Source organism: Phocoena sinus, chromosome 5 (genome assembly GCF_008692025.1).
Source record: "Phocoena sinus isolate mPhoSin1 chromosome 5, mPhoSin1.pri, whole genome shotgun sequence".
NCBI lineage: Eukaryota > Metazoa > Chordata > Mammalia > Artiodactyla > Phocoenidae > Phocoena > Phocoena sinus.
In genome coordinates this window covers 53,002,725-53,146,903 of record NC_045767.1, presented here as the reverse complement: position 1 = coordinate 53,146,903, position 144,179 = coordinate 53,002,725, and the positions used below count along the sequence as shown (strand labels likewise).

The 144,179-nt window shown below is 44.4% G+C and overlaps 1 protein-coding gene across 4 annotated transcripts; it reads left to right on the top strand.

The window, feature by feature from the left end:
• Positions 1-38,035: 38,035 nt before the first annotated feature.
• SEL1L3 (SEL1L family member 3) lies at positions 38,036-134,044 on the top strand. 4 transcript variants are annotated; one of them, XM_032633659.1, is made up of 24 exons: positions 38,036-38,235; positions 49,848-50,418; positions 60,797-60,923; positions 62,562-62,683; positions 63,037-63,152; positions 66,288-66,346; positions 73,335-73,467; positions 75,369-75,501; positions 77,004-77,144; positions 87,149-87,360; positions 89,048-89,227; positions 97,332-97,451; positions 99,168-99,308; positions 102,979-103,041; positions 106,295-106,471; positions 108,826-108,953; positions 110,486-110,569; positions 117,492-117,582; positions 117,715-117,799; positions 118,916-119,025; positions 123,321-123,448; positions 124,285-124,387; positions 124,470-124,542; positions 126,058-126,279. In XM_032633659.1, the coding sequence occupies exons 1-24, from the start codon at positions 38,068-38,070 to the stop codon at positions 126,060-126,062; spliced, it is 3,270 nt and encodes a 1,089-aa protein (XP_032489550.1). In that variant the 5' UTR covers positions 38,036-38,067; the 3' UTR covers positions 126,063-126,279. The 4 variants fall into 4 exon arrangements, with proteins under 4 accessions (XP_032489550.1, XP_032489547.1, XP_032489549.1 ...); XM_032633656.1 differs by lacking the exon at positions 126,058-126,279 and adding an exon at positions 133,049-134,044 and having other exon boundaries at positions 38,047-38,235; XM_032633658.1 differs by having other exon boundaries at positions 38,047-38,235; positions 126,055-126,193.
• The last annotated feature ends 10,135 nt before the right edge of the window (positions 134,045-144,179 follow it).

Genomic DNA, 144,179 nt, shown 5'->3' with positions numbered 1-144,179 from the left:
TTGTGGCCTCTCCCGTCGCGGAGCAACAGGCTCCAGACGCACAGGCTCAGCGGCCACGGCTCACGGGCCCAGCCGCTCCGCGGCATGTGGGATCTTCCCAGACCGGGGCACGAACCCGTGTCCCCTGCATCGGCAGGCAGACTCTCAACCACTTGGCCACCAGGGAAGCCCAGATTTTAGAAGACTCCACTTTTATCCTGGGGACATCAATCTATGTGTAGAAGGCCCCTCTCTGTGGAAGAAGAGACACTGAAACAAAAAATTAGTGGAAACTTCATATCCAGGGAGATGACAAATAAAATTTCAATATTTCTTACATTAAACCACCTCTGTTCTTCATGAACATAAGGGTACCGATGGGCCAAAATCCAGAAAACAGCCTTAGTTCCTGTCTTGGTGCATTCAGGCTACTGTAACAAAATACCATAGACTGGGTAGTTTATAAACAACAAGCATTTATTTCTCACAGGTCTGGAGACTGAAAGTCTAAAATCATGGTGCCAGCATGGTTGGTATGGGCCCTAATTCTGTATAAGTTGGGTCCTTCTTGCTGTGTCCTCATGTGGTGGAAGCAGGGAGGGATCTCTCTGAACCCTCTTTTTTTTAAGGCACTAATCCCATTCATGAAGGCTCCACTCTCATGACTTAAACACCTCCCAAAGGCCCCACCTCCTAATACCATCACCTTTGAGGGTTAGGATTTCAAAAAATGAATGTTAAGGGGACACAAACATTCAGACCATAGCAGTTCCTCAATGAGAATGTGAACAGTCGGTGCAGAGAACGGAGACAGATATTTTTAGCCTCTCTCTCCTGTCAATCCCACATTCATAGGGCTGATGGTCCCCTGCCCACAGGCTCACCATGCCTGAAGAACATTGCCTTGGAAAGTTCTTGGACATCACAATGCAGGCGTGTCTGTACTACTTCAAGGACACAGTCATGCAGCCTCTATGTACCTTGGAAATGAAAAAAGAATTTCACTGGTTGGCCTGGTCAGCCGACATTCTTAATCCTTTACAGTCAATTCTCCTTGTTCAGGTCCACCCCTGAGCCCCGAGAAGGATAAAAGGGTAGGTCAGCTTATAAAAATACTGCCTTAAGACACTAGAAAGTCTGAAATGATGGAACTCTGCCAAACAACAGAGAAAATTCGTCCTGAAAATACCAACTAGTTGTGTAGGAAAGTCAATAGAAAATTGGGCTCTATCAGAGGCAATATGATCTAACATGGACTGTTGGTCCCATTGAATATTTTTGTCCCCTTTATCCCTGACAGTCACCCACATAACCGTTCTTCACCTATAAGCCAGAGCTAACTTTGACAAAGTGAAATCAGATTGTATGACCTCTTGCAAAAATACCCACAAGTCTTCCCAATCACTTAGAATAGTATCCAAACATCTTATCATGTCCTTAGAAGGTTCTAGATCATTTGCCCCTGCCTACCTCTTCCAATCTCATCTCCCTCCATTCACCCTTCATTCGTCTCCTTGCTCTCTTTTCTACAGTGCCCTCAACCTACCTGTTTACACATTCACCATTGCCCCTTACTCCAGAATGGAAGCATCAAGAGTGCAAATACATTATCTACTTCCCCACTGCATCTCTAGCACCTTCCAGAATACTTGACACATAGTAGATGCTCAATAAATATTTGTCGAATGACTGAAGATATCTGTTTTCTTATGTTCTCCAGGCATTTTAGAAAAACTCTTGTACAGGGAAGATAGTTGGAAATTTAACCTCTCTTGGGAAAGCAGGGAAAGCTTTGCTTCTCATTAATTATTTAATTACCTTCAAAGCTTGGGATTTCAGGAAGATTAAAAATCCTCCCTATTCCACTTATCACAGCTACATGCTCTCAGGCCTAATCATAGCACCTGTGACTCTTATACTGCTTGGTGGTGTCTGGTCTCCTGAAAGGATTAGTACAGCAAGAAAGCGTCTGCAGGCTGTTACCATTGGCACCTTTTGAGATTTTAATTAATGGAGTATTTTTTTTTCTTTCTCATTCATGGTCAGGATTTTGATTAACTTGTAAGTGGGAGCTTTTCATTTAGAGGTGTCTGGAGGTGGGTGCTTAGGGCTGATGAGAGATGCCAGGGCTGCCCTTAGCTGCCGGTGAAGGAATTGACGTGTTCTAGCTGCTTCCACCCCGTATCCACGTGGTCCACACCCCACGTGGGAGGATGGACACGCACAGGATTGTTGGCTGCAGTGGGTGGTTGGACTTGCTGGGACCTCTCTGCTGATCAGACATTTCTTTCAGTCTACAGCATCTTTGTGGACGTGGGGGTCCCCAAGTTTTCAGCCGGTGAGACCAGCAGGCAGCAGCTCACTCTGACGCTTTGTCATTTGGGCACCTTCGTCTCAGTGTTTGGACCTCCATCTAGGCTGCCTCAGCACTTCTGAATGAGCAATGTCTGGAAATAGTTCATCCACAGACCTGGCTAGGCAGGTGAAGCCTTCTCAGTGGAGCATGGGGTAAATCTGACCACTCCCCACTCTGGCCTGTTCTGTATTTGGATGCAGCTTTGCAGTGAGATAGATCTGAGTTTGCATCTTACCAATTTTATTTAAACTTCTAAGCTTCAATTTCTTCATCTGTCAAATGAGGATGATAACTATAACGTACCACACAATTTTTTAAAGAGGGTTAAATGAGACACTGCATGCAATTGTTTAGAATAGTAAAGGTCAGCTGATATTATTTGGGTTCAAGTCTGCATATGGCACCTTAACAAGCTAATTCACGTCTCTGGACCTCAGTTTCCTCATCTATAAAATGGGGATAATGTGATTGTGTGACGATGAAATAAGAATGCAAAAGATAAATAGTCAAAAGCAGTGTACAAATCCTAGTTAATTTCATCAGTGAGTCATCTGCACCTACCCCTGGCCATTAAGTTAAGTTGACTTTCTCATGAAACCCTAAACATGGACATGCTGTCTCTCTTACTCAGTTTTTTAAAATGTAGAAATATAAAATGGGGAGGGCTGTATGCAAACACTGCTGAAAAATTTTTAAAAAAAGAAAAAGAAAAAAGCAAATAGCATTTAAATGATTATTGCATGAGTGACCAGACTATCGTCCCTCAGGGGGAAATATTTCCCAGTTTGCTTAGATCAGCAAAAAGAGGAGAAAAAAAACGATTTGATTGTTATTTCAAAATCTGTCTCCCGCAGGGAAATTAAACGTGAGTTATGGGATATTTTGCATAAAGCAAAGTCTAGTATAAAACTAACAAGTTAAAAAAACACTGTGAGGTAAACCTAAGTGGGTTCAGGCAGGGCTTTCCCGAGCACACCGGCACTCCTGCCACAGAACCTCCTCTTATTCCCACCCCACCCCACGTCCTCAGCCTGAGGAGACTACAGTGTATCCATAAGGAGTTGCCTCACCCGGCTGTGGTCCAGTCTCCCTAGCAGGGACATCCTAGTGTTAACAGCTGATACGCTGATAGGCCCTCTTACCCTGTGTCACTCCCAGCAGCCCTCCTTACCCCAGCAGTAACTGATGTGCTATGAGGACCACAAAGGCAGTAGTTTTATATTGAAGCAGCAAGTTATTATATCTAAGCTATGGTTTCTGTTTTTATTTTTTTCAAAAACTACACCGGGCACTTTTCCAGAAGCCTGATGGTTTTTAGCCTCATTTAAAATTTTCTGTTCTATGGGCAATTTTAAGGATCAGGGGCATTTCATATTTAAATCTTTTCAGCATCTCTTTCTGTAACAGAACCATTTTTTCTGTAGGGGCTCCATTTCAAAGGAGTCTGGAACTGCCCAGTTCGCATATCCTATGCTCTTGGCTAACTAACCAGTCATTAGTCTGGTTCCGACAGGCACATGATCCAAATCAAGCAAATTGGGATCTTTTTTGGATCGTTTCTTATGCTGCAATCAGGAAAGGCCATGTCTTTCCCCTGGGGTTGTTAGGTTGGGAGGATTTCAGTCTGAGGCTCCGCTAGCCACAGAACAGGACCTCTTGGAGAAACAGGAGATCCCTGATTGCATTATTTGCTCTCTGGATCAAGCCTTGCCTGAAGCCAAACAGTAGGGCATTATGTGAGCTAATAAATACCTTCCGTGCTGCTTTTTGAATGGAGTTTGAGTTTCTGCCAGTTCCCACTGAAAGCATCCTGAAAAATACAGTGAGATTACCCTGTATAGTAGGCTTTTTGAAAATCTTGAAGAATTGATACGATGGAATGAATGTAGTGGAAAGAAATGTGAACTAGAGGGTAGCCAGTAGGGTTAAGTTTGGAATTTCCTTTAAAAATAGTGTCTCCCATTTACTGAACACTTACTACATGCCAGCTGTTTTATATACTCTCTCTCTTGGCTTCTCACCACCATCCTGCATGTTATACTCATTCTAGTAAAGGAGAAAATCGAGGCTCAGGGGAGCTAAGAGACTTGCCAAAGACCATTCAGGTAGAAGGTAATGGAGCCAGGATTTTACACTCAGAATCGGGGCCAGATAAGCCATATCACACAGATCCGTCTAAGATTATCGCTAACTCATTCATTCAGCACTAATCAGATATTAGGTATTTGCTGGGTGGTCCTAGGCACTGGGGATATGAAATAAATAAAATAGTGCACATCCTTCAGCTGCTTACAGTCCGTTGGGGGACCTTCATTAGGGTCTTCATTGGTTTGAACTGTCCCCCCACAAAAGATATTCTTGAAGCCCTAACCCCCAGTGTCTGTGAATGTGACCTTCTTTGGGAATAGGGTCTGTGCAGATGTAATCAAGTTAAAATGAGCTCACTATTAGGGCAGGCCCTAATCCGGTATGGCTGGTGTCCTTAAGAGAGGGAAATTTAGACTCAGAGCCACACAGGGAGAAGGCCCCGTGAAGATGGAGGCCTTCTTCAAGGCTTCCATCTTGGAGTGACGCATCTCCAAGCCGAGGAACAATAAAGATTGCCTGCTGTCACCAGAAGCTGCGAGAGAGGCGTGGAACAGATTCTCCCTATGAGCTCTCAGAGGGAACCAACCTTGCCAACACCTTGATTTAGGACTTCTAGCCTCCAGAACTGTGAGACAAGAATTTTCCATCGTTTCGAGCCACTCAGTTTTTAAGTTTTTGGTACTTTGTTACAGCGGCCCCAGGAAACACATACAGTCACCCAGGGTCCTGTCCCCAGCAACCTACGTTTATTTGAATCTCACCTAAGATTGCTCTGCCTGTGGCCCCCCCAGATCCCACCACCACCAGGGACAGGTCTCTGCAGCCAGGGAGTCCCACCTTGTCCTTCCATCACACCTTGCAGGTGGGCTCCTCTTAGCCACAGCTCCCTGCCCTCTCTGCCACAGGTGTGTGAAGCCACCAGGTCGTGGGGTGCCCATCTCCAGGACCCACTCTGTGTGGCAGCTCTTCCCTCCCCTGTCCTCTGAACACACTCTGTCCCAGTGGCTGCCTGGGGCCCCACTGTTTGCTCTGGATGGGCAAGTGCCTGGAGGCAGCGGACAGCTCATACCAGGGTGTTGCCCTTCCTTTATATTCCAAGACTGTTCCGTTTCCAGGATCCGGTCTCGCGATTCCTCCTTGTGATGAATGTTGAAGCCATGTCTTGATGTACTGTCTTAATAACCTGGTGAAGTCACACAGCCTTTGGTTGGCAAACGTGGCAGTGCTTTTATCTGACCAGCCCTCACCCCTGCCCATTCCTGCAAGTCAGGTAAGCAGCACAGATGTGGAAGAAGATGCAAGATGAGGGGAAATGAAGTCTGAATTAATCAACGATTTGCCTAGGGTAGTGATGAGCAACAATCTGGACCTTCTGCCTAGCATTTTAAGCAATGGCCCAACTTCCTCGAGTTGCCAAATGTCTCGCAGTGCCCACAGAACTCTTCTAATAAAAAGCATTCAACTGCTGATGTGTTTGGAGGGCAAAATGCCAACTCCTTAAAAAGAGTGACACTCCTAGTAACTAAAGCTTTCCCTGTGGGTGAACTTAAACTTTCCATACTCCAGAAGAAGGGGGCGATGGCAGTCATAATTACTCCCAAATGGGTGTTCTGTCACTAGATCATCAACACCTCAAGGCCAAGGCCGCATCTTGTTTTTTTTTCTGGTATCTTTAAGAACATCTAACAGAGTGGGTGCTTCTGGCCTGCTGGTAGGCCTGATTAAGTACAGAGATTTACTTTGGGCCATGGTATCCCCAGTATGTTTTTTTCGGGTATGGTGGTTAAGCATTTGGGATTTGGGGCTTGGCAGTCAGACTGCCTGTATTAGAATGCTAGCTGGCTGTGCAACTTTGGGAAAGTTTGTTAACCTCTCTGAGCTTCAGCCTCTCATCTGTTAAATAAACTGTTAGAATGAGTCAATGAGATATGTACCTGAGTGCTTAGCATTCAAGAAAATGACAGCCATTATTACTATTATTAACTAGTGACTGACAGAGCTGGGATTTACCCAGGCTTGTCTGGCTCCAGAGTCCCTGCCGTTGCCCATTTTGGGGACTCAGCGTGACTTCTACTGGATTGCTCTCCACCACAGGTTGGCAGTCATAACGATGGAGGACCAGCAGCCTCTTGTTGTAAGAGCCACGCTGGTCGCTGGTCGTTGCTAGATCCCTTCCACAGATGGCTGGGCACTTATGCCCCCCACCAACTCATGAACGAGAACCCCCATCCTCCCACCCCATTTGGTGATCCAGAAATCTAGGGAATGTCCTTGCCTCTTTGGGGGGAAATAGTAGCTTTCCAGGCTCCTTTAGGTCTCTCTCTCCCCCAGGGCTTGTCAAAGGCCCATGGTGTAAGGACAGGAGCTCAAGGAGAGAAGACCACTTTAAGGTTCTGCTTAGCTCCCTGCCTCCCCAGGTGGGCAGGTGCCCATGGTCTCTCAGATGCGGAAACAAGGTTGCCAGTTATCCATCAGTATTAATCCCCTAGGACTGCTGTAACGTGGTACCCAAAGCTAGATGGCTTGAAGGAGAAATTTACTGTCTCACACTTCTGGAGGCTAGAGTCCAGCACTGAGGTGCTGGCAGAGCCATGGTGATGACTCCAGGGGGGAACCCTTTCCTGCCTCTTCGAGCTCCTGTCATTTGCCAACACTCCCTGGCCTCCTTTGCCTTGTAAATGCACCACTTCAGTCACATGATGTCTCCTCCCTCGGTGTCCTCATGTGGTCTTTCCTCTGTGCATATCTGGCCATGTGTCCAAATTTCCCATTTTTACAAGGACATCAGTGCTATTGGATCAGGGCCCACCCCAAAGACCCATTTTAACTGAATTACCTCTGTAAAGCCCCTGTTTCCAAATAAGGTCACATCCTGTGATACTGGAGGTTAGGACTTCAGCATATCTTTTTTTTGGGGCGATTCAATTCGACTCATAACACCATCTGTGATGGTTAATTGTGTGTGTCAACTTGGTTAGGCCACGGTACCCAGATATCTGATCCAACATTATTCTAGATGTTTCTGTGAAGTTACTTTTCCAGATGAGATGAACACTTAAATCAGGAGATTTTGGGTAAAGCAGATTACCGTCCACCTGATCAGCTGAAGCCTTAATAGAAACAGACTGATCTCCCTGGAAGAAGAGGGTATTCTGCCAGCAGACCACCTCTGGACTCCAGCTGAAATCCTTCCCTGGATCTCCAGCCTTCCAGCCTACCCTGCAGATTTTGGACTAGCTGAGCCTCCACAATCACGTGAGTGAATTTCTTTTTTTTTTTTTTTTTTTTTTTGCGGTACGCGGGCCTCTCACTGTTGTGGCCTCTCCCGTTGCGGAGCACAGGCTCCGGACGCGCAGGCTCAGCGGCCATGGCTCACGGGCCCAGGCGTTCCGCGGCACGTGGGATCTTCCCGGACCGGGGCACGAACCTGCGTCCCCTGCATCGGCAGGCGGACTCTCAAGCACTGCGCCACCAGGGAAGCCCATGAGTGAATTTCTTAAAACAAATTCTCTCTCTCTCTCTCTCTCTCTCTCTCTCTCTCTCTCTCTCTCTCTCTCTCGCACACCCAGTCCATATAGATATAGACATAGATAGAAACATATTTATACATGGTCTCTTTCTTTGAAGAGCCCTGACTAATGCACCGTCCAAGGGTCCCCGTCCCCAGACCCCTTCCTCCTTAGGCCTCAGGATCTTGGCAAGGCTGGCAGTGCCTCACCTAGACCGAGCTGAACACCTGAGGCTGCCTTTCAACCCACTTCACTGTAAACAAACTATCGGTCACCCACTGAACAAGCATTTCTGAGCCTTTAATTTTTACTATTCCCTTGACAAAGGAAGGTTGAACAGTTCAGTCTCAGTGTGAATTGCTGTAAGAGATGATGGGGAAGAAGCGAGAAGAAATTCCTTCACTTCACAAGTTAATACAGTCCTAGAAGCTGCTGTTCTGTACAAGGAGTTAGAGCAGAATCACTCTCTTAAAACAATGCATGGAATTTTAAAGTCTGTTACATGGTTCATGGTCTGGTGACCTATTGCTGTATAACAAACCATTGAGAGGCTTAAAATTGTACCTCTTTTATTTGTTCAGGACTCTGAGGGTCAGCAGTTTGTGCTGGGCTCAATGAGGAGGTCTTCTGGAGTCCCTGAGGCAGCTTCCGTCACCCGACAGCATGACTGCGTTCAGGCTGCTGTAACAAAAATGTCACAGACTTTGTGGCTTAAACAACAGAAATCTGTTCCTCACCATTCTGAAGTCTAGGAAGTCCAAGATTAAGGTACCAGATGATTCAGTTCCTGGTGAGGACTCTCTAACTCGTTTGCAGGGCATGTCCTCTCCCTGTGTCCTCTCATGATAGAGACAGAGACCATCCCTCTCTTGTCTCTTCTTATACGGTTATTAATCCCATTCATGAGGGCTCCACCCTCATGACCTAAATACCTTCCAAAGGTCAGACCTTCAAATACCATCGCATTGGGGATTATGGCTTCAACATGTGAATTTGGAGGGACACAACTCCATAGCACTGGGAATAGATGGTCCAAGATGACCTCACTCACACATCTGACAATTGGTATTGGCTGTTGGCTATACAATCGAAGTTCTCATCTTCAAGATGGCTAGCTGGGTCTTCCTTACATGGTGGTCCTGGGTTCTAAGAAGGTGAGAGCAGAAGCTGCAAAGCCCTTTAAGGCCTAGGCTCAGGAGTCACCAAAACATCATTTCCATTGTATTCCTTTGGTCAAAGCAAGTTACAAAGCCTTCCTATGTTCAGGGCAAGGAGGAATAGACCCCACCATTCAACAGGAGATTGTTCAAAGTGACATTGCAAAGGGATGTGCAGGCACTGATATGAGGATTTATTGCAACCAATTTTGCAAACAATCTACAATGTTCACTGAGCAAATTAAGCTAGTGAATGTAAAGGGCAAGTTCTTTCTGGAGGTGACAGCATAATACCGATCAGAGCCAGGGATCAGAGGGCCATCTCGGACATGCGAGGGCACGGCTGTTTATTATGCCATTTGATTGAGAACCCGGCAGGGAGGGTTTCTGGACTCTGCCTGATTCAAAGTCTAGTCTATAAATTTTTTTCCTGTGAAATTAGATATTTGCCTCATCTCTGTTACAGCACAGCCAGAGGCATCTGGTTGGGTCAGCTAACGTATGTTCTTAGATTTTCCTTGGCAGAAATTAATTTTTTTCCTTAAGAATTTTTTTTTCTTTCTCCAAGGCTGAGTCTTCGGGTTAATACCAGGGATCCACAATTCATAAATTTGTTCCTTGTGGTTCATTGTTTCAAAATGAGACTTTTAATAGATTCCAAAGACTTAATAAGACTGCTGCCTAGTCACATAATGAAGTTACGGTACACATGGCTGACAGGTAGTAATTTATTATTATCCTTGCCCCTGATAAGAGTCGTGCCATGCACAGTGAGTACCTAATAAATATTAGCTATAACAACGTAAGTAATGGAAAAAGTTTGTCCCTTTGTGTTTCAACCAACCATTCACAATGCATTCTTCCATTACCATGGTGTCTATTTTCTGTTAATTTTATCAGTTCTATGTAGAGGGGAACCAGAGCTGTGTGTCTTTATTACTGTTAGCTTAAATGTCCTAATCTATCCCGTCGCCGTGTTTTCACTTAGCATAGCAAGTCACAATATTTTTCTGTCCCTGCAGTGAAAGACTCCAGTAAGTTGATCTTGCTAACAAGAGATAATTATTAGCTTCCTCGGGAATGTTAGTGTATATGCATTGCTAAGCATTCCAGGAGGATTAATATTTCTGTGAATTTTGGACAAGACGAGGTAGCAGCACAGAGCAATAGGGCTGTTTGAATATTATTCCTTTCTCCATTTGCCTCTCCATCACTGGTAATTTGTTAATGCTGCTTGTGTTTCGTCTGAGGTCATGCTGAGAATTAATGCACCTCTACTGACTAATACACCCAGGGCCAAAGAGAGAATGAGGCAAGTCAGAACCTTGGACGATCCCGGCAGTCACAAGGTTTGCATTCAAGAGCAACTTCTTCGCAGGGTGATGCTTTTCTGAAAAGTCGGCCGTGAAATGGCAGTTTAAAATCATGGTTCATTGATGTTCAAGGGTTTCTTCCTCAGATGAGCAGAGCTATTCTGGCGCTTGGAATTGCGCACTTTTTTGGCTTTTTTTTTCTTATTTGTTTGTTTTTGTTGTTGTTGGGAGCAGACAGGGAAGGCAAGGGGATTTAAAATTCAGCAGAGGACCACTGAGAGTTAGAGACTGGTGGGACTGGGAAATCTTTGATTGTCAAGCTCAGGGTCCAAAAGAAATGGAAACCTTCTGAAATATCTGGGCCTAGTCATCCCTTGATTATATTAGACACCCTAACCAGACTGCATATGTGTGTGTGTATTGAAGACATTGCATCCTTTTAATACATTTCCAATGAATTCTTCTATCTAGGAAAACTTTAGATAAACCACAAGTAGGCAGTGTTGACATATCAACTTGAAATGGGAATTTGGCTCTCACTAGTAAACTTTTATGAACTATCTAGTTCAATCATGCATTGGTTCATTTAGTCAATCAACAAACAGTTATTGAAAGTCTCATGTGGGCCAGATGCATGGTGGGCTTTGGGAATACTGGAGGGGTTTGCGTTCTAGAGGAGGAGAAAGACAGCAGGCAGGCAGTTCCAATATGAGGGGATTTATGGGAGGCATCAGCCCAGAGGGCTGTGTAGACACACACAGATGTCTCAGGCCCGATAGAGGCGGGTCTGGGTGGGCCCATCTGGAGGAAGTGACCTCTCCGGTGAGGCAGAAGGTGTGATGAGAAGTGAGGCAGGGGCTTCCCTGGTGGCGCAGTGGTTGAGAGTCTGCCTGCCGATGCAGGGGACACAGGTTCGTGCCCCGGTCCGGGAAGATCCCACATGCTGCGGAGCAGCTGGGCCCGTGAGCCATGGCCGCTGAGCCTGTGCTACCGGAGCCTGTGCTCCGCAATGGGAGAGGCCACAACAGTGAGAGGCCTGTGTACCGCAAAAAAAAAAAAAAAAAAAAAAAAAAAAAAAAAGAAGTGAGGCAGGAGGGATAAACAGCACCAGGTCTGTGGGATTTAGACCCATGCGATGGAGTTTGGCCAATGGGAGGCATGGACAGTTTTAAGAAAAGAAGTGACAAGATCAAGCTGAGGTTCTGAATACTATTCTGCTTGCAGTGGGGAGGGTGGCATAGAGAAGTGTCCTAGGTTGGGATGCCAAAGAGCTGAGCCTGAGACTGGCTTTCTGGGCCAGCAGTTTCTTGGGGGGATTGCTTTCAGGTGAAACCCGACAAGATGTGCGGGAAGCACGAATAGGGCAGGCGGAGACGTTGTCTAGCCCCAGCCTGATCCCACGGGGAGCTCTGGGACGTGAGGGCCTTGTGCCCTGTTATCAGGCCATCCTGGCCGTGGGCTGTCCCCAGAGGGGAGACAAAACCTCCCAGGCATTTCCAGGTGAAAATGCCTGGTGCTTTTCTCCCAGGGCAAGTCTCAGGAGAAAGGAGCAGCTGTGAGCTATTAGCAGCTCCCAGTCAGGGGGACATGGGTCGGGTACCAAGAGCATCTACTCCCAGAGGGAAGGAAAAGCCAGAGAGGGGGTCTTGACTTCTTCCAAGGGGGTAGATTTCGGCTTGTTGTTGCTGGAAAGGAAAGGGAAAATTGGTTCCTCTAATGGAAAATGCATTAGGCTTTCTAGAAGGAGCTGCTAAGCGAGGGGTGAGAACAGTGAGAGATTACCAGCGGTTTGTCTAAGAGCAAGACCAAAGAAGTGTATCATCAACCAGGAAGAAAAGAGACCCACAGTCCAGAATTAATCAGAGGTAAGGGGAGTGGGATTTGAGTAGCATTGTGGTACATGTCAGGCAAGGCAGTGATGGGGCTATGCCAACATTCTAAAAACAAATAACTCTCTCCTGTTTCTATCCGAGGTGCTCAAGGTAATTTGCAAACATTTACAGGCAAGTTTTCACCAGGCTGAACTGAAGGCAAAGCTCCCGTTGACTTCACAGGGAGCTCCCAGGGGGACAGGCAGCAAGGTGAGGCTTCAGTTCTGGGTAATTAAGACTTACAGCACCCTTGTTAGTGATGAAATCCCTGTGCACGTCATTGAAATGCAGTAGGCTCTAAAGCCCTATGACCCCTCGCCGGCTGTGGCCATCAGAAGCCCACTGGAACCATCATTAATTTTACTCTCCTTCACTTCCTGAAATCAAAGGAGGACATCACTTTGATTAAGAGGAACAGTCACGTTATAGACAATCAGTGGAGTCAGCCTGCGTTGGTCAGTGTCCTTAGAGCCACTTACTGATGGTGGGGTTGGTGCTCCCAAGGGGAATATGAGCTCTGCGAGATAAGCTGAGAGCCCACCGTCACCTTCTGAGCAGGCAAAATTCTCCCCAGACCCCATCTGCACTCCTTCCTTAGTTTATTATTTTCTGTTTCCCTTCCTATCGCCATCTCTGAGACACAAAGGTCCTCATTGGTGGTCAAGCCTGGATAAGAGGAAATGTCCCTAGAACACTTCAGCACCCTCTTCTGGATCAGGGTGGAGGAGGGATGGGTAAATGAATGAGCAGGTGTCTATGGAGCTTCACCTCATGCAGGGTGCTGTGCTGGTAGCTAGGCAAGATACGAAGAATTCTGGAACACAATCCTGACCCTCGAAGAGCCTACAGTCTTGCAGAAGGGGTACATCTCTACCAGCCAGGGTTAGCAGCACAGCTTGGGAGGCAGACAACTTGGTTTTGAATCCTGGCTCTGCCACATGGGCTGTGTGACCTTAGGCAAGTTATACAACCTCTAAAGCCTCCGTTTTCTCATCTGTAAGATGGGGATAACAACAGTACCTACCTCATAGGGTCATTGTGAGGAATAAACATATTAACAAAAGGACTTAAACCATGATCATTACTCAACAAATGTGAACAAAGCAACAGACATTTGTAGAGTATTCTATATGCTCTATCTATCTCATCTAATCTGCAAACAGCATGTGAGATGAGTACCATTGTCATCCCCGTTTTACCAACAAGGAAGTGGAGGCTCAGAGAAGTTAAGTGACTTGTACAAAGCTACAAAGCGAGGAAGTGATGGAGGTGGGATTTGTACCCAGAGCCAAGGGTCCCTATAAGAAAATCCATGAGGGCTTTAGGTATGCAGAGAACGAAGAGCTCCCTGAGAACTGGGGCAGTCAAAGAAGGTTTCTGCTGAGTCTCGCATTTGTATGGAGGAGGTTCATTTATTTATTCAGCCAATATTTGTTGAACACATAATATGACTGGGCCCAGAGCTGGGGATCTCTTGAGTAATGCATGGTTTCTATTCACAGTTTAAAGGGGAGGAAGTACACCATCAAATGCTACAACGGCAAGGAGGGGGATCTGTAAAGGGTGCCTCTGAGCAGGACCTTGACGGGGGAGAGGGATGGAAAGATATGGAAGAAGGGAGAGGAACAGGAAAGGATTCCTGAGGAGGTGAAGGCTTATGGCACAGTATGAGCAAAGGCTCAGAGGGATGAAACAGCTCAAGGAATCCCAAGTATTTACATGACTAAAGCCAAGGGTGAATGTGGATAGGAAGATAAGAAATAATTACAATAACCGACATCCTTTGAATACTCGTAGTGTGTTAAGTACTTTGCACTATCTCTTATTCTTTCCCTGAAGTATTTAGAAGAACTACAGGCCAAATCTAGTCCACCACCTGTTTTTTGTTTAGCCCACGAGCTAAGCATGAGTTTTCACAGATGAACATTTGCAAAAGATTTTGATGATAGGGAACCCTAACTCTGAACCTAATTAAGCAAAATACTATCTTCCCCCCAATAGAATTCCATTGTTCTCCGTATTATTAAAATAGCAGATCTATATTATTTTTTAAAAGTCCTCAATTATTATTATATTTTGAATTTTGTCAGTAGAATATGTTGTGGAAATTTATTCTCTCTCTAGTTATATAAGTAATATGGTAGCCTTAATTTTGCATCTTCACCTACAAAACCGGAAATACTACCTGAGCCCTTTATGGGAAAAGCCTGCCAACCCCTGTCTTTCCAAATGTCCACGGGGCATCATTCTAATTTAAGGAGGTCAGGGGAAGAAGCAAAGGACCTGAGCCAGAGCCAGGGGAGAAGGAATGGAGAGGCTAAAACTGCCTGGATGCAGAGACAAGCAGGAAGGAGGAGACTCCCCTGGCTATCCTGATGCGTGTGGACCTGGGCTCAGGGCTGGGACACAGTAGGAATAAGGCTTGTTTACCAGAAAAGAATTCCTGGCCAGGGGCACGGCATTTCCTGCTTGGATGACTGGGCATACTCCCAGCGCTGCAGGAAATGCCAGAGGAAGTGCATATCTGGTGGGCTGATGGTGGGACACACAGGTGGAGCTGGAGATGGCTGGGGATAAATATGTGGGGATGTCCAGGAGGAGGGTGGGTGTCAGGAGCCAAAGGTAAAGTTGGGAGTCACTAGCAATGGAGGCTGAAGCCTCAGAGTCAGAATCCATACGTTAAGGGAAGAAATTATTTCTTCTGTCAAAAGGAGTTAAAAGGTTCTCAGAATGGGAGCGGGGACAGAGCACTTATGCATCTTTGAAGCTCTGGGCTGGAGGAGAGTGTGGCAAAGTTCCTGGGTTCAGTGGATCTGGGAAAAGGAATCAAGGCTATCTTTGAAATGGGTTATCCATGTTGGTATATGATATCTCTTCTCTCTCTCTCTCACACACACACACACACACACACACACACACACACACACACACACACGCTCCAAAGGATCATAAAGGATATATTTTTAAAACTCCAGTGTGTGCATTAATTTACCCAGAATTATCTGATTAGCTTCAGAGGCTGTTGACTTGAAGATGTCCAAGTAAAAGCAGAGGGGAAATGCTCAGTGTGATCGAGAACGCAAGGGGAATTTCCTTCCAGTGAAGTTTCAGAAAAACAAAAGGAGTAGCAGCCTCTGATTACATAATTCCAACTTGGGAAAGTAAAAATCTTTGATCATCTATTTATGCTCTGCCAAACTCAGAGCCCAGAGGAAATCAGGCAAGCCGAAAAGAAACTGATTTCCACCACTTTTCCTTTTCCTCTCTCTCATTTCGTGGCCTCTGTAACCTTGCAGAGCTGGCCTGCGCGGGCTTCAGGCTGCTGTGGCGCTCCAGGCAGGGTGGATTCTTCACTGCAGCCAGAGCGGCTGGTGAGGGAGAGACTGGGATGAAGGGAGAGAGGTGAGGATGCCACCGCCTAACCGGGGGCAGGACCAAGTCAACCTTGTCAGCTGCGGGGATTCTCATAGACCTACTGTTTCCCTAAGAATTCTTGGGGCAGATAAGTGGAAAAATGTGAGGCTGTCTGAAGTTTTACGGGAAGTGAGGGTTTATTGAGGTTTGGGGTGTGCTCAGTCTTTGGAATTTTTGCCTTGGTTTTCCTTGGGCCAGTCCTGGTCCATAAGGTGCCCGTGTGTAAGTTATGAAAAGATGACCCCCTGCCCCTGGCCCCCCACCCTGGGCAGCCTAAGGCTAGGACTAATGTCAGGGCATCGTGAATAGCCTCCCACTTGCCCTCTTGGATGAGAACTGGGGGCAGAACACACCTGTACAACTGCCCTACCTCCACCCCCAGTCCTGTGTGCCCTATTCATTAATTTGCAGAAAAAGCAGCATCTGGAAAGTGGGTGCTGCAGAAAACCTGATGACGTGGCAGGGTTCAACTAAGTACTTAATGCGTGTCCATCTCAAATACCGATTTGTCTTTCCCTTGGACAAATAATGTAACAGTAGGCGTGGGGACACCTGGCATTTTATGGGCTCTCTTCGCCCCTGGATTTAACCCTATGAGGGATCATGCCGGAGGCCCTTTGAGAAATTGCAGCCACACTTTGAGCTGCTAGGATTCCCCTGAATAAATGATCATTTTAGTGTTCTAAATGGAACTGGAGAGCAAATCAACAAGGTCTAGGAAATCCATTAAAAGAAGAAAAAATGCTGGGCTTCCCTGGTGGCGCAGTGGTTGAGAGTCTGCCTGCCGATGCAGGGGACACGGGTTCGTGTCCCGATCCGGGAGGATCCCACATGCCGCAGAGCGGCTGGGCCCGTGAGCCATGGTCGCTGATCCTGCACGTCCAGAGTCTGTGCTCTGCAACAGGAGAGGCCCATGTACCGCAAAAAAAAAAGAAGAAGAAGAAGAAAAAACACAACATGGTCCCATATCTAGTACGAGAATGAGATTTTCATGAGATGTCTTTCAAAGAGAAAAATGCATGTGCAGAAACACACAACAGCTGTATAAACTCAATCATCTTTCCTGATTTGAAGGGAGCGTATAATGTAGGTGGAGGAGAGATTCATATATTTACCTCTGAACCTGACTTGATTTTCATGTCATTTTGTCATTTATGAACAGTTCCCAAGTGCCTTGTCAAAAAGAGTTGCTTATTAAGCCGCTGAAATTATAAAAATACAGACAATCTAAACTGTGAATCATTTCACGAACCCCTGGTGGCCCAGACTGGATTCTGCACTGAGTTAAACAGTTGTGCAAACACGAACTCACCTTCCTTTGCATGGCAGATCCACTCCTAACTCCAGGTGAAGGAAGTTTCACAAGGCAACACCGTGTCTGAAAGTGTTCACAACCTAGTGGGGAAGAAGCAAACAGATTTTAAAAATACTATACAAGACAAGGTTAAGCCATTAGAAATCAATTAGAAGGGATCACTCTGAAGTTGCACTGAAGAATAGATTATGTACAGAGTGTGCTGGGAACATAGAAGAGGTGGAAATTAACCCAACCTAGGGGGGCTGGGGAAATGTCAGGACAGAGACATTTGAACCGTGTCTTGAAGGATGAATAAGAGTTTGCAAATGGCACGAGAAGTGTTCTCTGCAGAGTAACAGCATGGGCAAAGGTTGGGGGATGTGACTCTGCCCAGCTAATGAGGGATCAGGAAAGAGGTCTCCATGGCTGGACGGCGTGGTGTATGTGAAAATGATGAAGGATGAAGCTGGAAAAGAAGGCAGGGTGGCTGGGCCAGGCTCCGTGTGAATATGAGCCCTGAAGATTTTCAGGCTGAGAAAGGCACAAACAGATTGGTGTTTTTTTGTTTTGTTTTGTTTTGTTTTGTTTTGTTTTTTTGCGGTACGCAGGCCTCCCACCGCTGCCGCCTCTCCCGTCACAGAGCACAGCCTCCGGACACGCAGGCTCAGCGGCCATGGCTCACAGGCCTAGCCGCTCCGCGGCATGTGGAATCTTCCCGGACTGGGGCACGAACCCGCATCCCCCGCATCGGCAGGCGGACTCCCAACCACTGCGCCACCAGGGAAGCCCCAGATTGGTGTTTTAGATGGTTTCTTCTGATGGCCTTTGATGTGCAGAGCAGAGCCTCTCAGTGAGATCTGCCTTAAGGTGATACACGGTGTTGTTTTCTTCACTGGTTCAGAAAATTAATCCACTTCCTAAAGTCCTTTTTTATTCCCAGGGGGGTGTTTATACCCTAGAACAGGGGTCTACAAACTATGGCCCACCGGCCATATCTGGCCCGCCACCTGTTTTTGTAAATAAAGTTTTATTAGAACACAGCCTCGTCATTTCATTCAGTGCTCTCTATGGCTGTTTTCCCACTATGGTTGATTTCAAAGCAGAGTTGAGTAGTTGCAACAGAGACTGTATGATTTGCAAGGTCTGAAATATTCATGATTTGGTGCTTTACCGAAAAAGTGTGCTGACCCCTGCCCTTTGGTTCTCCAAAGACTTTGCCAAATTTCCCATCAGACCAGAAACTTCAGAGATCACCATGAAGGTTTGCCTCATTACCTTGTGTACTGCTTACCTCTGCCTTTATCAAGTGGCCAAGTTTGACTGTGCTCTTCAAGTCAGTAGCAGGAAACAGAGTGGAGAGTCACATACAAAAGAGGCAGCCAAACACTGAGCACCAGGAACCAGGTAAGTCTGGTCAAACCACTCCACGTCTTCTCATCAGGAGTCCCCGAGTATGAGATCAGCAGCCTGCTAAGTATATTGATTGAATCAGAGTTCAAAAACCTCCCACCATGTCCTTACAGATAGGGCAGAACTGATTAGGTGGCTATGTTGATGGCCAAACAATGGCCCCCAAAACACACAGATGAAAAGGCTGACATCAATCGTGGAGATCTCTAACAAGTACACACAAGACTTCGGATCCAACTCCTGTCCTGCTCAGTATTTTTACTGGCACGAAGAAATCAGAAGCCATGTTATCAATGTGAAGCTTGCCCATAGCTGGGGGATGGGGAAGAGCTAATAACTGGCATCGATATGTTGGCATCACTGTTCCAAAAAATTCTTGATAAGCTAGAGCAGTGACCAAAATGTGCTCTCCTAAGGGAGAAATGTGAGGCTCCTAAGGGTCCACCCCTAACATTCCAGGGTCCTGGGGTGAGAGTACAAATGAAGACCAGCATACCATATATCCAAATATTTAGAAGTTATAAATCAGTCTAACAAGCTTCTAGACAAAATATGTTCTATCTTCCTACCTTAACACCACCTAGAAGCCTAGATTCAAATTCAGATTCTCTGAGTCCTCAGAGTCCTAATGCTGGAACATGGCAGCATGGGAGAGCCAGCCCTAGTCCCCCAGGTCCCAGCTGTTAACCCACCTTTCTATTTTCTGATCTCACCTGAACTCCTCAGAAACTTCTCTCCAGTTGTTTCCTCTTTACTGTCTCATTTGTTATATCTGTCATTTGGTGCCATTTATCTGGCTCTACCCTCTGACTTCTATACTTAAACCCAATTCTTCTTGCATTGTGGATTAAACTGTTTCCACTCTCTTCAGGTAACCCTGGTCTAGTGTTTACATTTGGCAGTCCCCAGGTGACAGTGTCCCTGATGGGCTTCCCCCTAAGGCTAGGAAACAGAACCTGGCCAACTCCCACCTACCTTCCAGCTCCCAGGTCTTCTACGATAACCCCTCTCCCTTGCTAATACCTCTTGAACTTAATCACGAAGGATGAACACATACTTCAGCAAATTGGAGGCCCTGGGGGTGGGAGGTAGTCCCACCCACAAGCAATATATTTCTCTGAAAGCTAGTGTTTTTATTTTCAAAGGGTCACATGCTTTAAGAAAAAAGTTTTAATCGTTGGAATATGATTAAATTAAATATGTATAACATGCATTCCAGAAAGTACACAAAACATAAATAGACAGCTTAATGAGGTATCACAAGGTGTATGACCACCAGGTAAACAAATGCCCCCAGAAGCCCCCCTACCCCTTTGTGCCTCACTATCTTCACCCCAAAGGAAACCAACTACTATTGTCGGTTTTGCCTATTGGGGGATTTTATGTAAATGGAACCGAACGCTATTTATTCCTTTATATATGGCTTTTTCACTCAACGTGAGATTCATCTACGATGCTCTGTGTAGTTCTAGTTCACGGACTTTCATTGCCATGTGTGCATTATGTGAGTATTCCACAATGTATCTATATGTGTCATCGTTGATAGGTTGGTTATTATGACTAATACTTCCGTGAACATTCTTGTAAATATCTGTTGGTGCACCTGAGCACGAATTTGGGATTGTATATATCTAGAAATGGACTTCTGGTTGGTGAGTTTTGCATATTTCAACTTAGTCAATACTCCCAAACAGTTTTCCAGAGTGACTGAACCCATCTGTACGCCCACCTTCAGTCTGTGAGAGTTCTTGTGACTCCACATTTTCATAGGTTTTTTTAAAAAAAATTATTCCTCATGATATAGCCATGTTTGTTTCCATGTTGAAAAATGTTATACCTTTTTCGCCAAAAAGGGAAAATGACCCTTCCGGGAGATGGACCAAGTTAATTCTGTGGCTTCACCTGTTCCAAAGTGGAGGAGCTCAACCAAGCTGACCTCTTGGAGATTCTTTATCCAGAGTCATGACCTTCTAGCCTTTCACCAAACTGTTTCATATTCAGGGACCAGCTTCCCTCCTCTGTCAGTGAAGAGGATCCACTGCTGACCTTTAGTTTATTTTTCCAAGACAGTACTTATCTGAATAATCTTATTTTGATCACACATTCATCTATTTGTCACTTAGATTCGCCTCTAAGTCCTTTCAAGGAAACGGACCATATACTTCCTTAATATATACCTCCATTACCTGCAAGAATTCTTGGGACCCCATGGGGAGCAGTCAGGATTTGTTAATGGACTGCCTGGCTCAGTGTAGCTTAAATTCCATCTTTATTTTTATATGATAGTTTAAGTGATTTAATGAGTGGCTGTCACTGACAAGGCATTTGGGGACCGTGCATAAAATGACACAATAATTTAAAAATAAAGCTTTGCTCAGAGACTAATACACAGAACTGCCTTCCACGTACACCTCACTCTTTAACCTAGAGGAAACAATTCTTTCTTTGGTCAAGTGCCATTTCTTTTCATTGATAAAAATAAGTAAATCCACATTCCCTTCTCCTGCCTTGTTTGAATGCTTACAAAATCAGGAATCATATATAATATTCATTTCAGCAATGAATATGCAGAAAGTCCTGCATCTCTTTATTTAGGGATTTTAAACATTGCAGTCATATTCATCATGGTGACTGTAGGCTTTTATATCTAAGACAGACTCATTTCTCAAAGTTGTGTTTAAATATCTCACATGGTACTGTTGGCCTCTTGGGTATTGTACAACATACAACTGAAGAAGGAAGGTTAACAAAGCAAAAAAAAAAAAAAAAGTAAAGGAATGGTGCAGCTATGGATATTTCACTTTTAAGAAGCAGCAGAATCAGGGAAGAGAAGAGGAGAGTTCCAGGGGAGCCAACTTTGCAATGAGAATCTAGATGTTGGCTTCATTTTAAAGCACAGTGTGGGAGTTGTTCTCTAACTCAATGACGCTCTAAGTGAGGTATACAATTTTTTCTCAGTTGTTTTGTAGGCAAGTTTTCTCTTCTGCTTCTTGCAATAACCTAAATACCAAATACTGACAATCCAGGTGGTTACCTGGACCTAAGCACACACATAGTTTCACACCCATGGCTTTGCTGCTGATCGTACATTTTAGGATAGTCTCATTCATTCATCCATTTGTCGTTTCATTAATTTGTCCATTTGTTTAACTAAATAATCAGGCAGCAAATACTTCCCCAGCATCTATGATATGCCAAGTGTTGTGCTTGGTGCTCAGGGTACAGTGATGTGTCCTAGCCAGACATTATTCAAATAATTACACAAAGAGTTGTAAAACTGCAACAGTGAGTACCCTGAAGGAAGAGCAAGGTACGGTGGAAATGTGTGTTAGAGGGATTTGACTTACGGAGGTCTGGGAAGAGTTCTTACAGAGTGATAGGCTGAGCTGATGTCGGTTAGAGGAGCAAGTAAATTAACTAAGTAAAGAGGGGGGAGTGGAGGGGAGCTTGAGGAAATGAGAACACCTTGTGCAAAGGCCCTGTGGTGGGACAGTACGCCTTATGTGAGGATTAGAATGAAGGCCAGTGTGGCAGGAGTGGAGAGAGCAAAGGGTGTGGGTAGGACCTTGTGGGCTCTAAAGGAGTTTTGTCCTTACCTTTTTTTAAAAATTAGTTAATTAATTAATTAATTTTTGTCTGCGTTGTGTCTTCGTTGCTGCGTGCGGGCCTTCTCTAGTTGCGGCAAGCAGGGGCTACTCTTTGTTGCGGTGCACAGACTTCTCATGGCGGTGGTTTCTCTTGCTGCAGAGCAGCGGCTCTAGGTGCACGGGCTTCAGTAGTTGTGGCACGCAGACTTCAGTAGTTGTGGCTCGTGGGCTCTAGAGCGCAGGCTCAGTAGTTGTGGCTCACGGGCTTTGTTGCTCCGCAGCATGTGGGATCTTCCCGGACCAAGGCTCGAACCCACGTCCCCTGCATTGGCAGGCGGATTCTTAACCACTGCACCACCAGGGAAGTCCCCTTTGTCCTTATCTTAAGAGCAAAGTTGACACATGGAGAAGAATAGGTGGATATTCGATTTCACAGTGTGAGTTGTGGGACTCAGAGGCGTGCGAGGAAGAGGGTTTTTGAACTTCTTGTTCTTGCCTTACACAGTCCCTGGGCATCAACTTGACTCAATTGCAGGTGTCCCCTGACAGCTGTTAGCTGTCGGGCAGGTTGGTCTCCCAGGTCTGAGCGGATAATAGGGAGGATGCTCAGGGGTGGTGGAGGGCCATGCTCCAGTGGTCCGGATCTGCTCCCTCTACGCACAAGGAGCCAGTTGGGCAGGAAACCTGTGCTTACTGCTGGAAGATCGGAACCTGTTGAGCTGTAACAGTCTGACAGGGAAGCCCAGTTTCAACTTGAATAGAACACGAGGCACCCAACCAACTGATATCATCTCTCCCCTGAAAGGTAATGTGTGGCTTTTGTGTGCTGAAGCTTCCATTTACAACTGAGATTAAATGTAGACAAATTCAAAATATAACCGTTCTTGACCCCATTTATAATACTAGTCATAATTTACATCATAAATGGCATTTGCAGACTCCAGTATTCGACATTTGGAGAAGCAAAAGATCTGGAAAAGTATTCTAAAGCAGAGCATGCTAAGACACAATAATCACAATAAGAATTCAGGCAGAATTCTGGGCGGGGGAAGAAAGGGGAGGGGCACGTACTTCCTGAATGTTGAATGTGATTGTCAAAAAGCAGAGTTTCTCAACCTCGGCTCCGTTGACATTTGGGGCTGGATCACACTTTGCTGTGGGGCTGTCCTGTGCACTGTCACATGTTTGCTAGCATCCCTGGCCTCCACCCACTAGATGCCAACAGCAAAACATCCCCCAGTCCCGGATTGTGGTAAGCTAAGCTGTCTCCAGACACTGCCACATGTCCCCTGGGAGGTAAAGTCCACCCACCGTCCCCACTTTTGAACCACTCTACTAGAGGACCCATAATTAATACACTGGTATAGAGGCTTTTGTGAGATAAGAATATTCATTGCCAATAATCTGAAGATTTTTTCATATAACAGTGTTTACACTTTTCTATAGACTGTGGCCAGAAGATTTTCAACGTGAAATCAGTTTTACTTCTCAAACAATTTAGACACATAGCACGTATATGAAAATGACTGTACTTGAAACTCCCAGCTAAGGGGCAAACGCCTTTCCATTCACTGAGGGAAGTTGAGCTTTTGATTCTGCAAGTCCACTTTTTAATTTTAAGTCAGGAGTACAAAAACACCTGTGCCATTTCTTCCTTCGTAGAGGAAAAACAACAACAAAAAAGAACCAGTTGTTCACTTTCTGTGCTCTTGAAACTTTAAATATTTCTCCCCATCTCAGTTTTGGTGGGAGATGGGAGAATATTAAAAGCTGTGATACCATCATTTGGATGTTTACCCACAGTCTGGAGGAACTGGAAAACCTTTGTAAAATTTCCCAAGAGAGTGAAGTGCCCTGACAGGGGTGCAGCGCTCCCCGTCCTTTGCTGGAACAGACATCACGGTCCAGCTGGGACTGCTGCAACCAGGAAGCCTGAAGATGTTTGCCTTTCAGCCTCTTTGCCGTGCTGTACGTGAGTGACCTTGAAAATTGGCTAAATCTCCTTGGATCGCCACTGTCTTTTTTCCGAGAATAAAAATAAAAGCAGTGACTGAATTCCTCATCCCAGTGTTGTGAGCTTTAATGAGATCACAGTTGGGGGATCTGGCATTATCATTTAAGGAATGTTACTTCCCACCTTGATGCTGCCCGGGCTTTCCCCTTGTTTTGCCTATTTTTGTTAAATTGGTTATGTAGGCAGATGTTTCTTTTATGTAACTGGAGACGCAGGATTTAGAAATGTCATGGAAGTACCTGTCAACCGCCCGAAATTTAAATATACTGAGTTGAGATTAGATATAGACAAATATAAACTTATTTCATGTATTTATAAAATACATAGATTATATAAACATATATACGAAAGAAGTTTAAATTTGTCTCTAATATATAGTTGTTTGTTTTCTATATGTAATATGCAAAATAGATTCAAACTGTATTATGTATATAGCAAATATCCTTGAATAGATTCCTAGTGTAAATGATAATAAAATATTACCTAAAATATTAATAATGTCTTAATAATACATCTTAATTATACTTTAATGGCTTACATGATTTGAAAAGGCTTTTGGTACTTTAGATTAGAAGTTATAAGGTATATCTACTGAAAATGTGACTAGAGTTAATAAAACTTAGTTGGCCTGAATATCAAAAAGCCCTAGACAAAAGTCACCCCAGGCAGGCTTCGTGTTTATCTTGGGGAAGAAGAATTTATCTACAGCCCCTGAAAGAATACAGAGACAGGGCTTGTTTGGTTTGGTTCTGTGGTCTGTGCTGCTGGAAGGAGGAGGGTTAGGCAGGAAGATGTTGGTCCATTTATGTAAAGGCTGAAGACTGCTCCCTGAGGTTGAAATTCACCACATAAACTAGGGTGAGTCCAGGGGGAAATCAAGTCATAAAAATGAGACCAACATTGGGACTTCTCTGGTGGCACAGTGGTTATGAATTTGCCTGCCAATGCAGGGCACACGGGTTCGAGCCCTGGTCCGGGAAGATCCCACATGCCGCGGAGCAACTAAGCCCGTGCTCCACAGCTAATGAGCCTGCGCTCTAAAGCCCGCGAGCCACAACTACTGAGCCCGTGTGCCACAACTACTGAAGCCCGTGTGCCTAGAGCTGGTGCTCCGCAACAAGAGAAGCCACTGCAGTGAGAAGGCCGTGCACTGCAACAATGAGTAGCCCCTGCTTGCCGCAACTAGAGAAAGCCCGTGCGCAGCAATGAAGACCGAACGCAGCCGTAAATACATAACAAAATAAAATTCTTAAAAACGAAAAAAGTGAGACCAACATCTTTGAAACCGGAGCATGATGTTGGAACATGCCAGGGGCAGCAGCATGGGATGTTGGTCTAAGGAAGAGGGTGGGAGGGAGAGACCTGGGAGGTTTTTATTCCTGATGCTCGGAAGTGTTTGCCCTGAACAGTAGACTTCATCTCTGTCCAAAATGATACAAATAACCCCACATTTGTGTAGTTTGCAAAGCACTTCTCAGCCACCATTTCATTTACCCCTCAGAACAATCCTGAGAGCGCCTGGCATCATTTTCGATGAATAAAGCCTGTTCAGAAGGGCGAAGGGACTTGCTCAAAGGTCCTTGGCTGGGAATTGGGGGAGAACAAATTCTATCCCACACACCAAGGAAAATAAATCCCCTTTTTAAAAAAGGTAAAATAAAATAAAAATTGAAAGCAGTCAGGATTCCAGGTGGAGCTGGGGATCAAGAGGATGGTTGTCTTTGTTTTTTAAAACGTTTCTTCCCTTCCAACTCAACACGCTACTCTTTTTTATTTTAAATTCCTGCTAGTGGGCTTGGGGTAAGGTCATCTTTCATTTTAAGAAGGTATGAAGGGACTTCCCTGGTGGCACAGGGGTTAAGAATCCGCCTGCCAATGCAGGGGACACGGGTTCGAGCCCTGGTCCAGGAAGATCCCACATGCAGCGGAGAAACTAAGCCCATGCGCCGCAACTACTGAGCCTGCGCTCTAGAGCCCGCGAGCCACAACTACTGATCCCGCGCACCTAGAGCCCGTGCTCTGCAACAAGAGAAGCCACCACAATGAGAAACCTGCGCACCGCAACAAAGAGTAGCCCCCGCTCGCCGCAACTAGAGAGAGCCCACGTGCAGCAACGAAGACCCAACGCAGCCAAAAATAAATAAATAAATTTTAAAAAAAAGAAGGTATGAAAACCTGTCTTGTTCATCACCATCTATCTCCTCCACACTGAAACTTCCTGTAGGTTAGCCGGCCAAATCTCAACATTAGCTGCTAGGCACTGTGTCGCCCAGCGGTAGTTAAGTGGATGATTACATGTTGTGATTTTAATCACCATGATCTCTCCAAAGACCATGCCTGTCCTCCTATGTGTGTGGATTCCAATTTACCAGTTTTAAGATGCGGTGAACAGAATCTGTTCCTGTAATTGACCAAGGGGTCTTAGCCCACGAAGGCATGTGCCTGCCCTATTCACTCTGCAGTCATGCTCATTGCATCCACCCAGCTGCCACTTGCACTTCTCAGTTTTGTTTGTTTTTCTTTAATTTCCTAAAGTTTTTGTTTGTTTTTGCCCTCCACTGATTTGGCGAATACATTTTTACTTCTCTGGACGCGCAGGCTCAGCGGCCATGGCTCACGGGCCCAGCCGCGCCGCGGCATGTGGGATCTTCCCGGACCGGGGCACAAACCCGTGTCCCCTGCATCGGCAGGAGGACTCTCAACCACTGCGCCACCAGGGAAGCCCTAGAGGTATATTTTTTAATGTGTGTCCTGTCAACAGTACAGTGAGGATGCAATTTTAGGAACTCAAAATATGTTTAAACACAACCTAGTAAATGTTATGGCTCATCATTTGGTGTTCAGCCTTTGCAGTTTCATTTTATTTAATGCCATATTCGATGTTCTTGATTTGAAATACTTCCTTTTATTTTCATTTTGAAAGCAGTATTTTTTTAATGTTCTCCATTTGACTTTCTTCTAATAACAGCCTCTCCCAAAATATACTGGATTTCTATAGTAATTTATGTCTATTTATGTGTCTGCCTGTCTGTCTGTCCTTCTAGCATCATTTATCTACATAAACAAAAGCTGCTTAATCTGGAAGGTGCTAGGACAGACCACCAGAGTAACAGCCCCCAGAAGAAGTCTTGTGTTCTGTGGCCTCTGCTGAGTACCACGTGGATTTGCCTTTTCAAAGCGAGACATCTGGCCATCACTCACCAACCCGCTTGGCCTTTCCTGGAGTAATTTTGCTGTCTCTCCACTTCACTCAGATTTGAGAGAGTTAATTATTTAATGTGTTTGCAAAGCACATTGGGTCCCCTAGAGAAAGTGTGCCACATAAATATATATAAATGAATAATTAAAGTTTAAGCAGATGACTTGGTGAGTTCTTCCTTAACTGCCCCATTTTTCTAATGAGGTATTTTGAATTTCCAGTCTGGGTTTGGTTTCTTGACCCTCCTCCTTCCCGGCACCTTCTCTTTCTCCTCTCCTTAATTTCCTTCTGTTTAATTCTTTTTCCCTTCTGCCAGTTCTATCAGTGCCTACCAGATTTTGCGGGCACTCAAGTCAATCACAATGATTTAGCGCCTGATCTATAGGTAAAAGCCTTCGTTAACTTCAGCGGGAGTCATAAGCTCCTCAGAACTCTAGGGTGAGATTAATAATTAGATAATGATTCTAAGGCACTGTGAAAATGAGAAACCAGCCTCCTGAAGTGCTGTGTACGGCGCAGCGATCAGTATTCGAGAAAACCTTGTTTACTGACCCCCTTTCCCTGATCCGTTTCAAGTAAAACAAGAGATCCCTGATACTCTAAAAATTAATATAAATCAAATCAAATCCCTCCTACAGCCTCTGCTCCTCTCAGGGACTAGAACAAAACGAGGAGATTGCAATTTAAGAGCACAGTTTGGCGGTTCGTTGGATTCTCTTTGAGGGAACAATGGACTAATTTAGATGGGGTCTGAAGGGGCGACATAATTGCTTATTGAATGTTGATATCCAAATCCTAGTTATTCTTTTACCAGAGATTAAAAGGAATTAGGGAACAGTTCACATCCATCCTGCTAAACCTGACCCAGTTTATTTACAGGGTAATCTTACTTCAGAGCACGAGAGGTAAAATGAGCTCTCTTATCAATTAATAGATGAAGAAAAATTTAGATTTCAAGTTCAATGTAAGAGCTATTTATTCCAAAGCACTACAGAAATGAAGAGGTGCTCTCTGTTATGCTGCGGGGCGGTGGGAGAGGAAATGCTGAAGAGAATTTTTTTCTATCCCTCTCGACAGTTGGAATTACTGCTCAATCTTGGATTTTCTAGTGACCTGTGTTAAAGCCCTGGGGCTAAAACAGACCTATAATGGATCTATTTCTGAATCGTTCAGCAGTATTGGAGTTTAAAACAGCAGGCGTGGTACATGCGTGTAATGAGGCCAGTGCTTCCTTCTGCATCCAGGACGGCACTGGTCACAGCACTGCACGGCCTCTCAAAGTACGGAGGAGACCCAGCTGTTCCTCAGCCCACTTCCAGAAATCTCCAAGGCAGCCAGCCTTATCCTGAGCAGACACAGAAGTTGCTTTAGGGATATAAGATAAAGGATCCGGCAAAAGACTCTGTCCTTGGACTCTGCCCTTGCCCTCAAATCTCCCCGCCCTGCTTGGCCTACACCGCCCCCATCCCACATTTCACGCTCAGAAATTCCCTTCTCTGGGTGAAGGCATTGTTCCACATTCAAATACCTCTGGGAAGTATAACGCATTCTCTTTACCAGTCATTAATAATTTAGTGTTCATTCGACAAACATTAGTTGTTTGTTGAAGTTGTTCACAACATGAATTAATCAGAGTCGGGGAATGCAAAGATGTGGTGGAGTCCAAGGCTGCCTTTCTGCCGGCGGCAAGACCCCTCTGAACCTTAGCAGGCACACCTGGAAAACCAGGAAGATGGATCAGGAGATCTCCCAAGTCACTTCCAGTGCCAGCACTGTCTACCTCTCAGCCAGCTGTGGGAACAGGCACACACCATGTGGGTGGGGGGTGGCTGAGAGAGCCTGAGACACACGGGAACGCGCACGGTGATTCATCAGACGTCTCGAGGGCTCTGATTTGCTCTGTATTAACCTATAGCCTTGTGTCTGGGTTCCAGAGCTCAGCACAGAGACTGGTTCACAGTAGGGACCCAATGACATTGGATTAAAAAAATAAGAAAAATGATAACACCTGTATGTTAGTTTTCCAGGGCTGCCAGAACATGTCACAAACTGGGTGGCTTGAAACAACAGACATTTATTGTCTTACTGTTCCGGAAGGTAGAAGTCCAAAATTGGGGTACTGGCAAAGCCATGCTCCCTCTGAAGCCTCTAGACAAGGGTCTTTCCTTGCCTCTTCCAGTTTCTGGTAGTCCCAGCCCTTCCTTTGCTCATGGCAGAAAAACTCCAATCTCTGCCTCTGTCTTCACATGGCCATCTTCCCTCTGTGTCTTCACGTTGTCATCCCTCTGTGCATGGCTATGTCCAAATTTCCATCTTCTTGTAAAGACAGCTGTCATGTTGGATTAGGGCCCATCCTATGATCTCACCTTAACTTGATTATATGTGCAAAGACCTTATTTTCAAATAAACTCATATCGGCAAGTACCAGGGATTAGGACTCCAGCCTATCTTTTCAGAGGACACAGTTCAACCCATAACCATTTACTCTACAGGATTGTTGACGCAATGAACTGAAACACATGTACGAAATGTCTTAATGATTAGAAAGTGTATATGCAAATGTAGGATAAGGACCTCAGCTGAGATTTGAGTCTGGCCCCTTCTCCCAACCATTAGGCCATCCACAAAGAGTTTCAACATAAGGACGCTGAAGTCCAACTGTGAAGACAAATGAAGGGGAAGAGTATAGAAAACGAGGTCAAGGGCCCAAAAGACAAGATTCACTACCTTACAGGGCTGCCTGGGCCTAGCTCAGGTCCCAAGTGAGTGAGGTCACTTCAAATACCCCACCTGCTAACCCAGACTTCCCAGAATGTTCCGGGCATTGATTGCCTGCTGGTCCCATTTGTCAAGTCCACACTGGAGAGAATGGAAATCACTGATTCACACTCATCTCAGGTCTTTTATTATCATAGGCTTGGAAGGTCACTCAATGAAGAAAAGTTTTAATAAGCACCAGTAAGGCATTAAACGTCACACTATTCAGAGCACAGGTTCTAAAGGACACGAGGCACAAGCACATTATATATTTTACGTTTTCTTTTTTTTTTCCTTCCCTTTTTGGAGGGTTAGCACCAGGGAAGCACTGCATTCTAGCTGATTAGGAACCACAAATCTAAATTTCAATTCTGGGCTGAATAGTAATTTTTCCTGAAGGTTTGAATAAATCATATAATCTTCTTCAGTTTCAACTATTTTCAGCATTTCTATTTTAATCATTAATTTTGGCTGCTCAGGACCCCGGAGTCACCGATCCCGTTTGTGACTTAATTTGGGATGGGAATGAGGCAGGAGGCAGAAGATGCACTGAGAATCAACCAGGAGAGAATGGGCTTGAGTTCCATTCGGAAAGATTGGGGCCAGATGCAAGGGACATTTTTTCGTTAATGCCAATTGCAATTCTTCTGTCTGCTCTAGCAAGGCAAATCATAGAATTTGCGCAACTGTAATTTTGGTACAGGTAGGAGAGATTCTCATGTAAGGAAGACAGTTTAATTTTCATTATGATTTGACTGCAAGGAGATGGGTCAGATGAACTATCCATTCAAGTAAATCATAGTACCTCAAGACAATAAGAAGTGCGTATAATCCGCCCTGCTCCCTTTTTGCTTTGAATGCCAGGAAGCTCAAAGCCAACTCTACTGTTCAGTTAAAACATTACAATTAGCCTAGGGCACTGCTTTAGTTATCTATTGCTGTGAACAAACAACCCCCAAACTTAGTGACTCAAAACTATTTTTATCTTTCACGGTTCAGTGAGTTGACAGGACTCAGTTGGGCAGCTCTTGCTTGGAGATGCTTATACAGTTTCAGCCTGATGGTGGCTGGAGTTGGAGTAATCTAAAAGCTCAACTGGGGTAAGCATGCAAGACGGTTTGCTCATTCACAGGTGTACCACTTGGGCTGAGAGGGCCGGAATGGCTGGAGGCTGGCTGTCTCCCTCCAGATGGCTAGCTTGGGCTTTCTCACATCATGCCAGTGGTCGTAGTTCACACATGGCCACTGGCTTCCCCCAGAGGTCATACTGGGGGGATTTATTCCTCCCCTGCAAGGTTATAATGGGAGATGTGGTCCCTGGGTGGGGTCATCTTTGGAGACATGTTACCACAGCTATTTATTAACCTTTTATTATTTTTCATGGTCTTCTCAGGGATGTATCTTTCTTTGCGAGCCTTTTTTTTTTCTTTTGAAGTAGGCAAGCATGAATAATATCTATATGATGCTTTACTCTGGTCTAGGATTTGATAATTGACAATGCACCCACCTGTGCTATATTACCTGGCCTTCATGACACCATGTAAATGGGCAGATCCAGTGACTTTATCCTTATTTTTACAGATGTGGAGATGGTTTCAAAAAGGATTAGTGATTTGCCCAACATCACACAGCTGGAAGTGGCGGGACAGCACAGCTGGACAGTGGTGTCTGAGATGTCAATCTATGTCCTCAAGCACTGGGTGAAGCCCAGACAGAGCCCTAAGCCTAAAACTCAGGTGTGACTCCCCAACACGCTGCACAACACCTGCTTGCCTCTCCGTCACCCATTCCCAGCAGGAATTTAGTGCAGTGGTGAGAGCATGAGTCCTTGAGCAAAACTGAATCCAAACTGGCTCTGCTGCTTCCTAGCTGTGGAGCTGGGATCTTTCAGACGACTCAGCTTCTCCATCTGTAAAATGAGGTTGTTGATGACACTGGTGCTTACTCCCTCTCAGGGTTGTCGTGAGGATTAAATGAATTAATGCATCAAAGTCATACTTGATAAGAACTTTAAAAAGAAATCTCTCAGTGAAAAGCTGTAGAGATAAGTAGCTATTAAAAGGACTCTGGTCTGGTTTTCTCTTCTTTATGCTTTTCTTGATTTTATACGGACAATACTAAGCGCCCCAGCTGATACTGACATCTAATTTTGCTGGATATTGCATATTATCGGATAGACTAAAAGCCCTAAGTCAATGTTATTGCCTGACTGTCACGATTTCAGCTGCAAGATGTAGTTATAAAACATTGTCAGGACTTGTCGACACAAGCTGTTTTCCCCAAGCTTTAGTGTACACTCACTTTCCCTCTGCAGTTATTTACACTGACATTCTCTCCTTTGGTGCCCAGTGGCTCTCTCCTTTCACTCTCCATCCCAAGCAGATCTGCACATTCACACCCGGCTTCTCTCCACTCTGCTGCTTTCCACACACATGTTCTTCTCAACACACTCAGCCGAAGACATCCTTGTACCTATGGACCTTCTGCATCCCAGGGCACCTTCCTTCCTCAGACCCCCAGTGTACAAATATTTCTGTGCTCACTGAGCCTGAAATGTCCCCTCCGTCCCAGGTTCCCCCAGGGATATGCTGGAGAAGATTTGCAGCCATACCACACAGGGCAGGATGCAGACCTATGTATGAGTGAGGAGGCTCTGGACACTTGGCTGCACCTGCCCAGGGATGTTTGGCTCACACAGCTCTTCATCAGTGGCCAGAGAGTGGATTTCCCTACTGCCCACCTGGACACTGCACAGACATCCTGGGCGCAGTCCAGAGAGTAGACGACAGCTGCTGCTTAAGGGGACAAGTGCTCCCGACCCAGGAGGGAGGAGGCTTGGCTAAGGGAAGCTGCCTGTTTTTCCTAGCTCAGGGTTGGGGGAATATTGAGCTGAATATGCACCTATTCAGAAGGGCAAAGAGCCAAAAATAACTAGGAGCAACAGCATTTCATTTGACAGGCCCAGAAATAGAGCTCATTTCAGAGCTACAGACCGAGCAATTCCAAGACCTTCACCATCCCCATAGAAATACACCTTCAAATTCCCACAGAAAAATTCTGAGGTGACACACAAACTACCATCCCCTCTTCACTAGAGCTTCTCAGAGTGAGGGCTCTGGGGCCCATAGGAAGAGAGTCTGCAGAGTCAAAGACCTGAGGTTCGAAAGACAAGGTCTGGGGACCAGGACATGAGGATGCTATCTGGTGGAATGTTCTAAGGAAGGAAGAAGTAGGAAGTAATTGATCAATATGAAGATCGCAAAACAGGAAGAACACGGGCTTCCCTGGTGGCGCAGTGGTTGAGAGTCCGCCTGCCGATGCAGCGGACACGGGTTCGTGCCCCGGTCTGGGAAGATCCCACATGCCGCAGAGCGACTGGGCCCGTGAGCCATGGCCACTGAGCCTGCACGTCTGGAGCCTGTGCTCCGCAACGGGAGAGGCCACAGCAGTAAGAGGCCCGCATACCACAAAAAAAAAAAAAAAAAAAAAAAAAAACAGGAAGAACAGAGATAGAAAAGGGATGTAGGGAAGGTAAAGAATAGGTGTTATGAGAAAAACTGAAGTACTGAACATTAAGAACAGTGTGCAGTGGACTTCCCCGGCAGTCCAGTGGTTAAGACTCCACCTTCCAATGCAGGGGGCGTGGGTTCAACCCCTGGTTGAGGAATTAAGATCCCACGTGTCTCGCGGTGTGGCCAAAAATTTTAAAAACAGCAACAACAAAACAAAACAAAAAAACCAAAACGGTGTGCAGGGTTTAGCTGAATCTTGAAGGTCACCCTTGGCAGAAAAAAAAGCCATGGTCTTCCAATCAGAATGGGAGTATGTTGCCTTCTATTTTTGTTTTCTTCTCTTCTATTTTGATGTAAAAGGCAAATGTCACAGTTCAGTCTATATTCTGAGTATCAGAAATTGCAGGAAGGAAGTTGGGGATGGAAGAGAGGAGAGGCTGCAGGGTTCCAGAGACCCCTGATTGTGGGGAAAAACTGTTCTACTGGAAGAAGATCGGGGGAAGAGTAATGAATAAGAAAGGAAAAGGAGGAAGGAAGATAAAAAGGGACAGGAAAGAGAGGATGGAAGAAAAATTGAAAGAGGAAGTTGAGGGGTTCAATTTTATTTAACGAATTTGTCTAGGAACTTTCTATACAAGGCATGAAGGCATTACACAGAGCTGATTAAGAAACAACCCCTGTTTGCAAGGAGCTTATAGTCTATCTGAGGAGGAGAACTGGCCAGCAAACCAGCTACAAAATAAATAAAGCAGGATTAAATGGCTACAGGCAATGCTTGGTGGGACAGAGAGAAATGACCAATTGAGTTTTTCTTTTTCATATGTATATAGTTCTATTTAGTGGCTTTTTAAAATTGAAGTATAGTTGATTTACAGTATTGTGTTCGTTTCAGGTGTACAGCAAAGTGATTCAGTTATATATATATATTTTTTTTTTCCAGATTATTTTTCATTAAAGATTATTACAAGATATTGAAGTTTGTAATTGAGGTCATGAGGGGAGCTCCCTGGAGCTGGGGGCCCTAGGTTTGAGCAGGGCCTCCTGCAGGGCCTCTCCGCCACCTCTGTAACCCCTAGGTCAGCTCTCTCTGTAAGAGCAGATCTCTTGACCCTACACATCCTTAATATTTAGAAATGTGGTTTCCAAGCTCCCAGCAAAGGGCCGCACTGATCTGAAGGTAAGTTGCTACTCGTCTACAGCAAAATAAGACCAAGACAAGTTAGGAGTTTTTCACAAGCAAATGTTATTCAATTTAAAGGACTGTCTTTTATTATGATATTAGGTCTTTCCTAACTTTCTGCTGGTAAAAATGCCCTGTCTTTTTAATGAAATAATGTTGATAGAAGATTGTGTATTGGGGGGTTGTTTTTCGTTGGTTGGTTTGGCTTCAAGATTTTTACTTGGCAAGTTAATAGTTGGCCAACTGCATTGGTCCCTGAGATTTTTCTGATCTCTAACCATTTCAGAGTCTGAGAACTACTGGATGGTTATTCAGCGCCCAGCCAGGCAAGCAGACTCTCCCCAGCCCCTTTCCCTCCAGGTCCTGGATGCTCATCCACGGAGCTTGGATAAGCGAGGCTGCCATCCTCCTTCCAGACTCCGTTGCCTTTGCCCTTTCCCGTGTTCAGGTGTGGCATCATTTACCTTTCACTGTCTCTTTAGAGGGCACGTGATGCACTGACATACTTCAGCAGTAATGAGCAATAGCAGATTAATACATTCTCCCCAGGGGCCTTCACATTTCAGTGAAGTATTAAAACTTAATTCAAACCAATGAATTGTAATAGTGGAATTTTAAGCCCTTCCACAGGACAATGGAAAAGGGGGCTGTTTTGAAATAAAAAAGGTCCTCTGAAATCAGACCACACCCTTCAAATTACCGACACAAACATCTAGAGAGAAGGCAAGGGCAATAACGGATTCTGTCTTCTGGATAAAAATTTCACACTCCACTGTGAGTAGAAATTCTGACCTTCTCTTCCCCTACCCCTCTGCAATACAGAATTAGTCAATCCCATCACCCCCTGCCCTGGGCCACAGAGCAAGGTGAAAGTCACTTTTAAAGGATGGAATTGTGTTTTGGTGAGTTTTCTGCATGACTGATGCTCCTTAGGATTCCCAGGGCCTGGGGTGGTGCCAGACACACAGTAGGAACACAGGAGAAGATGAATAAGTGAGACATTGGCTACACCAGGTTAAAAACAGCCCAGGCCCCTAGTGGGTGCCTCCACATTGACTATAGTTAGGTAAATTCAAACCCTTAAAGCTCACAGGCTTGAAAACTCCAATTCCATAAATCCTGAATACCAACAACCTGAGGGACTCAGTTCTCTGAAGACCAGCCCAAACCGGGTGCAGTGAAGGAGGAGAGAAAATCCAGAGGAAGGCCCAGGAAGACAGGTAGGGAAACCCCAGAAACACTGTGAAGTCCTGTTCTCCTGAACTGGAACAGTTTTTCTTTCACACACATTAAAAAGTATAGTCTACCGTACTGATAGAAAAAATATGGACATGATCTAGGACAAAGCCACCAAATCTTTTATCCCCTTGGACACTCAATAGAATAAATGGAATGGTTTTCTATATCACACAGGAGAATTTTAAGAGCGTCGGGTTTGTGGAAGTGGGACAAGGCATTGTCAAAGAAACCCTCAAATTCTTTAATGTGGTGGCCTGTGGATGAGAGAGGAGCAGAGTGACCCTTTCTTATCAGCCAGCGGCTCTGGAAATGGGGTCTCTGGATTGGCAGAAGTATCACCTCCCAGCTTGTTAGCAAGGCAGCTTCTCAAGCCCCACCCAGGACCAACTGAAGCTGCAATTCTAGCCCAGCAACGTGTGTTTTAACATGCCTTCTTGGTGACTGGGATGCACGCTGAAGTTTGAGAACAGTTGACATAAGTCATGCCTTTGCAGTAAGTGACTTGGAGCCAGGAGCCTGACCCAGGGCCACAGTCCTTAGGTGACCTAGAGAAAGTAAGGGATGACTCAGCTGAGGTGCTGAGTGTGGCCAGGGCTGTACTGAGATGGCTGAGGGCATATCCAGGCACGGGCGATTCCAAAGCTGCTCTAACCCCACCCTGGGCATCCTATCTTCACCACCAGCCTCTCCTGACGCCTGTCGGGACTTGACCTGCTATGGTGGCACCTCCACTGGGAAAGGGCTGTAACCTCTCAGACTCCCAATCTTTTATTAGTCCCAATCCGCACAAATCCACCATTGCCAAAGGGAAGCTTCTGAGAACTTTCGAAGGTGGGTTAACTGTTTCAGAGCAGCCGCGGGCCCAAGCAATTATCAGAGTCGCTAGACACAGCCACTCTCTTTCTAGAGCGCCAGGGCTGGCGCGAGCTGGGGATCCCTCTGTCCAGCCGGGCCCCTCGGCCTGGCGGCAGAATTTGGGTCGCCGAGCAGCCAGTTCCAACCCGTGTCCCCAAGGCCGAGGATGTGCCTGAATTTTTTTTTTTTTTTTTTAAAGCTGTTTGTACACTTCAAGAGCCTCACCCCTTTCACTTGGGGCTTGAGCACAACTGAATTGGCCTAATTAATTAATTTTCTTTTCGGTCCAAAGTGGAAGCCGGGGCACAGGGATGCAAATCAGATACAAACGCGATTTGGGCGCCGATACTCTGGACAATTAAAACAAAGAGCTCGGCGGCAGTGGCGCCGGCCCGGCACAAAACCCTCGGGAAGCATCCAGAACGTGCCGCGAACCAGCCGGCAGGGTGCGGCGCACCTCGGGCTAAAACGGTGCCCGCAGGGAGGAGGCCCCGCGCCTGCAGGTGGACAGGTGGAGGTTGGTAGGGGTCAAAATCCACCCTTAAAGACTGGAAGCTGGGCCACTGCGTGGCGCGACTCCACGGGGGCACACTAGCACTGCGCCCGACGGGAATGGCGCCCTTGCCAAAAGAGCAACCAAACAAAAACCCATTGCACGGGCGGGAACTAGGCTGCAGGACCCGCCAAAGGAGTGGGTGGGAGAGAGAGGATGCGCAAGAGAGGAATAGAATGAGAAGAAGAGGGAGTGGAGAGGGGAAACGGATTGAGAGAGAAGGAAGCAAGTGAAAAAAGAAAAAAGAGGGGGTTAGGAAGAGAGGTGAGAGTGAGAGAATTGTAGAGAAGGAAAAAAGGGAAGCGGAGGGCGGGGAGAGGGATCGCGGAGAGAAAGAGCGCGGAAGGGGGGTGGGGAAGGAGAAGGAAAGGAAAGAAAGGGAAAGAGGGTCTGGCCGGGAGCGGGGGGCGGGGGGCGGTGGCCAGGGGGCGGGGCCCGGGTCAGTCCCCACCTGCGTGGGCGCCTGCTGCCTGCCGGGGTGGAAGCCTGGGGGCTGGAGGGAGCGGCCGGGAGGCGGGCTGGCCGGGAGCGGAGGGGAGGGAGGGGACGGGGACTGGGAGGCTGGGAGGAGCTGGCGCTCGGCCGGGGCTGCGGGGGCGGCGACGGCGGGAGCGGCAGTGGAGGCGGCGGCGGGTCCGGCGGCGACGGCGGCGGCGGCAGGTGGCCCCGCGCGCAGCGGCCGGCCCGGCCGGGGGCGGGCGGGAAGGTGGCGCCTCGGGCGGGGGCCGGTCCCTGCACCAGGTGACCTGTTCCGGCCCGGATCCGGGCGGCTTCGCCATGCAGCGGCGCGGCGCGGGGCTCGAGTGGCCACGGCGGCAGCAGCAGCAACAACCCCTGCCGCTCGCGGCCGGCCCCCGGGCCGCAGCCATGGCCCCCCCGAGTGGCGGCGTCCCCCCGGGCCTCGGCGGGCGCTCTGCCTGCGCGCTGCTTCTGCTCTGCTACCTGGTGAGCGCCGGACCCTGCCCGGGTCCTCCCCTCCGCGCGGGGCCCCGGGGACGCGGGTGGGGGCGGCCGGGGACCTCTACCTCGCGGGCGGGTGCGGCACGGCTAGTTTTGTCTCTTCCTCGCCGCCGCACCCTGGGCGCTCCCGGCACCTGGGACGGGTACCCGGGGCGCGGAGATCGGTGCGTGGACCGGAGTTGCGGCGCTGCGCTCTCGCCGGGGTCCCTTCCTCTCTCTCCGAGACCCGTTCCAGACCCGGGTCAGGTTCCCCATGACACCCAGTCCTGTTCCCCACTCCACCTGGGAGCCTCGCCACCCCGCGTTTCCTCCCTCCCCGCTGCGCACGGCTCTCCAGCTCCCTCCCTGCCGGTCCTGGGCGTCCCTCACAATCTTCTCGAGGTTCCTTTCCTTCCCGTGCCCAACTTCGCCTCTTTCTCTCTGCGAATGCCACCCGCCTCGCCCCTCCTCTTAGTTTCCACCCGGTCCTCATGGCCCGGACCGTTTTGTGCGGACGCACCGGGCAATGAACCTCGTATTTCCAGCGCTCTTCAACTCCTCCATGGTCACTCCAGCCAAGTTGCGGCTGCCAGCAAGAAATCTAGTTCTTTGTAACACGCTTACCGCCAGAGTGGGGACTTTAGCTGCGTCTTGAACATTGTCATTTCAGAGAACACGTTTGGCTCATGCGTGTCCGTTTACAATTTGCACACTTCCTGGCTTTTGTTTTAGTCATCAACTAAATGGCAGTAATCTGTTTTTCAAAACCAACTCATTTAAAATATCAGAGTAATTTAGACCCTCGGAACAAGGTGGGGGAATATTCCCCAATTCCTTTGCTGGCTTGCTCTCTTCTGCTTTGAATTCTCCTAAACAACAGTAAATTTACAGGAGGTGACACCATTTCTGTCCAGCCTACCTTATGTTCCAGGATCCTGCAGAAACCTTGGGTTATCTCGCCATATATTACTGTAAATAAATGAAGTGGAAAATGCTGAATCATGAAACTGATGTAATAGGAAATTCACAGAATGCTGAAAAAGAAAAGAAAAAAAATTGAGTAGTGTCATTGTCCAGAATTCTTTTCATTTATGTGGCATTGCCATTATTTGGAGACTTTCTTCTTGGAGGCAAAAAACTGCTTAGGAGACATTGGCAGGATTTAGAATTTGATTCCAAAGAAAGTTGCCGCTCAGCCCAAGTTTCTTTTGATACCCTTTACTTGTTGAACGTTTCATTTCTTGAAGCAAGAGGATGTAAAAATGCAAATTGTAATTCTGCCTCTTCATCTACCTGTTGAGCAATCCATGCTTTTCCTCATATTGTAAAATAAGCCAGTACCATATTTTGTGGTTGGCTTTAGTTCATATTTTTATAAGAAGTTATCAGTTAACATGAATGGTTTTTTTCACCCAGGAGATATTATTATTTAACATTTATGCCACAGGGTTACAGCACACAGGCTCATAAATAAAACTGCCGTAACAGGTGACAGGGTTGCAGTTTAAACAGATGATTCCCATCCACAATGCACTGGTTACCCACAGAGGCAGAAATGATGCAGTAGAGCAGTGTGTGAAACATTAATGTACAAGTGGTCAGGAAAGTTCCATGTGGGAATACCAAGACCTGGCAAGCAGAGCCTGTTTCTTGACTGTTACAAGAAATCAGAGAAACAAGAGCAATAAAGGCCTAAGTCGTCCACAGGAGCAAAGACAGATGATGGAGCAAGTATAAAAGTGCTGTATGGGGTTTCCCTGGTCGCGCAGTGGTTAAAAATCCGCCTGCCAATGCAGGGAACGCGGATTTGAGCCCTAGTCCGGGAGGATCCCACATGCCGCGGAGCAACTGGGCCGGTGAGCCACAGCTGCTGAGCCTGCGCTCTAGAGCCCACGTGCCACAACTACTGAAGCCCGCGCTCCTAGAGCCCATGCTCCGCAATGAGAGAAGCCACCGCAATGAGAAGCCCGAGCACCGCAGCGAAAAGTAGTTCCCACTCACCGCAACTGGAGAGAGCCTGCGCGCAGCAATGAGGACCCAACGCAGTCAAAAGTAAACTAAATAAAAATTTTTTAAAAATTTATAACATTTCTGGATGGACCAAGGGGGATTTGAGACAACAGATCACAGAGAGAAAAATGATGCTACGGACAGACTATGGTGAGTTAGTGAAGTGGTGAGGTAGGGCTCCAAAAAGAGAGATTATAGAAAATACTGTAATGTGGAAAATAACTAGAGCATGGATGAATGTCTTGGCAGACAAGGAAGGATGGATTTTAGAACTACCATGGAGAGGGAAATGTCAGTGCTTCCTGAGTATGTGTGTTTCCTTCAGATGGGCTTCGGATATGCTACTGTTAAAAAAAAAAACTTGAATAAACAAGAAAACCATTTTTCAACTGAATGAGAAAGTTTTGCAAAACCCAGGGAAGCAAAAGTGTGGCTTGGAAGGTGGGCTTCACCCTTTGTTCTAAAGGTCTAGCCATTGGTAGGGATTTTGCTCGAGAGGTATGTGCTACCAGAGAAACTGCTGAAAGGTAAGCCTTCTTGACCTTGGAGAAATTCAGTTGCAAATTGGGGAAAATGTAAAACAGCTGCATGAACACATGAAAAACATAAACTACTGAGAAAAATGCATGAGTGTGTGTCTTGTACATCAAGGAATACTTCCTAGAGAAAGTGCTTGGTCAGAGCAGGGGGGTGGACAGATGGAGGGTGGAAGTTGAGCAGAATAGCTAAGCAGGACCTCAGGAATAGGTAGACACTAGAGGAAGAAAGCTAGCCCATAATTTGGAAACCTAAATAATAATAGTAGTAGTAGTAATAATAGTTTGCATTGTGTTAGGTTATTTATATGCATTATCCAATATTAATCTTAACAATAACCTTGTGAGGTAGGAGCTAGTATGATCCCCATTCAGATGAGTTAACTGAGGCTCAGAGAGGTTAAGTTAGTTGTACTAGGCCACACAGGTAGCCCAGGTTTGAAACCCAAGTCTATCTCCTTCCAGAGCCCCAATTCTAGCCATTCATTGCCTTCTGGATTTTGCTGCTTGTAACCCATTCCCCTTATGCATTGATGTATGGGCCATTAGCAAAGTTCTCAAAATTAGCAGCTTCTGTGAAATTGACCAGGATGTGAGGTCATGTCTAAAGTAGCCTAAAATATACAAAGCAGGAAGCCCAGGCCACAGAGTAGAAGCAGGATGTTAAAGAGGGGAAAAAAAAAAAAGTAAAGCCAGAAGATATTTGCCATCACAATGGAGAGGCAAAGGATGGGGTCCTTGTATAATCCAGAGGCAGCTGGCAGAGTTTAGCACTTGAGTTTGTATGAACATGTGTCCAAGAGTATAGCCCAGTGTGCCTTGGAATGTATTACAAAGACAAATTGTCTGTGATTTGGGGACTGACTCCTGTTTTGTGTTATCCCTACCTATTTGCTGGTTCGCAAGGGCTGGAGGTTGAGAGAGCCCTTCTAGACAGATGCCTTCAAGCCCGTGCCATCCTGATGGAGAGCAGGGTCCTGAGGTGATGAGCACATTCCTTCTCCATTGGCTTGGACAGAATAACCTTCAGTAGCAGCCCAAGAACAGTACTGTGACTATAGCTAGGATACTGCCAAAGCATGAATAATTGTGATGAGGCCTGAAAGATAAGTCACGGAACGATGCCAAGCAGATTTCTGAAAAGATGATCCCTGGTTCCAGCAGCTGCCCCCCAAATTCTGAGGTCACCAAAGGTCCAGGTGCAGAGAGCCTCCTCAGAGAGGATGGCACCTTGAAAGCAAAAGGTCACGGAAACCACTTCCACTGAGGTTACGGGTGCTGACTGGTGGGGTCCATGATGGTCTTTCTTTGCCTCAGACACCCCCTAGCCATTCTCATCCATCATTAACTCTTACCTTCCACCAGACTTGGCTAGAACAGCCTGAAACTGCCCAGCCCCATTTGTGACAATGGCACTTGGAGAAGGCAATTCTGTCTCTTTGGAACTCTGGTCTCGAAGTATAATTTTTTCCTAAAATGAGAAAACAAATCTCACAATGGCTGGTATTGGTGTCAGCTGTAGAGCTGAAATATTCCGAGTGGACATTTGCACTTGTGAGACAACCAGAAGACAAAGAAACAAGAGGGCGTTAGCGGCACAGATGTATGTGGGGCTCATTGGCAGGCAGTGGCTGTGACAGAGTCTTGTACAGAATTCTCTGTAAGCGACCACAGACCATCAGTTATCCCTCCAGAAGTGTTCATTAACTCAACTCCTTGCTTTGTGTAACACAGGACCTAGGAACTTCAAAACGAAGTATAGAGACCTTCAATTATCCAGTTTGTGCAAGAATGATTATGGATATTTGAAATACAGAGACCCATCCTCTAACTTCACATCAGCCAATAGCTTCCACATTCATTCCAACCAGAGTCCCTAAAATCTCCCAACTGGCGGTGTTTGCCTCTTGCCTTCTCTTCTTTCCAGCTGCCTGTTGGCAAAACTGTGGGAGCCACCAGTTGGCTAAACAGAGCAGCTGGAGGGCAGGTAGAAGAGAAGGCGTAAAGAGGCCAGGCAATTCATGGAGAAGTTGGATAGACTGGAGTAGACCATAAATAGCCTGAAGTGAATTCAGTTACCCTGTTTATTGGCTCATCCCATTCCCCGGAGAAAGGAACGGAGGGGGCACGAGGGTGTGCAGCATGTGAGGAATTTCTGAGGAGCTTCTGCTTTGGTGGCTTGTCATTTGCTTCCCAGCCTCACCCGAAGAAGGGCTGAACCAAGCTGGGGAGTCGGCTCAATGCAGCGTGTGTGTTTGTAAGATAACATCTACCCTCCCCAGACGTAATGCATGGTGATCTGATGTGATTTTAGCCCCTCACCCCACACTTTCAAGACGGGAGTGAGCAAAGTCCCGAGATTCCCCCACCTGTAACCAGAAGGTGGTGACGGGTGTAGAAGTGGATGAGTTGAGGGCATCATTTTGGGTGTTTCTGGAAGGCAGCAGGCACACCATTGCCAGCTTTGGAGTCGGCAGCTATGGATTTGAATTTTGGTTCTGCTTTTTAGTAGCTGGGTGATCTTGCGCAAGTTACTCACCCTCTCTGAATCCATTTCATTTCCTCAGCCGTTAACTGGAATGCTGTGTCCCTCAGAGAGCTGTTGTGAGGTTAGAGGGGAGAAGGTCTATGAAATTCATTGTGAGAGGATGAGGTTAGAAGTGAATGAGAAGACTTACTGCGTTTGTCCCCGTGCCTAGCACATAGTAGGTACTCAATGAAATTAAACTGCACCAAACTTGGTTACCGTCTCATAATTTGTGTTAGCAAGAAATAGCATATCAAACGGTATTAAAAGGGGGAGAGGATCCAACACAGCAAGGAGTGTTGATCATTATTGCAATGGCGTTTCTCTAGCCAGCTCTCAGGTTTGGGAAGGCACACGGGTTGGCTGGGAAATGTTTCCCAAGGCTCATCTTGACCTCGAAGTCCATATTGATGTCATCGCTCATTCTGCTTAATTGCATGCTTTGTTGACATAAACAGAATTTTTGCTTATTTCTAGTTGGCAGAAATCGGAAACGTAGGCCTCTTAAGCCAAGACAATTACCTTTTGACCTATGGAAAGTTTGATCCAGCTGGTTTGGAGAGAGGGTGCTCAAAAGGCAAGGTTTTCTTAGGTGACTGTGGGGCAGAATGGATAAGGATGAGAAAAATAGTCAATTATTGTTTGCAATCAGACATACCCACATGCACATGTAAGTGTAAATGGACCTCCCATAGAGAGACAAGTGACATGAGTTAAGATTTTCTAATGTCTCTGTTTCCTTAAATAATAAGTGGATCATATAGAGAAAAGAGCCAAGTTTCCTCCCGTCTTTGGAACAAGGGAAGGTTATTTGAAGAGAGGTTCCTCTTACTGATTTTTAAAGGAATGAGATGGACTCATCCTAAAAAAAAGTTCAGGTGGTTTTGATAGATTATTTTTTCCATCCAGAAGATACATTAAGTTCATCTGTTTCTTGATTCCCAGGCTGAACGGAATGCATTTAGAGTTCCAATTTTGGGTCTTTTATCAGGAACACACATGAAATGACCCATTTCTGTCTTTTTTTTAAAAAAATGATAAAACATACACAAAGACAAAGGAATCTATGTTTTGTGACTGTGTGGGATGTTGTCAAATTTGACTTTGATTAGGGCTTCATTCTGGTATAAACAGATGTTTGAGGGCTCAGGCATCTTTCAGAGCCCAGCTCCATTGTGTGCGGAGCAGATCAGCAGCTTCCGAGGTGAAACATCTATGTGGTTGCCTAAATGGCATAATTGGAGGGGCACAGAGGTGCCCTTTACACCGCAACTATCTCGCTTACAGCTGCAGTACATTTGGCCTTTGTTTTTAAGGCATTATCTCCACCAGGCTGGCCTAGAAATGCAATATGTGACATTACCACCGTGTTTTTCATTATCACATTAACATGGGTGAACTCGCCAGATGAGCACAAGTCCAACAGGGGGTGGAGGGGCAGGAAATTTAAAAGTTTTAATTTATATTTTTTGGTGTGGGGAAATGGAAAAGTTCTAGAATGTAGGGCAGTTGTCTGAAAGGGAGAAGTCCACCCTAAAGGGACAAGGTGGGTGCGAGTGCCACCTTCTCTGACCTCACAGTCCCCCCGGGTAAACTCTGACCCCCAGGGGCCCAGTGAAATGTTCTTTGGAAGGAGATTAATGAGGCTGGATGACAAAGAGAGGAGTGCCAACCCCCATCCCCCCACCCGCCCCAAAGAACTTGTGAATGTCAGGAAAGTTTGGTGGCGACTCAAGATTGGATCGAGTGCTTTGGTTTATATGCAGGTGCCCCCAGTGCTGTGGGGCAGTTGATCTGAGTTGGGCCACCGAGGCATCTGGCAGAAATGCCCACGCCTGGTACTTATTTCAGCAAAAAACCCTTAGCCAAACTCTACAATGTGCCGAGCTCTATCTTATAAGCCGGGGACGTAACAATGAACAAGACGTGGACTCTGACTTTATAATTTCTAAACAAAGGAACGTTTGGGTAATTTTTAGCTTATGTTAATGCAGCCTGGCATGTGAAAATACCTATGAAGGTTGGACACGTGTCATGCCCGTAGCTGAAACTCTTCAAGTTAATTGCCTTATTTTCCTGGCAGGAAATAGCTCATAACACACACATAACTTGAGCCAGGAAATCAGCTTCAGCTTAATCAATATTTAGAATGTGATGTGTCTCTAATCTGTGTTGGTTTTGTACGTAACAGAGGTAGCCACGACTCATGGCGTAGCAGCTGCCTGCTGGGTCTGCTCCAACCCACGAGATGCCAGCTTCCTATGTTACATAGGTGCCCACGAGAAGGAAGATTGCAAAACCTTCCTGAGGGATTTAGACCATGCTCCTCAAATCACATACAGTAACTCTGAGGTCCTCTTTGGGGCTGGCATACCCCCATCATATTAAGAACATCACCCTATCCCTGAAGTTGCTCTTCTCTTGCTCCCCAGCTGTCACTAATGTTTCTCTCACTTCTTTAAACATCTATTTCAGTCCATGAAATTCTCGTTGTTGTTGTTGTTGTTTTTTGGTTCTGCCAAGTGGCTTGCAGGATCTTAGTTCCCCCACCAGGGATGGAATCTGTGCTCCCTGCAGTGGAAGCGCGGAGTCTTAACCACTGGACCGCCAGGGAAGACCCGTCAGGCCATGAAATTCGACCTCTTTTCCTAGCCTAGCTCCAACTTCTCATCCTACTTAGATCTTTATTGAAAGAAACATTAGCAAGGTGTCAACATACCCATGAGGGACCCTTGGCAAAATAACATATGAAGCCCCATCAACCACATGTATAGGAAATGATGCCTGATTGGGTTATTCATCTTATTTCTCCTATGTGATCATTCCTTTAAAACGTATATCTTTTGTCACTCCGTGTTCTTTAAAACTGTAGCACTTTAAGTGGTCTTCTAATTCAGCTGATTATTATATGATCTCGTCATCTTTCCAAATGGCTGTAATTCAAAATAATGACGAGAACACATTTTCATAAAAATGACAAAATAACTAATATCTAATAATACAAAAACTCTATCTAGAATAAAAGCTCGATAGTCTGTAACAGTGATCTGCAAACTATGGCCCCCGGGCCAATCCGGCCAGCTACATTTTTCTGTAAACGAGGTTGCACTGGACCACAGCCATGCTCACTGGCTTGTGTGTTGTCAATGTCTGCTTTCTTGATACCACACTAGATGGACATCAGCAGCTGAAAAACCCCAAATAATTACCATCTGGCCCTTTTTTACAGGAAAAGTCTCTGACCTCAGATCTAGAATAGCGCCATTGGATAGAAATATGTGAGCCACGAATTCGAGCCACATATGTAATTTCACATTTTCTAGTAGCCACCCTAAACAAGTAAACAGAAACAGGTAAAATTAATTTTAGTAATGCATTTTATTGAACTCACTGTATCTTAACCTTATCATTTCAACATGTAATCAGTATAAAAATTATTAATGAGATTTTTCTGTGTTCAGTCTTTGAAATCCATTGTATCTTTTACACTTACAGCACATCTCGGGTTAAGTGCTTAGTATGACTTCTGGTCACCGTATCGGATAGCATACATCTAGGACCCGTCAGCCTGGAATTTACTTTTACCTGAGACTCTGAAGCCAGTGAAAACAAAATTATCTTCATATGAGTATATGGAGATTTCCTTAAAAACAGAATTTCAAGAGAAGGTGCTGGAGAGACTACACTGTCAGGTGTCCCATACCTTCTTCATTCTCATCTGTCACCACCCATCTCCACAATGATGAGCCTGGGGTCTGGAAATCTGTGGGTCACCAAGCAAAAGTGAAGCTATATTTAGCATGATCCTGTGCTTATTAACGTGGAAAAGTGGGCTGGGGCATTTTTAGCAATAAGATGTAAATGAATTAACTGCACTTTCCAGTGAAATTTAAGGAAACCAGACAGCTCTGTTTAAAAGAGGTTTTCACTGGAGTTCCTAACATCAGCAATAAAAATGTGATTAAAAAAATTGAAGTGGGAGAACGGGGCCTGGGTGGGGTATTAAGGTATACATGAAAAGAACAAGGAAGAGGTTTTAAGTCCTTCTTTGAGAAGGCACACAATGTGATATTTAATATACCACAGCATATCCTGGACTCTGTTCCCTATTGTCTCACTAAATAAGCAAATGTCTCCTTCCGGGGAGCTGAGAAAGGGAAGCCTTGGGGGCTTTTGGACTGAGGAGCGCAGGTCACCCATGGGCACCACTCTGGTCCAGCTCCCATCAGCACCAGCAGTCTCTGGCTTCAGCTAAACGCTGCTATGGGCTTAATAGCTCGATTTGAATCTTGAGGAGGCGGCCACGTCTCAGCACATCTGGCCAAATGAGTAAACCGTCGCTTGTGGACAAATGCTGGCTGTATCTCTCTTCATATGAAAGCAGAATCAGCCTGGAGTTCCCAGGCAGCCATGGAATGGCAAATCTTTGGTTTCATGGTGTGTGCTGTGGGGTGGAGAATGTCGGAGTGGGCATGAGGAAAAGGAGCCAGGCTTCCGGGCCGGCCTCTGCTAAGACCGCAGCTGTGGGATGTCGGAGAACATCCCCTCGGGGTTGCCATGTCCTTGTCTGAAAACCGGGGTGGGCTGGCTTATCACCAAGGGCTTGTGACCCTCATATCCCCATGTCCTTTTGTGTTTTTATTTACAAACCTTCTGTCCTCTGGCCAAACCCGGCTGCTTGCTAGACCCCCAGGACAGCCGCCTGTCCCTCCTTTCATGTCTCTACTTAAGCTGTTCACACCACTTGCAGTGTCCTCCCTTTGCCTCTCTACCTAAAGAACTTCTCTTCATCCATCGAAGCCCAACTGAAATGCCATTTCCTCCATAAAGCCTTTCCCAGAGCCCCCGTCAGAATTACTGTCATTTGGTGCTGTGTTCCCTTTGGGTTTGCATTTAGTTTGACTGGAGTGCAGGCCATGTTCTGCCAAGTGTCTGCTATTTGTAAACATGATTCTCTGACTCCAGACTTTGCATGTTACTCACCTTTGCCCCTCCTACAGCCCTAAGCCAGAATTGAAGAAAGAGGTCCCTATTTCTTCCTTCTTTGGAGAAGACCACAGTGACCTTTTTCTTTAAACTTGTGGTTAAAATATTCATAGCATAACATTTACCACTTTAGCCATTTTTTTTTTTTTTTTTTTTTTTTTTTGCGGTACGCGGGCCTCTCACTGTTGTGGCCTCTCCCGTTGCGGAGCACAGGCTCCGGACGCGCAGGCTCAGCGGCCATGGCTCACGGGCCCAGCCGCTCCGCGGCATGTGGGATCTTCCCAGACCGGGGCACGAACCCTTGTCCCCTGCATCAGCAGGTGGACTCTCAACCACTGCGCCACCAGGGAAGCCCTCCACCTTTTAACTATTATGAATAATGCTGCTGTGAACCTGGTGTAAGTCTATGAACATATCTCTTCCAAGCCCTGCTTTCAACTTAGATATAGACCCAGAAGTGGAATTGCTGGGTCATATGACAGTTCTGTGCTTAATTTTTTAGGAACTGCAGTACTGCCTTCCACAGTGGCTGCACCATTTTACATTCCCACCAGCGATACACAAGGGTTCCAAATTTCTCTGCATCCTCTCTAACACTTGTGGTTTTCTTTTTTTAAAAAAATAGTAGCCATGCTAATGGGTGTAAATTGGTCCAAAGTAATCTTTTTGCTATTGTGTTATGGATGTCTAAATCTCAAAGTCACATTTAGAACAGCTCTTAGCATCCATCCATCCGTGCCTTATGATCAAAACATTGCCTTAATTTCAGGACCAAACTTTCCAGATTTATTCTGGAAGGAAAGTCCACACTGAGAGGCCTTCATCATCTAAAGAACTAGATAACTAACACAACATTGTAAATCAACTATACTTCAATATAAAATAAAAACTAAAAAATGAAGAACTAGATAAATAAACCTGCAGCTAAAATCTCTCTTGGCACCTGTGGCGCCATCCACGGTGAAAGAATCAGACAACACAGTTTGTGGTCCAAGCCTGCCTGTGTGTGATTTGGAGCAATAGAAACCTCTCGCTGGCCCATTCATCATGCATGCTTGTCCTAGCTCAGAACTTATGGAGAAAAAGCGCCCCAGCTGGCATCCCTGATATGTGTTCTCTCCGGTGCACTTTGAACTCTTCTCCCCTCCTTTGATTTGGGTGCATTTGACCACCATTTGAAGTCAGGACAATAGTTTGGAAATGTCTGGAGCTGGATTGCCTCTTTTTCACTTTAAGTCACGTTCACTGCTCCTGGATTTGTCGTGAACTAGCTCCATCATTTGGAAACCAACTCTGGAATGTTTGCCACGTAGATTTGAAAGTCCCATCTTGATGAGCAGATGCTACTGAGTCTGGAGAGAGAGTTTAATGTGGCCTAATCTTCATTTGTGTGTATGTTGGTTTTTCTCCAATTATTCGGTAGTGCTTTCGACATCTTTTATCTTCCACTTTCATTGCATTATGTAAATGGATATTTTTTTCTTCCAGGAAAACAATGATTCACGTATCTGTTAATATGATCATTTTTAAGCTTTCTCTATCTTTTTTTTTCTTTTCAGAATTTTGTACCATCTTTGGGTAGGCAGACTTCCCTGACGACGTCGGTGATACCCAGAGCTGAGCAGAGCGTGGCTTACAAAGACTTTATTTATTTCACTGTCTTTGAAGGAAATGTTCGCAACGTTTCTGAAGTCTCGGTGGAGTATTTATGCTCTCAGCCTTGTGTTGTCAATTTGGAAGCAGTGGTTTCATCTGAGTTCAGAAGTAGCATTCCCGTGTACAAAAAAAGGTGGAAGAATGAGAAACATCTTCACACCAGCAGGACACAAATAGTACATGTGAAATTTCCAAGCATCATGGTTTATAGAGATGATTATTTCATCAGACACTCCATTTCGGTATCTGTGGTGATACTACGCGCCTGGATTACTCACCGATATAGCGGTGGAGACTTGAATGTTAAATGGGAGGAAAACTTGCTACATGCTGTAGCGAAGAATTATACCCTGCTGAAGACCATCCCACCTTTTGAACGCCCTTTCAAAGATCATCAGGTGTGCCTTGAGTGGAACATGGGTTACATTTGGAACCTTCGAGCAAACAAGATTCCCCAGTGTCCTCTCGAGAATGGTAGGTCGTTTGCCTTGCTAGGAACCTAATTCTCATTTTTTTTTCCAGACAGCTTGGCTCATAAGAGGAGGGCAGGGGAAAATTCTTGTATTAGTGGTGGGGGACAAAGCAAATGGAATCTGTAATTTTGGACTTTGGGGACAAAAGAGGAAAAGTGAAAAGGTGTTGAGAAGAGACAGAGTAGCAGAGAATAGGATTGAACAGGGAGCTGAGAGAGGGACAAAGAGCCGTGGAAGGGGTGCCTTGAGAGGCTTGGATATGCTTTACATTGGAAAGGAGCTTTAGTGCCACTGAAATGAGGATGAAAAGAGTCTTCCTCCCCGTCTCCCTCAAAAATCCCACGTGTGTCAGTTTTTGTGCAGCATTGGCTTTTCAGCCAAGCCTACCCGGGTTCAACTCCTGGCTCTGCCACTTTCTGCCAGTGTAACTTGCAGAGTCTCAGTTTTCTCATCTGTAAAATGGGGGTAAGTATTGTGAGAATTAAATGAAATGTGCTCAGCACAGTAATCAGCACTCAGTCAAATTAGTAGCCATAGTGATGATAGAATGCAAACTCTGTATTTTATCCTAAACGTCACAGGGTCACAGCCACTGAAGGATCAATAGAGGAGGCTCCTGTGCCCTTTCTCAGCCTCTTTGAAGCACTGGGGTTGGAGCTCTCTGGCTGCGTGCATTTAGAAGAAGGGGGCTCAAGTTCTCTCCGTTGTTGCACGGGCACCTTGCTGTATGGATGCTGAGCGCCTGCCAGCTCCTCTTCATATCCGGCAATGGAAAGCTTATGCAGCCATGCTCCCAGGCACCCGCCTGGAGTCGGGCAGTGTTTCCTAAAGTGGGAGCCTAAGACCACCTGCAACAGAATCACCAGGGCTCGCTCTTGTTGCAAGTGCAGATTTCTGGTCCTCATCTATTTCCTGCTAAGCCAGGATCTGTGGGGCGAAGGGCCCTAGAATCCACATTTTAAATACATTCCCATGACTCTGATGCACCTTAAAGCTTGAGAACCTCTAGAGCAGGGATAGAGCTGGTGGGACTTTGAGTTGCAGAGGCTGGACCCCCAGGCAGGCGTGGTGGGTGGAGGAAATCCACAGGCCTGTGACAGCAGACCCAGGGACGTGCCTGACACCTCTTAGTCTCCAAGAGGAATGGTTTGGAGCAAGGTGACTTCAGGACACAGTGAGAACACTGGCAGTGAGTATTTCCTGGGGCTACCCCCAAACACCCCTGCATATAATGAAAACCGAAAGGGCCAGAGCCCACTTGCTGTAGAACCAACACATTTGGCATTAAAAAAAAAAACCTCTTTATTTTGAAATAATTAGAGATTTGTAAGAAGTTGTAAAAATGGGAGAGAGTCCCCTGTATCCTTCCCCCAGCTCCCCCTAATTGTGACATCTTCCATAACTACAGTACAATGTCAAAACCAGGAAACTGACGTTGATCTAATACTCTTAACTAGACTGCAGACCTTATTCAGCTTACCCTGGTTTTTACGTGCATTTTTGTGTGTGCGTAGTTCTAGACAATTTCATCCTACATTTTATCTTAATAGCCCTCTTCTGTGGTCTGGCTTATGTTTGTGCAGTGCTTTAAATACAGAAATATCTAGAAGAAGAAGACAAATTCCCTTTCTGTGTGTGTGTCTGCACATTGGGGGTAGGGTGGGGTGGGCAGTTAAGCCTCTGAAATCGTCGAGCTGCATGCGTTTTGATGATCCGTGTGCCTCCCTCTTGCAGGCAGAGAGCCCTGTGCTAGTATCCGTCTGGAATGCCTTCCACAGGGGTATCTAATTTGTTAAGGAGGAGGAGGCATGGGGCACACGCAGCCACAGTTTTGCTTTGCCTCCGATTGATTTTGTCAGGGCTTAATGATTCCATTTCATGTTTGGCAAATCACATATTTCTCATTGAAGAATGACAGAATTGCAAGCTGGAAGTTTTCAAATGAAGTCATTTACGAACCGGTTGAGTACTTAGGGCTCCTGAACGTACCCTTAAACTGTGAAACGGCTTTTCTTTTCTTTTGTTGTTCCTTCCCCTATTCACAGGGCTCAGGAACAGCACAGAGGGATTTTTTTCTCCCAGCCTCCTTCAGACCAGTACTTTTGGGGTGAGAACCAGTCTAATAACGCAGAGAAAAACCTTTTCTAAGAGTCAAAGTCACTGGAAATAGGTGTGGGGAGCTTCCTCCACCCTCAAAACCAACTGTTTGTATGGCTAAGAAAAGGCAAGCACTTCCTCTCCCTCTCTTAAAAAGACAAATCAAAAGAGTGTCTGCAGCAGCCCTGTCAAAGTGTCCACGACCTTTGTTCTTGTTATTGTCTGCGCGATGGAAGGGGGCCAGGCCTCTGGCTTGTTCCCAGCAGGGACTTCTTTATTCGGCTCTTGAAGAACAAGAGTCTAGTGGGAACAACAAGGTGGCATCAGGGCGCCACGGGGTAGCTTTCAGGCCTGGCCTTGTCACAGTCTGCAGCCAGCCCTGGTGTGGGGTGGAGGGAGACATTTTCTGTGTCAGGTGCCTGATGTCATACAGGAGGTCTGCGTCTGAACTAAGTACCCCCTGACTCGCTTGCCTTTTCTTTTTTTCTTGAAAAAGAGAGAGCCCAGTCCGCACGCACCGATGTTCTGTGAGTGTGGTCGCAGTGCCCCTCCATCAAAGCCTTAGCTTCGGCTCCCAGGGCCTGAGCTGTGTGCACCCAGACACTCTGCAGCTTACTTCCTGGACTGGGACTGTGCCAGGCTGGGCCGGTGGGCTGATCGTCGGTGGAGGTGCAGCCGGCTTCTGTCCCGCCCCGCTGAGTAAACCTACCCCAGATCAGAAGCCGGCAGCCTTTCGGGACACGTGTGTGCCAAGGCTCGGCCACGTGCCCTTCTGATGCACCTGTTCCTGCTGCATCCTGGGCGTGTGGGCCATTGGCGGCTAGGTCCACCCTGCCTGAGGCCACTTATTGTCCATTCCCTTGGGGGAGGGCACCGGCCATCAGCTGCTGCCCCTCGCCAGCCGCACGTGTGCCTGACTCACCCAGAGAAAGAAATCAACCACACAGGCCGGTAGCTCTAGGGGTGCACCTGGACTTGACGTCCTATTTTGACAGGTCAGCTAGCCCTGCTGCCTCTATCTTCGGCCCGTCACTGCACATTCAGTTGCTTCTCACAAGTGTTTGCTGTCATCCTAGTCTAAGCCACCATTGTCCCTGTCTGGACTCCGTCCGTAGGCTGCAAATGGCCTCCGCACTTGCCCTCGTTCCTCACACGGCAGCCGGTGCAAGCAGCTCACCGCACCCCCTGCAGGCGGCTCCTCCCATCACACCAGGAAAAGTCAGCCATGCCCCTTAGCGTGGCCTGTGGAATCTGTCCCTGTCCCCTTGCTGGCCTCATCTCCTGCCACGCTCACCCTTGCCCACCTGTCCCAGCCACGCAGACCTGCTTGCTTCTCCGTTGATGTACCAAGTTCGCTCCCATTTTCGGACATCTGCATTACTGTCCCCTCCGCCTAAGATGCCTCTCCCCCGGATCACTACATGGCTTGCTCTCTTATCTCATTCCTACCTCTACACAAATGTCATCTCATCCGGGACAGCTTCCTTGACCACCTTATCTAAGGCGGCAGCCCCACCCCGCTACTCCCGTCCCATCGATATCCACCTTTTATTTCCTTCACAGCCTTGGCACCGCTGGACCTTGTAATTAAATATATGTAATGGCTTATTTGCCTGTTGAGTGTCTCCATACTAGAACACAGGCTCCATAAGTCCCGCTTTGTCTGGTTCCAGTGCGATGCCCTGCACACAGCAGGCTCGCGGTGACTGTTTGTTGATTGAGTGATGAATGCTGTCAGCCAAGGGGCAAGGACCCTTTCTCTCTTAGCTGATGTGTGACCATCACACTGTGACAGCACCCTCACACGGCTACGTAGGCAGTGTGTGGGGCTCGGCGGCAGCCCCGAGCCTTCCCTAGGGCCAGCACACTGAGGCTTCCCCGGTGGAGCCCCTTTGGGCTGAGCTGCTTAAAGCTGCAGTGATTCTCCTTTGCAACCACACATGAGCTCACCTGCACCCTGCACATGCCCTCTAGTTTGAGTCTGTCATCTCCCACCCCTATACCTTGGCTAAAGAAGCTTCTTTTACAGGCAGCTGCCGTCCCTGGCCGCCCCCCAACACTCCCCCACCCCCAGTGCTGTCTTTCATGTCTTCCTGGCAAAATTATACTCATATTTCAGTAGCCAGCTCAAATTTTCCCTCCTTCCCCCAAAGCACTTTTCTTTTCTATTGATTCCCACATCAGAAATTAACTTTCCACCCTCCAGCCTCCCCTTGTTCTCTGTTGGTACCCATCACCCCCTTATGATGTGTATCATGTTCAATTCAATAAAGATTGATTGAACACCTATCACGTACCAATTTCTTTACTAAGTCTGGAGGCTCAAAGATGCAGACATGGTCCCTCTCTTTAAGGTGGTTTTACAGGAAGTAAACACAGCTACCGATCGTAACAGCTACGTTCCCTTACTGAGCACTCGCTATGTGCCAGGAACTGGGCTAAGTGCTTTGTGCGAGTATCTAATTTAATCCGCCCAGTGGTCTACTGTCGTTATTTACAGAGGAGGAAACTGACTCAGAGAGGTAGAGTAATTTGTCTAAGGTCACACAGCTAATAATGGAGCTAGGACTTGAACCCAGGTCGTTTGGTTCCCGAACACCATGCTTAACCATTAAGCTATACTGCCAGATGACATCATGAAGCTATTCACTTATTTAAGTCACTTATTCATTGAAAAAAGTTACTGAGCAGTCTATGTGTTAGGCACTTTGCTAGGGTTCTTCACAGAGGAAGTGCCATTTGAACAGAAACTTGAAGGATGAGTAGAGTTTTCACTGTCAGAAAAGGAATAAAAGAAAGGCATCCAGGCAGAAGGGAAAAAAAGAGGAGGCAATGCAGACTGATAGGGGAGTGGGGACGAGCCTACATCCCTTGGTGTGAGGGATGGCAAATGAGTTCCATCTTGCACGCCAGCTCAGAGCGATGGGAGTGGCTACCTAGAGCACAGTGCTGAGAGGGATTCTGAAGCCGAGTCTGTGCTTAGTGAGAAAGGGTGCCATGTGGATTGATTACCAATGTCTGCCACAGGTGAAGTGTGGAGTAGCAGCCCTTGAGCTATTATTTGTTCAGGTAGAGTCTCAAGTGTGAGATAGGCAATTCAGGAAATAAGACTGGGAAGGCAGGTTGGGGCCGCACTTTGGAGGTTCTTAAATGCCGGGGTCAGGCGCAGTAAGCATTCTGTCCTACTTCTACCTATATGAACATTTTTCTGACCTTCCCTCTTAAGTCAGAAACTGGGGAACCTGGAAGTTTCCTTCTTCTCCACTCTCTTTTCACTAACAATTCATTCTCATTTTCAGGTCCAACAGATTGGAAGTGGAATTTCTTATAACAAAATTCCTTTACAACAAAATCATAGACTAATTCACATTTTGGAGACAGACTTTACGTGTCTCTGTGAAAATATCAGCGTATTCAGTGAGACAATTCAAGTTAATGACATGATAATACTTTCTGTAACTATAAGAACTACACATTTGATACTTCTGGAAAAAAAAGACACAGTTCTTTCTTTCCCCCAGTTAATCACTGTAGACTGGATTTTTCAATAATAGTGCTAATGAGTACCTAGCATCTGCATTGCCCTTTATGATTTTTGAACCACTTTTCCGATGCAGAATGTCTCATTTAACCCTTAGTAGCCCCAGGGAATGACAGTACTCTCATTCTCTCCTTACAGAGGGGAACACTGAAGCTCAGGGAATTTGTTAATGGAGTCCCAGTTCTTTATTCTTTCAACTTTGCTAAGCCACCTCTCTGAAATATGCTAATACAGTCCTAACCCAGGTTCTAAATTAGAAGGAATACACTTTTTTATAAGTTGAATTTTCACTGACATGGATCACCCTGTTTTCCTCACCCACTGGACTTTGCCTCTTTGAAGTGGATTGAACCACCACAGCGCCCAGCGCGGGGAGACCTCTGCATGAGGCTGGCTCCTCCCCGCTTGCATGGAAATGCTCAGAGGTGTTGTTCTCTTCCCTTGTAGCCAAAAAAGTAATACATGTACCTGGTGGAAAGTTCAGAGAGCATAAAAGGGTTTGGGGGAAGAGTAAATTCCCACCCACCCTATTCTTTTGGTCCTATTTCTAGAAGCAAACTCAGTAACACTAGTTTCCGTGTCTGCTTCCAGAAATGTTCTCTGCCCATATAAGCATTAGGTTGATAACCCCTTCTCTTCATACACACGTTGGAGGATACTATAGACTCGGCCCCGCGCTCATTAACAATACGGCAGAGATTTTTCTATGTCTGTACTTGCTACACGACCCCATTCTTTTCAATAGCTCCTTAGCATTGCGTTGCCTGACACTCCATAATTGATTTACCCTGTCCCCTGCTGATGGTCATGCAGGTCATTTCTAGTCTTTTACCATTAACAACAAGGTTTCTCCAAGCATCCTTGTACATGTATCTTTGTACACACAAATAAATATTTTTGGAGGATAAATTACTGGGAGTGGAATTTATTTACTCTTAAGACTCCTAGTATTGAGTATGTTACAGACTTCCTTAGGCACTCACTTCACTGTCTAGTATCCTTTGGGGTGGAAGTTCTGACCTAAACCATACTTGGTAGAAGGTAGAGTTTTTGCTCTCAGGCTTTGGCTTTGAGGAAAATAAAACTCCTGATCGCCGCTGCCTGTTTAGCGTCCTGCATTTGGAAAGCAGATTGAGTTATCGACATTCTAACTTCACTTTTCTGGGTGGGAAAATATTAGCTTCTTTTCCTCCAGGTTCCCCTTACAAACTTTTAGCCACAGTTATTCCTTGCCTCAAGACTGTCTCTAACTTCCGCACAAAGGGACTGAGGGTCTCAGCTGCATCATTGTGATGTATTTGAAGCTCATTCCGAATAGGGCTTCGTTATGTAGAAACGGGCCCTTCCTCAGAGCAGGTGTCCTGTCAGGGCTCTGATCACTATGCTGAACTGGAGAATGGGCTATGTAAGCCCCCCAGCCACTCCACTCAGGATGATACTCAAAATACTTAACAAATAGTATGAGCTGGGGGCCCCAGTCAGGCTCCCCCGGGCGCTGGCCCTGGTGCTGAAACAGGATGGTGCTGGAGATCCTTGCTGAGCCAGGTTCTACTCTGAAGGAGAAGCCAGGGTGGGTGGGTAGTGGGTGGGGGCTTTGGAGGTTCAAGGCAACACCAGTCATCTAACCAATACACTGACATGTTTCAGTACTTTAACAACTAGTACAGCCGCTCAGGGGCATGCCAGCTGAACACCAGTCCCAGCTCTCTCAGTGAGGACTTGTGAGACGTGATGTGGTTTAATAAAAAGCTCATTGTTTTGCAGTGGCAGACCAGGTTTGAGTCATACAACCTTATTAGTTATACAACCTTCAACAAAACACTAACCCTTTTCTTGTCGCCAAATGAAGGAGTTTGCACCACGTTATATCTAATGCCTCTTTTTGCTCTAGAATCTGAGGAAATAAAACAAGCAAAATGACCAAGGTGGTAGGTTCCAAACCTGAACTGTTTTCCTGGCATTTTGTGTTTACGTCATAATGATGCCTTTTCCCTACCTAACTTCCTCGTTCAAGATTAGCCAAAGAAATGGATCTGGGGGAAGGACCTGAAGAAAGAGAGACTTAATTTTTGGCTTGGGCAGCATGGGGCACATTATAAAATTATGGAACGCGTTGGGTGAAAGACAGGTTCAAATTCTGACTTGGCCACAACTATGTTCATTTGATCATTTATCCATTCATTCATTCACTTCCTAAATATTTATGGAGCCTCTATCAAGTGTTGGCCACTATTCTGGCTCTGAGGATGGAATAATGAATGAAGTAAAGTGCATGCTCTCTTGGAGCTTACATTCTATGTAAGTGAGCCATTTAACCTGTTTGGGCCCAAGTTCTGGACTTAAGTGTTCCTACCTGTAAATTCTTTAATGGGGCATGGCACTGGTACTGTTACTCCCCATTCTTGTGCCTATGACAGCCATCACTAATCAGTTATAGCACTCCAGGCAGTCAATCAGTTACTAGAAAATGTTATCCTGGGCTAGATGAATTCTAAAGTCCTTCTCTGCACCAAAATTTCATTCATATTAGTTATTTCTAATGAAATGGAAAGATAATATTATACTGAGGGAAAATCGTACTAGAACTCCAAATCAAAGAACTATTAAACTACTGATTTTACAAGAGAACCACCATCACTTTGGTTTAGTTGAATACAAAAGATACGTGTTTATAAAAATTATTTTAGATCTTTGCGTCTTAGATTTTCCCTCCATAGTCTTTTGCTGCAAGTTCACCTATTCAGCCGGCTTTTCTTTGATCACTGGATAAAGGAATGGCTCATCAACATTCACTTTTAACTCCCTTCACTTTGGAAACCTCCATTATGAAGCCTCCTTTTACTGGAGTCAGGTTGGGCAGAATCAAATCCTGTTCATTTTTTTTTTTTTTTGGACCTCTCACTGTTGTGGCCTCTCCTGCTGTGGAGCACAGGCTCTGGATGCGCAGGCTTAGGGGCCATGGCTCACAGGCCCAGCCGCTCCGCAGCATGTGGGATCCTCCCGGACCGGGGCACGAACCTGTGTCCCCTGCATCGGCAGGCAGACACTCAACCACTGCGCCACCGGGGAAGCCCAAATCCTGTTCATTTTGATAAATGTTTCTACTATACACTAGATAACTCAACAGCAATCACGAGCAGAAGGCTTCCCAGGGGGCTAACATGACCGTCTGGTCTCTTACGTTCCACTCAACATGGTGGAAGCCAACCAAGGTTGGCTGATACCAACCTCTTGGTGAATTTTTTCCTTGGATTCTGAAGACACCCTTGCAGTATTTCCATTTCTAATCCCCTCTCTCCACTCCCATAACTAACCAGCAAGTCCGGTGCGCGCAAATTGAGCTCAAGTTGCAAAGAAATAAGCTTTGAAGTATTTTTGTTGGAATTGATAACTCCACCCTTTTGGATTTCCAAATGCATCTCTGAGACTTTGAAAGCATTGCTCTTATGATTTCCAAGTTGTAATGAACCAGAGGTACCTCTTTATGTAATAAAACATTTTTCTCCATTGAGGAATGAGAGCTGGGGTGTCCAATATCCCAGGCTGAGGCTCCTGTAATTTCCTCCAATATTGGCATTCGGTAACTTGGGCAGAAGTCAACTCTAAGAAGCCCAGGACAATGGATTATTTCCACCATTTAATTATGGATATTTAAACCAAGGAACATTTTAAGAAAGGGAAAAGTGATCTTTATTTCTAGGTTGTATTGGTGAATTTTTTTCTTTGAAGGGGGAATGGGGTATTGGAAATTTAAAAATCCGTATTAGCCTTGTAGGGATTAAATATAGATGAAACGACACAGTTTTCCCTTTCAGATTTGTTATGGATGCTCCTCTTTTCTAGAACCACAGAATTCTCACACATTTGCAAAATAAAGTGGAAGCCTCCCTAGTTTTAAGGAGTATGGTTAGTAATATTTGCATAGGGTAACATGTTGAGGTTATGTGGAAAGTCTGCACGGACGAAAAAAAAAAAACTGCGCAATTTTAAGTGCATAGATTCTGAAACTAGACTGCTCGAGTTTGAATCCCAGCTCTACCTCTTACTATTCAACCTTCTCTAAGGCTCAGGTTAAAGAGGGACAATAATAGAATCTATCTCATAAATTGTGAAATTAAGCAAGATTATTCCTGAAATGTGCTTAGCATGTTGCCTGGCATATTCTAAGTGTTAAATAAATGTTAGTATTTTAGCAGCTGTGCATCTATTTCCTCATCTATAGACGGGGGACAATAATGAGGATTAAATGAATTTATATATAAATATATATGCATATATTTTTATACAGTAGCGTGGACCAGAGTGAATGCTACTGAAGTGTTAACTGTTATCATTATTACATAAATTCAAAACGCTTTTCTTAGTGTTAGAAGGGCAGGATGTAAGATGGTTAAACACATAGACCCTGAGCTGGAAACTTGAAATTTCACTCTACTACTTATTAGCTCTGTTACCTTAGGCAAGTAATCTTACCTCTATACCTCGGGCTTTTCATCTGTAGAACGGGACTAAGAAAGAATCTCCTTTATAGGGTTGCTGTGAACACAAATTGAGATAGCTCTGTAAAGTGCTTCTCAGGTGGCTGGCGTATATTCAGTGTGCAGTAAATGTTTGCTAATATTTTCAGACTCTTCATTTAAATGTTTGATGGGAGCTAGGCAGTGGGTTCCAGGAAGAATGTGATGTTGGAAGCAGTGTTTTTCTGGAAATAATTAAAAGGCAGCCATCTTGCTGTTTACAGATGTGGTCACCCTCCTGGGCTTTCTCTTTGCCTCCAGTGGAGAAAACACAGGCATTGTGAAGAAGTTCCCGAGATTTCGGAATCGAGAGCTAGAGGCCACCCGACGCCAGCGGATAGATTACCCAGTGTAAGAAGAGGCCGGTGATGGGGGCCGGTGGGGCGGTAGTACTCTTTTTATCTGAGGACCAGAGCAGGCTAGTGGAGCCAGTTAGGAAGACCTACCTTTGTAATATGCTTTGGAAAAATGATGAGATCTCCATAGCTTAGGTAGAATTTGTGGACCTGAGAACCTCAAAGCATTCTGAAATTATTCTTGCACTTGGCAATCAATCCTCGCTTGACCTTGTATGTTGGTCCTGGGAATGACCCAAGTAGGTGAGTCAGGTGTTGGAGCCTGAGGCTCTGCAAGGTGTCAGGTGCAGCCAGCCACAGCCCTGCCAGATTGCAGCCTTCACTTTGCCTTTTCTGTCTTGGAAGATTGGACGAGCTGCTTGAAATCTCACAACTTCTGATCTCCTCCACTGATTTCAGCAAAACCCAGATATATTTTTTTCCTTCTGCTGAATTGAAGATGCTGAAAATTGTTCGTGGTTTACCTCAGACTGGATGGATTCAGCAGAGTGATTTAATTCTTCCCAGGCTGCTGGCTGTAGAAAGATCTTGAGTCACTTTACTAAGCGTATGTTCTTGCTAAGCTTCCTTGTGATAACTTATCTTCATGAGCTTTTGCTCAGCTGGGTGGGTCAGGAGGGAGCTGTGTGGTACCATCTGTTTGTGTATCTTGCCACCGATTTCAAGGCCAGTTTATAAAGCCCAGAATATTCTAAAGGTCTTGTTGGGATGAGTCCCCAAAGAACCTGGGGCTGCTGCCACTTTAACCCAAACTGTGAATTGGTTACTGGGGTAATGGAGAGCATTCTCTGTACAGGTTTTGACCTTGATTCATGTTTCACATGCAAAAAGCATTACTCCCAGCTTATCTTTGAACTGCTGGTCACTAGCACAGTGTGTGGCATCGAGCAAATGTTCTGACAGCAAATATTTGCTGAATGATTGGTGGATCACATAGCTTGGTTAAATGTGTCCTAGTTAAGTTGACCGCTGTTATTTTATCCTCACTCCACAAATCACAGATGGACAATATTTTTTCAACTAAAATAGCCCTAGTCCAGAAATGGAACAATTAGAGTAGTTGTTCCACATTGGTCAGCCAGAACTGTGATACTGAATAACCTAATATGGGCATTAAAATTGTATCTGTGTGTCCTGATTAGCATATAGTGATGCCATTTGCAAATTATGGCATTTTTCTGCCTTAGAGCTTTTATCTTTGAAAGAAACAAAATTGCTCAAAAGGCCCTAATTATGTTTTTTTTTAAATCATCGAAATTAGAACAGCTTCTTATCAAGTCACCTCTTATTAAAATCCAGATTTTTATTCTGTGTCTGGCTTTATAAGCCTTAATCAAGGATTCAAATGGTGGGCCTGTGCGAAGCTCAGAAAGGCACAGGAAGGGTTTTTGGCGCAAGGTACAATGTCTGCTAGTTTTGCACAACGACGCTTAACTCCTGTCTTTTGCAGTTACTGTAACTACCTCCTTTGTCTCAAAAATCAAGCTTTGCAAGCTGATCTCCCATGATGAGCACGAAGGCAAATTCATCCCTTCATTGGAAAGAAAGCAATTTGCTCCGTCATTGTTAAATGTAATTACCTGCTCTTGGATGATATCAATCTGCAGAATTTTTTTTCTCCTCACTCTTACAGGTTTACTGTTTCACTGTGGCTTTATTTACTCCATTATTGCAAGGCCAGTCTCTGTGGGATTCTGTATTTTGTTGATTCTAACGAGATGTACGGCACACCTTCTGTATTTCTTACTGAAGAGGGTAAGTATGAAACAGAACCTTTAGAACGATAGTGTAGCTTTCTTATGCTCTGTCTACTGGCAGATACGTCTGTCTAGAATAAGGAATGTTGTCAACGTGGCAATTCAACGAGAATGATGGTTTCCAAATACGGGATTCGAGTTAAACTTGTTTTCTGGAAGATTAAAACAAACATATACAGATGAATGCACATATGTGTTTTGTTTGTTTTGCTTTGCTTTGCTTTTATTTAAAGGAAGAAGGAATGTGATCTAGTCTTATAGCTTTTTAGGACAGTCGTCGAAAAGATATAGCCACTTCATTCACTCCTACGTATTTTCTGTCATTTTCACAAGCTTTCATTTTCCTTTTAGGCCACTTGCATATTCAAATGCATCTTGTCAAAGGAGAAGACCTTGCTGTAAAAACAAAATTCACCATACCCTTGAAGGAGTGGTTTCGCCTGGATATCTCTTTTAATGGTGGTCAGGTACTGAAAGCTCGCTCCACCGTGATTCATATCAACATCATCACTTAACTTCAAGCATTGCTGTAAAGTCAGGGAGCTAGGAAACCTGCAAAAACAAATTTGTGGTATCTGATAAACTTTTACAACCATAACACTTTTTAAATCAAATTTTTATCGTTAGAAATTTAAATCATAAGAATTCTATCCCATTTAATTAACTTTTAAAGTGCTTCTTTCAACTCTATTGTGAAGGAGTAAATAATATAGGCAGCTACATAACCACAGTTATCTGAACAATTGAAGCCTTTTCTCCTAGCGAGATAGGCTTTGGGGAGATAAATGTTAAGACAGCCTTGGCCATATTTATGTAGTGTTATCAAATCTACAACTTTTTTACAGGAAATGTGTTGGTTAGTTCAGCCAAGAAATGGTTTGACTGTTTTGGGCAGTTAAAACAATTGCTTATGCTTGGCATTAAACCGACAAATAACAACCAACAAACCTAAGTGATAATTCCGGTGAGATGGAGGTTCTTTAACTACTTTGTACTATAAGACACTGCACATAATAGCTTCAAGCTTTCATAACGCAGATTTTATGGATTATGGCACCAGCAATGTGGATGTTTGAGAGCTTGGCTTCTGACGGTAACTCTTGGAGGAAGATTCCTGCAGCCACTAATGCATTGTGTATGATAGAAAAACTCTCTGGTATGACACATGTTCTGTGATCATTGTTAATTAGTGACATAGTGACATTGCTATAATTGAAGATAATTCCATTTCTTCATATATACGATGTCAGTATGCTACTTTCTTCTGGTTACTTTATTTTCTCATCAGCTTTCCTTATTGATGTGTAACCTTCCGATAACAAAACTGGAAAAGACATTTTGCTTGTCTTGTGTGTTAGATAATACACAGACTTCCCTTGGCGGTTAGGTCTATCACATTTCCTTTTTCTGAAGAGAAAAGAAATCAAGTCAGTCCTTGTCGCTTTCCTGAGGAGAGTCTGTAAGATGTTAGCTGGAAGTTTTTGTATGTTTGTTTCCTTAATGCTGTTAGGTGACATCGCTGTGGTCCATGTTATAGCTTCTCATTTGCATGAGGATTATGGTGGCATAGCTTTCTCTTAAGGTCAGCTCAGTACCACGTGTCACTTAGGTATCAAATCATGAGAGCAAATCACAGATCTTATTTTGCACCAGCTGTATACAAGGCACTGTGCTCAAGGAGCTTACAGACTATTTATGGGAGTCGTATTAAGCAGGTGAGGGGTGTCATAAGGCGAGCTTAATTGCCAAATGGTTCGTATTGATTCACGGAAGAGAGACAGCACTTCACCCTGGGGTGCTCAGGGGAGGTTTCATAAAGAAGGTTCCTACGAATGGGCAGAGTTTAAATGGAGAAGCAAGGAGAGGGTACTTTAGCACATCACTGGAGGTTGGCATATAAACCAGTTTGGAGTAGAAATTCGCTGCCTATAGAACGCTAATAGAAGAAAAAAATGTCTTTAGGGCTAGAATGTGGAGAATCTTGAATATCACGGAATTTAAATTTCTAGTTGCAAGACAGCACAGTGCCATCGAAGCTTTCGGAGCAGAAGAGTAAATCAAAGTAGTTCTTTAATTAAAGAGATGAATTAAATGGCAGAGTACATGATCGGGTAAAACAGGAGAGAAGAATTAGGAAGACCAGAGGCAGTGGAAAGAAAAAAGAAGTAGATTTTTTTTAGTAAACTTTTGCCACTTGCCCTTTCGTCTTTCCATCCCATCTGGTCTCTCTGATCACATAGGTTCCAGAATAGTACTTATTGTTTTTCTACACAAAATCCAGCTCTGTGGTGAGACTACTATATTCATTGCTTTGACTAAATGGACACATTGGCTTAAAGTAAATGGTTGGTTTAGGGAAACAACTGGTCTGAGTCATTTTCTTCGCTGAACCAACATGCTCTATATGGCTGAACTGGGTTGGATTTTATGGGTTCGCTTTTCTTTCATAGACATGGTGTTGGAGCCACATCTTTGACAATCTAGTTAAGTCAGAATGTGTTTTCTGAACACATGCTCTGCGCTAGCACTGGGGGGAATAAATGGAGCCCCTTAACCCCAGGGGCTTATGTTGTAGTCCCAGACACGGGAAGAATACACGGCAGCTAACAACATTTGCGACGAAAACATTGTCACCATTGAAATGACAGCGACAGTTCTCAGTGCTGAGGGAGAGAGGTTGGGAAGCCACAGTGCATGAAGAACGTTCATCTCCTGTCTTGTTTTTCCCCCTAAGGCTCTCCTGGAATCAGAGACAAATTCCAAGAACTCCTTGTAGTATCTTACACATTTCCTTGTCTTTTTATGCAACAAGCTTTCGAGCAGGAATACACCAAATGAACCTTTGGCTGGTAGTGTGGAAGTGTCTACAACCCACTGGGGAAAACTGCATTATAGATATTTTTATCACATTAAGTCATTTGGAGGGACTTTCCTGGTGGACCAGTGGTTAAGACTCGGAGCTTCCACTGCAGGGGGCATGGGTTCGATCCCTGGTCGGGAACTAGGATTCCGCATGCCGTACAGTGTGGCCAAAAAAATTTCTTTTAAATAAATAAATAAAAATTAAATGACCGAAATACTTCTTTAAAAAAAAGTCAGGGCTTCCCTTGTGATGCAGTGGTTAAGAATCCTCCTGCCAATGCCGGGGACACGGGTTCGAGCCCTGGTCGGGAAGATCCCACATGCCGCGGAGCAACTAAGCCCATGTGCCACAACTACTGACCCTGCACTCTAGAGCCCACGTGCCACAACTACTGAGCCCCCGTGCCACAACTACTGAAGCCCGCACGCCTAGAGCCCATGCTCCACAACAAGAGAAACCACTGCTCGCCACAACTAGATAAAGCCCACTCAGCAATGAAGACCCAATTCAGCCCCAAATAAATAAATAAATTTATTTTTAAAAAAGTCATTTGGAGAAATTAAGTGTCTTAAGTCTCGAAATATACACAGGGCTAGTAAACTGCTCCTTTTATTTTTTGCAGAAACTGATCAGGTGAAAGACTATGAAGCCTATTTTACGAGTAACTCATATCCAGGACTGTATTTATGATGTGGGGTCTTGAGGCATAACTGATCCTTGTGTATCTCTCCCAACATAGATAGTAGTAACCACCAGCACTGGACAGGATTTGAAAGACTACCATAATCAGACCATTAGGTAAGTGTGATTTTTCTTTTGATTCAAAATTTGCTGGATGAGGGTTAAGGAACCTTCATATGTTAGCCCTCAACCCTGAAGTTATTCCCACCCTGTCTGATTCAGTTTTTTCAAGCATGGACTCTGGCTAGTCTGCCCTGTAGCTAAGCTTTGTACTATTTTTTTTCCTTTTTAAGTGTACAAAATCTCTCCATGTTTTCCCCACAACCTTTTTTTTTTTCCAAGCAAGAGAAACTAGTTCTCTCTCCAGATCTCACTGTGAATTCTTCCTTTCATGACACTTTATAATTTGTTTTCTTTGAAAATTATCTTCTACAAAGGATTTGGAAAAACAAAAGTATTAATGTTGCTTATTGAGAGGGTTTGGTAAGTTTGGCCTAGTATAAAACATAAAAGGAGACAGCCTTCATATTTATGTTTATAACGTAAATTTGAAACGTATGCAACTATTGATATTGGGATAACTTTTCAATCTTATATAACGATTCTCTACAAGAGTTGCAGAAACTGAGAATTGGGTCTTTTTCCTCATTTGTCATATATTTTTAATTTGCTTCTACATCCCTGTTTAAGAGTGGGTCATATAGTGTCAGAAACATGGGGCATGAGCTCTCCTTTAGGAACTCGGGATATCTCACCATAACCAGATTTTATATATATATCAATATATATAATGTATATGTATATGTGTAAATTCAAATGCTTAAGAATAAGTAAAGAACAGAAACAAAAATTAGCAGCTTCATATGTATAATTTAAAAAAATATATCAGGGGACTTCCCTGGCAGTCCAGTGGTTAGGACTCCACACATCCAGCGCAGGGGGCACGGGATCAATTCCTGGTCGGGGAACTAAGACCCCGCATGCTGCACGGTGCGGCCCAAAACAAAAAAGTATAAAAAAAAAAATGTATCAGGACTATTGGGCACTTTGGCTGGGGGATGGGGGGGAGGTTCATTCCTTCATCCTTTAGTCATTTCACTACGCTCAGCCAAAAACCGTCTCTCCAAGCAGGCTCCATTCACTCAGTCTCCACACAATCCCGATTTTCTTGGAAACCAATTATTAAAGAAAGGAAAGCAAAGAGGGGTGATGACAGCAGAGTAGGGGACATACACTCTACTTTTTTTTTCCCCCACCATTTCTGTTTACATTGAAGTCAAACAATTTCTTTTAGGCTCTGGGCACATAGAACAATTCTTATTTTCATGACTGGATTAAAGGATTAGAGTTATAGCGAAAGGCTAAAGCAGTGTTATTCCTTAGCCTGCAAAGAGAAAGTCAGGGGGTGACTTGATAGCTATATTGAAGCACGGGGGCTGAGGCCTTAGAAGTCTTAAGTGCACCAGGTGGATTTAGACCAGTGAGGAAGAATTCAACAGATATGCGTTTTGTTATATAACCAGCGGCCATGGGATCTTCTATGAAGAGTTTGAGAATAGGAAAGGCCTGGGAGTTTGCTTTGGAGAAACAGCTGATGTGTGGCCCCTTTAGAAATCTCTTCGAGTGCCCTGTTCTTCCCCAGAAATTAAGGGTTTGCATTTCAGGATGTGAGGTCTAAAATAATACCTGCCCTTTCTCCCCTGACACCCACATGCAACCTCAGACACTTTTGACAACCAATTGAATTTCATAAGCTTTTTTTTTCATTTTCTATGTAAGGGCTTCCTTTCCTCTTAAATCCCAGAAGTGTAGATGCTGACATGAGCGGAGTGAATCACAGTAAGATCCAGGGCTGGGAATAGGTGAGGCAAGGGAGGCACCTTCCGCATAAAATGTAAGGAGACACCAACAAAACTTAGTAATTCTATAAGTTTGCCAAGGCTGCTGGAACACAGTACCACAAACTGAGTGACTTAAACGACAGAAATGTATTGCCTCGCAGTTCTAGAGGCTAGAGGTCCGAGAGCAAGGTGTCAGCAGAGCTATGCTCCCTCTGAAGGCTCTAGGGAAAGATCTGTTCTAAGCGTCTCTCCAGCTTCTAATAGCTCCTTGGCTTCCAAACTTCACGTGGCATTTTCCCTGTGTGAGTGTCTGTCTTTGTCCAAATTTCCCCTTTTTATAAGGATACCAGTCATATTGGCTTAAGGGCCCACCCTATTCCAGTATGATCTCATCTTAACTAATTATATCAGCAGTGACCCTATATCCAGATAAGGTCACATTCTGAGGTACTGGGGGTTCAGACTTACACAAATGAATTTGGGGGGGGACACAGTTCAGCTCATCACGATAGTCATGATAAATAACATTTAATACAGTATTTTTAAAAATCAAGATTAATGTAAAGAATCCATGATGGACAAAATTACAAAATTTTAAGTAAAGATGGAGTCAGTACGATCATTAAGATTCCAGAATTCAGGACTGATTTTCAGGCACATACCAATTCAACATCCTGGTGAAGGCTTTGAAATGATTCCTTACCTGGTAATACGAGCAGTCCCCAGGCGCAAGACTTCCCCTTACCACCGTCTCAGCTGCCCTTCCCCTACTCCTGGGACCCCCTCCATCAACAGAACAACTAAAGAATTAATGTTGCGCCCACCTGGGATTCCAGTGGTTAGCTATTAGGAATCTCATTCACCAGAGAGATTTCAGAATGGGCCAAGGTAGTAAACTAAGCATCAAATATTGTAGATGGTTAGAGGTGTTCCAAGGAAAGCCTCTTACTCCTCCTATTTATTTGTCCTTGTAAACATAATGATAGCTGTTATCCCGCAAAAGTGGTGCACGAAGATCAGTAATTAGGCGCTCAGCAGTTCCATGCTGCACCGCATGAAAGGCTGCAGTAACAACTGCAGACTTGTCTAGTGTCGAACTCATTCATCTGTGCACCCATCCATCCATCCAGTACATATTCCTTCACCCAACACGTTTACCACACGCCTGACACAGTGCTGGACTCTGGGAATAAAACGATGAAAAACAAGAATACAGTCCATCCCCGCCTTCATGGAACTAAAAAATCTAGTGGGGGGAAGAAAGATCGTAAACAAATACATTCACGAATAAATTTAAAATTACAGATTGTGATGAAGGCAGGGAAGGAAATAAATAGGTTGGCTTGAGAGGATCCCAAAGGAGCCAGAATTTAGACCAGGCCCTGAGGAAGTGACACTTAAGATGAGAATTACTTTAAGGGGTGGGAGGGACCGCTGTTTTGAGGCTTTAAATTCCCCTGCTGAAGAACCCATGAGCAGGGACTTTCCTGGCGGTCCAGGGGTTAAGACTCCGCGCTTCCACTGCAGGGGGCCCGGGTTTGGTTCCTGGTCAGGGAACTAAGATCCCACATGTCCCAGCCATGTGGTGTGGCCAAAAAAAAAAAAGAACCCATGAGCCAAAACTGTTCCCTAAATTCTGAGTGAGGCCTAGTTAAAGACAGAGGCAGGCAATCCTTCCCCGCTGCTGGGTCCTCCACAGTAATAAACCGGGGCACTCTCCCACATCCAGATAAGAGTAAAGATAGTTTGCCAGCTTGTCTGAGGCTTGCGGAAGGGACCGGCTTGGGCTTTTGAACTGTCTAGCTCAGCTCTTATGTCAGCAAAATTGATGACCATCAAACAACGCACAGTGCAAGGAATCTCTTGCAGTCTTGGTGCAGCCACTGAGAATTTTAGAGGAGAAAAATGTGGAGGCACTGATGTGGAGGGAGACCGAGCTGGAGAGATGTTAGTTGTATTATAATGACGATAAAAAATTGCAATCTAGTACCATAGGGACCAAGTAATTTATTGATTAGTTGAGAATTCAGTTAAAGCAAAGATCTATTAAAAAAAGTGTGTAAATATTTTATTTTAATTTAAAATATGGAAATGTACATTAATTTGCCAATCTGTCTAGCTAGAGCCTTGTCTTTGAGTATGGGTCTACTGATCAGAGTTCCCTGTGATCTTTCTTGCATAAACGGTACCCAATTTCTGTTTCTCCCAAATGAAAAGAAAACAAAGACACTGGTGAAACTATCAGAGCCCAAAATCCATCTAGATTTCTTCAGTTTCTTTTTCCAGCTGTCCTAATTCCACAACAATTTTTTTAGTAACCATTCTTTACTGAGTCTACCGAAAATATTCAACTTAATTTTTAAAGAATGAACATCTCTTTCTTCTCCATCCCTATTTTATTGGATCACATAAGATTGAATTACATTGTATGGTTACAATGACCATACAGTTGGCAATTGACAGGTTTGGGAGCAAACACATCTTCCGTAAGCATGCAACTCAAAAAGTGGCAGCAGGGACTTCTCTGGTGGCACAGTGGTTAAGAATCCGCCTGCCAATACAGGGGACACAGGTTCGATCCCTGGTCCAGGAAGATCCCACATGCCACACGGCAACTAAGCCCATGCGCTACAACTACTGAAGCCCACGTGCCTAGAGCCCACGCTCAGTAACAAGAGAAGCCACCACGATGAGAAGCCCGCATGCTACAACGAATACCCAATGCAGCCAAAAATAAATAAGTAAATTTAATTTTTAAAAATGGCAGCAAAAGTCCAAGTTGGACTAGGTTAATAATAATAACTGTAGTTAACAGATATGGTGCCTACTATGTGCCAGGCACTGTTCTAAATGCTTTGTTTAAATATTAAATAAATTTTCCCAACAGCCCTGTAGATAGGTGCTATTTTTATCTCCAATTAAAAATGAGAAGACAGGGAATTTCCCTGTCGGTCCCGTGGTTGAGACTCCGTGTTGCCACTGCAAGGGGCCCGGGTTCGATCCCTGGTCGAGGAACTAAGATCCCACAAGCCAGACGGTGCAGCCAAAAAGTAAAAAAACATTTTTTTCAAATAAAAAAAAAAATGAGAAGAAGCCTCCAGAGAGGAACCTCCAGCCGGCAAGCATCCAGCGTGTTGTAGGGATGAGCCGTGAGGTGAGCTGGTGAGTTGATTGAGCAGAGTTCTATTGTGAGAGCTTCTCCTGCAGAAGCATTGCTTTGTGTCCCCTGAGTGCTGGGTAATACCTCATGAGGGGAGTTGGAATGTTCAAATCTTTCGAAGGTCTGGAAAAATTTAATCAATTCACAGCTCTCAGAGATAATTACTTTGTGGTCCCACGTTAAAAAAAAAAAGAGAAGAGACCGTCATCTTAGTGCCCTTCAAGCCTGAGATTCCAGAAAAAGAAATAGCAGGAAATAAAGCATTTCTTTTCCATGTTAGTTGCCTTTGTAGAAAGCCGATTTCTAAGTGTTCCCTCTTGCCGCCAACGGTTGATGTTGTCAGAGTGTCCATTTCTTCACCTTTTTGTCTTCCTTCCAGCCGGGAGCACCTGCCCAGGGTTGGGTTTCTGCCTAACAGCCCATCCTCTCTCCTGGGATGACCCCCAGTTGCCTGGTTTCTCCGACCCAACCACTGGTGGCTGCTCTGTCCCATCCGTGTCACGCTGGTCCATCGCTCTTGAGGCTGCCGGGCTCCTGGCGGCCTGCCTGACATGCTGTGTTCTTCCCTTCTGCTGCCATCTGCCCTCTGTGCTCCCTGGCTCTTTTTGTCTTTTCCTGGCTTCTCACTTGATGCCTATCTTGATCTGCCCTTGCTCTTCACATATGCTCTGATGGCACCTCGTCCACCCATTCCTATTTTACTTTCTAAATAGGTAATAAATGCACATCGTATAAAAAACCAAAACAATGTGAAAAGGTCTACAGTTAGATGTCTTGCTTCCAGCTCTGCCTCCATCCACTCCATCCCCTAACCCCCATGCCATGTGGAAAGACTTTTATTAGTTTCTTATATATACCTCCAGAGTTTTTTTTAATGCAAATACAAAAAAAAAAAAAATCCATTCTCCTCTTTCTTGGATAAAAATATATTTATTGTTCTGCTCTTTCATTTTTATTTTTTCACTGAACAATGTATTTTAGAGATTATTCCAGGTCAGTACACAGAGCCCTTTGTCCTTTTTTAAGCTGTATAGATGTCCAGGGCCCATTGGATGGATGTGGGTACCAGTCCTCCCTGACAGACACCTAAACTTTTTCAGTCTTTGGTGGATGTAAATAATGCTGCCAGGAACAACTTGTGCATTTTATTCATGCTGACCCATTTTTTCCCTCCATTTTCCTTCCTGATCCTTTAAGTCTTTCAGGACAAAGTGGACTTCCAACAAATCACCTGTGCTGACCGCTTATCTTTGGCCAAGCCCTTTGACCTTGCTGTGGCCTCCTTCTCCTAACTCTGAATTTGACCTCAGTTCTTATCTAATAGGGTATGTTTTTATTTTCCTCCGCATCCACCTTCTATCTGCGCAACAAGTTTTCTTTTTTTCCTTTTAGAGCAAAATACTTCCAATTAAAATCAGCAATTCCAAATAATTCCAATGATGCTAAACAATTTCACCGATATCGATAGGTGGCACATATTAAGTACTTATGGTGGAATTTAGGATTACCAGAGGGGAAGGGGAAGGAGGTAGTTAGGGAGTTTGGGATTGACGTGTACACACTGCTATCTTTAAAATGGATAACAACAAGGACTCACTATATAACACAGGGACCTCTGCTCAATATTCTGTAACAACCGGGAGAAGAATTTGAAAAAGAATACATGTATGTGTATAACTGAATCACTTTGTTGTACGCCTGAAACTAACACCACATTGTTAGTCAGCTATACTCCAATATAAAATAAAAAGTCAAATAAAAAATAAATGAAAAGGAAAAAAAGGTACTTATGGTGGGCCAGGTGCTGCTAGATGCTGTACGTCTTTACTTAAACCTCTTATCAATCCAGTAAGAAAGGAATTACCATTTTACTAATGAGAAGACAGTCTCAGAGAGGTTAAGCAACTGGTCCAAAGTCACACAGCTGGTAAATAGCAGGGTTAGGATCCAAGCCCAAGTCTGCCTGACCCCACCATGGTCTTATCTTCTAGAACTAGAGTGAAGGGTTTGCAGAAATTTGGAGTTTTAAGTCAAGGAGAAAGAGTCTTTTAAAAAAAAAATCTGTTCAAACCCAGAACTCTTTTAACCCTTTGTTCTTCTCTAGCTTCCGAGAGGATTTCCATTATAATGACACTGCTGGGTACTTCATTATTGGAGGGAGCAGGTATGTGGCCGGCATTGAAGGGTTTTTTGGACCCCTGAAGTACTATCGCCTCCATGCTCTGCACCCTGCACAGGTGAGCCCAGGGGACCAAGGAGTTTTCGAATGCTTATGGGTAATGGGCGTGTAGCTCAGGGCTGTGGAACCAGTCCAGTGTAAACAAAAGATTTATCTAAGCCGGACCTCGCATCGGCTCTGTCACCAAACATCATTAATATTGAGGCTTCCCGCTCCACCCTGCAAACATGATAATAGATTTTTGTTAACGTTTGGTTCATTTAGTACTCATAAAATGGAAACCATTTACTTCCTCTGTTTTAATAACTAGTAGCTTAATTATAGAGTCGATTTTTATCCGGCTGTTGCCTATCCAGCGATTAAGCTAATGAAAGGAGAGAGTCTTAGCTATTTGGTAAAGCTTCTTTTATATGCTATTATTTAAAGTATCAAAGAGGAGACAGTCCATCAAATAGGACTCTTGGTTCTGCTTACCGCTCTCTCCAGAAACGTGGGCCTTTGGCTCACACTGGGTGGGTGGGCTGCGGTGGTGGAGATCATAGAGGGCTTTGTAGACAGCACTGAATTCTCAAGTCCAAAACCCACCCACAAATGGAATGGAATTGTCGGAGGCTCCAGGCCAGCTCCAGCAGGGCTGGCGGCTATTAGAGGGGGGCTGCCCCCTGAGGGAACCTTCACCCTGGTTGCTTTTTGTGCCTTGGTAAGGAGATCACCGGATACCTAAAAAAGGAACGTTCTTTCATTCCTGTGACCTTGTGGGATTTGTTCTGGGAAAAGCAGGAGTCACTAGGCAAAGTCAGTTCGGAAAAATGGGCCACCTTATCACCCGTAGGTCATCTTAGAGCCCCTGTTGAGATACCTGTATAAGAGGAGAAAAATGGAATTCTTTTATTCATATGTGCAGCCAATACTTATTAAGTACCTACTATGTGCCAGGCTCTGTGCAAGATGCTGAGGCATCCAAGATGAATTAAGGTGGTGGCTTTCAAACTTTTTTTTGAACACAATAAGAACTCTATTTAATAGCATAAGCAGTACATACGTAAGCATATATAATGCACATATACATACATACACACATAATATATACATATATATAATATATATAATGCACATATACATACACATATAATATATATATATATATAATATATATATATAAAAAACACAAAACTGAAATAAGAATTTTACTAACGATACAGATTCTTGCTATGTTCAGTGTACTCTGGTATTTTGTGTTCTGTTCTATAAAAAACAAAATCACTGCTGGTTACAAGCCACTGAAATAATTTCACAACCCTCCAATGGGTCATAACCCGTATTTTGAAAACCACTGAGTTGAGATAAGGTCTCTGATCTTGAGGAGCTCCTTGCTGGGTCTTAAACAGATAAGTCATGAAAGAATGGGGTACATGCTTTAATAAAGATGTGAGCACTGTGTTTGGCAGTGCCGAGGTGCGGTCCTCTGCATTGGTACATGTATGAGGGTGGGGTAGGCTGTTAGGGAGGCTGCCCTGAAGGGATGACCTTAGATCTGGCTCTTGGAGGTTGAGTAGGAGCCTTCCAAACAGAAGACAAGGAGAGGAGGCTTCCAGTACTGGTAGACTTGGGGTCCTTTGGGAACTCAGGGGAGATGAATGTCATTTTCTGGGGATAGCACATAGCGGCGGGGAAGGGAAGATGATGAAGGCCTGGTCTCTGGGAAATCCTAACACTTAAGAAGCTCTGCAGAGGAGAAGATGCCACAAAAAGAAGCTAGAAGGAAGCAGTCAGAGCTGGCGTGTCCTTGAATTACTAGTAACACCCTTCCTTTGAGAATCCAAAGCAGATGATCTGTGTACAAGCAAGCCACCTGGTGCTATCAATGGGAGAAGGAAATCCACCTGAACGTAGCCTCATGGGTACCCATGGGTGTTTGATGACAATTGTTGTTCATTCTGTTTTCTTGCCTTCTTGTAGATTTTCAATCCCCTACTTGAGAAGCAACTTGCGGAACATATCAAGTTATATTACGAAAGGTGTGCAGAGGTTCAAGAAATAGTATCTGAGTACACATCCACAGTACAGCAGGGGGACAGGAGACAAGAAGCATGTAAGTATTGAACTTCAGGAGAGCGATTTTTAGCTCCAGGCATTTGTAGCAACACACTTGGCTTCTTTCATAAGGGGGTTGAAATAGAACATATGTGACTTGACCAATGGGGGCAAGTATGACCTCCCCAGATGGATGCAAATGATAGCGTGCCTTCCACCTAGATCGCACCAAGACCAACAGCCAGCAAGAACCCAAACCTGCCTCGTGGCTTCAACTAGCTGTAATTTAGTTTAAGAATACAAATGAGAGTGTTTTGAGCCTCAAATTGCATTATTCCCATCCATAATGGGATCTTAGGCCAGTCTAAGAAAATAAAAATGAATTGGAAAATAAATTAATCATTAGAAATGTTTCCCCATCAGTGCACTTTTGTCTTGGACCATTAATATCTGAATATAAGCCTTCAGAAATGTTGAACAATGGCTTTGTTGTTTGGGGCTGGGTTTTATTTTTTAAATCTTTGAAATTGACTCATTCTGGGAGACATTGGTAACTTTTCGACAGAAGGAATGAATTTCAAATAGACTGCTTCCGTGCCTGCCCGTATTTGCAGACATCCTTTCATTCATACGGAGTTTGTATCTGTTATAAAACTCATCCCGTCTTGTCTTCCAATGTTCCAGCACTTATAAATTTCTCTGGCTATAGATCTTCTTGCATGATATGGTGGCACTAGAGCTAGTCACATATGTTCTTTCTGGAAGAGAAATTCCTGTGGGGCCTTTGCCATCAGCAAAAGTAAATTGAGTATTTCAGTCCTGCCTAAATAATCTCAACATCTCCAGAGCCGAGCTTCCCATTTCAGACCATGGAGGAATGGATATATGTTGAACACACCCCATTCTGATAGGGTTCACATAAAATGGTCATAGGAAGTGATTAGAGATGGTGATAGGTAAGTGTAGAAAGGCAGCACTTCTGCAATTGAATTTAAGAATAGGCTATACTAGTCTCCCAGCTGCTGCTCTCACCGCTGAATCATCCAGAAAATATGATGCAGTCAGAAGAGGGGAAGATATATAGGAATAGTAATATCCCAAACAGGAAAGAAACTGATTTTGATAGCTGATGTAATTTCAGGAGAGATACCCAGAGTCAGAAGGCCGGTCTTACATGCTGATCTGTTTGGTGGCATTGGGAAGATTCTCCTAACATCTTCTAGTGCCTTTCCTCCCTGGGGGGTCCCTGTGCTTTGTTGACTCACACTGCCAACAAAATGGCCTAGATATTGCCCTCCTGGGGACCAGTCCGAGGCCATCTGCTCATTCTGTAGAATTATTCAACAGCCATCAGCAACTTTGGCACATTTCCCTTGGACTTGGCTTTGAATCTGTGACCTCGAGGCAGAGGCATCGTAGCCAATTTCAAATCCCTGATGCACCCAAACCAACATCCAGTAATGCTAAGTCTGACCTCTTATTTCTAGCTCCCCATAGAGGAAGGGAGTTAGAGAGGCAAGGCTTCCCTCTAATGGTACCCTGTGCTTCCCTTTCCTGTAGGCGACCTCCGGAATTCCTACCTGGACCTGAAGCTCAGGTACGGGCGGCCCTCGACGTGCAGAGCCCTCCTCTGGGAGAAGGAGCTGAAAGCCAAGCACCGAAGCTTGTTCCAGGCCTTGCTGGAGATGGGTTTGGTGACAGGTAATTGAGTCTGTGCCTCGCTCGCCTTTGGACGCTGGTTAGGAGGGTCCCTGTTTTTCTGCTTTCCCTCACCCTCTTTAGTGATTTATGCCTTGAAGTTATTTTCAACCCTAGTGTTCTAGCTTAATTTCAAATTTAAATTCTGCCCTTAATGTGTCCACCACTCAATGTATCTGTGTACCTTTTCAACCCTAAATACAAAAACTTAAATTTAGGAATCACTTGAGCAATTCTTTATTTAAAACCGAGGCCACAACCAAGCAGCTGACAGCCAGAGCCAGCCCCCAAATGTGGCTGCTTTGGCATACACACTGTTTTCAATTTTAAAAAAATTAGTTACAGGGATCTAAAAACTTCTATGAAAATGCAAATTTCTAGCTTTTCTCAGAAGATCCAAAGATCTGGCGACGCCGAGCCTCCGTTCCTGAGTGGCAGCAATCCCAGAGGTGTGCGGTTGGGACAGGCAGGCTCTGTCCATCCACAACCCTTCCTGCCTCCAGTTGAGCACCTCCTGCCGACTTCAGTCATGGATCTTACCTGCCCGGGCCCTCGGGCCCTTGAACTTGAGACCTTTGATTTGAAGCAGCGTCTCAGGAATCTGTGTATATTTTGCAAATGTGTCCAGCTTAAGTCCATTGTGATTTAGGTTTGCATAGGAATTAAGTACATACTGTAAGACTCCAAGGAATCTTGAAACAGTGTCTGTTAGGAAGAGAAGAGAAGCTGGAGGTGTTCAGCCTGGGGAAGGGAATGAGGAGGGTAATGAGAACTATCTCAACGGTCAGCGGCAGCCCACGGTATTCCTGGGCATATGACCAAACCCTTGGACCAAGGCAATGCAGAAACTGACTGCTACTGCATATAAGAACTTCCTAAAAATGGCAGTGTCCAGTGGAATAGACTCTCCTTGCAAATAGTGATTCACCCTCACCCCATCTTGAAGGAATTCAAACCATACAAGATATTTCATCTTTGGTTCATTTGATATTTGCTGAGTGACTGCTCAGTTACTTGGCTGGACTTCAGAGGTAAGTAAAATAGTACAAGGTCTCTGCCCTTGAGGGACCGACTTGAAAGCAAAGAAAAATGGTAATGCATTTTTAAAAATAAAAGCTATGGGAGTAACTGGCAAAGGCACAAAGAAGGGAGTGGTCAGTTCTACTTGGAAGTCTAGGGGGCTCCAGGAAGGCTTCCTGGAGGAGGTGACACTGGGATTGATTCTTGAAGGGTCAATTGATGTTTGCCAGATAAGCAAGGTGGGGGTAGGTATTGCAGGCAGAGTAGAGGCAGAGAGATGGGAACAGCATGTCATTTTTAATGACGTGCAAGGAATTTGGGAAGCTGGAGAAGGCCTGGAGAGTGATTATTCTTTTTTTAAAATTATTTGTTTATTGAAGTAAAATTGATCTACAATGTTGTGTTAGTTTCAGGTATACAGCACAGTGATTCAGTTATATATATATATTATTTTTTTCAGATTCTTTTCTGTTATAGTTTATTACAAGATATTGAATATAGTTCTCTGTGCTATATAGTAGGTCCTTGTTGGTTATCTATTTTACTTATAGTAGTGTGTATATGTTAATCCCAAACTTCTAATTTATCCCACCCCCTTCCTTTCCCCTTTGGTAACCCTAGGTTTATTTTCTATGTCTGTGGGTCTATTTCTGTTTTGTAAATAAGTTCATTTGTATCTTTTTTTTAAGATTCCACATATAAGTGATATCATATGTTTGTCTTTCTCTGTCTGGCTTACTTCACTTAGTATGATAATCTCTAGGTCCATCCATGTTGCTGCAAACGGCATTATTTTGTTCTTTTTTTTATGGCTGAGTAGTATTCCAGTGTGTATTAGATACCACATCTTCTTTATCCATTCATCTGTCAATGGACATTTAGGTTGCTTCCATGTCTTGGCTATTGTAAGTAGTGCTGCAGTGAACATTGGGGTGCATATATCTTTTTGAATTATGGTTTTCTCCAGATATATGTCCAGGAGTGGGGTTGCAGGACCATATGGTAGTTCTATTTTTAGTTTTTAAGGTCCCTCCATACTGTTCTCATAGTGGCTGCACCAATTTACCTTCCCACCAACAACATGGCAGGGCTCCTTACTAGCTCAGACTCCATCCTGACAAGTTTGAGCTTTACCTTGTAGGTGACAGGGACCTGTTGAAGGGTTTCAAGCAGGGGCTAGAGGCGTGATCAGATCTGGGTTTTTGAGGTCACTCTTGTCAGCAGTGGGAGACTGAGGGAGGTAAACTAGAGTGCTGTGGAGCTGGAAGCAGGGTGGGCACTGCATGACCCAGGGAGGAGAGGATGGAGGCCTGAATGGGACAGAGTGATGTAGACGGAGCCAAAAGATATAAGGGGTTGGCTCTGAGGGACTTCATCACTGCCTGGATCCGGGAAAGGGCGGCCATGTGGAGTCAGGTGTCAGCATAGCCTCTGCAGCCAAGTGACCTGATTCTGATATTAACTTAGCACTTACTAGCTGTGTGATCTTGGGCAAGCCACTTCATTTCACTGAGCCTCAGTTTCCTCATCTGCAAAACGGGGATGACAATAGTCCCTCTCTTGTAGTGCTGGGTTAAGGAATTGACACTTAGAAGAGTATGGGCACTTAGTAAACTCTATGTAAATCAGCGTTTCTCAATCTTGGCACTACTGACATTTTGGATAATTCGTTGTTGTGAAGGATCTGTCCTGTGTATTGTAGGATGTTTAGCTGCATTTCTGCTCTCTACCCACTAGATACCAGCAGCACTCTGTTCCCTCCCATTAACCTCCACCCAAGGGTGACAACTAAAAATGTCTCCAGGGCTTCCCTGGTGGCGCAGTGGTTGAGAGTCCACCTGCTGATGCAGGGGACGCGGGTTCGTGCCCCGGTCTGGGAAGATCCCACATGCCGCGGAGCGGCTGGGCCCGTGAGCCATGGCCGCTGAGCCTGCGCGTCCGGAGCCTGTGCTCTGCAACGGGAGAGGCCACAACAGTGAGAGGCCCGCGTACCGCAAAAAAAAAAAAAAAAAAATTGCCTCCAGATATTGCCAAGTGTCGCCAGGGAGGTCAAATCGCTCCCGGTGGAGAATCACTGCTGTGTAAGTGTTACACTATTACTACCAGGCAAGAGACAATTGCTGGGTTTTCGTGGGTCTTCTGGGAGGTGGTGGAACTGCCCCCTGAGACAGGTGAACGGAAGAGGGCGATGCATGTTGGAAAGTGTAGGCTAAACGGGCGAAGACCACATCACCCCAAAACTGGCTTTATGAGATTTCAGATATATTTAAATATAGTTTTACTGATTAGGAAAAGGAGTGAATCATTTTCACAAAACATTCTTTTTCAAGCAAATACTCTCAATAAAGAATGTTTTTGTGTTATTTTTACTGCTCAGAATTTTCTTTTAAAGAATGCAGAATGATTTTATTATCTGTGGAGGCCTAGAAAGGGAGCTAATTAACCCAGATCATGAGCCCCCAAACTTTGACACTTGATGGGCCGCAGTGCTGGGGAGTTGTCACACTGCAGCATAGACACGCGTCCACCTGCCTTCGGTCAGGCTTCCGGGGCCCATGCCTGGGGGAGAGGGGGCACAAAGCCGGATTTGCCACTTTAGGGCCCACTGCTGGTGCCCAAGCAGCCAGTCAGGTCCTTCTGGTGCCAAGTCGGCTTAGATCAGTGCCAGGGAGCATACCCGGAGGGGCCCCTATCTCCCTGGGCGTGCAGCCACCTGCATTCTGCCTCTCCCTGCCATTTCCTGGGGCCCAGAAGCAGGTGGGAAGGGAGGGTAGGCAGGGTAGGCAAATCCCCAGAACCAACCTCAGGCTCCCATTCTACCTTCACCCCCTATTTTTCTAGTTCACGTTGTCCCATCCATAGGGACTGGGGGCCTCCTGCAGGGGTAGGGCTTACACCCATTAAAATTCATCTCTACCTGGCACACTGCCCTTGCTTGGGGCCATCATAGTTAACTAGATAATCTCTGTGGCTAACCCTGGAGAGAGGTTTGTGTCAGACATTGTGCCCAGTTTCTAACAATCCTGAGGGAAGTGCAGAAAATTTGATTTTGTAAATTGAGGGACCAAAAAAAAATTACATTATTTACATATCTTTACTCTGGTCTCCTATAAAAAGAAGAGTAGTCAGACTGGTGTGACTATGTATCTATTCCTGGTTCCTCACATAACTTTTGATCCAAGTTTATCCTGCTGTGAGTGTCTAGCTGGCTTTGGAGTGCTTTGGACAACTCTAGTCACTAGGAACTATGTTTGCATCATGTTTTCTGCTGCTGGCCTGAGCTGTTTGGTCCTGTTGACCAGTAGACTTTACTAGAACATCCTCATCATGTTACATTCCTTGTATCTGAATAAGCTACAAGAACAGACTCAAGGATCAGATGTTGGCCGCTTAGAATTCTTGCTGTAGGAACCGAGTAGGTGCAGTAACAGAGATAAGGAATGAAACCGTGTGAGTAACTTAAGTCACTCATATCACAACCTTCCATTCATTCATTCACTAGACAAGTATTGACCAAGTGGCCCAGGATAGGACAAAGATGGGGGCCATGTTTTGAATGAGAGTGACTTAGGTTAAATGCAAAGAAAAACGTCAGCTCCCATAGCTCCCACAAAAGGAATTAATTGGTGGAATTATTTTTTTCCTGGCATTAAAAAATATATATATGACAGCATGAGACAATGGCCTGTAATTTCTGGTTCTTTGCGACAGACTCACCCCTTTCTTGGCAGCCTCTCCTCACATGTACAGCCAACTCTACTGCTAGGCTGCTGCACGTGTACGCTTCAGACGGCAGCCTTTTCCCCTGACACTGTGTGATTTTAGATGGATCATCTGCTCTCCCTCTGAGCCAACAACGTACTTCAGAGGAGCCATGAGAACGGTGCAGGGAGCGCAGAGTCGGAAGCTTACGACCAGTAGGAGTGTCCTCTGCATTCTGCCCAGTGAGTTCAGGAGTGGTCACCACCTTCTAGTTGTTCCCAAAAGATGGAGCTCTGTTTTTCTACTGCAAAAGAGAATCCCCAAATATTTACACCCTCCCTCTTTAAGGACTGTAATTAAAAAAAAAATTTGTGGTAAAATGCACATAATTTAAAATTCTCCATCATCACCATTTTTAGGTGTACCCTTCAGGAGCATTAAGTACGTTCACATTGTTGCACAACAGATTCTAGAACTTTCTTATCTTGCAAAACTGAAACTCTGTACTCATTAAACCACAACTCCCCACCCTGCCCCCACCCCCAGTCCCTAGTGACCACCATTCTACTTTCTGTGTCTATGAACTTGACTCTTCTAGATACCTGATATGAGTGCAATCATACAGTATTTGTCTTTGCACGACTGGCTTATCTCACTTAGTGTAAGGTCTTCAAGGTTCATCCATGTTATAGCATCTGTCAGAATCTCCTTCCTCTTTAAGGTTGAATAATATTCCATTGTGTGTCTATACCACATTTCTAACTCTTCTTATTTTTGCCAACAATTGCAATGTTTATTTGGAGACTAAAACGCAGAGCATGGAAATGGTAGAAACACAATGGGGTTATTTAGTAACGCCAGGATCCTGTGTCCTTTAAGAGCTATGTTCACTGTTGTTCATTAAAGGACCTTTATCTTATTTTTTTTAATTCAAGAAAGCATCTTTATAGTTTTTTTAAAAATCCACGGAGAGAGAGAAAGAGGGAGAGGGAAGGAGGGAGGGGGCGAGGGGGAGGGAGGGAGAGAAGTTACATGTATAAAACCGGACAATGTGCACAGGACAGAAAAGTACAAGTAGTTTACTTTTGAGAGAGAAATGAGCCACTTCTTTGAGTCTCTGGAACCCAGTGGAGCTCATCAAATAAGAATGCAAATGAAGGATGTGCTATGTTTTTTTAAATCAGTAAACTTGGTGAAGATCTTTCCTTTTCTGGGTAAATGATATTTTCTCCTTTCACATTTTTTTCCCTTTTCAAACTTCTTCCCTGGGTGCATTACACCTTTCGGAAGCTTGAAACTAAAAATAACTTTCCTGTTGTTGTCTCGTTCCCCTCATAAGGAATAAGTCTGCCTTTCTCCTCCCAAATTCTCCATCAGAGGCAGCTCTGGTTCCTTCAGTAGGTGACTACCTTCTCATTTTCTGCTTTTTGCCTCTTTTAATGATGAGTGTGGGCTTCCCTGGTGGCGCAGTGGTTAAGAATCCGCCTGCCAATGCAGGGCACACGGGTTCGAGCCCTGGTCGGGGAAGATCCCACATGTGGCGGAGCAACTAAGCCTGTGCACCACAACTACTGAGCCTGCGTGCCACAACTACTGAAGCCTGTGAGCCTAGAGCCCGTGCTCCACAACAAAAGAAGCCACCACAATAAGAAGCTCGCACACCACAGCAAAGAGTAGCCACTGCTCGCCACAACTAGAGAAAGCCCTCTCTCAGCAACGAAAACCCAATGCAGCCAAAAATTAAAAAAAACAAAACAAACAAACAAAAACCAATGATGAGCGCACAAATGGTGACCTTGTGGTATTGATGGAAAAAGGAAAAAAGAGCAAAATAAACAACGCTGTGCTACTCGGGGAGATTAAGAGTTAATGGTGGTGGTGCCTTTGTTCCCTTAGCTTCTGGGGTAGGAAGAAAGAAAAACTGGAAAATGGCTCCTACTTCTATTTTGTTTGTTTGTTTTTCATTACTCTATTAATCTCCATAAATAAGGCATGTTTTTTAGTTATAGATCTACTAGAAAAAATGCATATGCTAAACCAGTTGGGTGAAATTAACAGTTTAATTAAATGGATTTTTAAATTGCCCGTTTTACAATACCACCAGTGACATCAGAGCTTTGATTTTGTGCCACATTTGGAATTCAAACTTTAAAGAATGTGCAAAACGAGTAGTTTTCCTTTAGAAGTATTATTATTTTGTTATTTTACTCACTAGTGCAGAAAGTTGTCTAGATTCTCTTGCAGAGAAAATACTGATTGGCAATGTCTGGGGGGAGTTAAGAATTTTCATAGGTAAAAGAAATAATGAAGGTTTTTCAACCTGCCTCCGTTTCAGTCTGCAAAGTGTTCTTGTGTGTTTGCTAAGGATTTGAACTTTGTAAAGGATCGCCCTCCTACCTGGGCGATCACAGTAATGATTGCTGGGATTCTGTGCCAGAGGTCAGCAGGGCAAGTGTTTCATTTGGACCTCCATTTGGCTTGGAGTCTCTTTTCTCCTCTGAGCCCCCAAAGCCCATGTCTGTGGGTACTCAGGCAAAACTCATCATATTAGATATTTTTTTTAAATGCCTATTTTATTTTATTTTTTGTGTGAAATGGCTCTTTTTTTAAAATCATTTTTTATTGGAGTATAGTTGCTTTACAATGTTGTGTTAGCTTCTACTGCACAGCAAAATGAATCTGGCAGAGCAGGTAAGGCTGGAATGAATCGTTATCAAACTGTTAATGTTGCTTTGCTCAGAGTGTGCACAGAGGGGTATCGGAAATGAGTATGTATTTAAAAGTAAATATATGAATAAGTAGGAGTAGGATTTACTTTGCAACTCTGTCTGAGTACTGCAGTACACACCAAATCTAGCAGAGAAGGTTCTTATCCTGCCTAATGGTGGGTAGGATGGAATTTTTTTCTCAGCTATGCAAAGGGAGAATCCAAAAGGAGATCCCCGGCCTCCTGGTGGAAAAGAGGGTGATCATTCAGACACATCCCAACAGATGAGCAGAGGGAAATGCTCGAGGATGTTCATTGCTGTGTTGCTGGTTATAGCAAAAGCAGTGGAAGCAACCCAAGTCTAAAAATAGAGAACCGGTTGGAAGAACGGCACTGCTATAGAATGCAATACTATTGAAACTTTAGGAAGAATGAGCTTCTGACTGCTGTGGACAGGTATTCGTGGTACGTGGTTAATTTAAAAAAGAAAGTTGACAAACAACAACGATTTACTGTCTAGCGTAGGGAACTATACTCAATATCTTGTAATAACCTATAAAGGAAAAGAATCTGAAAAAGAATATGTATATATGCGTCATTTTGCTCTACACCCGAAACTAACACAATATTGTAAACCAAATATAGTTTGATAAAAAATTACACTCATAAGGGGAAAAAAGTTGAGAGTCCAAACCTATAGGGGCTTTTTGGAAAGAAAATGTATATGTATATAGGCAGATAGAGGTGTAATGAATTATTGCCTATGCCAAGGAAAAGTCTGGAAGTATATACACCAATCTTTCAACAGTTTATCTTCACTATTAAAGAAGGTTTGGGAGAGAGAGGACTTCTGTTTTTGTTTTATACAAATCTATATTATTATTATTATTTTTTTTTTTTTTTTTTACAACAAGCAGCTATTTCTTTAGGGCTTAAAAACAAAACAGAGGAGCAAACTCCATGTGTTTAGTTAAGGTGTTGTTTTTAGCACCTACCTCTTGGGATGGAGAGTAAGTAAAAGAGATCCAAGCTGCTGCCTCTCAGAAACCTGGAGTGAGCGGAGGTGTGGGGTTCCAGGAGCCAGGAGATGGGACTGCCTTAGCTCTGGGTGAGGGGGTAGGTGGGCTCCTTTTCCACAGCTCAGCAAGTGAAGGCATGTGCCCCCCTACCAGGGGCAGCCAGCCTGCCTGTGTGCCCAAAGGGATAGGCATTAGCTCATAATCAATGGTTTGGGTTTCACAATTTCATCTGTGGATCCCACGGGCTTCTGTGTTGATGCCTCGGAAGAGGCATCAACCTCTGCTGAGGAATTGCCCTTAAATTCAATCTCAAATCCTCTCACTGAGAGTTTTCCCGCATTGGAAACTCATCTCTGTTCATTCCTTGATGGAGCGCTGATAGAGCAAGTCTCTTGTTGCCTCCTGGAAGTTGTTAGTAACATTTTAATTTGGGATGGAATGAAGAAAATCAAAGAAAAATGTTGAGTATAATTCTTAGGGGGGAGAAAATTTTAGTTTTAAATAAATTGACCACATCTTTTAAATGGAAATTGTACCTATGCGATCCTATATAGCTGTTTGTAACATAGACCTAGTAGACGCACAGAATAGAATTGTAAACGTTCATTGGCTGAATTAATAAAACGAGAGATGAATAATGTAGACGGACTTTAAAAGACTGTAACAGATTATAGGACCATATAACTTGCCCATTTGGACTTAAGAGTTTAACAGTTTATGGGAGAATTAGGTAAAAGGAAGTATCATAGTTTAAAGCAGTTGCGTAAAAGAGGTCTCTACCCGTCGTGGCAAGGTACCTATTAAGACAACTGGCTGCCGGTTAATCAGGAGGTAGGTGGAGCAGAGTGAGTAGGGATCTTGCTTTTGTGACCTACCAAGCTGGATTCTAAGCTTGGCTCAGCCGTTTGCCAGCTTTGGTAACTTCGGACAAGTTAGTCGACTTCTCCAGGCTTCAGTCTCCTCATCTGAAAAATGAGGACTCCAATGATAGTACTTACCTCTTAAAATATGTTTGGATTACATGACATAATTTGCATAAGACACTCAACCCAGTATTTGGCATTTTATAGGCCCTCAATAAAAGTTGACTCATTCTTTTTATTGTACTTAGAAACCCACAAGGAAAACCGGAAGCAAAAGATGATAAGAAAGGTTCTTGTGCTCAACTTTTTACAGCAGCACCTAGGAACTATTTCTGAGATAAAACACACCCTCCTTCAGAATCTTAGAGGGAAAAAAAAAATCTCTCTGGCAGTTACGGTGGTCCTGACTTGGTGGTGAGCTACACTGAGTAAATTACTCTCTTGAGGCGCTCTTTCGGCTATAGAAGGCACATCGTTTCCTCCAGGATACTAGGCTGTCATTTAGTGCCAAAGGAAAAGCTGTTTACAGAATGACACCCGCAAGGGGTTTGATTTACCTCCCTAGAAGCTGGTATATATCAAGTCACTGCAGGACCAACCATATTAATAACTCAGGTGATTTAGTTGGCTGTTCCCACTTATTTTGTCGACCCCGTGGTAGTTAATTGTGTGTTCTGTGAATTGTGTTATTTACAGTGCTGAGGAACCAAAGTGAATCCGTATTAGAAATTGGTGGGCGGATATTCGAGAAGGCTGTAAAGAGACTTTCCATTGTTGATGGTCTTCACCAAATTAGCTCTGTCGTCCCCTTTCTGATGGATGCCAGCTGCTGTGGATACCATAAAGCATCCTACTACCTCGCAGTCTTTTATGAAACTGGATTAAATGTACCTCGGGATCAGCTGCAGGTAGAGTATTTCACAGGCTCCAGGAACATCAGTGACCTGCCTTATATTTACAGAGTAAAGCTCTCATGCCCCGGGTGGAACTGGGCATGTTCATTTTCCCTGGAGTCCTTTAAAATCTTTACACTCTGGGCTTCCCTGGTGGCGCAGTGGTTGAGAGTCCGCCTGCCGATGCAGGGGACACGGGTTCGTGCCCCGGTCCGGGAAGATCCCACATGCCTCGGAGCGGCTGGGCCCGTGAGCCGTGGCCGCTGAGCCTGCGCGTCCGGAGCCTGTGCTCCACAACGGGAGAGGCCACAACCGTGAGAGGCCCGCGTACCGCAAAACAAACAAACAAACAAAAAAAAACTTTACACTCAAGAAAAACAGCCTAAGGCTGTGTTAAATACAGGATCTCCCACCGTCAGTGAGTGAAAAAGGGCACTTTATCCATTTCTAGACACAGCAGGGGATATGATTGGTATACTGTCTAAGGAATAGTTTGGGCAAGGCTTACCAGGATCCCAGTCATTCAAGAACAGGTGCCTCTTACCCGATTCTTGTAACTATCCTGGCTGTGGGTCCAGCATCCCGTACGACGTTTTAGCTGAGTGAAATCATTTGGACCTCTAAGCAAAGTATTGTCACATCCAGCCTCCTGTCATTAAAATAAATGTCATACTAGACGGTTTTGTGGTATCGAATCCAAATTTATTATGCAACTTGCCTAACATTTGGAATCGCATTTTTATAAGTGCTGCTAAACGGCCCCTGATCACTTTTAGCGTTTTGTTTGTGCACAGGGGATTGTTCATCCTGGATTTGAAGAGACTCAGACTGTTCAGACCTTCCCAGGTGGCTCTGTGTTCCTTTCATTTGACTTCTTTGTGTGTGTCTCTGGCTGTAGAAGCTCATGATTGATGGCATGCTTTCCCAAGTCCCTGAGGCAGTCCCCACCGAGGTGGAAGAGGGTAGAAGATTCTAGCCCCGTTTCTGTCACAAAATAGCTGGTTGACCAAGGACATATGACTTCAACTTGCTGAGCCTCTGTTTCCTCAACTCTGAAATGAGATGGTTGGACCAGTCGATCTCTAAAGACCCTTCCCAACACTAGCGTTCTGAGAGTGTGAGGTTGGGACGTGGCCCACTGTTCAGATCATCTGACCGAAGGTGACATAGCTGAAGTGGACCAAGGTTCTTAGAACAGTTGTCAGATACACAAAGAGATGCTGTGAGATAAGTCAGGGGAGGACTCCCAATCTTTACTGAGAGAAGGACAAAGGAATTTTCAGCTGTTAGACATTGAGAAGGACAGACAGCCATTAGAAAGCTCTTGGGTCTTCTTTTCTAACATTTTTTAAAAAGGCATGTTAGGGGCTTCCGTGGTGGCACAGTGGTTAAGAGTCCGCCTGCCGATGCAGTGGACACAGGTTCGTGCCCTGGTCCGGGGAGATCCCACATGCCGCGGAGCGGCTGGGCCCGTGAGCCATGGCCGCTGGGCCTGCGCGTCCGGAGCCTGTACTCCGCGATGGGAGAGACCACAACAGCGAGAGGGCCGTGTACTGCAAAAAAAAAAAAAAAAAGGCATGTTAACTGGTTTCTGGAATGACTAGGCTCATATGTAGAGGTGAGGCCAGATGACCTTTCTATGTTGAGGATTTTATGACCCTTTTCTATAATCTTGTGAACACTGTCCATTTCTTCTTAACAGGGCATGTTGTATAGTTTGGTTGGAGGCCAGGGCAGTGAGAGGCTGTCTTCGATGAACCTTGGGTACAAACACTACCAGGGTATTGATCACTACCCCCTGGACTGGGAGTTGTCCTACGCCTACTACAGCAACATTGCCACCAAGACACCCCTTGACCAGCACACGCTACAAGGAGATCAGGTACGAGGCAGAAGTGGGTGGAAACGGTTATGGCCCTGCTTACTAGAGCTTCCTGAACAGTTTTATTAAGCGTCTGCACCTGTGGCTGGTTTATTCTCTGGCCTGTAGAGTACAGGCATAATCCAATGGAGAGCAAAGCTTTCTTGCATTCTCCAATTCATATTTCCTCAGTGTGTTCTCAGGCTGAATGCAAGGACCATCCTATATCTATGCGTGAAAATGTGAAAAGCTTTTCATGAGTGAGAGGACCGGTATGGGGAGGGTAGATAACAGCCCTGGACAGATTTTGATTTTGAAAAAAATGTATACCAGAAACATAGACATTTTGTCTTTGTTCCAAAACCACGTGAAAGTGGTGGGGTCTGGAGATGCTAGTCAAATTAAGCGAGGGCAGTAAGCCAAGGGCTCCTCAATACGTCACAAGCAAGCAAGGTCTACATAACGAAGAAGCTCCATCCCTAGCTGTGTTCCCGCTGCCGGACACCTTGAGAAGCGTCTGCCCATCACATGAGCCTCAGTGCTCACAGGTGATGGACAGCAGGCGATGTTTGAAGATCCTGCCCCATCCTGGATTAAGGACTGGTTGAAGGGCACTAACTCCAGCCCCTAATTTTGCAGGTTCCCACGTCTTATTGACTCATTAGGCAAAGAAATCAGTGGTTCACATCTGCCCAAAAAACAACATGCTACATTGGACCAACTGATGGTTTGTTTGGGGGATCATGAATAAAAGGGTGTATAAAGGTGATAGTGTAAGAATAAAAAGAAAGCTGCCTTTAGATGACGTAGATTTGCATCCAGCAGGAGTAGATTATGACGTGATTGGCTTCTTGGCATGTATTTTTCTGTATCTCTTTCTTCAGAATGGTTTTAAGATGTTTTGATGGTCACAGCAGTTGAGGTAGTTGAGTGCAAGTAGTCTGTACCAGGAGGTGGCAATTTTTTTCTGCAAAAGACCAGATAGTAAATATCTTAGGCTCTGCTTTTACAGTCACTATTGCAACCACTCAACTCTGCCGAAGACAATATATAAACCGATGGGGTGCCTGGGTTTGTGCCGCCATAGACAGGAGGTTACTGCATGGTCAGATTTGGCCCTGGTTTAGGCCATAAACCCTTAATTTTCTCCCTTATGCTTGGTGAGTCTGGATGGATAGCAGGATTGTGGAATTTTAGGCAGAGCAGCTAACTGGGAACCAGACCGTTCACTCTTCCCTGTGCTGCTCCTGTATTGCAGTCAGAAACCCCCAGTGGAGGAAACTTGTGCTTTGATCATTGGAAATGAATGGTTTCTGGAAAAGAAATCTACAGTGGCCACTGTACAGTTATGAAATAAACGACTCAAAGATACATGTTGTCAGTGAACATTAAACATGAATCAAGCTATAAAATGCCCAAAGGCTGTCTGTATAGACATTCTAATTCTTTTAGAAAATAATGATTTCTTCTGAATAAACTTACACACTCTTATCATTGTCATCTGTATTCTCTCAGCATATATAGGCTGTGTGCAAAATCTGACCTCAGTTTGACAGGAATTTATTTATTAATTGATAAAGGTTTTTTTTTTTAAAGAATTCTTCTGAAAACACATTCGAACAAAATCAAGCCACAAAATAATATTGCCATTGTTCTGCTAAGCCTGAATGTGTTAATAAAGCCCGGTATGTATATATTATACTTTTAGGAATTCTAATTCAGCATAATTTAGCAAGGGGAGATGGTATGTTGCTAACAAGCTCCTTTTCTTTTGAAGATTTGGCCCATGAAGTGTTATGATTATGAAAGAAAATGTTTAATTGGTCAGAACCAGAGAAGATGAATAGAGAAGATCCATCCTGCAGCTGGAAAGTCGTGTGATTAAGAATCATAGATAGGAATTATACAGTTAGAAGAGTTGTATCATAGCTCATTTTCTTAAGAATGTGTAATTAATGGTTTCTTGAGAATTTAAGCAGGTGTCATACATTGATTGAAATGTCCTTTTGTTGAGAGATCTATTAATTCACCAGCAGCACATAACAAATGAGGAGATGTGGAAAGCCAGACCCCTAATTAACAAACCAAGGATCCGTCAGTAACTTCTTTCTTGATTCTTGTTTCATTTTCTCTTTTATGTAACTCGTGGTTCCCATCAACTTTATCTTCTTTATTCATAATCTTGCTTCATGTCACTTCTTTATGATCTAGGGGGACTCTGCTTCAGGTTCAAGAGAAAGAAGATGATAGGGGGTTTTTTTTGATTTTTGTTTTGTTTTTGTGGCTTAATCACAAGTGGATTCCTTTCATTCTCTTCGCATCTCAGAGTTTGCTCTTCTGAAAGGTTTGGTCCTCAGCCTTCTCTGTCTACACCTTCTAGAGGGCAAGGGGTCTCATCAACATCCCTGGTTTCAACTGCCCTCCACATACGGATGACATGCACATCTTATTCTCAGGCTGAGGTCTTTCTTAAAACCCCCATCTGCAATCGTAACATACCACAAAGGGAACACACCACCTCCTCCTCTCTATTCCCCACAGACACCGCAACCAATGGCACCGTTGTCCATGCCAGCAACGGGGGAGTCACCTTTGATCTGCCCATCATCCTACCAGCTCTAATCCCCAACAGCGTTACATACAGCTCTCCATCATTTCTCCCCTGAGTGACTCTGACAGCCTCCTGTTCTACTCCAAGTTATGGAATGAATTGACCCCTACATTCATATGTTGAAGCCCTCACCCCCAGTACCTCAGAATGGGACACTGCTTTTGGAGCTAGGACTTTTGAAGAGAGGATTAAGTTAAATGTGGTCATTAGTGGCCCTACTCCAGTATGACTGGTGTTCTTACAAGAAGAGGAGATTGGGACGTAGATGAAACAGGGAGACAGCCATGTGAGAACACAAGCTAAGGAGAGGGACCTCAAAAGAAACTAAACCTGCAAGCATCTTGATCTTGGATTCCCAGCCTCCAGAAGTGTGAGAAAATTAACTTCTGTGGTTTAAGCCCCGCAGTCCGTGGTGTTTTGTTATGGCAGAGTCCTGGCAAATGAATTCACCTCCTAACTGGCCTTCTGTTGTCAGTTTTGTCCCTTCCCATTTTCTTCCCACGGAGGCCAAAGAAGGCCTCCAGTGGAGGTTCTCAACCTGACTGCACATCAGAATCACGTGGGCACTCAGAAAATACCTCTGCACGGGCTCCACCCACAGTCTTATTGAAGTGACAGAGGGAGGGTCCAGGCATATAATAGGCGTATATATGTCTATGTGCATGTGTATATTTAAATAGCTCCTCAGATGGGCATAACGTGCAGTCAGCGTTGAGAAGTACTGACCCGGAAGCACTAAGTCCAGCTCATCACTTGGCATGGGAGATGTTCCTTGATCTGGTTTCTCTCTGCTTCCCCAACCTCAGCTCTCAGCGATTCCACGTTTGGCCTGCCCACCCTGGCAATGCCAAGCTTTTGGTCACACCATGCTGTCCACAATTCCTGGCCCTGCGCAATCTCCTCTGTCTGGTTTGCTTTCTCCACTCCCACCCCCCTTTTCCTGCCTCCTGACCGCCCCCCCCCCCCCCCCCACCAACTAGGATGCTGGGCTCAGACACCACCACCTGCTTGGATCTTCCCTTTGCTGTGCCGCCATGGCACCCGGGCACATCCCCGCCATTGCTCTATGACGGGTGCTGTGTACAGGTGTCGGAGCTAGCTCTCCCAGTAGACTGTGAGCTCCCCGAGACAGGCACCTTGTCTGTTCACGTTGGTGACCCCAGTGCCCAGCCGTGTGCTTGACATGTAGTTGGCACTCGCTGTTTACTGATGGGATGGTGGACAGCACGAGAGGGCCGTGTATCCAGTGATGAACACAAAGCGATCACGTCCCGTTGATTCTCTGGTGCTTTTTGATGCAACCAGTGCTTTCAACTCTGCCCCTCTTGCATTCAGCACCGCCTTTGTGTGAGGAACACCCCATTTGGGGAATCTTGGGTGCTTGCTTCCCTGTCTCTCCATCATTACACCTGATATTCCTCCATTCTTACTTTAAAATCCCTAAAATGTTAAATTTCAACAAAGAAAACTTACACCCCCCCACTGGGAGCCAAACATTATAGCTGATTTTTTTTTTTTTTTTTTTGCGGTACACGGGCCTCTCACTGTTGTGGCCTCTCCCGTTGCGGAGCCCAGGCTCCGGATGCGCAGGCTCAGCAACCATGGCTCACGGGCCCAGCCGCTCTGCGGCATGTGGGATCTTCCCGGACCGGGGCACGAACCCGTGTCCCCTGCATCGGCAGGCGGACTCTCAACCACTGCGCCACCAGGGAAGCCCTATAGCTGATTTTAAACACCCTAAGAGGCAGGTTCCTCATGGTGGTGTCTACAGGCCCTGAAGGAAGGAGTGCTTTAAGTGTAGGCTCTGAAACTGCCCTGCTCCTGAGTTCCCAGGAACACTGGCTGGAGTGTTATAGTTCACGACTTCAGAGAATGCAGACGCTCCAGAAAATGGGGGGCTGCTGACAGCCTTTTCTCTCCTGGTCCAAATTCCACCACATCCCTACTCCCTCCCTGCTCTGCGCTCCATCCTGCCTTTCCTGTGATTGATTGCAGACAGCTGATATGATGTGAACACTGCCCTTGCAGCCTATAGGCTGAGCGGAGAGAAAGGAAGTAAAGCGTGTGAAGAGTCAGTGTCTGTAGGACAGTGTGATGCCTTCTCTGACACTGGGTCCAGGGGCATCTAAGGACTGTAGAGTCTCTGGACATTGGATCTCCTCTAACCTGGTCAGCCGGTTTTAACCCTACCGTATAGGCTATGAACTGCTCATTCTAGAGACGTTGATTTTCCAACACAGCAACAAAAACAATCCAGCTCCCCGGGAAGGCACAGAAGATTCCAGAACTGGTCAGTCTGGGACTCTTGAGTCCCTGTCAGCTTCTCCCCAGCTCTGCCCCCCACCATGATCCCCACCATTCCTTCTCCACACCAAAGCTTCTTCTGGGATTGGTCACTTTCCCATGTGAGGCATCATTCCCTGGTCTCAAAATGTTTGATGATGAACAACCCAACACCGCTCCCTTTTAGGGGTTGTTCCTGCATCACATGTCTTTGTAGATGGTTGGCTTTCACGGAAGTCCTGGGACGTGTGGCTCTGACCGGTGCTGGATGCCACTCTGGGGACCCCAGAGCTGTGAAGACACAACCACCGGCCCAGGTGTGGCAGGCAGCTGTGGTGTGGCTCCAGGGCCAGTTTGCCTGGTTCAGGTCCCAGGTCTGCATTCACCGGGTATAAAATCTTGGATAATCCCACTCACTTGTCTGTCTCTGCACAGCTTTTTCACCTGTAAACACTGCCATGACTGTCTGCACCTCACATAGTTTATAGCATGTATAAATTAATCATATGATGTGTGTTGAGTGGACCTCAGCACACAATGTGGATGCTCTCAAATATTTCCAGCCCCAGCACTCCCTCTTCAAATCTGTCCCTTCCATCTTCAAAAGCACCGAATTCTCTTAGATAGATCTTCATCCCCCCAATGTAAGGCTTTGAGCTGTACAAAACTGCAAATACCAATAGGAGGGCTAACATTCTAAACTGCTATCAGCTCTTTACATGATAGAATGAACTAAAGACCTAAAAAATGACGAGTTACCATTCCTGAGAGCTTCCCATATGCCAGATGCTCTGCTAAGATCTTCGCAAACAATCTCATTTAATCCTCATGCAACTCTATGAGGTCAGTACAAGTATTGTTCCCATTATACAGATGGGGCAACTGAGACTCAGGGAAACCAAAGAACTTGCCCAAAGTCACACAGCAAATGAGTAGTGGAGCCTAGATTTGAACCTGGATGTTACTAACTCTTCACACTATAAAAAATAATGGCTAATAGGTGGAGTGCTTTTGATGTAGCAGATACCACTCTAAGCTTCATTTTTATGGATATAGAAACTAAGGCTCAAATAAATAAAGTCAGGGGCCCAAGGCCCACAGGTAGTTTAGTGGTGAGTTAGAATTCATGTCCACTGGATCTGATGTGAAAAGTTGTGCTCTTAATGGCCCGGCCCTACTGCAAAGCTCAGTGGTACTACCCAGGGAAGCAGCAAGGGGCTAGGTCAGGAGACAATGATATAAAAGACAAAAGAGTTCCTTCTTCAGAGTGATGCATGGTTGCCCAGGTCACCTGCAAACGTGGCCTTTGCCAAGACCCCTCTCACGACACTGTTAGATGGAGTTCATTATGTATAAGGGGAGACAATGAAACAGCCCCCATCTGCTTCTCCCAGATGCATGAGTCATTCACAGGGTGGTGCAGCTAGGTGAGGACTATGGGCCCCACAGCCAGCCAGCCTGGGTTTGATTCCAAAGTTTGAAGAATGTAGGTAAGTTACTTAACCTTTCTGGGCCTCAGTTTCCACATCTGTGAAATGGGGATATTGATGGTGACTGTCTTGTAAGGTTGCAAAGATTCAGTGAGTCATTCTGGGCCAACAATTGGTCGCTGCACACAGTTCTTGCTGGTGATTATGATATTACCACGGCCAGAGAGTAGCAGAAACACCAAAGAGTATAAATCCTTGCAGGATAGAAACTCTGGCTTCATGTGTTCTGTGTTTCATTCAAGTCCCATGACAAAGTTAAGGAGGAAGAAACAAAATAAGGAAAAGAAGGAAATTAACCCCAAATCAAAACACTTAAACTCTCCAGTTGAAGGAAAAACTTCTAGCTGAGAATTCTATTGTTCTAGTAGCCTGAGCTTCAGCCCAGGATTCCAGGGCCTTACCGCTAGAGGGCGACATCATGGGGGAGCCCATCAGAGCCTGTCTTTGGAGTCAGACCAACCTGGCTTCCAGGGCTAGCTCTACAGTGTGACCTTGAGTTCATGGTTTCACGTTATGAGCTTCAGTTTCTTTACAAATAAATTGAAGACACTGATATTTGGGCCACAGCCCTGCTGTGACGATTAAGTGAGAAAAACATTTGTTAAACACCCTGCACATACTTGGTTTCAGTCAAAGGTGGTGGGCATCCTTATTCCAATTGTTGCTGTTTGCTGGGAGGCGTCTCAAGGTTAGACATCCAGCAGGAATTGATACCACTGGGTTCCTAGCTCTGTCCCCAAGCCTGCCAGCTATTGCCCCTGAGAGGGACCTTTGGCTCCACATGGCCACAGCTGGGTGACCCTCTCAGGAATGGGCTACAGGCTAGTGCTCGTGAATCTAAGTCATTTTCTTCACTGACAAACAGAAAGGGTCAGAAGGGAAATCAGGCCTGGTTCCTTGTTCTCTAAGGCTTCTTCCCCAACTCATCCAGATCCATTTTTTTCACCATCTGCTTGTGGCCTTGAAGCCCTTCCCAGGCGCTCCTGGTACCATTAGATAGCGTTCATCATATAGAAGGGGAGACTGTCAAACAACAAGCCCAGTTTTTGGATAAACAGCCAAAATTTATACATAAAAATGAGTCTTATTTTCTTCAAAGGAGGCAGATACCTGGGAGGCTGTGTGCAAATTCAAAGCGTTTTGTGAACTTTCCCTTGGGTTCCTCTTTAGAGCCTCTGGCACATTCTTGTTCACATCCTCGGAGTTAATATACCCTCTTCTTTTCAGTGTAGATTTCATTTTGAAATAGCCGAAAGATATCGGAGGCTGAGCCTGCTAAATAGAAAGGGTTGAGTCATGCAGGATAATGACACTTTGGAATAAAAAAAAATAAGGTTATACTTAGAAAATATTGATTTACTTTTTTGGATGTCGTGTATTCTGGCTGTGCAATCAGCAGCACAGAGGTGGACTTCTGAACTAGCTTGAGCGATGGAAGAGGAAGTGGAATAGATTTTGTCCTCCCAAGGAAAACACTTCGATAGGAACAAAAATACCCATTTAGATATAGGACGTGTGATCCGTTCATTTAAAAAAGAATTTGATCTCGTGGCTCTGTGGACACACCTCATATTTCAATTAGTCATATAGTTTTTACTTGAGCAGTGGCTGCGTTAGGAATAATGTCATGTCTTTTGCATGCCCATACCATTTGGATATTTTCATTCTCCCTTCCTCTCCCCTCCTTTCCTCCCTCCCTCCCTTCCTTCCCTCCTTCTTTTCTTCCTTCCTTCCCTTTTAGGCATACGTTGAGACAATTAGACTAAAAGACGATGAAATCCTCAAGGTACAAACCAAAGAAGATGGAGACGTCTTCATGTGGCTGAAGCATGAAGCTTCTCGAGGCAACGCGGCAGCTCAGGTAAAAATATGTTCCACAGTTTTGGAAAGTGTCTCAGCCACAACAGACCAGGTTACACCATGATAATAAAGTATCCCAAACCTAGTGGCTTAACACAACACCAGTGTATTGTTGTTCTCTGTTCTCACTACACATCCAATGGGGGCGGCGTGGGCTGTGCTCTTATAGTCCCCTAGGAGCCCAAGCGAACGGAGGCTTCACCAAAACATGCTTCCAAAGCCATTGCCGCAGGATGACACTGCAACACATCACAGGCTGAGTCTTATCGCTTCTGCTCAGAAGGGGCACGAGTCACTTCTCACATTTCATTGGCCAGAGGAAGTCAGCTGGTCACTCTTGACCTGAGTGAGCCAGAAATGTAGTCCAACCAGACCCAGAGGAGAGAGAGCCACAGTATTTATGATCAGTCCTAAGACTACCATCAGACATTTTAGTGCATCAGATAGAAAGAAAAAGAAGCATCTTGGAGTGCAGGAGAGATTATGTGGGCATCGAGAAGAAGGCCACAAAATCAGCTAGGAGAATAATAGAAAATCTGTGTTGCGTGTAAGACCAAAAGGATCGACCTTGTCTCTTGAACATGTTTTGTCTTTTGGATAGACCTGTAAGAGGTACAAGAAAGGGCAGAGGGCTGGGAGGACCCCCCCTACCCCATCTACTTCTTGCCCTGATTTCACTATGAAGAAAAGTCCTTATGGGAGCCAGCTAAGGCTGATTGCACTGGAGGAAGGAAACCTCCTTCCCTAAGGATGGATTTAGCTTTTGCTTTGTGTTCCCAGTGAGCACAGTGTCAGGAAGAGCCTCTGCTCTGGGCCTGCTAAGCAGGCAGAAGACCAGAGATGGGAAAGAGAAAGAAAACCAAAGAACGCATTGACAAACACTTCAAAGACCCTGTAGTAACACGTCTCCCACCCCTCCTTAGAGGTCTTCCTAGCATCTCAGAAGATGCGTTCCGAGATAAGGTTTTCTTTTGGGGGGTGGAGGATGGAAGAGAAGGAGATGAGAGGAGAAGTAGAAAGAAGGAAAGAAAATCAAGGCCCCCAAGGGACCAGAATGATAACAGTGTTGCCTGTGGCTCCGTCTTGGGCTCTGTCCCAGCCTGCAGTCTTTCTAGTCCAGGAAGGAATTCCAGTGCATAGTTCAGGAAATGCTGCTGCCAGATTTCATGGGTGCTCCAGAGCTTGCGTGAACATTCCTAACAAAGACGCTTCTTCCCTCCTTCATTCAGCAAATCTTTGTTGCGTTGCTTCTTTGAGTTTCTGTTGAGTTCTGCTGGGTGGGAGCTGGGGGCACAAGGGCAGACAAATAACGTCTTGAGATCCCTACCACCAAAGACCCCCAGCCTCGATTGAGTCTAATGGTGGAGCCAGCCATGTAGACAGATGCTGGGATAGTGCTGTAGGGAGATGCCCTGGTATGGATGTGCACAGGCCTCCATGCTGGTCACTGGGCCAAGAGGACGCACAGTACCTCCCAAGGAGAGGGATTTCATGAGAGGAAACAGTGTAGTTGTTGATCCATCGGCTCTGGCCTGGGCGCAATAGAGTTCATCTTCAGGGCTCTTGTCCCCAGGAGGAAGATAACATGTGTCTACTTGAATCTTGTTTCTCAATATAAAAACCTTTTAAACTAGGTTTGCCTTCCCCCCTTTTTAAAGTCTTGTTTATTAAGCATAACACAGGAAAGTCATTATTCTAAATTGCTATTGTCTTGAAGCAACGGTTGGCCCAGATGCTGTTCTGGGGCCAGCAAGGTGTGGCCAAGAACCCGGAAGCGGCTATTGAGTGGTACGCCAAGGGTGCCCTGGAGACTGAGGACCCCGCGTTAATATACGACTATGCCATCGTGTTATTTAAGGTAAGAATCACCCAATTTGTGCTGAAATTGCACAATTTCTATCAGACTTCCCAAGTGGTTTCCTGTAGGCGTGCAATCAGGGAGCCTGTAACTGAAGAACCTTCGGACATGCTTCTGTCAGTCTGGATGGAAAGGGGTATTTGCTGAAAAGGCAAAGTCACACGCAGTTCCCTGGTCTCGTTTTTAATCATCTGTCTTAGGTTTGACGCCCGGATTCTCTATGCTTTTGCAAGAACTGGCATTCTGGAGGAGGCACCCATATTTTACAGATTGGTACACGGCCAGCAGCCCCAAAGGTGCTGCAAGTTCTCTATCAGGCAGAGTTATCATTGAATTATAGCTAAGACCAAGTGCGTGTTTGGGCTGGATCCCAACAGTCCCGTTGATCAATACAAAGATCTTGGTTTTAAGCCAACAGGAGAGCAGTGGGACGGATGGGAAGAGCATTAGCCCAGGAGATAGAGGATGGAGTTCAAATCTCTCCTCTGCAACAATTAGCTGCATCCTTGGACTTATCCGATCTCATGAGACACTGGTAATGACCACAGATGGAGTGAAATAACCTAAGGAAGGGGCTCCAAGAACTGTAAAATGCTTTACGGAATAATACTATTTCACATTGATTGATGCGGTGCTTATTATCTGATGTACATGTATTAGCACATTCAATCCTCGAGACAACTTTGCGAGGTAGGTATCACGGTGTATTATGATAGCTGTTTATATGTGTGGTGACAGAGGCTCAGAAAGGGTTTGTAACTTGCCCAAGGTTGAACAACTGGTGTGTTTCAGACCTGGGACTGGGATGCTCTTCACCCCTGAATGCAGAGACATCAATTCACCAATCTTGGAAGAGCTGTTGGCTCTAGTAAAGAAACCCTTGGTCCCTGTGTCCAGACCCAAAGGAGGCAGCTGCCCACAAAGAGCGAGTGTCTTCAAGCAAGGATGTGGATGCACGTGGCTGGGCTCATCTCCAGAACCACAGCTGTGTCCGCTCACTGATTAACAACCATGACTCTTGCTACCTTTCTGGCCCTCCAAGTCTTAAAACCTATTGGTTGTTACGGTTTCCAAGTTTAGAGCCCAGACTTCTTCTTTGTAGTCGTTAAATCAACATAGAAATGGTTTGACTCTTAGCTATATGCCAATGCATTCGTATATTTATATAATAAACACCCACTCTGGGCTGACAAAATGCCAGACTCTGTGCTAGATGGAGGGACATATGGTTGCATGAACCTCATCCCCGACCTCAGGGGTCTCAGATACTCGTGGGCAAGACAGAAGACTGAGACAGGCACAGAGGAGAGGCACCAGTCCACCAGAGTTGGGGCTGGCCACGGCTCAAAGTACAGAGGAGAAAAGGCACGACTCAGACATTACTTCTGCCCACCAGGAGCTTGAAATCTAGAGGGAAAGCGAAAGACATAAATAAATGATACAGGAGGTGACGGGATGTTTCTTCAGGGTCTGATTTCCCAAACCTTAAAGCTTTTTTGGTTTTCCTGCATTCTAAGTTATCGCTGAGTGGGAGGAAGGAAGCCCTTTATCTACATCTCAAGGCAGATTTTTACCTCTGGCCAAAGGTGTCTTTAAGTACTTTCAATGTAAAAAAAACCCGTACAAAAAAATGAACTTTCCAAACATGAAGAACGGCAATGTGCTCTCGGCTTGTTGTCTCGTGTGGACATTCGGCTTCTTGTATTCAAAGATGGCGCCATGATGACAGCTGTAGCTTGTCCAAGACGGTCAGATACATCCCATTTCACATCCACATGAGGATGGAGCTTGGGCTTTCACTGCAGCAACTGTCCTCCATGGATTCATTCAGTGGATGAAGTTATTGAGCACTTGTTTTGCATCAGGACTTGACACTTCTCTCACTTTCCAACTTCCAGTACTACTCAGACTTGTGCATAGTATATAGTCTTTGTGTAAGAACTCACCCCACTTCTGATTATATAATTACACTGGAAAATCCCTGGCCTAGAACTCAGAGTATCTGAGTTCTGGTTGCAGATCTAACTGTGAGGTTTGGGGTAAGTCAACCCCTCTGGGCCCCAGTTTTACTCCTTGAAAACAAAGAAGTTGGAGAAAAACTTCGAGTGCAACCAGGTTCTGACATTTCGTCATCCTGGTCATTCTGTTGCTTTCCCCGAAATCCAAAAAGCTTGTCTTAATGCTTCCATCCAGTTACTACAAACAGCCTTCATGTCCTTTTGTCTTTCCTCTCCCTCTCTAATTAAACGAAGTAATGGTGCACTTCTGAAAAATATTTTCATCTTCCACTTTGCTTCAGCTCATCGGTTTTATGAAATAGGTACGTTAAAATCGAGTAGAAACTCATTGTGTGTAATTTAACCTTTATTTGGGTTCACAGTTTTATTTTGGGTCCTGGAAAACTACAAAGACAGATTCTGCAGCATGTTTTCTGTATCCTGTAAGGAGGTTACGGATCATTATACTTTCTCAGCATGAGAATTAAAATACATAGGAGAAAATACAGCATGGCAGTTATAAACTTGGACTCTGGAGCCTGGATTCAAATCCTGCCTCTACTCCTTGCTCACTGTGTGCTTCTGGGCAAGTTTCTCTGGTGAGAATGATAGCAGCACCCCGGCTGGGGTTGGGAGGATTTGATATGGCAGGAGAGTTCTTGGCCCACGTTAATTAACACAGGAATGTTTGCTAGCGCTCTCTTCATTTACTGTAGAGCTAAGAATTTAAATAGAGTTAATAGCTGTATTCATTGCAAAGCCCTCTAACGTTATATCACATGTGACCCTGTCAAGCGCTGAGTCTGAGACCAGGAGGACTCCATGGGCTGTGTAGGTCAATAACAGACTCTAAGTGAGCTTGGAAGCATCAGGGTTTTCATCCAGCTCCTCTCACCTGCCATGTGCATGATCAGGGCTATGTTGAGAGAGCCCTCAGGGACACCCCCCCCGCCCCCGCTCCACCTCAGACCCACCATTTTCCCACGTGGTCCTGCAGACACACCCCAGCATGGTCCCACGGAGTTCTGCTCTTATAACAAGGACTCCAAAGCCACATCTCTCTCTCTCTGTGATGCACAAACCACCTCTGCTGGAAAAAATTGATTTTGCTGGAGGAAGCTTGTCAGTTTGGCAGCGTCTGAGGGAACAGATTCTAAGGGGTCCTGTCTCCCTCACCACTGGCTCTCGAGCTGTTTCTGAAGCCACAGTGCTTCACCTTGGGGACTCCGACGAGGACGCTGGAAGGTTGCAAATGACAGCCTAATAACTCTTGACTGTCCGACATAGATAAAGTGCTCTGTCTGCTCGCATATTAGGCAATCCCCAGAGAAACACAACCAGGATGACCAGACTCATTTAACCTTATTCATGGCTTCTCCCAACAGCACCTGCGGATTGACGGGAATGTGATTCACTGGACCATCAATGGGGAATTTTTATGGATGCTAAGCTGGGAGGGTGAGGTTTATTGCCTCTCTTCTACACATATATGCAAAATGATGATGTTGATGATGATGTAACAGCTCTGTATATAGAAATCTTCAAGATTAGATTTTTAATTGAGAAGGCTTGGGCTTTAGTATCTTCTGTTGAACACTGACATTGGTGTGATGGCTTTGCATGCAACTCTGCGTTTATTTTCTTCGTGATCATTGCTGTTTATCATTGTTTAGGGTCAAGGAGTAAAAAAGAACAGACGGCTTGCCTTAGAGCTGATGAAGAAAGCAGCTTCCAAGGTAACACTTGTGCATATTGTCAGAGGGAAACATTTCCGCCACACACACCCATGCTCTTACAAGTCGAGGAGAGTGAATGGCCAGCCTTCTGAAGAAGGTAGAAATGCAGTGGGGAGGGAGGGGTCGCTGACATTGCAGTGATTAGTCATTTTTGAGCTACAACATATACAGAAACCTGCACAATGAGGACGGCAAAATTCGAAAGCTGAACTCACTTTCCAGTCATAGAATTCAGACTGATTTTGTTTGAAGGCTAATATTATAATCAAGGGCTGCCCTAATAACAGGCAGCAGCAGGGGGGCTCTTTGCAATTGAATGGGTATAAATGCCATTGAATTAGGAAAACCTAAAGCCTGAATCCTCTTGTTAACCCTTTTGTGTCCAATGCTCACTTGCTTCTCCGTGCTTTAACAAAGGGGCTGTTTATCAAGTTTATTGCCGAGTTTAGGAATTATTTTCCTTTTGTCACTATTTACTCTTCAAAGTTATCTTCAAGCCAACTAGTTTAAATATTGCACTACAGAATGGAGGTTATGATACCACCTGTGAGAGGACACACACACACACGCACACGCATGCACACAGGCATGCATGCATACGTATCCCTGCGTGCAAACCCCCAATGCGTGCACATCCACACGTGCACACTCACATGTGCTTGCATACAGATTTGCAAATGAACGGATCGGTAGAAACCGTTGTAATTTTACAACCTTGTAATTTTACAACCTTGACAGGGCCCTTTATAGCCCTTCAGGCTCCTGAATGTGCCTCCCTCCCCGAGGCTGATAATATTTGCCCTATCAACAAAGACTCCTGAAGTAACCATGCCGATTTTTCTTCCTCAATTCCCTTTCTTTAGGGAGCTCGGAGTGTCTTTTTTTCTGTAGAACAGGAAGTTGGAGCATGGAGTAAGAATGCCAAGAGGCTTTTTCTCCACCTCTGTGGTTTCTAGAGGACACATGACCCAGGAGAAGGGAACCACTGAAGCGCACGCCAGCTCCTGACCCTGACACAGACTATAGGGCAGAAATAGAAAAGCAGCTTAATGGTGGTCATTGAGGGCATGGTTCCAGAACATCCTAAAGTGGGGAAGCAATGGGGCTTCCTGGCAGGTGTGAAATTTGCATCTCTTTAGCATGCTAGTGCTGAATTGTTGTCTGAGGTGCTTTATTCTGAATGTAGTTTTGGCAGAGCTGAGATGAATATTGGAGGAAATGCAGTTTTACGGCCTGGAGTACTCGCATTCTTCAAAGTGTTACATGATTCTCACCCATTCATTCTGCAGGGAGTTACTAAGCCCTTCCTCTTTGTCAGGGACTGTGGTGAAGCACAGAGTTTGATTTTTGGAATTAGCTAGAAGTCACATGGGTACAGCTGGAAATGTCCAGAATAAGGTGTGAGCATTAAGAAATAAAACAAGATTTGTGGGGCTCCTGATCTGGGTCCAAATACAATGTCTAAAGGACATTCTGGGAATGTTTTGAGTGATGACAGGTACCTTTGAATAAACCTGTGTGTCTGGAGGTGAGCATTGCACAAGCCATTTTGATATGTATTCCATAAGCTTATCCCAAAGCTGGTTCTTGCCACTATATATGATGTGGTCTATTACTTCATGGAAATGCACTCATCCTGCAAATTCTCAGGAGGCTGCCTTGCATCTGGTACCGTGCAAAGCTCAAGAAGAATGCCTCTATAAGTGATCCTTGGCACTGACACCATCCCAAGTGTTGACTATCTTGAGGGCCTACGAATCTGAACCCTACTCTTTTTTTTTTTTCTGTGGTACGCGGACCTCTCACTGTTGTGACCTCTCCCGCTGCGGAGCACAGGCTCCGGACGTGCAGGCCCAGTGACCATGGCTCACGGGCCCAGCCGCTCTGCGGCATGTGGGATCCTCTGGGAACGGGGCACGAACCCGCGTTCCCTGCGTCGGCAGGGGGACTCCCAACCACTGCGCCACCAGGGAAGCCCTGAACCCTACTCTTGATCCTCAGGGTGTAGGATTTGGATTCTGTTTTGTGTGTCATCAGCATTCAAAGGATGGCTTTCATTCGTTTGTCAAGTATTTATTGAGCACTTATTCTACGCCAAGTACTAACATAGGTGCTTGGAATACAAAACAAAGATCCCTGCCCTCATGGAGCATCTGTTCTAATGGGCCTTGTCAGTTTCTTTCTCCCGGTCTTCCTGGCACCTGGAGTCCAACGTGAAAAGTAGGAGGTAGAGCATTTTAGGAGTCGTTGCAGACTGAAAAGGCTGCAGGCTGGTATCTTGGCATCCATTACCGAGGGATACCTGTCCTTCACTTCTGAAAGGGCAGGCAAAAGAGATTTGGTTCCACACTTGGACCCTAACTTAACCTGTCTGACAGAGGCAAGGGCACTCACTGTTTGCTTCTCCAGTCCTTTTCTCCCCTGCTTGTCCATGGTCTTGTGGATCAGGCAGGAAAGGAGGAGTGAGAGCACCGAATGCCCAGGTTTGCACACTTACACCCCTGCAGGGCTCCTGAGCCTTCAACAACCAGGCTGGAGAGGGTGGGAGCATCTGGGAAGAGCAGAGGCAGGGCCCTGAGAGCATGAATCAGCAAGAACAAGGAGGCTTAAGACTAGACTCACATGAACCAGGCCTTCTGTGGCCTTCTACCGTCCCAATTTAGACACAGTTCTGAGACCACCCCCCTCCCCTCTGCCTCAGCCCCAACCAGACCCTGCCTGTCGGAGCTGGGATGCCAAGCAGTCCCACAGCACCTGTGCTTTACAAGTAGGCCATTGCGGCTGCTTCCCACAGAGGGTTTGTTGGTGTTCAGGGCAGAGTAATCAAAAGATAGGCAGGCAGGTCACCTAGAAATCATCCCAGCCAGGGCAGGTTTCCGGCCTCCTGTCACAGTTGAGTGGTCATGAATTTCAAGGACATTGTTGATACTGCAGGACAGTAAGAGGCCTTCTGTATAAGAGCCCATAGGGGCTGAGAGATGATTTGGGGGCCAGCATCACTGCTGAGCTGGAAGGCAGAAATCCCAGCAGCAGCCGGGTGAAATCCTCCTGGGAAGACACTGAGGCAGCCTCATGTTTTCCAACACTTAGCTTTTCCTTAATGCCATCTGCCCCCAGAAAAGAGGCAGGAAAGGTTTTTCTCAGACTCAGGCAGAATGCTTTCATAACAGTTGATTCTCTCTGGGTTTGGGGTTTTTTTGTTTTTGTTTTTAAAAAAAAAAAGGAATTCCTTTCTTGTTGTTCTAAAATCCAGGGATTGCATCAGGCAGTCAATGGCCTGGGATGGTATTACCACAAATTCAAGAAAAATTATGCCAAAGCGGCTAAGTACTGGTTAAAAGCAGAAGAAATGGGGAACCCAGATGCATCATACAATCTTGGAGTCCTGTACTTGGATGGCATTTTCCCAGGAGTTCCTGGAAGGAATCAAGTGAGTAAGACTTGAGACCAGCTGTGTAGCTGGTCAGTCACTTAGTCATGAAGCAGGTGTGCTGTATGCCCAGCCCAGACAAGGCCCCATGGGTGGTGCAGACACCACCCAAGACGCAGACCGTGATCTTGAGGAACTCAAGCGCCCAGTTAGGAAGACAAGATGGTGAAGAGCAAAGGCTGGCATTAGCCCAACGCCAAGTGTGTGCTAATTGCTGTGACCCAAACAGTTCTGGAAAGGGGAAATAGTGAAGGCCAAAGCAGTCAGGAAGGCTTCATGGAGGAGGAAGCCTAAGCTGGGGAGAGGAGAGGGAGATGATGCAAGGTGACAATGAGAGAGAGATGGTGCGGAGATTGATGACTGATCTTACTGGAAGCAAAGAAAGCTGGGTCCAAATAGGGTTGCCTGGTATGAGACCAGATTTAATAATAATGTAAATAACAATTACAATCTTCAATGTTTGCCGAACACTTCCTCTAGGTCAGACACTCACAGACACTTCCTGTGTGCCATCCCATGTCATCCTAACTACCCTCTGGGATAGTTACTGTTATTACGTCCATTTAACAGAGTAAGCAACCGAGGCTCTGAAAGGTTTCATAACTTGGAGTCATACACTTAAGTGGAGTCAAGACCTGGTCCCCATGTGAAATGGAAGCCCCTTGTTATTAATAATAATATTGATGATGGTAATAATAATCTGAGTACCATTACATTCAACAAATTAACTGAATTGCCCACCCTATGCCAGGCACTCTTCCAGGCAGTGGGGATACAGCAGCAGACAAAACAGTCCCTGCTTTGGGGAAGTTTACATTCCAGTGGAGCAGAAAGATAATAAACAAACAAACATATAGTATGAGGGCAGGTGGGATAAGCGTTATAGGGAGAAATAAAGCAGGATAAGGAGGACCGAGAGGCTAGAGATTGGGGGATGCTATTTTATAAGGGAGATCAGAGAAGGTCTCTCTGGTAATGTGACAGTGTACAAACTCCTAAAGGAGTCTTGTGAATGTCTGGGAGAACATCCCAGAAAGAGGGAACAGCCAGGGCAAAAGCCCAGAGAAGAAAGCAGGTTTGGTGTGCTTGAGGAATAGCAGGGAGGCTGAACTGGCAGGACCAGAGAGCAAGGAAGGTGCAAGGAGGTGGAAAATCACGTCAAGGAGGCAGCTACGCTGAGCAAGATGGGATAGCTCTGAACAGGGCGGGGAGACGCTGTGTTTTAACAGGTTCCTCTTGGATCCCGGTGGAGACTGGGCTTGGAGGAGACAAGAGCAAGAATCCAAGTGAGAAAGGATGGGCAGTATCAGAAGAGGCACTGAGATGTGACTAGATTCTGGGTATATTTTGAAGGTCAAGGCATTAGGATTTGACAATGATTGGACGTGAGGTGTGAGGCAGGGAGAGGAGTCAGGATGACCCCTGAGTGTTCAGCATTTATTGAGATTGGAAGAAAAGGTAGCATTTAATGGGATGGGCAAGCTCTAGCATCAGAGTTGGGGGTCGGGAATCAGAAAAAAATTCTTTTTTGTGACGCACCATGCCAAGCCTTGAACACACGTTATCTCATTTAATCCTCACACCATACTTTCATGCTAGCTACTCTCAGAAGCCACATTTTTCAGTTGCAGAAATTGAGTTATTCTCTTAGTTGGAGAGATTAACTAACATGCCCAAGGTCACGCAGCTAGTAAGGAGCAGAGCTGGGATTTGAACCCAGGCCTGTCTGACTCCAAAGCCCATACTTAAAAATGGCAGTTAACTGCCTGGGAAAAATAATAGTAATCAGTGGAATGTATACCCGTCTAAGTGTTTGTTTTCTTTTTTCCCTCCGCCTCTCTCTGACTACTAGGAAGCTGTATATTTTATGCATTGCAAATGTCTTTTAGTCCTCCCACACATCTGCCAGAATGGATTTTTTATTGTCATATTCTAATTCTCACCTTCCTACTGGAAATGAAGTTTTTGTGTCTGAGTTTGAAAAAAGGTATTAAGCAAGGTTAGGGAAGCAAATGCCTGAAGTTTCACCTGGTGCGACTTTTGATGCTGTCTTCTGGCTGGCTGGCAGGGGTTATGTGAGGATCTGATAAGGTGATAATGATATTCGTAGTGTCTTGTTATCTTATTTATTGGGTAAACTTACCAGAATAGCTGCAGTCAAGGTTATCATGTACAGAGGCCAGCTTCTGTGATTGGCTGTCTTCCTGGAACTTGACTTTGTTTTCTTAGAGATGTTAGAAGTTATAAACCTGTGATGATATCAGGCGTTAAGTGCCTCAGGACCTTAGTTCTGATGAAACCAGCCCGGGAGGACTTCTCACTAATGAGACTGATGTTTGCTCATCTCTTTACAGACGTTAGCTGGTGAATATTTCCATAAGGCTGCACAAGGCGGACACATAGAAGGAACCTTGTGGTGTTCTCTCTACTATATCACAGGCAACCTGGAGACGTTCCCTCGAGATCCCGAGAAGGCTGTTGTGTAAGAACCTGCCAGATATTGCATATGAAGGGAAAGCCATATATTCATTACTATATTCACAATGCCTGAGAAAATAGAGTTTTCTTTTATTCTTTTTTTCCACATTAAAAAAATTTTTTTTTTTTTATTTTAGGCTGCGCTGTGTTTTCTTTGCTGCGCACGGGCTTTCTCTATTTGCGGCAAGCGGGGGCTACTCTTCGTTGCGGTGCGCGGGCTTCTCATTGCGGTGGCTTCTCTTGTTGCGGAGCACGGGCTCTAGGTGTGCGGGCTTTAGTAGTTGCGGCACGTGGGCTCAGTAGTTGTGGCATGCGGGCTCAGTAGTTGCAGCATGCAGGCCCTAGAGCAGGTGAGCTTCAGTAGTTGTGGCACGTGGGCTCAGCAGTTGTGGCACACGGGCTTAGTTGCTCTGCGGCATGTGGGATCTTCCTTGACCAGGGCTCGAACCTGTGTCCCCTGCATTAGCAGGCGGATTCTTAACCACTGCGCCAGCAGGGAAGCCCTTTCTTGCATTTTAAAAAATTCATCTTTATTTTTATCAGTTACTCATGCACATAAAAAGCCAAGTCATTTGAAAAGACAAAAATTAAAAACAAAAATTTAATTTAAAAAAGTAATAATTTGACAAGAAAAAACAGGGAATCTCTGCCTCCCTTCCACACACTCCATTTCCTGCTCTCTGGAATAAATCACTTTTCATCTTTTAATTATTTCTTTTTTATTTGCCTCTATGTCTAAATAACATGCTTAAACCACTATTTCTTGTTATACTCATTATAGGCATTGTCTAATGATGTCTCACTGGGAAAGATAGAGAGATATAGTTTTTTCACTCTGCCACCTATTGCTACCCTGCATGCCCATGCTTCCTGCCCTCTCCCATCTTCCCCATAAATATATCACTGGTTTGGTTGGATTGGTATCAGTGTTTACATTATTATGACAATTTAACGCCGTTCATAGCTGAGCCATGTAGTATACTGTGACTACTCTTTCTTTCTTGCATAACTTTTTGTTTTCTATGGAATAATAATTATTTTTTATTGTTATTTATCTGCTTAGCTCTCTCTGTGTATTTATCATTTCTATGTACTCGATCTCCACATTCTCCTTCCATCGTCTAAATCTCCTCTCGGTATGTCTACACCCATCAGGTACTCTATTGATTTAATCTTTTTGGCAATGTCTCTCTTTGGAGTCTTTGTTTAGGAAGAGCTGTCCTGCTGAAATCAACTTGCTAGAACTCTTAATAAAGATTATCTTTTTCCATGTTAGTAGACATTTTTCATTAGGTACTTTTCACATCTTTTTTTCCCCAAAATGGCAACTCCTAAGCATTCATTAGAAACGGCACTGAATGCAAGGCTCTCAAAATGTATCTTTCTTTATCTTCTTAACATTCAGTTCTGGTTTGTTGCTCCATAAAAATTCTAAGAAGCAAAATATTCCCCAAGTGGGATTTATTGAATACGAAGTAAAAAGCAATTATTTAATTTGCCATAGTTTGGATATGTTCTCTTCTGTTTCCTTTTCAGATGGACAAAGCATGTAGCCGAGAAAAATGGCTACTTGGGCCACGTCATTCGCAAAGGCCTCAACGCCTACCTGGAGGGCTCGTGGTAAGTTAGATTGAACTTTCTCAGTCCTTACCTTTCAATCTGTCAGTGTAGTCTTATGAGATGGACTCTTAAAATGAAACCGAAAAAGCAATTTGCAGGGAAATCACAGCCTCCCGGTAATGATATTCAGAGTATCACCGACTGATTGGCTGTTGATTAGAAAACATAGCATTTCCATGTTTAATTATACACAAAAATTAGTCCTCTAGAGGGAGTATCCGCATTCATTACATTGAGAGACACATGAATACGTTGACTTCTCTTCCCTTCAAGCTTGCTCTTCTTGCTTTCAGAGTCTGGAGACAGCACAGGGGATCCTAGCTGACCCTCTGCCTCTCACTGGCAGGCCACAGAAAGTCCAGGATTTCCACCTTGTTTGTGGGAAGGAGCGAAAGCAGCGTGTTTAGGGCTCAGGCTACATCTTCCGGTAGATATTTTATCGCATCTTCCCTAGGATTTCTGGAAGTCACTTACCAGACCTCCAGTGTCACAGCCAAACAGACTCACTCTTTCTAAGCTTCTTCTGATGGAGTTAGCAAATTTCATCCTGTGCTGAATGGGATGAGACCCCGCACATGAGGACTTGTAAATGCCCCCTATTTGCAGTTACTTGATTTTACACATAAGGGCGCACTTCTCCAAGCTCTACCTGAGTCCCTTTCTGTTTTCTTCTGTAAGCCCTCGAATTCTGTCTTACTTTTCCTTGGGCCATATTTTCTTGGCTCGTTTATTGCCTAAATGATCTGGGTATTTCCATAATAACTAAAAAAGATATGCAAATCAGCACATATCCCATCGGTCCACTGCCTCAAAGACATTAGAGCACACCTATCACTGATCCTACTCGGATCCGAACCTCAATTAAAAATTAAAATATAAGTCCAAGAGAGTGCCATTTTCTTCTCTGGTCCATGGGTGCCCACGTAATCAACAGATAGCACCTCAGTGAATGAGAATCTCAAATTAGGGAATTCAGGGAAAATGAGCCCAGGGAAAATAGCACTGAATAACAATGTTTATTATCATCATCCTTTAAAAGTTTATCATCTGTGGCCTTACTTTGCAAAATCAGAAAGAACTTTTTTAAGGAAATGATCACTTTCCAATTGATACACCTTACAATTTGTGGGCTGTTTTATTTGTTTCCCAAGTGAGCTTCAGTTCATGAAATTTGAACTTTTCCCAAATTTGACTTTTGCCCATTTCTACTTCTCATCCTCCAAATTTCCCACCCTTTGCTCCCCGCAACTTCTTAGGGGAAACTAAGCATTCAAATATCAAAATGTTTATATGTGGGGTTTTCCCAAAGGGAGAGCATATCTGTAAACACCCCCCAACACACACACACACACACACACACACCCCCCAAGATGTCTGACACTTTCCCACAAAGAGAGTATCTGCTAATAGCTTATCTTTCTTGCCGACTTTTGAATTTAAAATCACAAAGCACTTCAGGGAGTACATTTAAAAATTTGCTGTGAAGGTCAAGAGGAATTAAGATTTCATGGCCTGCTGTCTTTCTTACAATATTCAGCCACATCACATGATTGATTTGGGGGGAGGGGGAGCTAAGGATTACATGTGTTCTACACTGTTGGTGAGTTTGGGTTGAGTCCAGCAGATTTTAGTGGGTACATTTAAATGCAGGGTGCCTTGCCATAGCTGCAGGGGATGCCACAAGTAGGGCTGGGGAAGCCTGCTGCCTCATCTCTTCCTGGTACTAAACTACCTGCAGTTTCTCAGATGGCTCATATTCTCTCTGACCTCTGGGCCTTTGCACTTGCTGTTCCCTCTGCCCAGAAATCCTGCTTAACTCCTTACTCCCTTTTGTCCTTGGATGGGTCATGATGGCTGCTTACTTGTTGATTGCCCTGTGATGTGTATCCCAGTGCCCAGCACTTAATGGCAACTGGGAAGTACTCAAAAACTACTGAGAGAATGAATTAAGGCAAATAGAACTGTAACTCAAGAGCCATGAGCAGTATATAAAGAGCATCAGGGATTTGGAGGAAGGAAAGATGCTACCTGGTTTGGGGGACTTAGGTCAGCCTTTATAATGGAGGTAACAGATGATATGGCCTTGGGGGATGGGTGGAATTTCCACTTAGTCATGCAGAGAACAGCACTTCTAGTGAAGGGAATCGCAGGAACAAAAACAAAGAAATAGGAAAATTCAGTGTATGTCTAGAAATTTTTAAGCCACCAGTTTACCTTGAGGATAAAATTTGTAAAAGGGAGTGCTATATGACAAGACCAAAGAGGTGCTGCATTATGGAACTTTAAATAGCAGGTCATATACTTTTTACTTAGCTTCTGGAGCAGTGGGGAGCCCCTGATGGCTTTGGGAGAGGGTAGTGACATGACAGAGCTGGGTTCCGAGATTCCTAACCAAACCTCTGTGAACGATGGTGAAGAGAAGGGAGAACCTCAAAGGGGGAGCTAGTTCAGAATCCAGGTTAAAGGAGCTGAGCTTTTGAGCTGGAGCTGTGACCTGAGCCAGGTAAGTTGTTTTCCCTTCTTTTATCACACGGTAATTGATACATACCAAATAGTGGGTGATATGTATGTAAGTTCCAGAGCATAAATGAACAATAAAATGAACACCTATAGCCCTACCACCCTATTTAAGAAAATGAACTGTCGAAGCCCCCTGCATGTTCCTCCCATATTAAACCCACCCATGGCACCAATATCCAGAACTAACCATTGTCCTGAATCTTACGGTTGCTCCGCCCCTTGCTTTCCTTATAGTTTTGCTATATATGGATATATTCCTAAGCAATAGATTGGACTTGTTTCTGAGCTTCATATCATTAGAATCATATTATATATAATTCTTCACTGCTTTCTTTTGTTATTGTTTACTTCACCTGATGTTTCTGAGATTCGTATCTTTTGATACATGTACCTGTAGGTCATTCATTTTCACTGCTGTCATATACCACAATTTATTTACCAGTTCTCATAATAACTTGCATTTGGGTTGTTTCCCATCTTTTTTTAAGGACAATGTGGCCATGAACATTTTTTATGCATATCCTGCCACAAATAGGAAAAGTTTCTCTAAAATATGAACTTAGGAGTGGGGTCACAGGCTAACCGTATGTTCAACTTTACAAGATAATGCCAACTGTTTTCCAAAATATTTTACCAATGTACGGTCCTATCAACCGCATATAAATATGTTTCTTCATATTCTTGCCAATTTTGATGCTGATGCTAAGTATTGTTAAAGATATGTCTTAATCTGGACTTGAGACCATTTCCTATCAACAGGAAGAAACACTTAGTATCCATTATAGTGGGACTATCTTTGTCAAAATACATTTGAGACAAAGTGCTTTTCTCTCTTCCTTCTCTCTGTGCCTTCAGATGCCTCAGGGGTTAAATTGGAAATATATGAGCGTTGGTTTCCCCACACCGAAACCTGGAATTTTTTGGGTCCCATCTATTTTGTTATAATAGAACTAAGTCATCCATCAATGTCCCAAGTCCATCCCCTTTTTTCATTTTCTGTGAGTGAATTTATTCTGGACGTTATTTTCAAATTACATGTGTCAGTTTGATGAGCTTGTGTTTTTCTGTGTTGTTCCAAGATTCATGCGGGATAGTTTAAAAGAGGAGCGTGAATGGAAAAAAAGGGCATTTTGCTGTTTAGGCAAAATACTGAAGATAATGTTATCATGCCCAAGGCTATCCTCTGACACCAGGAGAAGTCCGATAAGGAGAGGTCGCCTGTCCTGTTTCATTTCTCTCTGTCTTACCCCTCTTTGTGTTTCATCTGTGAGCTAAGCCTTTTACTGTCCTTTGTCTTAAATATACGCCAAATACTTAATTAACCCCGGAGGTTAGCCAGATTCTAGTAAGCTTGAGGCAAGACAAGCAGGCATGCAAGATTCCACTTGAAAGAGATTCATCTTTTTGCCTTAGAGCAGGGTCCTAAATTCCACTGAGACCCCAGGATTCTTTTTTTATCCTTCCAGTTTGGGCTGCTTTAGACATTGGCAGAAAAGAACCCAGAGAAAACAATAGAATTGTTTGAGAAACTGCTCAGAGTTACTCAATTCACAATTCACAGAAAGCAGCCAAAGGATTGATTATTAAGAAGTATCATTATAAAAGTTCTATAAATGGATGTGCTGAGTCTGAAGTGGGAGGGTAGCAAGTATGCCCCTACACACATCCTTTACTCTAAATCCCCTCCTCTCTGCATCCCTGCCCAGCCCCCCACCCCCCATCAGAATGACTGACTGGGGACTATTTCACTTCAGTGCATCGGAAATAAAGCTGACCTCTGGTAGCTTCCTAAACCTTGAGGAAATTCACAGAAGAACAGTACAGTTTTGTGGCTTTGGTCCTCCTGCACAGAGCACATACTGAGCAAATGTTTATTCCATGAATATAAGGATAGAAATATCTGTAATTAATATTTTCAGGCAGACTCAGTTGAGACACAAGTAAGAGCAAACTGCTAGGAGGCTAAGTGCAGATAGGGTTTCTGCAGAAGTGTCATGTCTCCAAAGTCTTAAGGTGAGAAAGTCTGTTCTTCAGTGTTCTGACCCTTGCCTAGAGTTCACACTTAAATATATGAAAACAGATGGTGGTGGTTTTAGAGTCTACGGCCTCTGCTGATGGCTTCTGCAAGATGGAAGACAGAGGTGGATTTCTGTTCAGTGTTTCTATTGACATCAATATTTTTAGACATCTCTTTGGTGATTTCTAGTGCTTCCTCAAAGGAAATACTTGAGAATTCTGTGAGATTTCCTCCCGGCTTATACAATAATTGGTCAATTGAAGTCTTCCTATAAAATGTGTTCCTCCCTTCTCTCCCCCATCTTCCAAGTAACTTGAGAGGCAAGGTATTGTCTTTATAAAATTTATCGTAGTGACTGTTCTTACAGGAAGCGTCAACCTTGTGTCCTCCGCTCCAAAATTCTAACAGTCTGCCCAACTGCTATCTAAGAAAACCTCATTTTATTACATTGCAGTTATATGAACCCCATTTCATCCAGTTATGGCAGCAGAGAGAGCCGACCTGATATTTGACCTTGGGCCGGCAAGTCTACACCATCTCCTTCCCTCATCCATCCAGTGGGGGAAACTGAGGCACTGGGGCAAACCTGAGTGTTTGAGATTATAAGACCTTTGGAACGGGACCTAATTGTAGAATGATGGAGTCTTTCTGCCGAACTTCCCTCAAATTTAGTTCCCCCATTTGGGGTCCGCTCCGAGGATTCTTGTCACCAAACACGATACTTGCAAGCTATGTAAGAAAATGTCTGGGGGTCTTTTGTGTTGTTGCCGTTGCAGTTGTGGTTCTCTGATGTGACTTGTCCTCGCAGGGGAAGCTGCTTAGCCAGCCTTGTCTCTTTAGCATGAGTCATGCCTAATTGGTCGGCTGCCTTGGGTATCTCGGAGGCCAGGAAACAGCGCACTCAGCAGCCACATGGCCGTGACCTGCAGTATGTCTGATTGAAGGTCTGCCTGTCCTGATTTGACCCCCCAGTCACCTCCCTCTGTCCCCACGGGATGGCCTGCCAGGAGATGCTTTAGCCTTGTAGAAAAGATGACGTTTGGATCTGCTTACTTATTCCCCCAACCCAACCTCCCCCCACCCTTTCTTAAACCATCTCCTAGATGGAGCTAAAATTAAGAAATAGCTCTTAATATTAGCTACGGACAATGAAAATAAGCTTTAGAAACAACAATTTATGGTTAAAATGGAGGAAATCAGAGAAGTAAAAAGAAAGTAAAAATCACTTGCCTTCTCACCACCTAGAGATAAGTACCGTTAGTGTTTTGGTAGATTTTTTTTTTCCTGCATATATGTATTCGCGTGTGTGTGTACATGTGTGGATTCAGTTTTATTTTTGTTTTACGAAAATGAAATTGCACTGTTTTTTATCCTGTTTTTTTTTTTTTTTTGGTTTTTTTTACACAGTGGAAACTTTGGCATAGACATTTTTCTACGTCTTTGAATACTCTTCTTCAACATCATTTTTAATGGCCTCGTCTGAAAGTGGCTGTACCATGGGTTAATTGAACTAGTCACTGATTTTCAGATATTTGTTTCTTTTTTTCCCCCAATTCATAGAAACAGCTCTGCCATGACCTCTGTTGCCACAGAATCTTTGCACATGTTTCTGATTGTTTCTTAGAATAAACCCTCATGGGGCAGAACTGTTGGGCCAGGTGGTATGTACATTCGTAAGAGTCCTCACATTTAGCTATCACGTTAATTGGCTTCCCACTAACAGTGGTTGTAGGAATAGGTCCATTTTTCCCCAAGCTCTTGCCGTTATCTGTATTATGAATCAGGTGTCAGTCTCAACAAATGAAAAATGGTCTCATTGTCTCGCAATTATTCAATTACCAGTGGTGTCGAATATTTACTTTTTTCAGATGTGTTTTTGGCCATTGGTATCAAGCCCCTGGCAAACTGCCTCTCCTTTGCCAAACTTCTAATGTACCACAGAAGCTCAGCTTTAATTAAGCTTGTTCAGAGTCGTAAGCCCCATAAAGCCCTTCGCAAAACAGGACCCAAAAGTGCAGAGCTTTTTCTTAATACCACTTATCTCCTCTAAGCGAGGATGGAAGATGGAAGGATTTCTAGGACCCAAAGCTAATAGACAGCTCCCCAGCCAGCACGCAACGTACCATTCGGCCAGTAGAGGTAGCTGTTGTATCAACTAGCTTCCCAACCTTATCTGTGAGTTCAGCCTTTTAAGAGAGAAAATAAATCAGTGCATGCAGTATTTTTAACAACAGTATTTATTTAAAAAAAAAAAAAAAACCTCATGATTTTGTGGTTTTAAAAAAACTGCTTATTTTGTGCCCTCTTACGTGTGAATATAAAGCTCTCTGTGAGTATTAGTAAGAGCCACTCCGATGAAATTTATTATTAATCATCTATTTTTAGGCACGAAGCTTTGCTGTATTATGTTTTAGCAGCAGAAACTGGAATTGAAGTGTCACAGACAAATGTAGCTCACATCTGTGAGGAGAGGCCGGTAAGTAAATGTATTCTCCTCAGACTAGAAGCTCTAAGGTTAAGGATAATGAATTGGGTTTTACGGAGGCAAAATTAATCACTTGGCAGAAATATTAATGAGTTAACTTTTTCTCCCCCTTCATCCCCTTAGGACCTGGCCAAGAGGTACTTGGATGTTGATTGTGTTTGGAGATACTATAATTTCTCTGTTTTTCAAATCGATGCTCCTTCATTTGGTATGTATAGAGAAATGGGTGCTAACTTGAAGCATTGGAGGCTTTTAATCTTTAGTAACAGGGAACATCTAACAGCTTTGTGTGGTGTAATATTTCTAAACAATTAAGAAACCGAGTGAAAAATCTCGGCTATTAAGATCTTCCCTAAACTCTGCTCTCAATCTCAAGCAATACATTTCTCTTCATCCATTGTCTATCGAATGCTTGGACCCATCATTTCTAAGGAATCAGTGAGAATTCAAAAGAAAAAGCTATTCGGGAGAGATTCTCTGCGCCAGCCTTTTTGCCTTTTTGCCCTCAGATGGATTCCCTCTCTTCCTGGCTCTGCCCTGTGTGATAGAGGGCTGACCTTCAGTAACTACAGTTCCCAGACTCCTTTGCCCAGTGACATCTGATTATTTTCAGCCAATGGGAGGCGCTGGCAGGAAATTGCAGGGTGGGAGGAGGTGAGAAGCCCAAGTATTTCTCCCCTTCTCTCTGCTTTGGGCTGTGTCTCTGGCAATGGCTGCATTTCCATGGTTCCAACTCCTGTCTGGCGGTCCATCCTCTGTGGTCTCAGCTGGCCCCCAGGTCTAGGAAGGTAGTGGCTTCCTGCATTGCTAATCTCTGGGTTGCCTACTGTTCGGCATTTGCCCTTTCAACTCTTCCAACACCCTGGTAACCGGTTCCCAGTGTTAAAATCCCTTTTTTGAACTACCTGAAGAAGATTCTATTCTGATTGGACGTTGAGTGATACATAACACTCAAACAAAACTTTTTCCTCAGAGGAAAGATAACATATATGGCTTAAACAGAGTAAAGAAATACACATCAGTCATCAAACCCAGGCAGCAAAATCTCGGTGCCCCAAACAACCTTGGCTGTTGGGGCTGTGATGTTGCAGACTATGATTCTCACAAACAGACCCATTTAGGAGAGCTACCCAGTGAAGCAAGAAAATGTGTCTAGAAATGGGAGTGCTCAGTGCAATAATCTTTTTTTCCCTCCCCACGTCAAGGAAGCCTAAAGATGTACCCGTATCCAGATTCTGGTGGGAAAAACTCGCAGTCATGCAAATGGGCCAATCATTTAAAAGGTCGGTCTGAAATAAAACTACTTGTCCTTTTTGTCCTGCAGCATATTTGAAAATGGGAGACCTTTACTACTATGGTCACCAAAACCAATCACAAGACCTTGAGTTGTCTGTGCAGATGTATGCCCAAGCAGCACTGGATGGAGACTCACAGGTAAACGGCCACAGAAATGAGCCCCTGGTGATGCTTCTTTGTGAGATTGCAAAGTCACTTCTCATCCGTGTTCACGAGCCCCTCACAAAACCTCTCTGAGAACACTAGCCAGAATGGCGAACCTTTATTGAGCACTTACTATGTTTCCCCTGCCATTCTCACAGCAACCTCGTGGGAGTGGGGATAATTAGACCTATTTTATAGTAAAGAACATCAAGATTGTGACAAGGTGATAAGTTGCTCAAGGCCAGACAAGCAGGTAGTAGGTGAAGCAGTCAGAGCCTAAAGCCAGGTCTCCTGGCTCCAAACCCAGGAGTCTTTCTACCAGATTCCATCAAACTAGCTCACCAGGTAGGAAGGAACTCAAGAAATTGGAAGTGGTCAAAATGGGAAGTAGTTTGCTTGCATAGCTGAGCCAATACTTTAGTGATAGGACTTTGCTCTCAGTGATCTTTGTTTTTGGGTGGGGGAGACTTCTTATTTTGGAATATTTGTAGAGTTATAGAAAAGTTGCATAGCCACGATCTCATTATCAAACTAAGAAATCAGTGTTGGTTCAGGACCATTAACTACATTTCAGACCTTATTTGTATTTCACTAGTTTTTCCACTAACATTATTTTTCTGTTCCAGGATCCCACGTTGCATTTAGTTGTCATATTTCTTGAGTCCTCTTCAATCGGGGACGGTTTCTGTCTTTGCTTGTCTTTCATGACGTTGATACCTTTGAAGAATACCGGTCAGATATTTTGTAGAATGTCCCTCGATTTGGGCCTGTCTTCTGTTTTCTCGTGAATAGACTGAGATTATGCATTTGGGGCAAGGATAGCCCAGATGCTGTATGTCCTTCTCAGCGTATCATATGTGGCGTACATAGTGTCAGTATGTCTTATTGGTGAGGCTGATCTCAATCACTCGGTGAAGATGGTTTCTACTAGGTCTCTCCCATGTAAAGTTAATATTTTTCTCTTTCTAATTTGTAGATATCTTGGGGAGATAATTTGCAATGATGCAAATATTTGATTTCTCCTCCAACTTCTGCCCACTGATTTCAGTATCCTTCAGTAAATCTTGCCTGCAACAACTAACTGTAGTGTGCCAGTGATGATTTTCTGTTTCTCTCCTTCCTTCTACATTTGCTAATTGGACTTGTCTTGTGAGGATCTCAGGGCTGTTTCGTGATGGAAGCTGGAATAGTTGTTACCCTCTTATGCCACAGGTTTCTTGTGTGATTTGTGATCTGATCACAAAGCCAAAGTTGGAAACTCATCCCTATCTTAGTCTTTTTTTTTAAAGGAGGTACTACTTTTGCTTTTACCCCACATCTTTGTACCTTCACAGCTATTTGTATATGGCAAGCCACTCAATCACTGACTCTTTGTTTTCTCATTTGTGAACTGGGGATAATAATAACATCCACCTCATAGGTTACAAGGATTAAATGACATGTTGGACGTAAAGCGCCAAGCCCAGCACTGAGTATGCTTAGTGGATATGATCTATCCTTTTATTATTATTTCTTCTGGAATGAAATAGGAGTTGGTACTAAAAGGATTTTTTGGTGAGCCAAACTCCCCTAGATGATTTATGTTGTTACTCAAAATTAGGCCTGGACCTAATTTTTTTTTTTTCAGTTCTGATTTTTAATTTTTTCACAAGATGATGTTATAAAAACGTTAAAGAATCATTTTTTTTTAATAAACTTATTTATTTTATTTATTTATTTTTGACTGTGTTGGGTCTTTGTTGCTGCGCCCAAGCTTTCTCTAATTGAGGCGAGCGGGGGCTACTCTTCGTTGTGGTGTGTGGGCTTCTCATTGTGGTGGCTTCTCTTGTTGCGGAGCACAGGCTCTAGGCACGCGGGCTTCAGTAGTTGCAGCACGCAGGCTCAGTAGCTGTGGCTCGCGGGCTCCAGAGCACAGGCTCAGTAGTTGTGACGCACAGGCTTAGTTGCTCCGCGGCATGTGGGATCTTCCCGGACCAGGGCTCAAACCCATGTCCCCTGCATTGGCAGGCGGATTCTTAACCACTGTGCCACCAGGGAAGCCCAAGAATAATTTTTAAAGAGAAAACAAATCAAAGAATGCACCCACAGTTCCATGTCAGGGGCTTTATTCCTTTGGATTTTCTTTCTTTTTTTTTTAAATTCCTTCCGTCTTCATGTCCCTTTCTAGTCCCAGCCACAGGCCGGTGGGTCTCTTTAATGGTAACTAGAGCACACGGGCCACTTGAAAAATCTGCTTCTTCTCACGTATTGTAGGAATGGGTGCATTCTATTGCATGGTCTCTGTAATTATTACTCTTAACTGCTGCGCCATATCCTGCTGAGCTGATAGACTGTAATTTATTCATTTATTTATTTTTAGACTGTAATTTTTTAAGTTTTATCTTTTAATGGACATTTATTGTCTTGTTTGCTAATTTATTGATGGATTTGACACATGTTTATGTAGTCCTGCCATGTCTTAGACACTGCTTAGTGGTGGGGACACAAGATTAAAAGATAGACAATATTTTTGCCTTCATGGGATTTATATCCCGTTAAGGAAGACGTGAAGGTCGTTTCCTATTGTGTTGCAATTATAGCAAGTGCTACAATGAACATTCTCATATTTCCATCTTTCACCTCCGTTTGAATAATCTCTTTATAATCTGAGGGATGGCATTGCTAAGTCAAACAGTCTAAATGGTTTCATGGTTACATAATAATAGTATATTGCCGATTTACTTTCTGAAACTGTTTCCCAATTAATGTATCACCAAGCAGTGCTTAGTATAAAAGGATCACTGAAATCTTGTCAGCACTGGATGTTTTCGTGACTTAATTTGGTAATTGAATGATTATAAGTTGATCCTTCCTTATTGTTTCAAATTGTATGTATTTGACTACTACTGGGGATGGACACTTTTACATATACTCATCTATGATAATTTACCCTTTATATTTTCTTACGTGAATTCTCTATTCTTACTCTTTGTCTGCTTATCTATTGGAGTTTTGATATTTTTTAATTTAAATTATAATTAGTTCTTTATACATTTGCCCAGTAGATAATGAACCTTAAGCTATTACAATGCATACAAATATCCCCCTAGTCCATTTTCCAATTTATTTTAATCTTGTTATTTTTCCATTGTTCAGAGACTTTAAAATTTTATAAAGTCCTTTTCTTCTAATACCTCGAGTTTTAAGAGCGCCTTTCTTTCAAAAAGTGGAGAAACAGTCTATTTTCTGCTTGTGTGTGTGTGAAATTTTAAGGCACCTAATACTTGTATCTATTTAGAGGTTATTTAGCAGCAAGGTGGAACTTAAGATTTGAGGCTCTGAATCCCGTCTGTTTACATTTGAATCCCCTTTCCAACTGTATGACCTAGGGCAAATTCCTTAACTTCTCTGTGCCTCGGCTTCCTAGTAATAATAGTATAGAGGATAACAGAATCTATCTCAATTTGTTGTTGTGAGGATTAAGTGAATATATATGTAAAACAGAACAAAGCCTCATATATAGCATCACTCAGAAAATTCCAGCTGCTGTTATTTTTCTCACGATCATCACATAGCTGGCTTGTGAGACTCCTGACAGTGCATCTCCTCCAGGTCCTATAATAGTTTCCATCCTCTATGAAGCACTTCGACCATCAGGCTCTTAACTGTGTTATTTTACTGGACCTGCACAGCCCAGTGAGACAGGTCCTACCTCTGTGGGTCAAGAACAAGATATATAATGAGAGGGAGGTAGGGAAGCGTACCAGAGTAGAGGGTCTGTACCAAGAGAAATCAGGTGAGGAGGTTTTCCTCGCTGCCTTAGGAAAGATCGGACAAACACCTGCACGTTACCGTGCGCATCAGAGGTCCTCTCCTCTTAGAATGTCAGCCCCGAGCACACCCACAGCCACATTTGTTAGAATTCTGACATACCGATGGTGACCCAGGGTATAGTCTGTAAGTGACGGACACTGCCTTTGAGTCGATATTCTGGGTTTGTTGATGATACAAGGGCACGTTTTCCAGCGAGTTCTGTTTTGAGAGAATGAACAGGAAAGGACAGATTCCCCTGGTGGCTGGCTTCTGAGCAGATGGGACACAGCGTCCTCTGAAAGCCTCCTGGTTCTTCTGCAAATAAGTTCCTCCGATGCATATATTTAGGGAAACAATTCATCAGTGAAGATGACAAAACCATCTGGCTCTAGGGACTGAAAAAAAAAAAATCTAGAGGTTAGTTTACATTCTGATGAAGTGTCCATCTAGGCTTTATTATAAGGAGTGAATGAGTTTGGTTTGTGGCTTGTTTTCAGGGATTTTTTAACCTGGCCCTGCTAATTGAGGAAGGTGCTATCATCCCACATCATATTTTGGATTTCTTGGAAATTGACCCGACCATCCATTCTAATAACATCTCCATCCTCCAAGAACTGTACGAAAGGTGAGTTCAGAGCCTCTTTAATACTGTAGCAGCTGGAGGAACCCAAGTGGGTGGTGTTTGTTTCTTGGTTAAAGTTAGCCTTGGTCTTATTTTCTTCTTCTTCTTATTATTATTTTTCCCCGATACGCAGGCCTCTCACTGTTGTGGCCTCTCCCGCTGTGGAGCACAGGCTCCGGACGTGCAGGCTTAGCGGCCATGGCTCACGGGCCCAGCCTCTCCACGGCACGTGGAATCCTCCCAGACCGGGGCACGAACCCATGTCCCCTGCATCGGCAGGCGGACTCTCAACCACTGCGCCACCAGGGAAGCTCCTTGGTCTTATTTTCTAATGCCAGTGGTTATAAAGGGCTCAGGATTTGTTCTGATTAGAGAACACTCAGCTGGACCCAAACTTAATTCCCTTTTCTAGTATCTGAGGATTAAGATATAGAATGTGCTTGATTTGAAGTTAAAATGCTGACGAAGTTTTTCCACGAGAGTGGAAAAAATAAAGTGTCCAATAAGATGATACTTTTCTGCAAGATAGGGAGGCATCCCAGTGTCTGGACTTTGGACACAGACACTCACATAAAAGTGTTCCTTGGCAGCTCCTGTGCTACAAGGGCCTCCTTGACCTTTTTATGAAGGACAAGACTGACCTTTTTCTGAGATTTTTGCCAGGATCCTAGAATTTCAGCACAGGCTCACACCCCTCAGAACTGGTTTTGTTTCTTTTTTCTCTCATTTTACATGTGCTTATTTGAGCCAAAGCAGAAGGATGTGGGTTTGAGGATCTGCAAATATCGGTCGTAAGTAATGCTACCAACGTTTGGCAACACTGTGCTTTTTGTCTGCAGGTGCTGGAGCCACAGCAGCGAGGAGTCCTTCAGCCCCTGCTCCCTGGCCTGGCTTTACCTTAACCTCCGGCTTATCTGGGGTGCCACCCTGCACTCTGCCCTGGTAGGAACTGTCTCCCCTCAGCTCCGTCCTCATGGTCCCCACCCTTTGTCAGTCATCTGACATGTGCTTTGGATGTTTGCAGATTTACTTTCTGGGAACCTTCCTGCTGTCTGCATTGATCGCCTGGACCGTGCAGTATTGCCAGTCTGTCTCAGGTAAAGATTTATAAAAAGCCAGGGCAATATAAAAAATGTAGGAGGGACTTCCCTGGTGATGTAGTGGTTAAGAATCCTCCTGCCAAAAAAAAAAAAAAAAAAAAAAAAAAAAAAAAAAAGAATCCTCCTGCCAATGCAGGGGATATGGGTTCGAGCCCTGGTCCGGGAAGATCCTACATGCTGCGGAGCAACTAAGCCCGTGCACCACAACTACTGAGCCCGCGTGCTGCAACTGCTGAAGCCCATGCGCCTAGAGCCCGTGCTCTGTAGCAAGAGAAGCCACCACAATGAGAAGCCTACACACCGCAAAAAAGAGTAGCCCCTGCTCTTCATAACTACAGAAAGCCCGCACGCAGCAATGAACACCCAGTGCAGCCAGAACTAAATAAATTAATTAACTAATTTTTTTAAATCTTAAAAAATATATATAGGGATTCTTTTTCCTTATTAGAAAAATGACACTCTCCCTCCTTAGCCATTCTACTTCCTTTCGTTAGGTGGATCATTCACATGGTGGTTACCCCTAGGGCTGTCTCGTAATCTCTGGCTGATGGAAGGCTCCAATTATTGTTACATTTTTCAAAGTAAGCAAGGATTTTTAAAAATAAGGTGCTTAAGAAATTGAACAAAAATGTCTTCTCCAATTCAAAGTACACCTGCTATCAAAACTATACCTTGTGTGTCTTAAAACCCAGTTCTGAGGCCCCCTCTAGCATGAAGTCTTCCTATTTATCCCAGTCGAGGAATCAAATGTGTAAGATAATAAACAAGCACTTGTGATGAGTAAAAATACCCAGCCACTTAGATTCAGAAGGAGGGGCCGAGGGGGACAATAGAGCCAGCCGTTAGTCTAGTGTGGATTCTACTAGTCACTCTTTCTTTTCTGAGCTTGTGTAGGGCAGTAGTTAAGGAGATAGGCACCCCAGTCCTTTCTAGCTAGGTTTAGAGTCCAGGCTTAGCTCTTCATTAGCTGTGTGACTTATGGCCAGTTATTTCACTTTCCTGATCCCCCAATTTCTCATCAATAAAATGAAGTTATAATAGTAGCTACTTCTCAGGGTTGTTAGGAGAGTTCAGTGAAAAAAATACACATGACACCAAAATGTTAGCTGTTGTATTTATTTGGCATATAAAACCATCTCAATAATGTTAACTGTCATGTTTATCTTCCCTATGAGACCACAAGCTGAGTCAGAGGAAGGCCTTGGTCCCATCATTTATGATCTCACACTTAGTAGGTACTGAAATTTGCAAACATCTCTCAGGGGAGAATTCCAATTCCCAACCATCTTGGAAGCTACAGAAGGACAGAATCACTCACAAAGACCAACAGGGACATTTACAAATGGATACGTTAGGGCTGGACATGGCATTTGAGCATCGGCATAGCCGTTATTTGTGTAGCAGATAATGAAAAGCAAAAGAAGTTCATTTCAGCACAGATTTGATGGTGAGACAGAAGCCACTGTTCCGAGAGGCTAATACGGAGTCATTTTCCCCCATTTATCTGAGGAGGTTAACAAGGAACCACCAAAAGCCCTTCCAGGGCTTCCCTGGTGGCGCAGTGGTTGAGAGTCCGCCAGCCGATGCAGGGGACACGGATTTGTGCCCCGGTCCGGGAAGATCCCACATGCCACAGAGCGGCTGGGCCCGTGAGCCATGACCACTGAGCCTGCGCATCCGGAGCCTGTGCTCCGCAACGGGAGAGGCCACAACAGTGAGAGGCCCGCGTACCGCAAAATAAATAAATAAATAAATAATAAAATTTAAAAAGCCCTTCCAGGTTTGATGCCCTGTAGCACGCCAGCTGATAAGTTTTCCTCATGCAAATTCTGTCCCATCCCTAAATTTGTTCCCAGGTATAATGCATTTATTTTGCGTCTTGTCAGTGTTTTCTGTCTTTTTTACTCTGTAGAAATATTGTTATGATTATTACAAATGCAATTCCGTTAGAGGAGCTGAAAATTGTCTTTCTCATTTTATGCCAGCTGGTAGCCATGAAAATTCATGGGCTGGTGGAATGGCTTTTATCAGAAGTCGTCATTTTTTTCCTTTTTCCATAGCTTCATTATCAGTCCTTCCACATTCCCATCTCCCTGTCCCTCCTGCCTTTTGATATACTTTCCCCTTCCTGTGTAACCTTTGCTCTTTCACTCATTTGTTTTTCATATTTTTCAAACTCTTTCACTTGTTTCTTCGTGTACATACCTCTTCCCTTTGGTGAGCATTGGAGAAGTCTGGATAGGATCTTAAAAATAATTTAATTCTATGTCCTTCATCTTACAGATGAAGAAATGGGGCTAAAGGAATGCCGTGTTCTGCCCAAAATCACAAAATAGAGTCCATGAAAGGATGTAGGGCAGCAGACTTCTGAACTTTTTCACACTTATGATACTCTAAAACAGTGGCTACCATCTGCCTCTGACCCACTGTCCCCTTACATAAGATGTATTTTTTAAGACATTTTTTTGGTACCTTGAAATGAATGACAAGTAATCTGCCTACACACTTAGTTTTAAAAATAATGCCCTAGGGCTTCCCTGGTGGTGCAGTGGTTGAGAGTCCGCCTGAAATGCGGGGGACACGGGTTCGTGCCCTGGTCCGGGAGGATCCCGCATGCCGCGGAGCGGCTGGGTCCGTGGGCCATGGCCGCTGAGCCTGCGCGTCCGGAGCCTGTGCTCCGCAGCGGGAGAGGCCGCAGCGGTGAGAGGCCCACGTACCACAAAAAAAAAAAAAAAAAAAAAAAAAATAATGCCCTAAACAGCAATATAAAGGAGAAATAAAAAGAAAGTAATTATAATAAAATAATATGTATTTCAATATGTAAATTCTAGCCCCGCACTTCTTAATTTCAGTGTGCACAGGAATCCCACAGGGATCTGGTTAAATACAGATTCTAAGTCAGTCGGTCTGTGGGTGGCCTCTGAGATCCTGCATTTCTCACAAGGTTTCAGGTTACATTCACGATGCTGTTCCACACACTTAGAGTCGTAAGGGCATAGAAGTTAAGAAAAAAAGGAGTCTCCACATATTTCCAAAATGTGCCCCTACAGTGGTACATACCAGCCCTGTTAGGACTAGTGTTGAATTAAAATATGTAGTAAATTATTTTCCTATTTTTACAGTCCTCCATATAAGTGCAAATTTGTCAATGACTTTGAAATAAGAGGGTACTCCGTCAGTGACTGGACAATGGGGCAAGGGGGATGGAAGCATAGAAAAGCAGCAGAGAAGCACTGCAGGGGTCCCTCAGCGGGCAGAGTTTCTACTGCGGGCATCTCTCCGAGGAGCTGATGCCCGAGGTCCATGAGCCACCCCGTGGGAAGGTGACGGATGTAGTAGATGTTGGTGGTGACCCTGGCCGTGGTTAAGCCGGCACAGGAACGCAGCCTAGGTGCTGACTGCCAGAGCGGAGAGGGACAGGATTTGAGAGTTAAGAGCCTCCCTTAAGGTGCTGGGTAAGAGGAGTGTGCTCTAAGTTAGGGATCGCTGTCATTCTGTGATTTGCACTTTTTCCAGTCAGTTGTTTCTAAAAACTAATGATTTATGGCCAAACCTTTAAATTGAGCTGTCCATCCATTTTGCGTTCAGCTCCAACTACCTTCATTTTCCTCCTGAGTTTATACGCTTTGTGATATATAGTCAGCACTTCACCACACTTGCCACAGTAAACTGTCCTGCGTTCAGAAGGCTAGCGGTGTGGGACAGTAGCTAACAGCACAGACCGCTAAGATGCTGGCCTGTCACTAGCTGTGTGACCTTGGGCAAGGGAGGGACCTTCTCTGTGCCTTAGTTTCCTGTTCCCTAAAACAGCAGAATTAGTAGTACACCTATGTCGTATTGTAGTTGAGAGAACCCAATGAGAGAACACTGAGTAAAGTATTCAGAACTCAAGAAATGTTAGCCCGGTATCTCCTAAGGAGTAATGCCCCCTAGGGCATTTTACTTGCAATTAAAGTACGCTGACACCAGGTAGCACCTACACTTAAAGAGCTTGGTTTACCTCAGTAAGTAGCAGACTCCACTACCAGAGACTAGCATGCTTTTCTATGCTATTAGACTCTTTCTAAAACATAAAGCTCTTTTTTAAAAAACAGCTAAACAAAAATACTGACTAGTCTAGCTAGCGTACCAAAACAAGTCCACAAAAAATATTACGTATGCAAAAAAATCTTTTATTTCCTTTGAGGGAACTTGATTTTGATTCCTAGCTTGCATACTACCAGGCAGCTCAGTCTTTCTTGAAGCTGATGCCTCCCAGGGACGTGCAAAGGTCCCTGGGTTTTTGGTAGCACTAACTACTCAGATGGTCACCAGTCTGATAGCAGAATACACATTGCCCTGGGCCTACGCCATCCTTCCAGGTCCGTCGGCTTCGCAGCTTCTGGGTCACCTACAAGTCCCATTGTCTTTGCCAAAGCTGAGCACCTTAGCCTTTTTTTTTCTGCCAGGTCTTCCTTTCTCAGATTGCTGAAGGGCAAGGTGAGGGCTCCGCTGAGGTACACCCACAGCCAGGCTCAGCCACTTTCCCACACTCCAGACACCTCCTTTCCCTGCCTCATTGCATCTCTAAAGCACTTTCCCTCTCCCCCTCCCGGTCAAGGATGCCAAGCATAATTGCTTTAATGGACCCAGGCTTTGGGAAAAACAAAAAATCCCAAAGTAAAGTACGTCTAGAACCATCTCCATTTCTGTCCCTGCCACAAATCTCCCCTGAGACTGAAAAGACATGGAGCGTGACTGGCTGCCTGGCGGAAGGTAAAGGGAAGAATAGAGGGAGAAAATGTAAAAGACCGCTTCAGAGAGAGTCCTGCCTTCCTCGTGTTATTGTAAACTTTGTGTCTAAATAGAATACACAGTATAGAGCAAGATCTTCAGAACTACCAGCTCTGGGCATGACGTGCTCACCTTTTAAACCAATGTCAGCCTATTCAAAACATTCATAATTTAAGCCAACTCATCTTTTTTGCCTAAGTGGTTAGCCAAGTGGTCTTTTAAAAAGAGTAAGATGATACGAACAAGATCAATTAAACCTTTTCCTACTCTTTTCCTGTCCTCTACATTTCCAGTTAATGAGGTACTAAAATTACAGTAAAATGTCACAAAGTGGTACTCATGCAAAAAGTAGCAGCCTTAAAGTCAGAGTGATTTAATGGCGAGATTTTACTTTTCTCCTATCTCATTATCCTTGCTGCCCTCCCGGTATCTTTACTCATAAGAAATGTTTAAATGACATGGATCTTATACGTGGACTGGTCCCTGCTGGATCCAGAGGCCCAAAAGAAGTGGATTAGATCTTATTCATAGTATATGATTTCCAGAGTTTCCCCCTCACCTCCTTACCCACCCCCTCCCCGCTGCTTCATCTTTGTAAATAGTCTACTATCTCTGGATTCACCCAATATATTCTCTCCTATTCGTCTTTCTTTTATGCTCCCATCTGGTCAACTGGCAAGCAGATATTTCTCCTGCAGTGGTCCACAACAGAGGTTGGCCAATTTTTTTCTGTAAAGGGCCAGATAATAGACATTTGGGGCTTTGAGGGCCATCTCTGTCACAACTACTCAACTTTCATTAGAGTGCAAAAGCAGCCATTGACAATACAGGAAAACAAATGATATGGCTGGTCTCCAATAAAACGTTACCGTGGACATGAAGATTTGAATCTCACGTGTTTCTCACATGTCACGAAATAGTACTCTTCTCTTGATTTTTATTCAACCATTTCAAAATGCAAAAACCATGCTTAGATTGCAAGCCATACAGAAACAGGCAGCGAGCCACCTGAGGCCCATGGGCTGCAGTCTGCCAGCTCAGGGCCAGCTCTTTATTATTCTCACTAATGTACAGAAAATGGTCCCTCAAGCAGCGAATAATCCAAAAATCACTTTTGACTCAGGAATAGACTCCGTAATTTTTGAAGCAGCACACTGATTTTCCTCATTACCTTGATTCTAATCTGGTAATCAAATTAGGACAGATTCCAGGTGATCGGAGACAAAGAGGCCACTTTAAAATTATGACGGGCTGTTGGGGGGTTTGTCCAGTGATTGCAAACTGCTCCTGGAAATGGCAGCGTTCTCACATGGATAATAACAAACTTACTGCCGAAACATCGAGCATTTTTGTTATGCTCTGACAAGAAGATTTCAGTGGTGGAGATGCTAATTATGCATTCCTTCTACATTTACACAGTGGCACTTTTTTTGTTTTAATCAGAAAACTGATTGCTGATTTATCTTGTTACCATGGTGATTTAAACATTTCCCTGAGCTTGAAAAGGAAAAATACGTGCCTTAGTACTTCATTAACTTCCTCAGAGAATCATCAGAAAGATAACTGTTAGGACCCAAGAAATCTTGGACACCATTTAATCCAAGCCCCTCGATTCACAGATGAGGAAACCAAAGCCTATGAGATTCAAGCATTTTAGGACTGAAATGTCTGACATTCTGTAGCTACCCCTAAGTCACCTATTAGTGGTAGATAAATGAGACTTGCCCCGAACAGGTCTCCTGACTCCAGCAAATGGTCTTTGTGCCGCATCACTGGGTCTCATGGTCCCTGCCGCGGTTAGATCACCTGCCAGAGTGATGGCTTTGACCTAGAAGCGTCACATCGTTATGCAACACCTGGGCCCCCTCCGCACCGCCGCCACTATCCTGTTCTTCCAGAACAGTCTCTGGACTCACAAGGTTTTCTGTAGCTGTTGGAAGGGGTTCCTTGGAGAATTCCTTTACATATTCAAAAAGGTCGGAGGCTTTGGAGCCCGTTCCGGAATTTCCTAGTATAGCCTCTTGCAGGTGGAAATCTTGAAGAGCTTATCTAGAAGTCAGATGGTCAACAAGTGATGGCATCTTCTATAAGTCGATACATTTCAGGATGGACATTTGGGAACCTTTAAGAATAGTCCCACCTACTGAAAATTGTATGAGACTCAAGGACTGCTGAGCTTAAGAGCACTGCTTAAAGGCAATTGTTCGCACAAACCATGGCCACTGTGCTAGCTGTATGTCACACACCCCTGCAAGCTGGTACCGCCACTTTACAGACAGAGAAACTGAAGCTCAGAGAGGTTAAGTAACTTGCTCAAGTTCACTCAGCCGGTAACTGTAAGGACCATGTGACTCTGGGCTTTCTGGCTTCAAAGTTTTGGCTATTTTCATAGGCTACTGGGGTCTAAAAGTGGACTATAAAGCATCCCAGAAACAAACACTCCAACTTTTTCATCAGTCCTGCAAGCGCAGCCCCAGAAATTGATAAATCAACACATTTCCATGGTAAACCAGGTCACTAGTAGTAAGAGCTAACATCTGTTGAGTACCTAGGCGAGCCAGACACTGTTCTACATTAACTCATCTAATCCTTATAAGAGCAAAATAAGGTACAGATATTCTTATTTTCTCCATTTTTTAGAGGCAGAAGGAGAGTAGGTAACTTGTCCAAGGTCACATAACTGATAAAGGGCAGAACAGCCGGGTCCCAGAGCCCACAATCTTATGGACAGGATACTTCACAGCCTTAGTACATAAAGCAGGTGTGTGGGCCTCAGCACTAGTGATATTTGGAGCTGGATCATTCTTTGTTCGGGAGGGGGGCTGGCCCAGGCATTTCAGGATGCTTAGCAGCATCCCTGGCTTCTACCCACTAAATGCCAGTAGCACCCCATCCTCCGGCTGTGACAACCAAAAATGTCTACCGACATTGCCAACTGTCCCCGGGGGGTCGAAATTACCCCCGCTTGAAAGCTATTGCCATAAAGTATAAAACTTTATAAGCTTCCCTAACCTTTATTGTGGTTCAACCTCGTTACTAAAGGTAGGTTGAAAAACAATTAAACCTAGTAATTATGTTTTCCAAAATGTATACACATTTACTTAAAGAATTCAATTTAAATCAAATTTGGCATATCATCCAAATGGAATCAGAATGTGAATAAAACCAACACTCTTTCTGATTGATTGGTGTAATCCAGAGCTTGCATTGTATCAATACTAGGTGAAAAAAAAGAGATATGACCATAGGAAACATAGACCAAGGAGTTCCTTCTTCTTTCCTTCCTTCCTCCCTCCCTCCCTTCCTCTCCCCCGCCTTTCTTTTCTTTTTCTTTCTTTCTTTCTTTCTTTTTCTTTCTTTCTTTCTTTCTTTTTCTTTCTTTCTCTTTCTTTCTTTCCTTCCTTCCTTCCTTCCTTCCTTCCTTCCTTCCTTTCTTTCTTGCTTTCTTTCTCTCTTTCTTAATATTTACACACCCCTGTAAAGTCACAGAATAAATTCAGGACTTAGAATCCCAGAGATCTTTGCACATCTGTTTCAACCTGCCATTTTATAGGAGGGGACACCAAAGTCCAAAGAACCTATATAATGGGTCCAAAGTTGCTCATCCAGTTAGTGCCAGGACCACTGGTCTAGAAGCATCTCTCCTGGCTTGCAAGGGTCTAGGTGTGGTTGTGTGTCCTGCACGTACTGTTTTGAATATTCAGCACTTGTTGTGCATGTGTCTCTGCAGCCAGCGGTTCCCATCCGACACCAGCCCGGGCCCCCCGAGACCCTACTGCCCCTGCTGCAAGTCCAGCTGTGACTCCAGCTGCAGACGCCTCTGCTCAGGACCAGCCCACCGTCACCAATAACCCGGAGCCACGTGGGTGAACTGTGCACTCCATGTCTCTCCAGATGAGAGAGAATCCTTTCAACAGCTGGTATTGGATAGCTGGGGCTGGGGCATTATACACCTTAAATGTCTTGTCAACTGGATGTGAATTTTGCACTTGGTGTCTTTTTTTTTTTTAAATCAAAGAAATACCCAGAGCAGACAGTGGTTATACCAAAGGTTATCAAACAAATACAAGGAGCATCCTGATCACAGGGACATGTCGGGGAGGTTAAGCAGGTCACTGCGGATGTCCATTTCTAATGACTGTGTATGGGGGAGTCAGAGTGTGCCTTGTGGCGTATCCGAATCCTTATACACTGAGATGGATTTTAAGAATCTTAGCCCCTTGTTCATTCCCTATTATTAAAAAACAGAAGATTGTGACTTCTCTACCAGTTAGATAATATTTGGTGTGTGTGTTTGCCACTGCCCTACCCCTCGCAGTCCCATGGACAGATTTCCATGCGACATCCAAGACCCAGCAATTCTAAGGCACCTTGAAATAAATGGGTTAAGGCTGGAAATACAGGGAAGGCGATGGCTTTGTAAATTGGGTTTACATTTTTCTCCTTGAATTTTTCTAGGGCTGTAGTGCTTCCGAATCATTTAATGACACTGTTGGATATCGTTTACCTTTCAATTGCAATCCGTGAAATAACATTTAGAAAATTCTTAGTATTTAGGTCTAGTCTTTTCCATGAATTGCCCATTAGAATAGACTGGCAGCAGTGGAATACGCAGGAAACAAGCCTTTAGCTCATAGTCTCATTCCCCGCCCTTTATGCCTGCCTGCGTCTGCATAGGGGCGTGTGTGTGTGTGTGTGTGTGTGTGTGTGTGTGTGTGTGTTTGTGTGTGTGTGGGTGGGTGGGTCGTGGGGGACGGACAGAGAGGGAGGAAAGGGAAGAGCAGACTGTCTACGCCGTATGCTGCTAAGGTAGTAAATAAATTGCAATACTGTGGGTCCAAACTACTCTTTGCACTACTTTATTTACAGTAGCAAATAAAAATTATTTTTATACCATTGTCTCCCGGGAAGTGTCTTTATTTCCTTTTTCATAATTACTGTTTCCTTTTTCATAGTTACTGTTGTCATCACACAAAGTCCTAAGGTCCATGCATTTTCTTCAAGGAGGCAAAAAATGTCCCCTCATCAGAGGGATTAATTCTGGTAACCATTAACGTTTCTGGATAGAGAGGTGGCAGGAGGCCTCTCTCCCAGAAGCCCGAGCTCAGGGTCCGGCCCCTGAAATGTTTGCACAGTATCAGCCATTGTTTCAGGGTTCTGGCTGTTGTAAGGCTGGATTTCTATCAGTTCTGGGTTAAGTCTCTTTCTCTCCATCCTCTTTCTCGTCTGTATGCTATGTGTACTGCTCTTGTTTTAGGAAAGGTTGTCCTTCCTGCTTGCGAAAGAGCCAGACTTTGGAGTCGGACAGCCCCGGATTCAAATTCTGGTTCGGTAGCTTACTAGCTCAGTAATCTTGGGTGAGTGATTAACCTCTCTGAGTCTTGGATTACTGTTTTACAAAACAGGGGCCATAAAATCCGCCTCTTGGCCTTTTCGTGAGGCTTAAGAGGATAACATATGTAAAACTCACAGGCCAGTGCCCTGAACGTGGTTGGTTGTTACCGTTATTAGAGAGAGAAGTCTGAGGGGCCAGATCAAGTGCCCTTTGGTCTGCCTAGATCCTCTTCATGGCAAACACACCCATTCCCCAGCTGCTGGGAGCAGAGGCTGCTGCAAGTTCACAGCTGCACCCCTCACTGGGAACTGCCGTCAGCAGCAGGGGTCTGCCCAAGGTTAAATCCTGGCCAGAGCAGCTCAGCACTTGCTGATGTCAGGAGGCTTTTTCAATCTCAGCACTATTGACATTCAGGGCCAGGTGGCTCTTTGTTGCGGGGTGATGGGGGTGGGGGTGGGCGCTGTCTTGGGCATTAGGTTGTATGGCAGCAACATCATTGGTCTCTACGCACTAGACGCCAGTAGTGCATGCACCCACTCCCCCAGTGTCCATGCACACAGCCAATCCCCTGGTGTGTTAGCCAAAACTGTCTCCAGACATTACCCAATGTTCTTTGGGGGGGCAAAATAACCACCCCTCCTTCACCTTGACAATGACTGATGTAGGAAAACAAAGGCCCCTTTCCTCGATTTGGAAGTCCTGGAAGGGCCATCCCAGCTCCAGAACACCACCTTGGCGACACATTCATTATAGCTCAATTTCTCCCTCTGCCCAATTCCGCCTTCCTTGTTTTCACACGGGATTTCCTGACATTGCTCCTGTAAAGCTTCACACACAGCCCTGCATTTAGAATCTGTTTACAAGAACACAACTATATTAGTCTGCTAGAGCTGCCATATCAAAATGGCACAGACTGGGTGGCTTAAACAACAGAATTCATTTCCCCGCAGTATGGAGAATGGAAGTCCAAGATCAAGGTGTCAGCAGGCTGGTTTCTTCTGAGGCCTCCCCCTTGGCTTGTAGATGGCTGTCTTCTTCCAGTATCTTTATACAGTCTTCCCTTGTGTGTGTGTCTGGGTCCTAATCTCCTCCTCTTATGACACCAGTCCTGTTGGATCAGGGCCCATCCTAGTGACCTCATTTTACCCTAATGATCTCTTTAAAGGCCCTGCCTCCAAATACAGTAACATTCTGCATTCTGTGGTACTGGGGGTTAGGACTTAAGTATATGCATGTTGGGAGGACACAATTCAGCCCATAATACCAACCTAAAACACCAGGGAAGGTTGATTCAGGTCCAGAATGTGGACTTGTGGGAGCCATTTTGATCTAAGACAATTACCCAAACATGCTCACCCCAGCTGATGCTGGAAAGAGCCGTGTGGTTCCAGTGCCAAACCAGGTGAAGCCGGTAGGTCACCTATCGAGTCCTGTCCCAGCTTAGGCTCCTGTTCTCTTGGGAGTTCTCAGGCAGTATGATGTGGGCCCAGCCTCAACCTCCATCTTCTCTCCTCAAGTTCTAAACTCAGTTCCCACAAGGCTGATGTCCAAGCTAGCTGGAATAGAACCCTGCACAGTGAAGACAATAGGGTAGGGGTGGGGGAGGAAAAAAGGAATGGGAGGATGGGGTCCAGAGATGATATTCAGTTACTTCCCTATTGTCCCCTGCCCTTGGGACATTCTTAGACCAGAGGGTGCAGCCCTGTAGATGTGAAACAGAGCTAGCACACAGATGTGATCGCTTTGGTCCAGCCAAGATTTTTAAAACTTTGATTAAGTTGTTATCTTAAAATCAATGATTTGAGGCTTTTCCTAGAAAAATCTACAGATGTGAAAAAACTGGGCTTTCATTGCTGCATGGTAAGAATTAGCTGAAGCCGAGTAGGTCGGCTCCTTTTAGACAGAACTTGTGCTTTCTGCTTTGCCCCAGTCTCCACTATTCCCTGCTGTTTAAACTTAGCCCACGTAGGTATTTGAATTTAGTATCCATGCTTTGGACTTGCTTCTCTTCATTCATAATGACTTTATTTTGGCAAGTTTGAGAGAGAACCCCAGATTCATCTACTGCTTAGTCACTGTAAAGCCCCGGGGAACTGGGGAAATGGTCTTTCTTTCCACTCTCTGATAGAGGAAAATGCCAAGTTGTGAGTCATTTGAAGTCCCAATAAAGTACCCAAAAATGTCAATTAAAAAATAGTATTTTCGGGAATTCCCTGGTGGTTTAGTGGTTAGGACTCCGTGCTTTCACTGCCAAGGGCGCGGGATTGAACCCTGTTCAGGGAACTAGGATCCTGGAAGCCACGTGGCACAGCCAAAAAAAAAGGGGGAAAAAAATAGTATTTTCCTACACCAACAGTAACTAAAAGATAAAATATTAAAGAATTATATTTGTTAAAAACAAATATTTAATAAAATAGTAAATATTGTAAATTAAATTATTTCATTTACAATAGTAATACAGTTATAAAAAGTCTAGTAATTAACCTAACAATGAATTCACTTGATTTTACCAAGAAAAAATTTTAATTTAAAGTATGTAGAGGACTTCCCTGGTGGCGCAATGGTTAAAAATCCGCCTGCCAATGCAGAGGACACGGGTTCGAGCCCTGGTCTGGGAAGATTCCACATGTCACGGAGCAACTAAGCCCGTGTGCCACAACTACTGAGCCTGCACTCTAAAGCCCGTGAGCCACAACTACTGAGCGTGTGTGCCACAACTACTGAAGCCCGTGCACTTAGAGCCCATGCCCAACCAGAGAAGCCACCACAATGAGAAGCCCATGCACTGCAACAGGGACTAGCCCCCAATCTCCTCAACTAGAGAAAGCCCATGTGCAGCAACAAAGACCCAATGCAGCCAAAAATAAATAAGTAAATTAAAAAATATATAAAGTAGAGTTAGGAAATAATAATAAGTAGAGTTAGGAAATTGGCCAATCATATGCAGAAAAATAAGACTGAAACTGTACCTCGTGTCCTTTATTTTTAAAATCCCAAAGAAATTAAAGATTTAACTGTGAAAAGTAGAACTGCAAGGCTGGTAGGGGAAATAGTAGGAGAATATTTTACACATTTTGAATGAGAAAAGGTTTTTTAAAACAATATATAGATTTCCCCTCTTCAAAAATGAAGGATTTTTATTCAAAAAAATCTACCACAGTCAAATTTGGTGGATTAGTGACAGACTGGAAGAAGGCATTTGCAACATCCAACACCACAAAGGATCAATATCCAAAATGTACTAGGAATGCATGCTAATCAACCATGACAACAAACAGAAAACCCAGTAGAAAAAATATTCGAAACCTGTGATCAGGTAATTCATGAATGGAGAAAATTTAATGACTTACAAATAGATAAAGAGCTGCTCAACCTGGCTTGAAGTCAAAGAAATATGAATTAAAATCAAAAGTTATAACTTCATATCCATCATTTTTGCAAAAATGAGAAAGACACATAATACCCTGAGGATATGGGGAAATAGTTACTCCCATGCCTAGCACTGGCAGGGCGAACTGGTGAGTAATATGGCAGTAATGGTGAAATTAAGTATCTATGACTCAGCAAGCCCTCCTGAGTATGGGCTCCACAAACTGCACAGGTCCAATATGAGGGAGGATATTTCTCACAGCATTATTTGAGAGAGCAAGGAGACAGAGCAGCCTGAATGTCCATCAGTTGGAGAATGGATATGGTGGATGGATGGAGTGAAAAACAACACACAGTCTCAGATAATATAAAATACCCAGGGGTGAATTTAACAAAAAATTTATGAGATCTCTATTCTGAAAACTAAGAGCATTACTGAGAAAAATTAAGCAAAGCCTAAATAAAATGGAGATATATACCATGTTCATGGATCAAAAGACAATATTTCCAAAATGTTGATCCTCTTCAAATTGACTTACAGATTTAATGCAATAACAATCAAAATCTCAGCAGGATGTTTTGGTAGAAATTGCCAAGCTGATTCTAAAATTTATATGGAAATGCAAAGGACCTAGAATAGCTAAAGCAGTGTTTTAAAAAAAGGAACAAAACTGGAGGAATTACACTACTTGATTTTAAGGCTTATTATAAAGCTACAGTTATTAAGACAGTGAGTGTGGTATTGCCATAAAAATAGACAAATAAATGGGAAAGAATAGAGATTCCAGAAATTCCCACATGTATACGGTCAATTGATTTTCAACAAATTTGCCAAAAAATGTATCTGCCTTAGAGAGAAAAAGATCTTTTCATAAAACAACTTGATAGGCAAAAGCAAAAAAATAAAAAATTAACCTAATCCTTCCCTCACACCATATATAAAAATTAGCTCAAAATGGGTCCAAGATCCAAATGTACAGACTAAAATTATAAGACTTGTAGAAGAAAATACCAATATCCTTGAATTTGGCAACGATTTTTTTATGTAGGACACAAAAAACATGAATTATAAATAAAAATATCAGTAAATTGGACTTGATCAAAATAAGAAACTCTTGCTCTTCAAAAGACACTGTTACAAAAATGAAAAGGCAAGCCACAAACTGAGAGACTATATCTGCAAAAAATGTAATGACAGAGGACTTGAATATAGCATATGTAATGAACTCTTGTAACTCAATAATAGAAGACCAGAAATGCAATACAAAAAAAGGGGAAACAAACTGAACAAAATAACCTCCTCATCAAGCTGGCTATAGGGATGGCAAATAAGCACACTGAAAATATACTCAACATCATTAGTCATTATAGAAAGGCAAATTAAAACCACATTGTAATATGACTGCATATTCACTAGAATGGCTAAAATTCAAAAGACTGGGGCTTCCCTGGTGGCGCAGTGGTTGAGAGTCCGCCTGCCGATGTAGGGGACACGGGTTCGTGCCCCGGTACGGGAAGATCCCACGTGCCGCGGAGTGGCTGGGCCCGTGAGCCATGGCCGCTGAGCCTGCGCGTCCGGAGCCTATGCTCCGCAACGGGCGAGGCCACAGCGGTGAGAGGCCTGTGTACCGCAAAAAAAAAAAAAAAAAAAAAAAAAAAATTCAAAAGACTGATTATCCTAAGTGTTGACAAGGACATGAAGCAAATGAAACTCTCACTTACTGCTCATGGGAATGTAAAATGATACAATCACTTCAGAAACAAAGCTTGGGAGTTCCTTAAAAAGTTAGTAGTACACTTCCTAATTTAGTGTTGCCAGATAAAATAAAAGACACCAAGTTAAATTTGAATTTCACGTAAATGGTGAAAAAATTTTAATATAGGTATGTCCTAACTATCACATGGGACATATGTATACTAAAAAAATTACTTGTTGTTCATCTTTTTTGTTGAAGTATATACTTATACGGTTTAAAAATGTTTTTACTTATTTATTTTATTTTTGACAGTATTAGGTCTTTGTTTCTGCGCACAGGCTTTCTCTAGTTGCGGCGAGTGGGGGCTACTCTTCCTTGCGGTGTGCGGGCTTCTCATTGCAGTGGCTTCTCTTGTTGCAGAGTACAGGCTCTACGTGCTAGGGCTCCAGTAATTGTGGTGCGCAGGCTCAGTAGTTGTGACACACGGGCTTAGTTGCTCCGCGGCTTGTGGGACCTTCCTGGAGCAGGGCTCGAACCCATGTCCCCTGAACTGGCAGGTGGATTCTTAATCATTGCATCACCAGGGAAGCCCACTTGTTGTTTATCTAAAATTCAATTTTATTTGGGTATTGTGTATTTTTGTTTACTAAATCTGGCAACTCCACTTCCCATACAATCCAACCCATTCCTAGGTATTTACCCAAGATAAAATGAAAATACATGTCCACTTGTACACAAACATTCATAATAGCTTTCTTTGTAATAGCCCTAAACTGGAAACAACCCAAATGTCCATGAGCAAAAGAATAGATAAACAAATTATGGTATATCCATAAAATGGATTACTACCCAGTAATAGAAAGGAATGAACTATTGGTACACGAAAAACATGGATGAATATCAAAGTAATTATGCTTAATGAAAGAAGCCAGACCAAAAAAAAAAAAAAGTACATATCAAATTATTTAAAAATTATCCATTTAAATAAAATTGTAGACAATGCCAACTAATCTATAGTGATCACTGACTGCCTAGGGCATGTAAGGATTGGAATGAAAGTAGGCGGAAGGATGCTTTTTGAACTTCTCAGAGTGATAGATATATTCCTTATCTTGATTGTGTTGATGGTTTCACTTGTGTATATATATTTCAAAACTCATCAAGTTGTATTCTTTAAGTGTGTGCAGTACATTATATGTCACCTATATCTCAACGAAGCTGTAAAATTTTATTTCTAATTTTCTTTTACTCTGTATATAACAGTGTGTGAAACTCTGGTGGATAAAACAAGCATTTTACTTACTTGTAGAGACAAGACCAACAAATATAAAAAGTTAAATAAAAGCACAAGTGTTAAACAAGATGAAATTTGAGTTAATATTTGCAAATATTGAACCAGTATATTTTAATTTCCCCTACAACTCATGTTCCTTTGCAGCCTTCTCCCTCAGAGAGAGCCCTGAAGCTTACAACCAGAGGGTAGAAGAAAGCAGGATAATTGACTAGCAAACTAAGCCTGCTAGAGATCAGTTTCCTACAATCTTTAGTGTATCAAGGGATAGGTTTGGAGGACTAGTTCATAGATTTTTCTATCAGTAGTGTAGAGACAGTATCCCTTCCATTTGTGACAACTAGATACTGTGATTAAAAGAATATAATAAAGGAAGTAAGAGAAAGATCCACTCCTTCCATCCTGAAGGGTGGCGGGGAAAAGAAAGAAGAGAAAAACAGAGTCTAGAGGAGGAAGACAGATGCCATAGTTCTCCTTTTTTATATCCTCTCAAGTCCCCAGGAGGACTGACCCTCAAACTTAAACACAGGGGAATCCTGGGGCATAGAGAGATCTGTCCTGCTTCCATTGGAAGGCGCCATGACCCCTGACCATACCTGGGGCTCAACCAGTGCCTCTGTGTGCTGTAGCCAAGGGGAAGAGCCTGAGTTTGGCTTCCCTGAGTCTTGCCAGCTTTCTGTGTGATTAGAAGGTGTCCAGACAAACACCTTATACCACATTGAGAAAAGAAATTATGCAATGAGAAAATGTGTATTTGTAGAGGTTGTGGAATATGTTTATAAGCTTGCCAATCAGGAAATGCTAATATGACAAACAGTTCACCATTACTTCCTTCTTGGTTTTTGCTAGAGATTAAGGTTTCTAAGGGTTAAAAATTATTATGTGGATGTAATTAAACTACTAGAAATAATAAGGGAAACATTTCAGTATAGAAGAAAACTAAGATGTGTGTTTCTACTAAACAAAGTCATGAAGAAAGGAAATGGATTTTATTAAGGGAAAATGAAGCGATATTGTCCTGAAGCATCTCAAAGAGAGATACTTAATGATGCATATTTGGTATATTATATTACACAGGAAGCATTGTCAAATAAAAGGTAACATTAAAAAAAAAAAGTGTCCAGAAAGTTTTATGTGCCCCAGAGGGAAGATGTGGAAAGTCGCTGAGGGTGCTGGCTGTCAGAACTCTAGCAGGGACTGCAGCTATGGTAATCTTTAAATACCAGTGAGAGCCGGAAGTGGAGCCCATCAGTAAGAGGAAGCTGGAGAGGATGTCTGGAAGCAATGCCCAAGATGAGGGAAGCGACCACAAGTTTCCTGAAGCAGGTAGTAGCTTCAGAGGCTGGCCCAATGACTAGACAGTATGAAGACATTGTACACATCACCACAAGCATCCCACTGTGAAAGGAAAATCAAAATGGAGTCGGTATTGCTAAGGAGCTCTCTAAAATGGAGCTGGGAGGTCATTAAGGAAGTGTGACTTATGCACATCAGCCTGGATGGAATCTGACCTTTTGACCTGATGAAGTGACCCAGAAAAACTGCCAGAAACTCAAGATGCTTATTGAATCTTTACCCTAAAATAATTCGTGACCGTCTATATATGTTTCATACCTCTACCCTAAAACAATTTTGTGATTCCTTAAGGACAAATATTTTCTGATTCAGGGTCAGAGTCAGTCACCATTCTTACCAGGCAACTTTTAAAAACTTCGTGGCTTTTTGTTTTTATAAGTGCTTCTTTCTCTTCCTCAAAACACTGTTTCAGGTTACCCAAATCTGTGCCTCCTGAAATGGAATTCTTAAGACCCTAAATAAACTCTTCTTATTTGCAGTCTCCTGAGTTATTTTTTTGACACCACAAATTCCAACATTGATACCATCTTACAGAGGAATAGTGTGTCTACGTGTAGGGGGAGGAGGATTCTGAGAGAGCAGGCGTTTTACCTAAAGAAACTAAACTACCTGATGGCACAACATTAGTTTATTACATTGGAATAAATAGTTTCCTGATTCTACTCCTCTACCCCGCCACCCACCAATACCCAGAGGACACACACTCAGAAGGAAGGCTAGATTATAGATAAAAACATATTTCCAACACACATGAGTGTAATAAATTTGTAAACCATTACCAGGATAAGACAAGGGATGTTTCAAGGCATTCGATGCTCAAGGGCAATAGTGGTAGCCAGTAAATGCCAGGTAGTCTCAGAGGTGGGGTTGACTCTTGCGGCATGGGCAGAATTGGGGCCAAGCAGATAGAAGGGGACATGTCAGATGAGGAGAACCTTGTGAGCAAAGGCCTGGAAGAGAGGGTGGGCATGTGGAACAGAGAGCTCCTGCTGGGCTGTGGTGCCCCTGTTGGTGAGCGCAACCTGGGAATTCAGCAATGAGTAAGCTCAGAAAAGGCAGGCTCTGAACAGACCTGGACATGCCTTCTAGAGACTTTTCAAAAAGAAAGCCAGAGAATGTTAGCTGGTCCCTCAATAGGCCAAGAAGCTGCAGGGTAGCAAACATCTTTGACATGTCACTGAGACAGATTGAGATGATTCTTTAGAGGGTATGTCCAAGGCACTAGAAACACCAAGGGTCATTCTCCTAGTAGGTCATCTTAAAGAAACAGGGGACTCGGAACAAAGGCTAGCTGGTACACTGTAAGGAGAGCTCTTATTTTCTAGTTTTTATTCACTCCAGGAAGAAAACGTACTGGGTCAATCTGTGCTAACTGGCCTGGCTCACCCTTCTTGCCACCTCCTGTGGCCGAGCCACTCAGCCAGGCAGAACTCCTTGCCGAGAGGTCACAGAACAGGAAAGGGTGTTGGTTCTACGGGAGAAGCAGGCACTCTCGTTCATTGCTGGTGGGAGTGCAAAAGGGTTCACCACTTTGGAAGACAGTGTGGTGGTTTCTTACAAAATTGAACACGCTCTTAACCTATAATGCAGCAATGGCACTCCTCGGTATTCACCCAAATGAACTGAAAACTTTGGTCCATACAAAAACTTGCATACAGATATTTATAGCAACTTTTTTCATAACTGCCCAAACTGGGAAACAACCAAGATGCCCCTCAGCAGGTGAATGTATAAACTGTGGTCCATCCAGATAATGGAATATTATTCAGAGCTAAAAATAAACAAGCTAGAAAGCCATAAACAGATGTGGAAG

Coding starts and splice junctions, on each gene's coding strand:
- SEL1L3 (XM_032633656.1), top strand. CDS start 38,068: ATGCAGCGGCGCGGCGCGGGGCTCGAGTGGCCACGGCGGCAGCAGCAG. Junction 66,347..73,334: donor TACCATAATCAGACCATTAG/GTAAGTGTGATT, acceptor GTTCTTCTCTAG/CTTCCGAGAGGATTTCCATT. Junction 103,042..106,294: donor TGAAGAAAGCAGCTTCCAAG/GTAACACTTGTG, acceptor TCTAAAATCCAG/GGATTGCATCAGGCAGTCAA.